The sequence below is a fragment of the Dama dama genome, chromosome 11 (genome assembly GCF_033118175.1).
Source record: "Dama dama isolate Ldn47 chromosome 11, ASM3311817v1, whole genome shotgun sequence".
NCBI classification, from domain to species: Eukaryota; Metazoa; Chordata; class Mammalia; order Artiodactyla; family Cervidae; genus Dama; species Dama dama.
In genome coordinates, this window is record NC_083691.1 from 1,259,286 (window position 1) to 1,400,153 (window position 140,868).

A 140,868-nucleotide genomic window follows, 5' to 3' on the forward strand; every position below is an offset into this window, starting at 1 on the left:
AGTGTGGGACAAAACCATCCCTGTTGCCCCAGCTGCCACTGTTCAGGGGACAAGCAGGAGCCCAGGATGGACGGGTGGCCCCAGAGACAGTCTAACAGGGGTAGGCGTGGTGGGGGGGGGGCAGAGTTCTCACAAAGATGTGACCGGGGTAGGTGTGCCGCGGGCAAAGTGCTCCCTGGAGCGCTGCGGTGCTCTTTCCTGCGACCCCTCCTGGGCAGGCGCAGCATTCCCTATGGGGCCCTCGGTGGGGAGTCAGGAGTCCGGCAGGGAGGGGACGGCAGGCGTGGGCGCTGGGCGAGGGGGCAGTGACAGGCAAATACACGAGGTGGACTTGCTCCCTCTGAAAATCACAAAGAGCTGATTTACGAGCGCAGCTTTCTCGGTGGCCTGTATCTTGCGCGGGATCCTGTAAATGGATAAACAGGAAGGGATTTAATTAGGTGCCTGGAGCAGAGGAGTGGTGATTAGCAAGCGGATCCTTTAATGCCCTGTGTTACATGCAGTTAATTACACAGATTGCAGGGGAATTAATGTCGGGCCCCGCTAATGATTTTTTGGGGAAGAATAATTTTATTTACACAACAGCGGCTGCACGAATTATTGAAACAAGAAAAATGGGAATGGCTGAGGACCACTGGTTCCCAGGGAAAGGGGTTCTTTGGTTCTGGGATGGTGAGGGCCATGGGGACTGGGGCTCCGCCCAGCTCTGCCACTCCAGGCAGAAATACGGCGGCCTCGGCATCCAGTGTCCACCACGTCCGTCTGTCTGGGTAACCTGCTGAGGTCACTGCCCTACCCTGTCTGGTCCTGAGGCTGCTGGCCCAGCCCCCTCCCACCAGTTCCCCTCTCCCCTCCTCCTTCCCCTCCTTCTGTTTCCTACCCCACCCCACCAGCATGTAAGTGTCTGAAGTGTCAAATCAAATCTCTGCAGGACAAGAAAGGCCTGTCCCGCTCACAGGCTATCATGGTTTGCAGTCAGAGAGACACACAAAGAGATGAGCCCCACGGCCCCACGTGGCTTGGAGAGGCAGGCAAAGCCGGTTCTTGGGAAGAGGTGGAGGGCTGGGTGTGCAGGGTCAGCTGCCCGGGGAGGGTCTGGGGGCGAGCAGCGCCCCGCACCCGGGAGCTCTGCCAGCCAGGCCCTTTCCGTGGGAGTTGGGAGGTGACCAGGCCACCGTGGTCTCCAGCGGTCTCGGCCATCTGAGATCTGGCCTTGGCCACCAGAGGCACAAGAGGGTCTGCCCGCCCTCTCTGAGACTTGGACCAGGGTGCGGCCTATAGGCTGAGGGTTTCCTGGCAACGAGGATGAGCCCAGAACCAGGTGCCCACCCAGACCTGATTAGCTGCTGCCAGAGAGCGGAATAAATCACACGGCTACCATTCACAGGAGGGTGGTCCGTAAGCTCTGGAGCCCCACACCCCACGTGAAAACTTCTAGGTGTAGAGAAGGACATGGGGAAGGGTGTAGAGAGACACAGAGAGAGACAGAGACCAAGGCCCTGGAAAGATCTGATTCCTACTTGTGAAAGGCTGGATGGTGTGGAGACCAGATCCTATGGGGTGTGTCTGTGTGTGTGAATACATGGTGTATCTGTGCACCCACACACAGACTCACATGCTCACTGCTTGCCAGACACGAGGTCTGGGGTCACCTGGGGCTCGACCGGCAGATGTGAGGAAATTCACTTGAGGGGTAAGTCGGGGGAAGTCGCGGGCAGGAGAAGCTGGGGGACATCTGAGTGAGTGTCCCGGTGCACAGACAGGTCCTGAGCTAGGCGGGATGGTGGAGCGGGGGCAGTGCTGGCCCAGAGCCCAGGTGCCCGGCATGAGCATGGACTGGCTCTGCACGCTCCCGAATCCTCGAGAAACCGCCTTCCCAGGGATGTGTGTGTGTTGGGGGGGGGGTCAGGCTGGGCGGCAGCACCCCGTCCTCTGGGCCATTTCTGAAAGCACAGAAGTGTGAGCAGAGCACAGCCACGCGGGAGCCTTTGCCCCAGCCCGTCTGCTACCTGATGTGTTCTGGGGCGCAGGGCAAGCCCCCCGTCACCTGACTGAGTGGGCTGGGGGAGGGGCTCAGCTGTCGCATCCCTCAGTGGCCGGCGGGAGGGGAGCCCAGCGGCCGGGGCCGAGCGGGTGCACCAGGTGGGGGGCGGCAGGTCCGTGCTCTGCCTGAGCGTCTGAGGGGCTCCGTGGGGCAGGTCCCGCCTGGGGGGCCTCCCCTTCCTCCCCAACCCCCCTGAGTCTGGCTGGGCTTGACCCTTCGGCTCTGTCCAGACACGCCTCAGGAGCAAGCATGAAATACAAACTGAACAATTTCAGTGATTCCACTTATGACTTGGATGCTCTGATAAAATAATCAGAGCAGAAACCAGGATGAACGGTAAAATTCATGCTAATAATCTACATTTAAAATTTTTCTTTACTTAGAACGACATTAACTAGCAGCAAGTAAGAAACGTCACGGGGAGGCAAGGACAAGGCTTTGGATCTGAGAGCCTCTGAGGACCCTCCTTGCCTGCTTTTCTCGGCAGGGCCCTGATTTACTCATGCTCTAGGCCTGCGCCTGAAGCCCCCCCTTCCCGGCTCCTGCTCACTCCGTGCCCACCCCGCCTCCGCCCCGTCCGCCCCAGCCCCCTGGCCGCCCTCTCCGTCCAGGCTTGGAGTTTGGCCCTCCCTCCGTCCCTTCTGGTCCCTGTCCTGGCAAAAGCCCAAGCCTGGTTAAACCCCTTCTCTCCCCGGTCCCCGTTGCTCCCACACTGCAGGTGCGTCCAGAGAAAACCTGGCTGCTCTGCTGACCGGGTGTCAGGGCCGGACAGGGTGTCCAGCGAGTATCTGACGAGGAGCAAATGATGACTCCTGAAGCCCTTTGTCTCTTAGGCACCGGCTTGCCTTGCCCTGCCACTCGAAGTCAGCCCCGCCCACCACGCCAGAGCCCCGCCCACAGCCCCACCCACTGCCCCTCAGCCCCTCCCCAACCCCCCCCCCCCATCACCACAGCCCCACCCAACATGCCGGAGCCCACCGTGTCAAAGCCCCACCCACAGCCCCTCCCACCCCATCCATCATCACCAGAGCCCCGCCCACAGCCCCACCCACTGCCCCTCAGCCCCTCCCCAACCCCCCCCCCCATCACCACAGCCCCACCCAACATGCCGGAGCCCACCGTGTCAAAGCCCCACCCACAGCCCCTCCCACCCCATCCATCATCACCAGAGCCCCGCCCACAGCCCCACCCACTGCCCCTCAGCCCCTCCCCACCCCCCCCCATCACCACAGCCCCACCCAACATGCCGGAGCCCACCGTGTCAAAGCCCCACCCACAGCCCCTCCCACCCCATCCATCATCACCAGAGCCCCGCCCACAGCCCCTCCCACCCGCCCAGCCCCTGCGGCCTCTAGGCAAGGTGGCAAGGGCCTCCTCCCAGGTGACTACCGGCTTGGGACCAGTAAAAGGGTCAGATGCCTGCTTGGGGCCCCGCCTCGGTAGAAGTCAGCTCGAGGCCACGAGCACAGGAGAAGACCCCGAGCAGCGCGCGTCCCGTTCCCTCCATGTGGGCTGAGGGCAGGGGAGACTCTTGCACCGGAGAGGCGGTGGAGTAGGCCGGCGCTTCTCTGGCCGCCACCGTGCTGATCCCACTGGGTCTCCGCGGAACTGCCTCCACACCTGCAGGAGGCCGGGGTGTGTGCGTGGGGAGGATGTCGGGGTGTTGGGGTGGAGGTTCCGCCACAGGACCCCTGCCGCCCCACAGCACAGATGCCGCTTTCCCAGGGTTCCTGCCCCCACCCTCCCCCTCCCCCTACATAGCTCCTTAGCCGAGGACCCCCCGGGGAAAGGAGAGGTGCACGCACCCCCCTGGGTGCCACGCCCCAGGAGTGGCTGTGGGACCACGGGGGCACCCCTTCCACCAGCAGGAGCAGACGGGTTGGTAAGAACCTGACTGAGTGTCGGCTGGGGGACCCCACTTTCCATGTCAAGGGGGTGGCCTCTGCTGGGGACACAACCTGGGGCAGCTGGAATTGTCAGGAAATGTGCCCCAGTTCCACCCCTTCCTCCTCCGCCTCCTTCCCTTCTCTGCTGGGTGGGGCTGTCCTCCCCTGCACGCTGGCCGTGGAGGCAGTTTAGGAAGGGCATGGCCAGGCTCGGGATGCCCACAGGGGCTCCTGCTGCAGAACGGTCCGTGGCTCGCACTGGGGCCCCTGCTGTGTGCCCTCGGACATACCTCTCCACGCCTTTGCTCACACGACCCTTCTGGTCCAGCCGCCCCTGTCTGCTGACTGCCTGGGATCTCAGTTTACAAAGCAGAAGGTCCGTTTGCCCCCATCCTAGTCAGCCAGACGGGGTGGAATTTGGCAAAGCCGGAGAAGGGAGCCTGGTTCTCTCCACAGACCGCCCCCGGGAGAGTGACTGGACCCCAGGCTGTGGGGCCCGGTGGTCTTGGCAGGGTCCTCCCTGTGAGAGCCTCGGTTTCCTCCTCTGTGGAGTGGGAATAATGCTGGCGTGGCCCTCCCAGGGCTGCTCTGGGGCATCTTACCCAGAAGGCTGGAGGCCAACGTGCCTGGGCTGCTCTTTGAGGCCTCCTCACTGACCAGGAGAGAAAGACCTGTAATTAGCACCTCCCAGTAGACCTGCTCCTGACGGCTGACAGCTGCTGGCCAGGAGCTGCTTCTGGCTTTTCAAAGGTCCCTGCGATCTTGTCTGCTTGTTAATTCGCACTGTCTGTGCAAATGTCACTTTCTGCCGGCCCCAGACGGGCTGATCACAAACCCCTAATTAGCGGTGTCTCAAATAATGAGGTTTCCCTGTGTTCTCATTACATGGAAATTACTTCTGAAAAGCAGCTCAGAGGGGCATGTGGGCCCAAGGCAGCCCTTTCCAGAGGGACCCTGGTCCTTGGAACAAAGGCGGCCTTTGCCCTGGGCAAGAGCTCACAGGGGCCGAAGCCAGAGGCAGGGGCTGAGCTGGGCTTGCGGGGACCCTGTGGGCCTGCTCGCCTCAGGGCTCGGTGATGGGAGATGCGGGGCTGGTTGGGGAGAAGTCTGTTCATCTCAGCCCCCACTTCCCCGGGCCCCATGCAGGGACATTTCTTGCTCTTCACTTAAAAGGATGCTTTTTGGCAAACCTCAGCATGTCATTAAAATTTCATGGGCTCCCCTTAAGTGGAGGACCGTTGGCTCTGACCTCAAGCCGAATCCACGCCCGGCCCAGGTGTGTCTCCTGTCGGTGAGCTGTCTCTTGGACCTTGAGGGAATGAGCCATCAGCCGAGGCCGCAGGACAGGTTGGCTGGGCCCTGACGCTCTCGGGCTGGGATGCCGTCAGCTTGAATTCACTTCCAGACAGAGCTGTGTTAACACAGCTATTAAATGCCGGATGACTCTTTTTGCCTTCTCCATGCCGTATTTCAGGGCTTTGCCAGCAGCGATGAGCACTGCTTTGTAAATTTCTGTGTGGGCCTTGGTGTGCCCCTCGCTGGCCATCGTGGTGGGTCAGCCAGGTGGGTCCTGACGACTCGCGGGGCCAGAGGGGCCCCCGGCCCTCACAGTGTGGACCTCAGAGCCAGAAGCCTGCCGTGAGCCAGCAGACTCCCGGCATGGTGGCGAGGCCTCTGCCACCAGGAGGGCTCACTCTTGTCTCTGCCTGGGGTTTCCCTGCTGCTGTGGGGCCATCCGCACAACTTGCTGCAATTCCATGCCTTCCGCGCCAGGAGCGTGGAGGCCCCCTCCCCCGGAAGCACGCCTGCCCTCCCGGGGCCCCCAACTCGCCGCCTGCAAACGCCACACAGACCCTAGGGTTGAATGCCTGCCTGCCTGCCTGGCCGGAGTCTGTGGACATGTTGGTTCATAAATGAACGTGTGGGCTCCTTAGGAAGGTATTTGGCACACATTAGATGTTCATGAAACGTTTGAAAATGCACGTGTGGCTGAATGAACACATGTATGAATGTGGATTAGTTCATTAATACACACCTGTCTGTGTGGCTACTGTAATAGTGATCACCAGCTAACACACCCTGAGGCCTGGACGCAAGCTGGTGGCCCAGGCCAGTGACCCTCCTGGCTGCCACTCCCCCACCCTGCCTGGCACTCGCTCCTACATCATTTCCAGGGGCCAGTTCCCTGCACCCAGGGAGATCTGGGAGCCTCCCCACTGGGATTGTTCAGCCACTCAGTCACGTCTGACTCTCTGCGACCCCATGGACTGCAGCACGCCAGGCTTCCCTGTCCTTCATTATCTCCCTGAACTTGTTCAAACTCATGTCCATTGAGTCAGTGATGCCACCATCTCATCCTCTGTCGCCCCCTTCTCCTCCCGCCTTCAGTCTTTCCCAGCATCAGGGTCTTTTCCAATGAGTCAGTTCTTCGCATCAGGTGACCAAAGTACTGGAGCTTCAGCTTCGGCATCAGTCCTTCCAATGAATATTCAGGGCTGATTTCCATTAGCATTGACTGGTTGGATCTCCTTGCTGTCCAAGGGACTCTCAAGAGTCTTCTCCAGCACCACAGTTTGAAAGCATCAATTCATCAGCGCTCAGCCTTTAGGGGCTCCTGGCTTAATTGACCTTCTCACTGCTCATCTCGGAAAGGAGTGCCTGCTTGGCATGAGGCGCCCCTGCCCACGGTGCCCTGGACAGCGTTTCTGAAATGATTTCCCTGGTAATGAGAATCTGAGACACCTCATTAACCCTGACAACTCTGACTGAGGTGACCAGTCGTTCTGCGGGGCTGGCGGAGCTTGGAAGCGGCTTTCTTCTTAGACAAAGAAAGGGACTAAATGCAAGAATGAGTAAGTCTGTGAATCATGAACAATGAAGGCCTGACTCGCCGGTCACTCTGGGCACCATGCTGTCAAACATTTTGAAGGAATGAGTGAGTGAATGAATGAATGAAGGCGTGGGAGGTATGCAGAGGTCCTCAGAAGCCTGAGTGGTGGCCCTCAGGACCCTCTCATCTCCAAGACTCGCAGCCCTGGGTGGAGGTCAGTTGACTGAGAATACCTCAGGCCCACTTTACAGATGAGAACACTGAGGCCGGGCTCGAGGGCTTGGAGCTCAGGGATGTCTTTTCACATCTCGCTGCATCCTAAAAACAGCTGGTGCTTCATCTGAGTCTGAACTAGGACGACTGGGGCACCTCATTCACCCAGAACTCCAAACACCCCATTTTAACCTTTTAGGGGGCCTTAGAGGGAAATTATTTGTCCCCTCCAAAGTTCTGCTGGAGGTGGGGGGAAGCGAGGGATGGTGGGGGCTGCCGGTGAGCTGGTGGGAAGCAGCCTGGTTCCGTGTGTCTGGCAGCCGTTCCCTCTGTTAGCAGGAACGAGCAGGCATTGCCCTCAAGAGCCCCCAGCGATTAGAAGGTCATTATGCTATTCCTTCTGGTAATTACATTTGGGAGATGGCTGTGGCCACAAAAGAGCAAGGGAATGACCCTTGCTCCTGGGGAAGAGCATTCACGTGGAAGAAAAGGAGAGAGGCCCACGGCCTTGAACCTGGGGAGGCAGGCCCTGCACCATCTCTGCTGCCTTGGGACACAGCTGCCCACCTGGAAGGGGGCGCATCCGGGTACTGTGGGGGTACTTGAGGCACAGGCCTCATGGCTGGGCACCTTTTGGTGACTGAGCTGTCCTACCAGGTCCTGTTTGCAAACGGGGATCTGAGCTCCAAGCTGCAGGAACACACCAAGGAGTTGGTTCTTACTAGAAAGAGCCGTGGCTTTTGTGGACACAGTGGTGTATAGACCAGGCTCACAGGATCCAGAAATCGTGTGGGTCCCTGTTCAGAACCCAGCATGTGCTAGACACTTCCTGGGCACGGACACTTGTCTTTCCTAAAGCCAGCATTGCTGTTGATGCCCAAAGTCACCCAGCTTGTGGTTGATGAGGGCTAGAGTCACATCCACTTTTGTGGCCCCTAAACCTGTGTCCTCCTCAATGCACTGGGCAGTTGGTGGAGGAGGCCTGTGCTTGGGGGTGGAGAGTCCCGTTTAATTCCCTTGCCCACCATCTGCTGGCTCTGGGGCCTTGGGCAAGGAAGCCCCCTCCCCTGAGAGCCATGTTGGTGACCTCTGAGAGGATATAGGCCAGGACTGGATCTCGGGAGCACATGTGAGCGAGCACACATCTGCACGCTTTGGAAGCTGCTCGGCAAATGCCGGTGTGTATGTGTAAAGGACTCAGGACCCACAGCTCCAACTCTCACCTCACAGCTCCGACTCACACGCTTCATCTTGGAGCCCAGAGGGACCACAAAAGATGATGTAGTGCCCACAGGTCACTCCAACAGGGTGGGCAGGCTGGACTGATGCCAGGGCTTCAGACTCCAAACGTGACTCTCTCCACTCCTCTGTGCTAGTGTGCCCTGAGAAGCCAGCACCTCTGCTGAAAGGCATCCATCCTTCCATCCATCCTTCCATCATCCAACCACCTGTTCTTCCATCCATTTATCCATCTGTTTCCCCCCCACCCATCCATCCAATATCCATCCAGCCTCTATCACTGTTCCATTACCCATCCATCCATTCAATATCCATCCATCCATCCAATATCCACCCATCACCTATCATTTATTCATTATCCATCCATCCATCCACCAATCATTCACTGTCCATCCATCTACTTATCTATTCCTCAAGCACTAATCAAGCAGTTATTATGTACCAAGACACAGGGCAGCTAGCACAACCAGACCAGGCCCTGCTTAGAATCTACTGGGTGAGAGGCATTTCTTGGGCCCTCATGTAAATACAGCTGTAATGTTCACTTTGGCAAGTGTCCATAGGATAAAGGCTCAGATGGCCAGGTGAGTGTCCTGGATCCAGGGAATCTGAGTGAGTTACAAGCTTCTTTGTGCTTCAGTTTCCCCATCTGTCAACAGAGAGTAACCACAGAGCTGACCCTATGTGAACATGTCCACTATGAGGTGCTGGTTCCTTCATGAGCATCATGTTCTCAGACGAATGTCTGCTGACTGTTTTTCTGTTACTGCAACTATCACCATCACCGTCGTTGTTGCTTCAGGTGCTGAGAAGGATGGCTTGGAGATGTGAGGTCCAGGAATGGGAGCATCCCAAGTGCAGGGGCCCTCGGTTCCCTCTGCTGTGGGTACAATCGGAGCCATGCCTGCCCCTGAGACCTCCAAACTTGCTTATCTTCACCCTGGGGCCTTGGTGAAGTTGGGGAGAGGTGATGTGATGGGGCAACAGTGGGACCTTGGAGGGGGGCCTACGAATGGTGACCACTTCTCATGGTCTTTGGTGCTAGATGTTCCTTCACATAATCGCACCCAATCTTCTGGAAGGTTCTAGTGCTGTTCCTATTTTGATATGTAGAGCCTGAGGCTCAGAGAGATTAAGTAACTTGCCCAGTGACACAGCTAGCAGCCAGGTCTCCCACCTGAAGCACTCCCTTCCCGCTGGGCTCACTGTCTCGGGGCTTGCTCTCTGAGTGTCCTGGGCCGTCCAGATGCACCGGGGTCCTGAAGCCAATGGGAGTTTGCTGCCTCCCAGTTCTGGAGGCCCGAGGTCTGAAATCATGGTGTCGGCAGGGCTCTGTCCCTCCAGAGGCTCTGGGGGAGGGTCCTTCCTGCTTTTTCTAGCTCTTGGTGGCCCAGGTGTCCTGGCCTGTGGCCACATCCCTCCAGTCTCTGCTCTGACTTCTCTTGGCTTCTCCGCTGTTGCTGTGTCTCTAATAAGGCTCCTTGTCATTGCGTTTAGGACCTACCTGGTCAATCGAAACTATGAACCATGAAACTATGGGCCATGCTGTGTGGGGCCACCCAAGACGGCCGGGTCATGGTGGAGAGGTCTGACAGAATGTGGTCCACTGGAGAAGGGAATGGCAAACCACTTCAGCATTCTTGCCTTGAGAACCCCATGAACAGTATGAAAAGGCAAAAAGATATGACACCGAAAGAGGAACTCCCTAGGTCAGTAGGTGCCCAATATGCTACTGGAGCTCAGTGGAGAAATAACCCCAGAAAGAATGAAGGGATGGAGCCAAAGCAAAAACAACACCCAGTTGTGGATGTGACTGGTGATGGAAGCAAGGTCTGATGCTGTAAAGAGCAATATCACATAGGAACCTGGAATGTTAGGTCCATGAATCAAGGCAAATTGGAAGTGGTCAAACAGGATATGGCAAGAGTGAATGTCAACATTTTAGGAATCAGTGAACTAAAATGGACTGGAATGAGTGAATTTAACTCAGATGACCATTATATCTACTACTGTGGGCAGGAATCCCTTAGAAGAAACGGAGTAGCCATCACAGTCAACAAAAGAATCCAAAATGCAGTACTTGGTGCAGTCTCAAGAATGACAGAATGAGCTCTGTTCATTTTCAAGGTAAACCATCCAAATCACAGTAATCCAAGCCTATGCCCCGACCAGTAATGCTGAAGAAGCGGAAGTTGAACGTTTCTATGAAGACCTATAAGACCTTCTAGAATGAACACCCCAAAATGATGTCCTTTTTATTATAGGGGACTGGAATGCAAAAGTAGGAAGTCAAGAGATACTTGGAGGAACAGGCAAGTTTGGCCTTGGAGTCAAAAATGAAGCAGGCAAAGGCTAACAGAGTTTTGCCAAGAGAATGCATTGGTCATAGCAAACACCTCCAAATTTGCTGGCATATTGAGTGCATCACTTTAACAGCATCATCTTTTAAGACTTGCAATAGCTAAGCTGGAATTCCATCACCTCCACTAGTTTTGTTCATAGTGATGCTTCCTAAGGCCCACTTGACTTCAGACTGCAGGATGTCTGCACTCAATGTGCCAGCAAATTTGGAAAACTCAGCAGTGGCCACAGGACTGGAAAAGGTCAGTTTTCATTCCAATCCCTAAAAAAGACAATGCCAAAGAAGGTTCAAACCACTGCACACACATTCATCGCACACACTAGCAAAGGAATGCTCAAAATTCTCTAAGCTAGGCTTCAGTGGTATGTGAACCAAGAGTTTCCAGATGTTCAAGCTGGGTTTAGGAAAGGCAGAGGAACCAGAGATCAAATTGACAACATCAGTTGGATCATAGAAAAAGCAAGAGAATTCCCGAAAAACATCTACTTCTGCTTCATTGACTGTGCCAAAGCTTTTGACTGTGGATCACAGCAAACTGTGGAATATTCTTCAAAAGATGGGACTACCAGACCACCTTACCTGACTCATGAGAAATCTGTATACAGGTCAATAAGCAATAGTTAGAACCGGACATGGAGCAACAGACTGGTTCCAGATTGGGAAAGGAGTACGTCAAGTATGTTGTCACTCTGCTTATTTAACTTACATGCAGGGTACATCATGAGAAACACTGGGCTGGATGAATCACAAGCTGGAATCAAGATTGCCGGAATCAAGATTGCCGGGAGAAATATCAATAACCTCAGATATGCTGAAGAGAAGAGGAACTAAAGAGCCTCTTGATGAAAGTGAAAGAGGAGAGTGAAAAAGCTGGCTTAAAATCCAACATTAAAAAAAACTAAGATCATGGCATCTAGTCCCATCACTTCATGGCAAATAGATAAGGAAACAATGGAAACAGTGACAGACTTCAGCCATGAAATTAAAAGACGCTTGCTACTTGGAAGAAAAGCTATGACCAACCTAGACAGCATATTAAAGAGCAGAGACATTACTGAGAAAGGTCCACCTAGGCAAAGCTATGGTTTTTCTAGTAGTCATGTATGGATGTGAGAGCTGGACCATAAAGGAGGCTGAGCACCGAAGAATTGATGCTTTTGAACTGTGGTGTTGGAGAAGGCTCTTGAGAGTCCCTTGGACTGCAAGGAGATCCAACCAGTCCATCCTAAAGGAGATCAGTCCTGAATATTCATTGGAAGGACTGATGCTGAAGCTGAAACTCCAATACTTTGGTCACCTGATGTGAAAAACTGACTCATTGAAAAAGACCCTGATGCTGGGAAAGATTGAAGGCAGGAGGAGAGGGGAGACGACAGAGGATGAGATGGTTGGATGGCATCACCGACTCGATGGACATGAGTTTGAGAAAGCTCTGGGAGCTGGTGATGGACAGGGAAGCCTGGCGAGCTGTAGTCCACGGGGTCGCAAAGAGTCGGACATGACTGAGCGACTGAACTGAACTGACTAATTGAGGATGACCTTCTAATCTCAAGATCTTTAACTTAATTGCATCCGTAAAGACCTTTCCCAAACAAGGTTACATTCCTGGGTCCCAGGGGTGAGGACATGAAGAAACCTTTGAGAAACCCCATTCAATCCACTGCATTTGGGAGCAGATGAGACATGTTCCTAGCTTCTCCGGTGACCCAGTGGTAAAGAATCTGCCTGCGGTGTAGGAGATGCAGAGATGCAGGTTTGATCCCTGGGTCAGGAAGATCCCATGGAGGAAGGCTGGAAACCCACTGCAGTATTCTTGCCTGGAAAACCCCATGGACAGAGGAGCCTGGTGGGCTACAGTCCATTTGGTCACAAAGTCAGACAGTGAAAACAACAAGCCGTGTTCCCGCCATAGGAAGAGTCGGCTGAAGGCTCTCTCAGTCCATGCTGGGGGCCCAGGGTCCCCGGATGGCCTCCCTCACGCAGTGAGCACCCGGACCCAGCTTGGTTATATGCGCCCCTCCAAGCGTGACTTCCGCGTGGCCTGCCATCCCCCTGCTCCTGGAGAGCAGGACACTTACCCCATCGTCTCTGCTCGCCCGGGCACGTAGAATGGGCAAGTTAAAGGTCAGGTCCACCAGGGAGGGACGGGGTTGATGCTGAACTCTGACCCCATCCGCCACTGCCTGGAGGCCCCCCAGGCTGCTCTGGGGACCCCGAGCCCTGAGCGGGACCTGGCCTCCCATGCAGCCAACCTGCTCAGCCCAGTCCGTCGGCTCTCTCCCCGCCTGTCCTCTCGGTGACGCTGCTGGGGGCGGCCAAGCTAACCCGGGGTCCGGAGCGCCCTCTCGGGCCTGGAACTTCCAATAGCGTTTCTTTAAAGTGTCACAGCTGAGCGGCAGCTGCGGCCTCTGATGGTTTCAGGGGGAAAAGAAAGTAATTTGGAGCCGGGAAATGGCTATTGATTGAGCAAGAAGTTACTGCAGCGGGGCCGCCTCTGCCTCCTCTGCCCCAATTCCCCCGCTGCCGTCCCGCCGGCCCCGAGAGCTTTCTCACTTACCCGTCTCATGGTCGTGGCTGTGCTAACAGAGCCCGCCTCCAGGGCTAGGACACCAATGCCGGGGGCTCCCTGCCCAGGACTCACTCAGGGGTCCTGTAGGCTCTGCCCTGGCGCCCTCCTCTCCGGGTCCTCCCGCACTCTCAGTGTGGGGGGTGACCCCGCGCACAGAGGCCCCCATGCCCACGTGTCCGTGTCCTCCTGTCCTGTCGGGGGGGTGACCCCACGCACAGAGGCCCCCATGCCCACCTGTCCGGGTCCTCCTGTCCTGTCGGGGGGGGTGACCCCACGCACAGAGGCCCCCATGCCCACCTGTCCGTGTCCTCCTGTCCTGTGGGGGGGTGACCCCACGCACAGAGGCCCCCATGCCCACCTGTCCGTGTCCTCCTGTCCTGTCGGGGGGGGTGACCCCACACACAGAGGCCCCCATGCCCACCTGTCCGGGTCCTCCTGTCCTGTCGGGGGGGTGACCCCGCACACAGAGGCCCCCATGCCCACCTGTCCGTGTCCTCCTGTCCTGTCGGGGGAGTGACCCCACACACAGAGGCCCCCATGCCCACCTGTCCGTGTCCTCCTGTCCTGTCGGGGGGGGTGACCCCGCACACAGAGGCCCCCATGCCCACCTGTCCGGGTCCTCCTGTCCTGTCGGGGGGGGTGACCCCGTGCACAGAGGCCCCCATGCCCACCTGTCCGTGTCCTCCTGTCCTGTCGGGGGGGGTGACCCCGCGCACAGAGGCCCCCATGCCCACCTGTCCGTGTCCTCCTGTCCTGTCGGGGGGGGTGACCCCGCACACAGAGGCCCCCATGCCCACGTGTCCGGGTCCTCCTGTCCTGTGGGGGGGTGACCCCACGCACAGAGGCCCCCATGCCCACCTGTCCGGGTCCTCCTGTCCTGTCGGGGGGGGTGACCCCACGCACAGAGGCCCCCATGCCCACCTGTCCGTGTCCTCCTGTCCTGTGGGGGGGTGACCCCACGCACAGAGGCCCCCATGCCCACCTGTCCGTGTCCTCCTGTCCTGTCGGGGGGGGTGACCCCACACACAGAGGCCCCCATGCCCACCTGTCCGGGTCCTCCTGTCCTGTCGGGGGGGTGACCCCGCACACAGCGGCCCCCATGCCCACCTGTCCGTGTCCTCCTGTCCTGTCGGGGGGGTGACCCCACACACAGAGGCCCCCATGCCCACCTGTCCGTGTCCTCCTGTCCTGTCGGGGGGGGTGACCCCGCACACAGAGGCCCCCATGCCCACCTGTCCGGGTCCTCCTGTCCTGTGGGGGGGTGACCCCACACACAGAGGCCCCCATGCCCACCTGTCCGGGTCCTCCTGTCCTGTCGGGGGGGGTGACCCCGCACACAGAGGCCCCCATGCCCACCTGTCCGTGTCCTCCTGTCCTGTCGGGGGGGGTGACCCCGTGCACAGAGGCCCCCATGCCCACCTGTCCGTGTCCTCCTGTCCTGTGGGGGGGTGACCCCACGCACAGAGGCCCCCATGCCCACCTGTCCGGGTCCTCCTGTCCTGTCGGGGGGGTGACCCCACGCACAGAGGCCCCCATGCCCACCTGTCCGTGTCCTCCTGTCCTGTCGGGGGGGGTGACCCCGCACACAGAGGCCCCCATGCCCACCTGTCCGGGTCCTCCTGTCCTGTGGGGGGGTGACCCCACGCACAGAGGCCCCCATGCCCACCTGTCCGGGTCCTCCTGTCCTGTGGGGGGGTGACCCCGCGCACAGAGGCCCCCATGCCCACCTGTCCGGGTCCTCCTGTCCTGTGGGGGGGTGACCCCACACACAGAGGCCCCCATGCCCACCTGTCCGGGTCCTCCTGTCCTGTCGGGGGGGGTGACCCCGCGCACAGAGGCCCCCATGCCCACCTGTCCGTGTCCTCCTGTCCTGTGGGGGGGTGACCCCGCACACAGAGGCCCCCATGCCCACCTGTCCGTGTCCTCCTGTCCTGTCGGGGGGGGTGACCCCGCGCACAGAGGCCCCCATGCCCACCTGTCCGGGTCCTCCTGTCCTGTCGGGGGGGTGACCCCACGCACACAGAGGCCCACATGCCCACCTGTCCGTGTCCTCCTGTCCTGTGGGGGGGTGACCCCGCACACAGAGGCCCCCATGCCCACCTGTCCGGGTCCTCCTGTCCTGTCGGGGGGGTGACCCCGCGCACAGAGGCCCCCATGCCCACCTGTCCGTGTCCTCCTGTCCTGTCGGGGGGGGTGACCCCGCGCACAGAGGCCCCCATGCCCACCTGTCCGGGTCCTCCTGTCCTGTCGGGGGGGGTGACCCCACACACAGAGGCCCCCATGCCCACCTGTCCGTGTCCTCCTGTCCTGTCGGGGGGGGTGACCCCGCACACAGAGGCCCCCATGCCCACCTGTCCGTGTCCTCCTGTCCTGTCGGGGGGGGTGACCCCACGCACAGAGGCCCCCATGCCCACGTGTCCGTGTCCTCCTGTCCTGTCGGGGGGGGGTGACCCCGCGCACAGAGGCCCCCATGCCCACGTGTCCGGGTCCTCCTGTCTGTCGGGGGGGTGACCCCACGCACAGAGGCCCCCATGCCCACGAGTCCGGGTCCTCCTGTCCTGTCGGGTGGGGTGACCCCGCGCACAGAGGCCCCCATGCCCACGTGTCCGGGTCCTCCTGTCTGTCGGGGGGGTGACCCCACGCACAGAGGCCCCCATGCCCACCTGTCCGGGTCCTCCTGTCCTGTCGGGGGGGTGACCCCGCACACAGAGGCCCCCATGCCCACGTGTCCGGGTCCTCCTGTCTGTCGGGGGGGTGACCCCACGCACAGAGGCCCCCATGCCCACCTGTCCGGGTCCTCCTGTCTGTCGGGGGGGTGACCCCACGCACAGAGGCCCCCATGCCCACCTGTCCGGGTCCTCCTGTCTGTCGGGGGGGTGACCCCACGCACAGAGGCCCCCATGCCCACCTGTCCGGGTCCTCCTGTCCTGTCGGGGGGGGTGACCCCAAGCACAGAGGCCCCCATGCCCACCTGTCCGGGTCCTCCTGTCCTGTCGGGGGGGTGACCCCACGCACAGAGGCCCCCATGCCCACCTGTCCGGGTCCTCCTGTCCTGTCGGGGGGGGTGACCCCGTGCACAGAGGCCCCCATGCCCACGTGTCCGTGTCCTCCTGTCCTGTCGGGGGGGGTGACCCCGCACACAGAGGCCCCCATGCCCACGTGTCCGTGTCCTCCTGTCCTGTCGGGGGGGTGACCCCGCACACAGAGGCCCCCATGCCCACCTGTCCGTGTCCTCCTGTCCTGTCGGGGGGGTGACCCCGCACACAGAGGCCCCCATGCCCACCTGTCCGGGTCCTCCTGTCCTGTCGGGGGGGGTGACCCTGCACACAGAGGCCCCCATGCCCACCTGTCCGTGTCCTCCTGTCCTGTCGGGGGGGTGACCCCACGCACAGAGGCCCCCATGCCCACGTGTCCGTGTCCTCCTGTCCTGTCGGGGGGGTGACCCCACGCACAGAGGCCCCCATGCCCACCTGTCCGTGTCCTCCTGTCCTGTCGGGGGGGGTGACCCCGCACACAGAGGCCCCCATGCCCACGTGTCCGTGTCCTCCTGTCCTGTCGGGGGGGTGACCCCACGCACAGAGGCCCCCATGCCCACGTGTCCGTGTCCTACTGTCCTGTCGGGGGGGTGACCCCACGCACAGAGGCCCCCATGCCCACCTGTCCGTGTCCTCCTGTCCTGTCAGGGGGGGTGACCCCACACACAGAGGCCCCCATGCCCACCTGTCCGTGTCCTCCTGTCCTGTCGGGGGGGTGACCCCACACACAGAGGCCCCCATGCCCACCTGTCCGTGTTCTCCTGTCCTGTCGGGGGGGGTGACCCCGCACACAGAGGCCCCCATGCCCACCTGTCCGGGTCCTCCTGTCCTGTCGGGGGGGTGACCCCACACACAGAGGCCCCCATGCCCACCTGTCCGGGTCCTCCTGTCCTGTCGGGGGGGGTGACCCCGCGCACAGAGGCCCCCATGCCCACCTGTCCGGGTCCTCCTGTCCTGTCGGGGGGGTGACCCCACGCACAGAGGCCCCCATGCCCACGTGTCCGTGTCCTCCTGTCCTGTCGGGGGGGTGACCCCACGCACAGAGGCCCCCATGCCCACCTGTCCGTGTCCTCCTGTCCTGTCAGGGGGGGTGACCCCACACACAGAGGCCCCCATGCCCACCTGTCCGTGTCCTCCTGTCCTGTCGGGGGGGTGACCCCACACACAGAGGCCCCCATGCCCACCTGTCCGTGTTCTCCTGTCCTGTCGGGGGGGGTGACCCCGCACACAGAGGCCCCCATGCCCACCTGTCCGTGTCCTGCTGTCCTGTCGGGGGGGTGACCCCACACACAGAGGCCCCCATGCCCACCTGTCCGTGTCCTCCTGTCCTGTCGGGGGGGGTGACCCCGCGCACAGAGGCCCCCATGCCCACCTGTCCGGGTCCTCCTGTCCTGTCGGGGGGGTGACCCCGCGCACAGAGGCCCCCATGCCCACCTGTCCGTGTCCTCCTGCTCTGTCGGGGGGGGTGACCCCACGCACAGAGGCCCCCATGCCCACCTGTCCGTGTCCTCCTGTCCTGTCGGGGGGGGTGACCCCGCACACAGAGGCCCACATGCCCACGTGTCCGTGTCCTCCTGTCCTGTCGGGGGGGTGACCCCGCGCACAGAGGCCCCCATGCCCACCTGTCCGTGTCCTCCTGTCCTGTCGGGGGGGGTGACCCCGCACACAGAGGCCCCCATGCCCACGTGTCCGTGTCCTCCTGTCCTGTCGGGGGGGTGACCCCACGCACAGAGGCCCCCATGCCCACGTGTCCGTGTCCTCCTGTCCTGTCGGGGGGGTGACCCCACGCACAGAGGCCCCCATGCCCACCTGTCCGTGTCCTCCTGTCCTGTCAGGGGGGTGACCCTGCACACAGAGGCCCCCATGCCCACCTGTCCGGGTGCTCCTGTCCTGTGGGGGGGTGACCCCACGCACAGAGGCCCCCATGCCCACCTGTCCAGGTCCTCCTGTCCTGTCGGGGGGGGTGACCCCGCGCACAGAGGCCCCCATGCCCACCTGTCCGGGTCCTCCTGTCCTGTCGGGGGGGTGACCCCACACACAGAGGCCCCCATGCCCACCTGTCCGGGTCCTCCTGTCCTGTCGGGGGGGGTGACCCTGCACACAGAGGCCCCCATGCCCACCTGTCCGTGTCCTCCTGTCCTGTCGGGGGGGGTGACCCCGCGCACAGAGGCCCCCATGCCCACCTGTCCGTGTCCTCCTGTCCTGTCGGGGGGGGTGACCCCGCGCACAGAGGCCCCCATGCCCACCTGTCCGGGTCCTCCTGTCCTGTCGGGGGGGGTGACCCCGCACACAGAGGCCCCCATGCCCACCTGTCCGGGTCCTCCTGTCCTGTCGGGGGGGGTGACCCCGCGCACAGAGGCCCCCATGCCCACCTGTCCGGGTCCTCCTGTCCTGTCGGGGGGGGTGACCCTGCACACAGAGGCCCCCATGCCCACCTGTCCGGGTCCTCCTGTCCTGTGGGGGGGTGACCCCGCGCACAGAGGCCCCCATGCCCACGTGTCCGGGTCCTCCTGTCCTGTCGGGGGGGGTGACCCCACGCACAGAGGCCCCCATGCCCACCTGTCCGTGTCCTCCTGTCGGGGGGGGTGACCCTGCACACAGAGGCCCCCATGCCCACCTGTCCGGGTCCTCCTGTCCTGTCGGGGGGGGTGACCCCACGCACAGAGGCCCCCATGCCCACCTGTCCGTGTCCTCCTGGCCTGTCGGGGGGGGGTGACCCCACGCACAGAGGCCCCCATGCCCACCTGTCCGGGTCCTCCTGTCCTGTCGGGGGGGTGACCCCGCACACAGAGGCCCCCATGCCCACCTGTCCGGGTCCTCCTGTCCTGTCGGGGGGGTGACCCCGCGCACAGAGGCCCCCATGCCCACCTGTCCGGGTCCTCCTGTCCTGTCGGGGGGGGTGACCCCACGCACAGAGGCCCCCATGCCCACCTGTCCGTGTCCTCCTGGCCTGTCGGGGGGGGGTGACCCCACGCACAGAGGCCCCCATGCCCACCTGTCCGGGTCCTCCTGTCCTGTCGGGGGGGTGACCCCGCACACAGAGGCCCCCATGCCCACCTGTCCGTGTTCTCCTGTCCTGTCGGGGGGGGTGACCCCGCACACAGAGGCCCCCATGCCCACCTGTCCGGGTCCTCCTGTCCTGTCGGGGGGGTGACCCCGCGCACAGAGGCCCCCATGCCCACCTGTCCGGGTCCTCCTGTCCTGTCGGGGGGGTGACCCCGCACACAGAGGCCCCCATGCCCACCTGTCCGTGTTCTCCTGTCCTGTCGGGGGGGTGACCCCGCGCACAGAGGCCCCCATGCCCACCTGTCCGGGTCCTCCTGTCCTGTCGGGGGGGTGACCCCGCGCACAGAGGCCCCCATGCCCACCTGTCCGTGTTCTCCTGTCCTGTCGGGGGGGGTGACCCCGCACACAGAGGCCCCCATGCCCACCTGTCCGTGTCCTCCTGTCCTGTCGGGGGGGTGACCCCGCACACAGAGGCCCCCATGCCCACCTGTCCGGGTCCTCCTGTCCTGTCGGGGGGGGTGACCCCACGCACAGAGGCCCCCATGCCCACGTGTCCGTGTCCTCCTGTCCTGTGGGGGGGTGACCCCACGCACAGAGGCCCCCATGCCCACCTGTCCGGGTCCTCCTGTCCTGTCGGGGGGGTGACCCCACGCACAGAGGCCCCCATGCCCACCTGTCCGGGTCCTCCTGTCCTGTCGGGGGGGGTGACCCCGCACACAGAGGCCCCCATGCCCACCTGTCCGTGTCCTCCTGTCCTGTCGGGGGGGGTGACCCCACGCACAGAGGCCCCCATGCCCACGTGTCCGTGTCCTCCTGTCCTGTGGGGGGGTGACCCCACGCACAGAGGCCCCCATGCCCACCTGTCCGGGTCCTCCTGTCCTGTCGGGGGGGTGACCCCACGCACAGAGGCCCCCATGCCCACCTGTCCGTGTCCTCCTGTCCTATCGGGGGGGGTGACCCCACGCACAGAGGCCCCCATGCCCACCTGTCCGTGTCCTCCTGTCCTGTCGGGGGGGTGACCCCACGCACAGAGGCCCCCATGCCCACGTGTCCGTGTCCTCCTGTCCTGTCGGGGGGGTGACCCCACGCACAGAGGCCCCCATGCCCACGTGTCCGTGTCCTCCTGTCCTGTCGGGGGGGTGACCCCACGCACAGAGGCCCCCATGCCCACGTGTCCGTGTCCTCCTGTCCTGTCGGGGGGGTGACCCCGCACACAGAGGCCCCCATGCCCACCTGTCCGGGTCCTCCTGTCCTGTCGGGGGTGGTGACCCCGCACACAGAGGCCCCCATGCCCACGTGTCCGTGTCCTCCTGTCCTGTCGGGGGGGTGACCCCGCGCACAGAGGCCCCCATGCCCACGTGTCCGTGTCCTCCTGTCCTGTCGGGGGGGTGACCCCACGCACAGAGGCCCCCATGCCCACCTGTCCGTGTCCTCCTGTCCTGTCGGGGGGGGTGACCCCGCACACAGAGGCCCCCATGCCCACCTGTCCGTGTCCTCCTGTCCTGTCGGGGGGGGTGACCCCACGCACAGAGGCCCACATGCCCACCTGTCCGTGTCCTCCTGTCCTGTCGGGGGGGGTGACCCCGTCCACAGAGGCCCCCATGCCCACCTGTCCGTGTCCTCCTGTCCTGTCGGGGGGGGTGACCCCGCGCACAGAGGCCCCCATGCCCACCTGTCCGGGTCCTCCTGTCCTGTCGGGGGGTGACCCCGTGCACAGAGGCCCCCATGCCCACGTGTCCGTGTCCTCCTGTCCTGTCGGGGGGGGTGACCCCGCACACAGAGGCCCCCATGCCCACCTGTCCGGGTCCTCCTGTCCTGTCGGGGGGGGTGACCCCGTGCACAGAGGCCCCCATGCCCACCTGTCCGGGTCCTCCTGCTCTGTCGGGGGGGGTGACCCCACGCACAGAGGCCCCCATGCCCACGTGTCCGTGTCCTCCTGTCCTGTCGGGGGGGGGTGACCCCACGCACAGAGGCCCCCATGCCCACGTGTCCGTGTCCTCCTGTCCTGTCGGGGGGGGTGACCCCAGGCACAGAGGCCCCCATGCCCACGTGTCCGTGTCCTCCTGTCCTGTCGGGGGGGTGACCCCACGCACAGAGGCCCCCATGCCCACGTGTCCGTGTCCTCCTGTCCTGTCGGGGGGGTGACCCCGCACACAGAGGCCCCCATGCCCACCTGTCCGTGTCCTCCTGTCCTGTCGGGGGGGGTGACCCCACGCACAGAGGCCCCCATGCCCACCTGTCCGTGTCCTCCTGTCCTGTCGGGGGGGGTGACCCCGCACACAGAGGCCCCCATGCCCACCTGTCCGGGTCCTCCTGTCCTGTCGGGGGGGTGACCCCACACACAGAGGCCCCCATGCCCACCTGTCCGTGTCCTCCTGTCCTGTGGGGGGGTGACCCCGCGCACAGAGGCCCCCATGCCCACGTGTCCGTGTCCTCCTGTCCTGTCGGGGGGGTGACCCCACGCACAGAGGCCCCCATGCCCACCTGTCCGTGTCCTCCTGTCCTGTCGGGGGGGGTGACCCCACGCACAGAGGCCCCCATGCCCACGTGTCCGTGTCCTCCTGTCCTGTCGGGGGGGTGACCCCACGCACAGAGGCCCCCATGCCCACCTGTCCGGGTCCTCCTGTCCTGTCGGGGGGGGTGACCCCGCGCACAGAGGCCCCCATGCCCACCTGTCCGTGTCCTCCTGTCCTGTGGGGGGGTGACCCCACGCACAGAGGCCCCCATGCCCACCTGTCCGTGTCCTCCTGTCCTGTCGGGGGGGGTGACCCCACGCACAGAGGCCCCCATGCCCACCTGTCCGTGTCCTCCTGTCCTGTCGGGGGGGGTGACCCCACGCACAGAGGCCCCCATGCCCACCTGTCCGTGTCCTCCTGTCCTGTCGGGGGGGTGACCCCACGCACAGAGGCCCCCATGCCCACCTGTCCGTGTCCTCCTGGCCTGTCGGGGGGGGTGACCCCACGCACAGAGGCCCCCATGCCCACCTGTCCGGGTCCTCCTGTCCTGTCGGGGGGGTGACCCCGCACACAGAGGCCCCCATGCCCACCTGTCCGTGTTCTCCTGTCCTGTCGGGGGGGGTGACCCCGCACACAGAGGCCCCCATGCCCACCTGTCCGGGTCCTCCTGTCCTGTCGGGGGGGTGACCCCGCACACAGAGGCCCCCATGCCCACCTGTCCGTGTCCTCCTGTCCTGTCGGGGGGGTGACCCCGCACACAGAGGCCCCCATGCCCACCTGTCCGTGTCCTCCTGTCCTGTGGGGCGGTGACCCCGCACACAGAGGCCCCCATGCCCACCTGTCCATGTCCTCCTGTCCTGTCGGGGGGGGTGACCCCGCGCACAGAGGCCCCCATGCCCACCTGTCCGTGTCCTCCTGTCCTGTCGGGGTGGTGACCCCGCACACAGAGGCCCCCATGCCCACCTGTCCGGGTCCTCCTGTCCTGTCGGGGGGGGTGACCCCATGCACAGAGGCCCCAGCACCCAGGGGTGCCCTGAGGTTTGAATCCTGTGACTGGAAAGGCTGCAAGCTCACCTGTACTGGACGTCACAGATTGCACACTGTCCCCTGAGACACACAGGCCTTGGGCACTTGGATGCCAGCCTGGGCTTCTAGAATCTCTGTCTGCAAACCCGAAGGCGGACCCAGGGAGGGCGGCACCCAAGAGCAGGTTTGAACTGGGTGGAGTTTTGAGGAGACTTTTCCTCTGTGCTCAGCTGGGTGGTTTGGATTCCCCCTGGTGGCCCAGATGGTAAAGAATCTGCCTGCAATGCAGGAGACCTGGGTTCGATCCCTGGGTTGGGAACACCCCCTGGAGGAGGGCATGGCAACCCACTCCAGTATTCTTGTCTGGAGAATCCCGTGGACAGAGGAGCCTGGAGGGCTAGAGTCCACGGGGCTGCAGAGCTGGACACTGAGCGACAAGGCACAGTCTAGCCCGGACAAGCTCCGGCATCTTCGTGGAGAGAAAAGCACTGCTCTTATGAACGCAGTGATCTCCCGGGAGGGGCTGCGTCTGGGAAGGCCCTGCCGGGGGTCTGGGGAGGAAGGGGCCCGGCCCCTCCCCCTGCCCCGCGTCGGCTCCCCGTGAAAAGGGACCCAGGCGGTGCCCTGAGGTTTGATGTCTGTAACAGGACCTACCAGGTCCTGGGGCTTGGCAGCCACAGCCCGGGGGTGGCCCCCGCCGTGGACTCGGGCTCGTGACCAGGGGGTCGTCCCTGGCCCGTGGCAGGTGGGAGCTGAGGAGATCTGGCCTTGGTCACAGCCCTCTCTGGGCGGATGGGGCTGCCCCGACCCTGACTGTGCTCTGCGCCCTCGCAGGCTCGCTCTTCTGGCCCAGCGGGCCAGCCGCCGTTCGCACCTGCTCACGGCAGCCGCCTTCTGCGCTGGGCCTCCCGGGCCCCCTGGGGCCTGTGCCAACGACGAGCAGACACAGGTGGCGAGGAAGCCCGTCCCTCCCGCCTCAGGTCGGGGCAGCTCGCGCGGCTGGCCTGGCCCCCGAGACCACGCCTGGCCCCGCCATGTGACCAGCGGCGCCTCGGCGGCTGCACCTAACCTTCACTGCGGCGCCCTGTCCCCAGGTACCTCTTACAGGGGCCTCGGCCCGGCTCCAGCAGCGTCTCCTGGGAAGCAGGGCTGGCCCAGGCCGTCCCCCTGCGGCAGGCCACCCTGCGCCTCCTCCCCTAGGGCATAGGCCCGTCCAGCAAGGGGCTCCTGGAGACCCCACACTGCTCTGGGCGTGACCACCGGGCCCTGCCTGCCTGCTCCATCGAGACAGAGCCTCTCCCCTGCCTCCCGGAGGACGGAGCACAGCCCTGTCCCAGCCTGGAGGCCCCTGCGTGCTTGGTGGGCAGCCCGACCCTGGCATCCCAGACCCTCGGCGGTGAGCCTGGCTCACACTCCCCGACTCAGGGAGACTGAAGCCTGGGCCCCACTTGATTAATAGCTGGGGTGCGACCTTCCCGAGCCCCGGTCTCCTCCTCTGTAAGGGCGGGTGCCCCACTGGTGTGAGGGATTTTTCCTAAGGAAATAGGGATGTGCACAGAGATACATAGATGTCTTCATACTTTAAAAAAAGGCGTTTACATGTCCAGTGAGAGGGCTTTGAATAAATTCCAGTGCACGCATTCACTAACACCGCACATACGGTAACTGACAACAATGTGGCAGAAGCGCATTTATTGACACACGTGTGTTCATGATAAATTGTGTGAAATTAACAGGTTGCAGACAGTCAGTGTGGAGGCTGTGAAGTGACAGGCCTCACGCACACGGAAGCTGCCCCTGAATTATGCAGCCCCTCCAGCTGAGGGGTTTGGGAGGATCTTTCCCCTCCTTTTTTCAGTTTTCAGGATCATCCAGCTTTTCTGTGTTGATCCGTGTTGCTGGGGCAATAAACTGATAGGGCTTATTCTCTGTGGCGTGAGAGCCCATCAGAGCACTTAACGCGTGCTCATTTGGTGTCGTGGGCATAACTGGGCCATGCTGTCCCTCTGCAGCAGCCCTGCCCCTGTCCCGACGGAGCATCCGGCCCCTGAGCCCACGGGCTGGTGCCCGGGGTGGTCCTGCTGCACCTGGGCAGGCCGTGGAGGGGTGGGGGCCCGGGGCGCGCTGGGGGGGCACGTCAGGCAGGCCTTGCGTGTTGCTGTGATTGCACCAGGCTTCCCTCTCCTTCGGGGGGCAGATGGCGCTGTCAGCTCTGCTCAGGCCCAGGCTTCCCAAACCCAGCAGAGAGCTGGGATGGGAGGAGCTCCATCCAGCGGCTGGCGGGCCCAGACTGGCCTCTCCCAGGCCGGTGATCCGTGATGCTGACCCGCATGAGGTAACGCTGGGGGCAGGCCCAGTGCCTACCTGCTGGCCCGGGGCCTGAGCTCATCCTTCCAGGTGAGGAGGGGCTTCCTGCACCCCCGGCTGGCCGCTTCCTGGGCGGCTGCCTCTGGGGCTCAGCGTGGGAGCCGGAGCCCAGGGGGGTTTGTCGTAGATTTTATGCCAGACTGAGGGTCAGAGGGGCGGGTGTTGTCCAGGTGCCCAGTCCTCGGCTCCAAGAGTCCTCTCTGCCCGGGAGGCTGCCCCCTCCCAAAGGACCCGGTCTGCTCAAACCACACCGTCCTTCTACGCCCCTGGGCTCCTGACTTGCCCTCCCTCAGGCCATCCCCAAGAAAGAACCCTATTGGTGTATTGTCCCAGCAACACGGGTCAACACAGAAAAGCTGGATGATCCTGAAAACTGAAAAAAGGAGGGGAAAGATCCTCCCAAACCCTTCAGCTGGAGGGGCTGCATAATTCAGGGGCAGCTTCCGTGTGCGTGAGGCCTGTCACTTCACAGCCTCCACACTGACTGTCTGCAACCTGTTAATTTCACACAATTTATCATGAACACACACGTGTGTCCACAAATGCGCTTCTGCCACATTGTTGTCAGTTACCGTATGTGCGGTGTTCTAGTGAATGCGTGCACTGGAATTTATTCAAAGCCTTCTCACTGGACATGTAAACGCCTTTTTTAAAGTATGAAGACATCTATGTTTCTATATGCACATCCTATTTCCTTAAGAAAAATTCCTAGAAGTGGAAATTGCTAGGTCGGAGGGTATATGTGTGTGTATGTGTGTTTATTTTCAGAATAATGTATCATCATCATGTAGTGATTTTATAAAGTTTTATTGAAATATAATTGACGTGCCATACAACTCACTGATTTTAATGCATTCGCAGAGTTGTCCCAGCGCCACCATCAACTGGAGGACATTGCACTGCTCCTGAAGGAAGGCTGTCCCCTCTGGGACTCGACTCCACCCTGCCCCAGCCCCCCTGTTCCCAGATTGACCTCTTCTGTGCCTGGGATCACCCAGTACGAGGGGAGGGTGCCCGGCGTCCTGGCCTGGCACACCGCTTTTGAGGTCACCCATGTGTGAGATGATCCTTGGAGCTGCCCGATGACACCCACTGGAGGGGCAAGTGTGTATCTTCTGGCTCTTCATAAGCGCTGGGCCTGCTGCGCCCCAAAGGCCGGATCCGTCCCGACCCCAGCCGTCCCGGGGCTGGGACTCCTCCTTGTCCCCATGCCTGGTTGGGGGCGTGCACTGGGGTCTCAGAGGGTGGGCAGATTGCAGATGCCATTACAGCTGGGGTCAGCCACAGCCCCAGGGGGGCAGTAATGATCTCCAGGCTGTTACATCAGTCTTTAAAATATCTTCAAACTAGAGGAATTTTAATTTACATTAATTAAAAAATGCCACGGTGTAGAGCAGCTTTCTTTTCCTTTCCTTTGGGTTGGTGTTGGAAAAATTGATGTCAGTCTCACAACATCTAACATACAGTAGAAGGCTGGATACTTTTTAAAAATGTGGTTGCTATGACAATACCGAAGAGGCCATTAATATTTTCCACATTGTGGGGGACTGAGAAACTCCCCGTCCCTTTGGGGAGGTCCTTGCCCGGAGGTGTGGGGGAACTGGGACTGCCCCCCGGGGCCCCCAGTGATGCCTCCCCCACACTGGCTGGGCCCCCCTCCAGCCCACACCCCTTGGTCAAGCGCTGCGCTCCCTCTGGCCGGCCTCGGCAGCCCTGCCGCGGACCACCTCTGCTCTGAAGGGGTTCGCGGCTCCTGCCACGGTGCTTCCCGCGGGCTCGGCTGGGACGCATGTGGTAACACAGACCTCGACTTCGTGGGCGCTCTGTCCCAGGGCTTCCCTCGAACAGTGAGTCCACCTGCTCACAGGCGGGAAGCAGGGCCCCGAGGAAGGACATGGGGAAGTGCGTTCTTGCTCCAGAACTCGGCTTGCACCTGGAGTCTGTCACCTAGAGCCATCCTGCCTGGAGACACCTTTGCCCTAAGAAGGACAGGCTCCTGGCCTCCAGTGGGGTCTCAGCTTGGTGGAGATGGGGCATCACGGGGGGCCAGCCTGTCCTGCACACCCACCGTGATGGGAGCTGGTTGAGGACCCCGGCTGGAGGAGAGGGCTCCTAGCTGCTGGCCGAGCAGCGGGGAGGGAGGGGTCAGAGGGCTTAGGGCTACTTCCGGTCAAGAATGGCCCTGCTCCAGGCTGTGGAATGGATGCGCAGGCCCTTCGGAGAACACAGCTGAAATACAAAAGAGGGGCACCCTGCACCCCGCTCCCAGGGACAAATGGCCTCTGCGCAATGAGATCGCATAAGCTCCCTATGCTCAAGAGAATGCCTCTCTTCTTAAAGTGGGTCAAGAAGAGGGCTGCACCTGTCACCAAGCCCCATGCCCCTCTGAAGGCCTCTGTCCCCATGGGTGGGGGCTCTGCACTGTGCCCTGAGCCTGGCCCAGGGGAAGGAGTCCGTCTGACGCTGGCCATTCAAAGAAAGGTGTGTACAAACCCCTGCTCCCGGGTCGGAGCTGGGGTGTGATGAATATTTCATACCCGAGAAGACGCTGACATTTTGCTGGATGGCTTCAATTAGCTGCACAGCCTCATTCTCAAGCTAATAAGCAGCTTGCTTATCATAATGGCTTATTAATCTATTTCCCACTGTGAGGTCAGACAGCGTGTTTCGCAGATACCTCCTGCTGCAGCCTTGATTGGATGGAAATGAGTCTGGCCCTGCAGTTCTCCGAGCACTGAGGGTGGGGAGTGCGTTGGGGCAAGAGGCTCACAGTTCTGAGGTGTTTCTCTGTGTTCCTGGAGACAAAGGGGTCCTTTTGGATGGAGCATGGGGACTTGGGGCCCCAGGTGATGACTGGGTTTTCTGTTTTCTACCTCTGGCTGTTGGGGCTGTCCTGAGGCTCCCCAGAGGGGCTGGGGGAGCCCTGGGAAATTCTTCAGAAAAATTTTTAGATAGGAAATTTGAGATGGGGTTAGGTAAAAAGAGAGATGGGAGACAGGAGAATCATCTGGGCAGGCTTTTTTAAAAAGGATTTTTAATGCAAAGGCTGCTATGGTCTGTATCATGTGACCTGTCTCCTGGACACGAATGGACGCCTGCCTCCAAGGCAGCCACGGATAGACTTGCCAGTGGCTAGGAGTTGGCCCGATGCTCAGCAATGCCTGCCTACTGCAGGGGTCATCTTTAGAAGGCATGGCATCCAGAGCCAGGAGCTGGTCCCCTAGAGGGGCAGGGGGTGTGGGGGTCCTCCGAGGGCTGCTTGGCAATGCTCAGGCATCAGTGCTCCTCTTGGGGAGGAGATTGTTCACTGGGAACATGCCTGAATGAGCTGCTTTCAGAGGGAGCGCTCCGCCCGGAGGAGGCTGGGGCATGGGGGTGGGGAAGCGGGACGGACCGGAGGGGACCTGGAGCTGCTTGGGGCCAGGCCAGGGGCCAAACAAGCAAACGTGGCCGAGGAGATGCGTTCTGCACTTGAAATCATTCCAAAACAATGGAGATTTTCTGTAGACCGCTCCCCACCCAGGCTCCCCTAGCATCCCTACACGATTTTAGTGCAGTCAGCAAGAGGCAGCGACTACCGAGGGTGTGAGGCTGTCCCCTAAACCCCAGACCTCGCTGGCGGCTCCCCAGTTTTCCACGGGAGTCCTTCTCCTGTTTTAGGATCCGATGTGGATCCCGCCCCAGACATAACCTTGGTTTTGTGGTCAGCTCTCCCGTGCCCTCCTGTCCGAGCTGTTCCCTCTTCCTGTTCGTGTCTCTGCCTTTGGGAGAGTGCTGGTCGCGTAGTTTTCCGAATGTGCCCCAATTTGTGTTTGTCAACTATTTCTTTCACGATGAGAGGGAGGCTTTGCGTTTTGGGCTGGAATGTGAGAGAATGGAGGTGCCTTGCACAGCCGGCACGTGGGGACTACCTGATGTCTGTAGGTCTTGGGAGGTGTTACCCCGATCCTTCCATCCACCTGGTGTCTGCTGTGATTCTCTGCTCAAAATTGCTGTTTTTTATTTTTATTTATTTATTGTTTTACGTTTTGGCTGCACCACGTGGCCTGCAGGATCTTAATTCCCGACCAAGGGTTTGTCTGATCCTCCTCTCCTGCAGTGGAAGGCTGGATTCTCAACCCTGGACCTCCAGGGAAGGTCCCTAATTACTATTTTTTAAAACTTCCTGGAAAGTTACAATCCTTCTCTTCCTAACCAGTAAGTAGCTTGAGGGAGGAATTCGAAGAGTTTACAGTTCATTACTTCTCCTTGTACTTTTGTTCGTGATTTTGAGCTGCCATCCGTGGGTCTTGCTGGCAGTGACATGCTCACGGGATATTCAATTTCCCGCGTTCCTTCCACATATGTTAATTAAAATTCTTCTCAAGGGAAGATTTGTCCCTTCCACTTATTTTTCCGTTATTTTTGACGCTGGTGCGGACTTGTGGACATTTGCTCTGTTCCAGGTGAATGCAACTCTCCGCGTGTTTACCTTCCCGCTCCAAGGCGGGACCCCTAGTTCGGCTCCGCCCCTTCCTAAGGCCCCGCCCCTTCGATTCCTGACGTCACGGGCGCTCCAGGCTCAGCTGGAGCTCGCCCTGCTCCACCCTGGGACCAGTTTCTTTTCCAAGGCGATCGAGGAGAACTTGGAAAAGGAAGTCAGGTGCCAACTTTGCCTCTTCTGCCTTGCAGCTTCCAGTGGCCACTCTTCTGCTCCGGTGGTGACCTGGGGTCACCATCGAAAGTCGCACCATCTGTGTCAGCCTGGAGTGGGGGGGGGGTGTCGCAGGGTTGGGGGTCCCTTGTTGCAGTGGGGGTGTGTGTTGCAGGGTTGGGGGTCCCTCACTTGGGTTGGCAGAAGGGCGTGGAGAGAACGAAGCAGGTCAGGGCTGGTGGTGATGTAGAATGGATCTAGATGGGGACCCATCTTGGCTGATGGTGGGGGCCCCTGGGTCTGCTGGAGGCTGGTGGGGGCTGGTGGAAGCAGGAAGTGGGACCAGAGAAGCCTGGCCCACTGCCAAGCCCCTCACTGGACTGACCTCGGGCTGGGAGCGGTCTGAGTGATGGTGTCCAGACTGTAGACAAGGGGCCTGGCCGAGAAAGAGGAGGGGCATCCGGTGTGCACGCCCCGCCTGTGAACACCACCTGTGTCCCACGCCCACCACGTGGGCCCCGAGCCTGCGCTCTGCGCTGGTGCTCCCTGCTGAGTCCTGCTGGCTCCTCTGCCTCCCAACGGACTCCGCTCGGGCTCTGCCCCGAACCGTGCTCCCGCCTGGACTCCAGCGATGGAGCGCTCTGCATCCAGCCTGGAGAATGACCTTGACTGTGAGCCTGGACCAACAAGGCCGCCAGCTGGTCACTGCTCCCTGATCCAGGCAGAGCCCCTGAGCCCTGCCGTAGCTAGTTTCTGACCATTGATTCTGCTTGCAGACCAGGAGGGCCCTCTTATTTGCAAAACCCCTGAGTCCTTTCCTCATACACCTGAGCACATACCCCTGAGTGCACACCCCTGTGAGCACACACATCTGAGCACACACACCTGTGATCATACATCTGCATGCACATACTCCTGAGTGCACACCCCTCTGAGCACACCCCTCTGAGCACACACCTGTGCGCACACATCACCCCTCCACGGGGGCCTCTGTGCTTTCTTGCTCCTTGCTGGCGTGTTCGGTTCCTGGATCGTGCCTGTCCTGTGCCAGCCCACAGCCCCTCCTGACAGCTGGCTCCTGCCGTCCCACCCGGGTCACCAGACCACCCCCGAGTCCTCCCCCTTCAGGCCCCGGGAGCTCATCACTGTAACCAACCTCCTTACCTTGGGCGCTGCCTCGGCCCCTGCGCTCCAGGCTGTGCGCCTGGCAGAGGCCACTCTTAGGAGCCAAGTAGCGCCCCACAGCCTGTGTCCTGAAGGCTTTCCTCCTCTGGGCTGCTCCGGGGGCGGGCCGGGCAGACTGGCCATCCTGAGGCTGGAGGCTGTGGGAGCCGCTAGTCCTGTCGGGACCAGATGAAGGGCGCCGTGGGTCTGGCTCACCCCCGCCAGCACCGGGCCTCGGCCCTGGGAGCTGGCTGGAAGTTCAGCTTCTGCGTCTGCACGGAGAAGGGCGGGCTCGGGGCTCGGGAAGGAAGCTCAGACTCCGGGTGTGCCCAGCAGCTGCCGCTTGCCGGCCAGGAGGACGCGCTGGGTGTTGGTCCTCCTGAGGCCTGTGCGTCCGCCCATAAGTGAGGTGGTGTGTCCAGGCTGCGGTGGTGACTGAGGCGCACGCGGGCAGGAGGCGTTGATTTGGGTGCCGCGCCCAGCGCTGTGGGCACAGGGCACCCTGCCCGAGGAGGGCTCTGTGGGCGGGGCTCGGGGGCCGGTAGGACGGAGGCGTGGCGGCCGCTCCCTTCTCTGCTCCCAGCCAGGCAGAATGGTCTCCGGCCTGGACCAAGGGAGACCCTTCACCTTGTCCTACTTCACTCCCGCTTGCTGCTCACGACCCCCCGCCCCGCCCACGGCCTGGGTGAGCTTTCTCTAGCACCGGGGTCTCAGAGGTGGGCCGGGCACCCGCAGCATCACCTGGAAGGGGGTCAGAAATGCACGTTCCCAGGCCCCTCCCGGGCCTGCAGGCTCAGAACCCAGGGCAGAGCCGGTACTCTGGGGCTTCCTCCGCACTCGTGGGTCTAAGAAGGGCAACCCTCACAGGTTGTATCAGCTGCCCGGCAGGGACCCCCGGGCATTCCCGAGCGCTCACTGTGGGTGGGAGCCCGCTTAGGGCTCTGCATCACAAGGGCAAACAGATAGATGTGGTGTGTGTCCCCGTTTCCCAGCCCCTCCCTCGGGGGCCCAGCATGCCCTCCCGCCCCAGGGAGCAGGGCCCGGCAGGGGGCGGGACGTCAGTCCCGGGTGTCCGCTCCGTCCGCCGGCCGCTCCCCTCCCCGCTGCCCCCGCGCCGACCTTCACCCGCGTGGCTCAGCAGGATGGCTTTCGGGCGGCATTTTGTCTCCCACGCAGCCCGGAGAGACAGCCCCACGCCGCCTCCTCAGTGTCGCAGGCATTTAAATTGCCGTTTTATTTAAATTTATGTCCGAGGATACAGGTGGAGAAAGGGCCATTTCAAAGTCAGTTTGTGTTTTATGGCTTTATGGGGGATCGCGTCGGGCAGCTACCGCCGGTACCTCGCTGCTCCCAGCACCGCGGAGGGTCACGTGCCTCCGGCTTTCGGGGAGGAAACCCCGTGTCTCCTCTCTCGGCTGCCGGGCTCTCGCTGAGCCCCGTCCTTCCCCCAGACTCAGCCCTGATGCTGGTCTCAGGCTGCCGTCCTTGCTTCCGACCCTAGTCCCAGACCCAGCCCTGATCCCGGCCCAGACTCGGCCCAACCTGGCTGGTATCACTTCCTTTGTGAAGTCATGCCTTTGCTTATGAGGTGGATAGGTCTAAGGAGAAGCCTCACGGTGTCTCCCTCCCCCTGCCCCGGGCTGGCCTACTATGCAGAAGACAGCTCTGACTGCACTGTGGTTCAAGGCGGCTAATCTCTGCAGCGGGAGGAGCATCTGCCCAGGTTCGGGGAGAGGGGAATGGAAACGGTGGGCGCTCCGGACACCTTCTCCAGCACAGATCGGCACCCTGGCCGTGGAGGTGGCGAGCCCCCCCCGGGAGCCCAGCCTGGGCTCCAGGCCACCAGGTTGACTTCTGCTCCCTCAGGCGACCTTGCTGAGTCTCCTAAATCCCTGTAGTTTCTCTCTGATTTAGTCAAGGGCTCAGACTCCACGCCCTCGTGGGGTGGTGCTCCGGGCTGAGTGGGATCGCATGGGGGGAAGAACCTGCAGTCAATCCCCCTATGGGGGCTCCTGGCAGCCCAGCAGGTCCAGGAGGGGGTCCAGGGGAGCTCCAGGGCCTGACACTTGAGGGCAAGCCCAAGGGAGGGGTATCCTGGGGCCGCCACAGTCCGCAGGCCCGGAAGTCTTTCCTTTAGTCCTTCAACAAACATGTATGGGGTGCCAAGGGGTGCAGGCCCCAAAATGCCTGCTGGCCTGGAACACAGCTCTGCAAGGGCAGGGGCGGTAGGAAGTCACTGTTTATAAACAAAAGGAGGAGATGTTTTGGGGCTGTGATGGACAAGAAAATAAACCTGGGTGAGTTTGCAGGGCCCCTCCTTCCTAGTGTGGAGTCCTGGGTGCCTTTACCAAGGGGCCTATCCTCAAATAGTCTCCCAGCCATTCCTGCCCGATAGCGAGATGAAGGCCCTTTGAGTCCTGACGGGTTTGTCCCCTGGGAGGGCCGTCCATTTGCAGGCTGGAAGGGGTCTGCCCAGCACAGGTGAGCTGGTTGCAGGTGGGGCCGGGACACAGCAGAGAAGACCCCAGGCGCGGTTGGTCCCTGCCCAAGGGGCCCTGCAGGCCCCAGACACTGAATGCCACCCCTTCACAGACAGAGCCCACGTCCCAGGAGCGCCCGCTGGTTCCAGGAGGCAGAGCACCTCCTTGAGGGTGACTGCCTCTGATGTTTGAAGGATGAGACACGTCAAACGTGGGAGGAGGGCGGAGGGGACGTCGTGGACAGAGTCTGACGGTGGTGTGTGTGGCCAGTGGGACTGAAGCCCCACCAGGGCGCTGAGAGCAGGGTCAGGCCCCGGGGGGGGGGGGGTTCTGCAGGGGCCACGCTCAGTCGCTCAGTCGTGTCCAATTCTGTGGCCCCGTGGACTGTAGCCCCCCAGGCTCCTGTGTCCATGGGATTCTCAGGCAGAATACTGGGGTGGACTGCCATGCCCTCCTCCAGGGGTCTTCCTTACCCACAGACTGAACCCAGTCTCTTACGTCTCCTACGTTCAGGTGGATTCTTTACCCCGAGGTTGGGGGCAGGCTGTCTTAAGAAGAGGGAGCAGCCCTAAGAGTTTTGTGGCTCCGTCGGGGGCGGGGGGCAGGTGGGAAGGCAGCCGGGGGCACAGGGGAGCCGGGAGAGGGGGCGGCAGCCTGGACTGATGGCGGGGGTGGCTCGGGGACTTGCTGGTGGATGCGGTGACAGGAGGTGGTGCCTGGACCGCTGGGTCTCGTGGCTGCAGAGTCTGCAGGAGGGGCCCGAGCTGATGGCACAGGTGGCACCCCAGCTGTGATGGGCAGCAGAGGGGGCACCGGGGCCAAAGAGGGTGAGGGGATGGAGAGGAGCAGCTCCTGGGGACGGAGCCAGGAGGTCGCGGGAGCCCAGGGGCGGCTCCTAGGGAGCAGTGGCCAGTGCTTACCCGGCCTGCCTGTCCCCAGGCAGGGAGGTCCTGGGGAGTGGGGGGCGGAGCTGCTGGGGGCGGAAGCGCCTTGGAATCTGGAAGCCAGATGGGAGTGGGCGCGGAGCAAGGGGGAGGTGAGAAATGAGACAGTGGGTGCCGCCAATTCTTCTGATTTTTTGTGATTCTGCAGTTTTATTTACACAGTCAGCGCAGGGCATGTTCTAGAATACGAGCGTCATTCCTCTTCAAACCTATCGTTCATGTCAGAAGCCAGCCGTAGGGAAAGAGAGGGTGAGGGCCTGTGGGGGACACGGGTGGCAGAGCCCACCTCTGGGGACGCCGGCAGCAGGGCACGGTCCAGGTCGGCGGCTCTGGGGGGCTTGGCGCTGTGCCGTGGGGTCAGTGTGGTGTGCTGGATCCCTCGGGCCACCGCCCATGAGAAGCACTGGAGCCCACTCAGCAGGAAGCGCCGCCCGTGAGACGGCGGGAGTCTGCGCGGCCACGGGGGGTGGCGGGCACAAGTGGGGGTGGGTCCTTGCTCCATGGTGACCACAGGAGAGGCTCCTGCGGGGAGGGCTGTGTCGATGGCGTGGGGGTTGTCTCTGGAGAAGGTGGGCAAGCAGACCTTCACCCCCTCACTGCCGGACGCCCACGCTGCCCTCGAGCAGCTGCCCCTGAGTCAGGCGGGGCCGGGGCGAGGGTGGGAGGTTCACGTGGGGCCCCCGTCCTGCTGGGGTCAGAGTCTGGCTGGGCTGCAGTTGAGAGGATGGAGTGAGAGCTCTCTGGCCCTCACAGGCTCAAGCCCGCGGGCAGAGTGTTGGGCCTCCACCCGGAGCCGCCCAGATGTTCCCGTGTTCATGGATACACGTGGACGCACACATGCGTGCAGCGAGCACAGCGCACACGGACACAAACAGGCAAGTGCACACGGGCACACACGCTGAGTGCACACATGTGCATGCACACACAGGCACACACACACACGTGTGCAGGCCCTCAGGAGACGGGGTGCATGAAGAAAGCAGCTCTCCACTTTCTCCCCTGAAAGTCTCCTGCCCCTTGCCCACTCACGAGACCGGGTGTCCGACAGCGGGGGGTCTGGGGCCAGGGGTCTCCAGGGTCTGCTGGGGTCACATCTCTGTCTCCACCAGCATGACAGGTGGCTTTCAGCGTCTGATGGCGAAGATGACCAGCCTGTCCCCTCTACATCTTTCATTCTGAGCCCACTGGTGCTCACGAGACGCTGGCCTGCCCCACGGCTGAAGTCCCTGCGGAGTGCTGGGCGGCATGTACTATGATCCCGGCCATGGCGTCTGAAAGGCGAGCTTCCGTTCACACAGAGAGGGAGGGCCTGAGTGGGTGGGGGGCGTCCCAGACCCCGGCAAGGGCGCCGCCTGCGCTGACATGTGTGGGACCCCACTCTGGGCCGTCATCACGGCGAGTGGGGGCCTGGAAAGGCGGCTGGCGTCTCGCGGTGAAGGTGGACGCCCTCCCCGTGTGGCTGTCAGAGGCTCCGGCCGCCCACAGCCCCGCAGCCGCTGGGCCGAGATGGGGCCGCCGGGGCTCAGGGCGTGTTCTCTCCGCGGAGCAGTTGTGGGTGGGAGAGCTCGGGTGGGCCACCCTGCGCGGCTCCGCAGAACTCGGGCCACGTGTTCTTTGGTTTTCGAGGCTCATGTGCCAGCTGCTGGAACATGGCACTTCTCAGGGCCTTGCACACGGCTGCCTCTGTCCTTGGGGGCCAGCCCATGCCACGGAGGGGGACGCCGATGTCCTCTGTCCTGGGCGAAGGTGGGGTCTGTGGCTTCACCCTCGTCCCTCCCAACACACACACCTTGCAGTACCCACTGTGCCCACTAGATGGTGCTGCCTCACGACCCCGTCTGGCTGCCCCGGGGACCAGGAGGAGCAAACCCTCAGTTCGGTGATGCACGGAGGCCCATCCCCCAGGTGCCTGGGAGCACCTCATCACTGGGTTCTGGAGCATGCAGTGTAGGTTTCCTCCACTCATACCAGGAGGAACTCGTTTCTGAGCAGGAAACCCATGCCTAGCGGAGCTGGGATGTGTGCATGGGTGTGCATGTGTGAGCACACGTCTGTGTGCGTGCGCGTGCCCGTGTGTGCACACGTGTGCCTGTGTGTGTCGGGGAGGGCTGTGGGGAGGGAGGCCGGGCCAGGCCCCGTGGGGGGTGCTGGGCTCTGAGATGACCAGGCCCTGCCCTGGCCTCGCTCTCTGTCCTCTCTGGACCTCGGGTCACGCGTCAGTAACACAGAAGTGCCCAGGACGCCCCCAACTTGGCTCCGGGGCGAGGGGAGGCCCCGCTGAGGCCCCGGGGGTGGCGGGCCATCCCCGTGGACTGCAGCGTGACGTCAACCGTCAGCGACGCAGCGTGACGTCAATCATCAGCGACGCAGAGTGACCACGTGGCGGCCGCCTCGGTGTCCCTGGCAGCAGCAGCAGGAAGGAGGGATGCCTGCCCTGGGCAGCCTCAGCATGGGGGCCGCTGCCGGGGAGGCGTGCCAGCCCCCAGCCCGCGGGGCAGAGACAGGCGGGGGAGGAGCCGCAGGTCAGCACCCAGCCGCCCTGCGACCCCGCCTGGGGAACGGGAAGGGCAGAGGCACATGGGGGTCAGTGGGGGAGCGGCCAGCCACCCGCGGCCAGGCGGACGGTGACCCAGGCTGGCGCTGGCCTGCGGGGCCTCCACCCCCATTCCCACCCGGCTGCGGCCTCGGGCCCAGAGCCTTTCCACACCCGCAGCGGGGAACCCTCAGAAGCTGGAGGAAGCTGGGCGCGGTGGGGCCTCCTGGGCCCCCGGGCCAGGCCCAGCTGTCACTGGCCACAGACTCCAGCAGGGCTGAGCCCACCAGCTGGGCAGAACCTGTTGCCGTGAGGCTGGACATCTGTCCAGTGGTCACTGCGTCATGGCCCAAACACGGGGACCCCTCGTGCTGGGGGTGACTGCCGGGGCCCCAGTTCTCCAGGCCCACAACCTCCACAATGCCCCCCAGAGACCTGGAGCCGCTTCTTGGAGGAAACACAGAGCCAGACCCAGGCAGGCTGACAGGTGACTCCGCGTGTGGTCAGGCTGGGGTAGCAGATTGTGCCCTCGGGTGGGCCGGGCTGGGGGCGGGGGCTGACACCAGGCTCTGCGTCTCTGGGAAGGGGTTGCGGGTGCAGAGGCACACATTTTGCCACAACATGAGCCTATCCCCGTCCGTTTGGAGCAGACCCAGCGGCCACGGCATCTGCAAGGGCGTGAGTGAGTGGGCCTGGCCAGGCTGTAGGGTTCCATTCTCTGCCCTCCCGAGCAGCTGGACCAGGGCCAGAGTGGACATCCTTGTTAGGCACAGGATACCCCTGTCGGCGGGGACCGTGCTGGGCCCACGACTGTCTCGGGCTGACTCTGGGGAGCGGGGGAGTCTGGGTGCCCCATCTGCCCAGCGGCGGACATCCCAGGGAGGGCGGTGAGGGGCCACTGCTCCAGCTGGACCACAGGGACCCGAGTCCCACACCGTCCTCAGCTCCCCTGGATGCAGGACTCTCCCCTTCTGTGGACCGAAGACCCCTCAGGGATGCTGGACAGTGTGGACCCCGCTACAGGCTCCGAGCTCATGGGGTGGTGGGGAGGAGGCATGTGTACACGGGACTGGTGATCCTGTTGCTAAGCAGCTGGGCAGGCCAGTGTCCACGGAGCCAGCAGGCAGCTCTTGGGGGCTGTGATTATCCGTCTTACAGAAGATAAACGGGGGCGCCTGGGGGCAGAGCATGGCCCGCACTTCTCGGAGCCCCCCCACCATCTGCTCCGAGGTGGGGGGCACCCGCCCACCCACCAGGTGAGCAGCTGGTCTTGCTCTGCTCCTTGCCCGGCTTCCCCAAAGGTGGAGCCCGGCTCCGTGGGAACACTGTGGACGGATGAGTCCAGAGAGGGTGAGGGGCTTCATGACAGACCACTGTGGCGTGCCCCCCAGGCCTGCACATCTCCCGACCAGCCAGGCATCCAGCCTGACCGGACCCTGGCCTTCTGTCTGCACCTGGCCCTATAAGTGCCTGTCGCTGTGGGGGTCCTGGGCCTCCGTGTACCCCCCGGGCCCTCTGGGTAGCCCCTCCACCTGCCAGTAGCCAGCGGCAGCTCCCCGAGTGCTGTGCAGAGGCTGAGCCTCCCACCCCGCGTTAGGTGCTGTAATTGCCCTCTGCCCCTGGTGTCCTGCACACGCAGCGCTCCCGTCGTGGCTGCGGAGGGCGGCGCCGCCCCATGGGGGCCACGTGTCCGGGAACAGGCTCTGGCTCCCCCAGACGTCGCCGCTTGCATGGTACCTGCCCCAGCACCCCCGAGGCCGGCCCTCCACCTTCCACTGTGACGCTGGCCGGAGGATATTGGGGTCCGGCATTGTTCCCTCTGGGCCCCCACTTGGCGAGGCTGGCCCTCCACTTTCCACTGTGACGCTGGCCGGAGGATATTGGGGTCTGGTGTCTTTCCCTCTGGGCCCCTGCACTTGGCTCTATTTTTTGCAGAATAAGAAGGAATTTCCAGAATTGTTACCCCTGACTTCACCCTGTTTGGTCCATGCTTCCCCCTCACCCCTGCCCAGGGGTGGTCCATGGGGCCAGCAGGCAGCTCTTGGGGGCCGTGATTATCCATCTTACAGAAGATAAACGGAGGTACCTGGGGGCAGAGCATCACGCCGTTGTGATGCCCACCCCCCAGCTCTGTGCCATGTGGTCACTTGTGTGGCTGTGGTCAAGGCCCCCATGATCCCCCCCACAACACAGATGGAGAAACCGAGGCCTGAGTGTTCACGGGTGGCCCAGGGGGTGCCCGGCACAGCCAATGTCCAGAGCCTGGGGGTGGGGAGCAGGGCAGAGCTCAGGCTTGAGCGGGACTCCTGGGTCCCGGTACAGCCTTGGGGTCCCGCCTCCAGGAACGTCACACACTGGGAAACCAGGAAATGGGATTTCTCAAAAATCCACGCTTCGATGGTGTCTCAGGAAGTTAGATGGGTCTGTTCACTGGTTAAACCCAAATAAATTGCAGAGGGGGTTGGTATTTATGAATTTTTAAAGTGACACATCCACATTTATCTGGCATTTATTTCACTTTGAATCCTTTGTCATCCTGCCTTCCCGTTTGGGGGCAGTGCAGCTGCGGGCCGGCCGGGCCTGAGCAGCCAGCACACGCGGTCTGAATGTTTGATTCGCCAGCTGCAAACACGAGATGGAATCAGAGGCCGTCTGCAGTCGTCAGGCAGGCAGGGAAGGGGCCCGCCACGGGCCCTCTGTGGTCTTTGGAATTTATGGTGTTTGGATTGCAGAGCCACAGGGAGCAGCCTGCTTATTTTTTATTTTCTGACTCAATGGAGACAAAGGTTTCTGCAACTTGACTCTCCGAGACTCCTACGCCATCCATGATATTTTCATCAGATATTACAACCCAGGCCCTGTGGTCTGCATCGTGTCCGTGAGGTGGAGCCTCGGGGAAGGTCGGCCGAGGAGAAGATGAGGATGTGCCGGTCGGAGGCCTTGCGGAAGAAGCGAAGGAAGACAAGCTTGGCGCCCCCAGGGCCCGCGACTGAACCCCGACGGCCTTGGGGTCCCCCTGAGTGTCCCAGGCGCTCTGCCCTCTCAGCCTGTTTCCCTCATCTCTTGCAGGGTGTCTGCCTGGCAGCCGGCCCACCCCTGGGGAGACCCTGGGAGTCTGTGGGCATCTGTGAGAGAGGATGTCAGGGCTCTTCTGGGAGAAGTTCAAGGCCCATGTCCAGCTTAGGGCTCCTGGTGGGCCCACTGCCTGCGCCTGAGCAGCCATGCAGGCGGGCGGGAGCCTGTCGGGGGGTCTGGGCACTCACACGGAGGAGCCGCTGGCGGGCCTGGACCCCGCTCCCCTTCTTCTTTATTATTTTTTAAAGTTAATTGGTTTTAATTGGAGGATAATTCCTTTATTCTGTTGTGATGGTTTTTGCCACACATCAGCGTGAGTCAGCCGCAGGTGTACACGTGTCCTCCCCTCCTGAACCCCACACCTTCCTCTCCACCTTCCTCCCCTCCCCATCCCCAGGTTGTCCCAGAGCACTGGCTTGGGTGCCCTAATTCATGCATCCACCTTGAGCTGGCCGTCTGCTTTACATGTGGTAATATCCGTGTTTCAATGCCATCCTCTCCAATCATCCCACCCCCGCCGTCTCCCGCAGAGTCCAGAAGTCTGTTCTTTGCATCCGAGTCCCCTTCGGTGCCCTGTATGTAGGATCGTCGTTACCCCCACCCCCCTCTTAATGCCCCGACCCCCGGGGGCTGACCCCCAACTTCCGGAGCCTCCCGGGGCCCTGCCGAGGGGCCAGGCTGGGAGCCAGACCTGCCCGAGTCCAGCCCTTGCCCCGCCTGCCCCCTGTGGTCTTGGGGGCCGCGGCTGCCCCGCGCTTCTGCTCGGACCACCCCGTGCTGGGTCCCGGGGAGGCTCGTGCAGGAGAGGCTGCCGCAGCCCCTGTGAGCAGGCACTCGTTCAACACTGGCGCCCTGGGCCCCCCGCCCCGCCGCGGCCTGTGCTCCTGAGGCCTTTCCAGCTGGGCTCGTCCAACGAGCGGTGACCCCTGGAACCTTAGCAAGCAACTCAAGCAACCCACACTCGTCGCAGAAACAGGCGACGCGGGTGAGCGAAGAGGGGAAGGGAAGCCTGTTGGATCCCAGCGCCCAGTCCTCTGACGCGGGCCAAGCAGAGTCTTCTGAACTTGGTCTCGGTAGCTTTTACACTGCAATTTGCACGTTTGCAGAAAACAGGTGTGTGGAAGTGGTTCCTGCCTTCCTCCTCCGGACTGTCCCTTCGAAGCCTGTCCATCCCACATTTTGGCCACTTCTCTGGATGAAGCCCTCCCAGGCCAGTCTTGCCCGGGTAGAGGGGGCCCACAGCACTGCCAGCTCGATGTGGGTGAGAAGCTCAGCGCTGGCTCTGTTCACACGTGCACACACCACGGCCTCGCCCAGATGTGCACACAGAGGTGCACATGCTTAAACACACCTACATACACACCTGTGCACGCTCAGTCGTGTCCGACTCTTTGTGACCCTCTGGACTGTAGCCCACCAGGCTCTTCTGTCCATGGGATTCTTCAGGCAAGAGTCCTGGAGAGGGCTGCCATTTCCTTCTTCAGGGGACCTTCCCGACCCAGGGATTGAACCGGCATCTCTTACGTCTCCTGCACTGGCAGGTCGGTTCTTTAGCACTGAGCCTCCTGCGAAGCCCACGTAGGCATCTGTGCCCACGCATACATATGCCCCCACCCCACAGGCACAGTGAAGCTGGGAGGGCCTCCGCCGTGTCTGCCCTGGGAGGCCAGGCTCTCCCTCCTCGCGGATCCACTCACATCGTGGCTCAGAACGCCGTCCGTGGCCCCTGCCCCCAGCCTGACGGTCCTGCTTGGCCCTGTCCCGTTTCTGGCGGGTGTTGGAGCTTCTTGGCGCCTCTTGCCGAGCGGTCCCTGTTTTCCAGAGCCAAGCGGCCAGGCCCGCTTCTGTGAGTAGATGCTAATCCTTCACCGTTTAATTAAACATGAGCATGCGGAGGAGATGGCGAGCCTGGCTTTTTAAGACGTGAATTATGGAAACCCTCCCCTCCAGATGTCCCCTCTTAGCTGCTTAGCCAGGGGCTCTTGAGTTTTTGTTAAAATTTTTTTTTTCTAATTTTTTTTCAGTTATGAGTAATATCTCCTCCCTTCCTTTACGAGGCCGGTCAGTTAAATTTAAATTAAATTCAGAATCTAAACATTTATGGAGTGTCAAGCTTCAAGCACTACATCAAACTCTGGTGATTTCGAGAAGGAAAATGCCCAGTTTTTGCCCTTGAGGCCTTATATGCTGGTGATAAATTTCACAAAATTCATCCTGTACTTTCACGAGCTAGTCGTTGAACCTCATACGTTTATTTAGTGCCAGGTTCTGGGCCAGCGGCCGGGGGAGAGAGAGAGGAGCCAAGTCAAGGGCTTCTGGGCCGGGGCCGCCAGGCATGGGGGAGACCTGAGACGGGGTCGTGCAGGCACTCGCGTAACTGAGGTCGGAGGAAAAGTTCGAGAACTGAGTCCAGGATGCCACAGATGCGGTTTTCTTCCCCCGTAGTTCCTCGTCTCTGATGAGGCGCGCTTGGGCTGTTCGGCAGCCGTGACCCATGTCTGGCCACACGTGTGTCTCCGGAGCCTGGTGTAGGACCAGGCGGGGGTCCGATTCTTCCCTCTGGAGGGGTCTGAGCAGCTGTAATGCCACTTAGAGCTGGGCTGTGAGACCCGTCTTTGCTGTCCCCGTCACCCTGGGGCTGAAGGAGATGCCCTGCGGTGCCCACCCTGCAGGGAACGGGGGTGCTCAAGACAGGGTCACGGGTGGGGGTGGGGGCTGGGGCGCGCGGAGGAGCAAGCTGGTCGCTGCCTCCCTCTGTCTGCAGACGCTCCTGCTGCCGGCCCCGGGCCGGGCCCTGCTCTGGCTGCGGGGACGTCGTGGGGACGCAGATCATCTGCTTCCTGCCGTCATCACACCAGCAGCTTTGCAATTTCGTGGACGTTTATTTCATTCAGCCTGGTCAGAGGCCTCCTTCAACAGACACGAGTCAGGCTGGGGGTGTCTTCTGCTTCTTCAGGAGCAGCCTTCTGACTCAGCCGGTGCTTGTGACCCGGGGCGTATTGCAGCTATTTCTGTGCCTGGTGAGCTGGACCCCCTTGTGAACACCTAAGAGCTGTTTTCTTCCAGGGTGCCTAAATGGTAGCGTGGCCCTTATCTGGATATTTACACGTGTTGTTGAAATGATTGGGCTATGTCAGAGCCGTTTGTGATGCCGTGTCCAAGAAGACTTGCTGAACCAGGAGCACTGACCCAGGCTAGTCAGGGATGCTGTCAGCCTCATCTCAGTGGGTCTGCCCTGCCATCCGTGGTGGCCTGGGGTCTGAATCTGATGGGACACATATCCACCCATCTATCCACCCAATCACCCACCCACCCATCCACCATCCATCCACCCACCCATCTACTCATTCACTCATCCATTCAAGGACCCACCATTCACCACCCATCCACCTATCCCTCCATTATCCATCCAACCACCACCCATCCAACTGCCATTCACCATCCAACCCCCATCCACCCATTCATCAATCCACTATCTATCCACCATCCCTCCATCCATCCATCCACCATCCACCCAGTCATCCATCTGTTATCCAATAATCCATCTATCCTGCCATCCACCCACCCACCCATCCACTATCCTTCCATCTGTCTTCCAAGCAGTTAGTCAACTGATTTTATCTCCCTGGCCTTAATTTGCTCATTGGTGAAAAAGGAAAAAAGATGCCCATCTTGCACAATTGTTATGAGATCACATCAGATGTTGTGAAGGGTATAAAAGACTTGAAACAGTGCTAGGCTATGGTGGTGGGTAGTTTTGCAGGTATCCTGGTGTGGTTGGCATCCCAGCGTGGTGGATAGCAGCCTGGCACTGCCGTCAGAGAGGCCTGGCTTTGTCCGGGCTCTGCTTCCTGGTAGTGACCTTCGGTAAACTGATCCTCTGTGAACTTTGATTTGCTCATCTGGAAAGAGGGTTGGTGACACCTCTTCAAGACTTGAGGAGACAATGAGTGAGGTGTATAGGTGCCTAGCCAGGGGGTCAGGCATATGCTGAGTGACCGCTCACGGGGACTGTTTATCATCATTGTCATCATCGTCACCCTTCCAGCAGACGGGTATGGAGTGCGCTTATGGGCTGAATTATGTCCTCTCCAAAATACATGTGTCCTAACCCCCAGACCCTGAGGATGTGACTGTATTTAGAGATGGGGCATTTGAAGAGCTAATTAAGTTAAAGTGAGGGCATGAGAGTCCTATCTGACTGGTGTCCCCGGAAGGAGAGGGGGTGGGTGCACAGACGCACAGAGGGAAGACGTGGGGCGGAGACGGCCGTGGGGGAGCCGTGGACGGAGGCCTCAGAAGGCCCAGCCCTGCACACACCTCGGTCTTGGACTTCTGGTCTCACACTGTGAGACGTCCGTCTGTTGTCTAAGCTGCCCCAGGAAACTCCCTGAAGTGCTCACTGTGTGATGTGTGGGCTTCCCAGGCGGCCCTCGTGGTGAAGAACCCCCTCCTGCCAATGCAGGAGAAGTAAGAGACGCAGGTTCAATCCCTGGGTCGGGAATATGCCCTGGAGGAGGGCACAGCAACCCATTCAGTGTTCTTGCCTGGAGGATCGCAGGGACAGAGGAGCCTGGTGGGCTACAGTCTGTGGGGTTGCAGAGACTCGGACACAACTGAGCGAGTTAACACAGCGTGCCGTGCCCCGGGCCAGGTGCGGGCGTGCGCCGTGGGTGACCCAGCCTTCCGGCACCCAGAGGAGGCTCCCAGCCCCTGCTTCCCCAGGGGAAGACGACGCATCCCCTGAGATGATCCCAGGTCGCTTCCTCTCTGGAGTCCAGCCCCAGTGCTGACCACAGCGACCCAGAAGGAGACCCTCAACGAGAGGCCGCGCTGGCTGGGGCGGGCGCCCGGCTCTGCCGCCTCCCTGCTGGCGGCCTGGCCACCGTGTGGCCCCGAGGGGTGTTGTGTGAGCCCCACCCCCTCCCTGCCCTGGGCTGGGCTTCACGCGTGTGGCACAAAGGAGCCCGGGGCCCGGGAGGCCGGGAGGGGTCTGGGCTTTTACCATCTGCGGGCGCTCTGTCCCTCTCCTGCTCTCCCCATCCCTGGGGGGCTTGGGTTTTAAAAAACATCTGATTTCTGCCCCTTTAGGGAGTGTTTGGGGTAATGACATAGATCCCGCTGTGGGAAGAAGCCTGCAGTTGGGGCTTCAAGCTCGGGTTTTGTCCTCACCCCAGGACCTGTTAGGCCTCCTCAGCGCCCACCCTCTGCTGGGTGGGTGGTGTGCCAACCACACTGTCCTGATGGGGTTTCCACATCCTAAACTCCATGGGAGTGAGGGCTGCCCGTGGGCCGAGGAGGCTCACTAGGGTTTGCAGACTCCCGCCAGCCTGCCGAGAGTCACCTGCAGCCCAGTGCCCAAGCCACACATCTCAGACCCTTCCACGTGGCAGAAGGAAAAACTGCAATTTTCACTCCAAGAAGACTGAGTGTGTCTGTCCTATTGTGGGAAGCAGTTGAATGAACTTGAATAACACTAATTACAACGGCAAACTTGAGTGAGACACACACGATCCCACTGTCCTTAATGCCTTGTCCGGGCACTGACATGTCAATACTGGAGTGGGTGGCCTTTCCCTCCTCCAGGGGATCTTCCCGACCCAGGGACTGAACCCGGGTCTTCCGCATGGCAGGCTGTTTCTTTACCAGCTGAGCCACCCAGGAAGCCCACTCCTCATCACAGTCCTTGCACTGAATCATTATCCCCATTTCATAGATGTGGAAACTGAGGCACAGTGAGTGAGGTTCACGGGCCCCAGGCCACATGAGCTGTGATTGGTGGAGCTGGGGTCACGTCCCTGCTCCTGGCTGCTCTTGGGGTGGGGAAGGGGTGTGATGGCCTCGCCTCCTACACGTGTCTCGGGAGGCATGGCGGGGTTCGACCTGTGGTGTGGGCATCGGGCTCCTGGTGGGACCCCAGGGGTCAGCGTTAGGGCCTGGGGCCAGAAGTGAGGAGCGGCCTCGGAGGCGGGACCTCTGGAGCCTCAGGCTGCCTGCACCCGGGGCTGTGGTTGGGAACCTGCAGACCCACGTCTTTGGGATGCCCGGACTCGGGCTCACATGCCGTGACTTTTAGAAATGGATCTTCTTCCTCCTTTGCGTTAAAGACATGAGCAACCTGCTCAGAATCGTCGTGGCTGGAGGCTGAACACCTGCAGCCTTGCTGTTTGTGTGGGTGGCAGTCTGCGAGCAGCCCGGCCACCTCCGTGAGGGTAATTTATCCCGGATCACATCAGGGCAACGGTTTACCAGGCTGAAAGACAGACACCGGCGTGGGTGCTCGCCAGCCCCAGCACCGTACCTACAGGTGTTCACGTGGCCTCCCCCTGCTCACAGGTGAACGATAAATTATTCACCAGCAGGGCACCGGAAACCCCCTGGGCAGGCGGAGGTGGGGTGGGGTGGGGTGCGGCCCGCAGAGCTGAGGTGCTGGGTCCTTCTGTGTGGACGATAAGGACCTGGAGGGTGGGGGTGGGGTACCCAGCTGGGCTGGGCCCAGGGCCCCAGTGCCCTGGGCGCTTTCAGAAGCTGAAAAGGAACAGGAGTTGGGAGTCATCTGGGCTTTTTCCCAGCAGTTAGGTGGGAAGAGATGCCCAGAGGGAAGCTTGGAGGAATCTGGCCTCAGGGGACATTCTGGGCTCGAAGAGGAGCCTCCGCCTCTGGATGGCAGTGTAGTGTTTGCGAAGCCCTCCCAGAATTGTGTGCAGATTTACTGGATCCAATCTGTGAAAGAGGGAAATGGCAACCCACTCCAGTACTCTTGCCTGGAAAATTCTATGGATGCAGGAGCCTGGCAGGCTACTGTCCATGGGATTGCAAAGAGTCAGACATGACTGAGTGACTTTGCTTCACTTCTTCAATCTATGAAAGGACTGGATCTGATGCCTGGGTTTGAACCCTGGGCCAGTACTCAGGGACACAGCCCCTAACTTCCCTGGGCCTCAGTCTTCTCATCTGTAGAATGGAGATGATTAGAAGGTCTGCCAACCTCTTGGCGTTTTTGCAAAGGTTAAAAAGCATGATATGTGTAACGGGCTCAGCCATGGCCGGGCATGGAGTCAGCGCTGGAGGGCTGGTCTCTTCAAAATCACCATTCTCCTGTGGACCCAGTGGACCCACATTTCCGGGCGGGCAACTGAGTCTGAGGAGTGGGGTGCAGAAGGCCTGAGGCCCGTACAGGCGGGCCGTGAGCCTCCGCCTCTGCTCCCAGGTCCCGTAGGTCTATCTGGCCACACGCGGGGGTCCCAGCTGCGGCCCCATCCCCCAGCCCGAGCCCCCAGCCCGTCCTGGCTCTCTGGGCTCAGGGCTGCCCTGGGTCTGGCCCTCCTGCCAAGACGAGCTCGTCCGCGTCTGGTCCCTCAGGGTCCGTGGCTCCGAACATCCTTACGCAGCAGCCCTCTGAGCCCGAAGGTGTCCTCGTGAGGCCCCAAATCCTCAGCTCCCAGCCCGGACCTGCCTAGTGTGTGAGACCGCCAGCATCCAGGGCCGGCCTGAGGAGGGCCACCAGGGTTGTGTGTGTGTGAGTGTGTGTGTGCATGAGTGTGTGCGTGTGTATGTCTGTGAGTATGTGTGTGTGAGTGTGTGCGTGCATGAGTGTGTGTGTGCGTGCATGAGTGTGTGTGTGTATGTCTGTGAGTATGTGTGTGTGTGAGAGTGTGTGCGTGCATGAGTGTGTGTGTGTGTGTATGTCTGAGTATGTGTGTGGGAGTGTGTGAATGTGTGCGTGTGCATGAGTGTGTGTCTGAGTGTGTGTGTGTGATTGTGTGTGTGCATGCATGCGTGTGCGCGTAAGCATGTGTGCGCATGTGTGTGAGTGTGTGCAAGTGTGTGAATGTGTATGCACGTGTGTGCACACATGCACACGCGTGTGCATGCGCGCACATGTGAATGTGTGTGCGTATGTGTGTATGTGTGTGTGTGGTGAGTGTGTCTGAGTGTGTATGTGTGTGAGTGTGAGTGCATGTGTAAGTGTGTGCAAGTGTGTGTGCATGTGTGTGCATGTGCACGCGTGAGCATGTGTGCGTGTGTGTGAGTGTGTGCAAGTGTGTGCATATGTGTGTATGTGTGTGTGTGGTGAGTGTGTCTGAGTGTGTATGTGTGTGAGTGTGAGTGCATGTGTGAGTGTGTGAATGTGTGTGTGTGTGAATGTGTGTGAGTGCACATGTGAATGTGTGCAAGTGTGTGTGCATGTGTGAGTGTGTGTGTGTGCACACGTGAGCATGTGTGTGTGAGCGTATGTGTGTGAGTGTGAATGTGTGTGTGCATGTGTGAGGGTGTGTGTGTGCATGCGTGAGCATGTGTGTGTGAGTGTGAGTGTATGTGTGTGTGAGTGTGAATGTGTGTGTGTGTTCTTGTGCACCATCTCTGGTCATGCCTCCCTCCTGGCTGGTGAGCATTCCAGACTCTAGGCAGCAAGTCTGAGGACCCCTGGTGCATCTCCAGACTCTTGAGCTCAGGAGGCTTCTCATCCCAGGGCGGGAAAGCCCGGAAACAGGCAGGGGAGGAGACAGAGCCCCAGGCTCCGTGGGAAGCGCGGGCCCCCTGGTGTCCCGTGTCCCCATCCCGCTGCAGGCCTGTAGCTAGTCCTCCAGTAATTATTACACCAGGATCGCACACACCACAACAAAGCCGTAAAGTAGTCAAAATACAATCTTTTTATGGGCAGCAGATTGAAAAATCCATCAACACGTGCCCATCCATCAGTGGTGCTGACAGAAACCACCAGAAAGGGAGAAACAAACATAAATAAGCTTTTTCCGACCGGGCATGTTGGCGGGGAGCTCCCTGGGGCCCGTGACACTGGAGCTGACGGCTGGCAGCCTCCCGACCCCAAGGCAGGTGGGCTGGCCCCAAGCGTCCCGGCCAGGGTTGTGGGGGGCCCGGCTCTGCCATGTGATGGCCGGAGGCCGGACTGGGCTCCCTGCAGACAGACGCCGACCTCTGACGGCAGGCTTGGGGGCCGGGCACGGGGGCCGGGGGCTCCCGGGGCCTCCAGGGCAGGTTTCAGGTCCTGGGCATGTCCAGAGGTCCACGCCGTTCCCCAGCCCCTCCTGTGCTGACGCGGCTCCTGGAGCTGCCGGCTCCTTTAGGCTCGGCGTTGGGGCTCCGTCTCCCCAGGATCTGCACCCCCCACCCCGTCCTCCCCTCCTCTATTCTCCTGACCCCTCCCCCGCCCACCCGTCCACTAAGGCCTGTCCAGGCCCAGCGGTGTCTGCCCAGGAGCCTCCCCGTTCTGAGTCTTTGCTGGGCTTGCCTGCAGACCTGTCCCTGCCCGGGGCTGTGGGATCCCTGAAGAGGTCCCTGGCCCCGGGTCTCTGGCTGGGATGAGGCCCCAGCAGAGTGCCCGGGCAGAGCTGATTGCCCCAGAAAAGGCAGGGCAAGGACAGCCAGAGGCGGGGCTGATCAGGAGAGGCTTCTTGGAGGAGGCGGACGTGGTAGAGGGCACACAGGCGCCAGGAAGAGAGGGCCCACGAGAGCAGCCCTGTGGGAGCTGGGCTGGGCCTGGGGGTGAGTCAGGGAGTGAGGGTCCCGCCGGGGAGAGGAGGGCGCCAGGCACCTGGTCTGGGTCGGCGCCCTCGGCAGACTGTTGCTACTATTGCTCTCTGTCGGTATTGCTGTTTCTTCCACAGGCTGTCCCCAGGGTCGCGGTCTCGCCAGCCTGCCCCTCGCCCCCTTCTAGGCGTCTGAGCGAGGACTCGAGAGAAGGCCGAGGGAGAGCTCAGCCGTCACCGTGCTCTTGCTCTGAGATTCTCCCAGCATCCTTTGTGTGCCCATCACCCTCTGCCCCGTGCAGGGCGGAGGGGCCATGACTGCAGTCCCTGGGAGATGGTGGGGCTGGGCGGGGAGCCCCCGAGTACTCAGCTTGTCCAGGGAAGACCCCACTTCACCTACCGTGTTAGTGACAGGAATTCATGGGGATGGGTGATGCCCTTATCCACCCCCACCCCCGCTCCCATTCCAGGAAACCCGTGTGGCCCCCACACGTGGGTACTGATGGGGCTGAGCTGTGGGCGGCCTGCAGGAAGCATCTTGGTTTGGGGGTCACATCGTATTGCTGCTCATCCCCCTGGCAGCCCGGAAGGTTCAGGGAGCCGCCCTCGGCCGAGGACAGGGAGGCTTAGAGGGGCAGCACCTCACCCCCCGACCCCTGCGTCAGTGTCGGGGCTGTGAAGAAACCCAGGAGACCCGCGTCCTCTTAATGGACCCGGAGGAGATGGAGATGACCTGCCTCCCTTTGAAAAAGGAACTAGGAGTTGATTTAAACATTCATTCACATCCCAATGCATATTTTTGTATATAGTTTTTGATGAAATTCTGTAACACCAAAATAATGGTAACAAATACAGGATGAACTGTGAAGTTCTCTTTCTTTTGACAGCTTTTTAGAGATATAATCACATTGCTTACAATGCATCCATTGGAAGTGTACAATTCAACGATTTTTAGCATATTCACAGTATCATGCAACCGTCTACATGATCAATTTAGGGCATTTGTGTTACCTCAGCAGGGAGCCTCCTACTCTTTGGCAGGCACTCCCTAATTCCCTCCTCCTGGCCCTAAATAACCACCGAATGCTCTCTGTCTGTGTGGATTTGCTACTCTGGACATTTTATAGGAAGGAAGTCGGACAATATATGGAATCATGAATTTGGCTTCTTTGACTCAGCATAATGTGTTCTGACATATGCTAGAGGTATTAACATTCCATTCCTTTTGATGGCTGAATAATATTCCACTGGAAGCAGTGACAGATTTTATTTTCTTGGGATCCAAAATCACTGTGGATGGTGACTGCAGCCATGAAATTAGAGGACGCCTGCTCCTCAGAAGGAAAGCTGTGACAAACCTAGATGGTGTATTAAAAAGCAGAGACATCATTTTGCTGACAAAGGTCCAATAAAGTCAAAGCTATGGTTTTTCCAGTAGTTATGTATGAGTGTGAGAGTTGGACCATAAAGAAGGCTGAGTGCTGAAGAGCTGATGCTTTTGAACTGTGGTGTTGGAGAAGACTCTTGAGAGTCACTTGAACAGCAAGGAGATCGAACCAGTCAATCCTAAAAGAAATCAACCCTGGATATTCATTGGAAAGACTGATGCTGAAGCTCAATACCTTGGCCACCAGATGAGAAGAGCTGAGTTACTGGAAAAGACCTTGATGCTGGGAAAGACTGAAGGCAAAAGGAGGAGGGGGTGGCAGAGGATGAGATGGTTAGAATGGCATCACCAACTCCATGGACACGGATTTGAGCAAATTCTGAGACAGTGGGGGACAGAGGAGCCTGGTGTGCTGCAGTCCATGGGGTTGCAGAGAGTTGGACACGACTTAGGGCCTGAGCGGCAGCAACGGTACTCCGCTGTGTGAAGGGACCATGTATTGTTTATCTGCCCGTCCACTGACAGACCTCGGGGCCGGTTCCACCCCCTGCTTACTGTGAGTAAAGCTGCTGTGGGTATTCGCATACACTTTTTGTGCAGATGTGCGCTCTCATCTCTCTTGGGCAGATAGCTCGCAGTAGAATTGCTGGGGCACACAGGAATTCTGGGTTTAACTGAAGAACTGCCAGACAGTTTTCCGAAGCGGCCGCATTGTTTTCCATCCCCGCCAGCCACGTACAAGCCTCCAATTTCTCCACGTCCCTGCCAACACTTGTTATTACCTGTCACTTTGATTAGCACCATCCTGCTGGTATCCCATTTGGTTTTGATTTGCATTTCCCTGATGACACATGATGTTGAGCATCTTTTCACCCACCCGTTGGCCACTTGTGTATCTTCTCTGGAGAAACGCTAGTCCTCTGCCCATTTTAAAATTGGGTTATTTGTCTTTTTACTGTTGAGCTGTACAAGTTTTTTTTTTTTTTTAATGTAATGTAGGATGCAAGTCCCTGACCAGACACCTGCCTCATCGCCTTGTAAAATCACCCGCAGGCAAGAGAGGGCCGCCCCCGCCGAGCCCCGCGTCCTCCAGGAATATCCTGAACTCCAGCGGGCCATCAGCTCGTCTGCCTCAGCCGGCGCCAGCTCCCTCCTGGAAGGCGTCCCTGCAGCCCACCGGCCCCTCCCCCGGCTCACCGGCTCCGAGGGGCCCCCTCCTTCCAGACCCTGCCCACTTGCCCTGTGTCCCGGCGCCCGCTGCAGCCACACCCGCCCCTCCAGCCCTTCTTCCTTGGACCACAGCCCCCAGCCCCGAGTGTTCAAGGGTCCTGTCCGCTCCCAGAGGTGGCCACGCGCAAGGCCCCGTCGCTGGGGGACGGCGGAGCCGGACGGAAGAGCTGATCTTCCTGGAGGAGGCCCCCGCTGCCTGTTGCCTCCGGCAGGCCCCAGAGAGCTTTTAGCTCCGCCGGAAAGAAAATGCCGGGCCGGCGTTTATTTTCTCTCTCAGCCCGAACAACCCTGTGTGTGTCACAGCTGAGCAAATTTATATTAGCAGCTCCGCCGACAGACCGCGCACTGCACGCGGCTTCCACGCACCCCGCCCCGCGGGTGCTCTCAGCTGATGAACAAACGAGGCCCTCCGTGGACCCAGGCGCGGCGCGCCCCTCCCGCCCCGCCCCCAGACGCGCCGGCGCTGCGGGCCCGAGGCTCGCACCGAGGTCTTCCCAGGCCCAGCCTGCTGGCGCGATGGGAGCAGAGGACAGAGGCCCCGGAGGGCGAGGCTGGCGGGCTGGCGGGCGGGGCCGGGTCCCGGTGTTCCCCTGCTTCCTTTGGCTGCGGGGCTGGAGCTGACGGCACAGCCGCGGTCCTGGCCATCCCCGATCCTGTCTCTAATTGTTTTCTTTTGAATTAACTTTACTTTTATTTAATTGTCTAAAACGTCAAAATATGACAGATCTTGGTTCCACTCCTTCCCACTTCTCTCCTTCCTATCCCAGAGAGAATCACTCTGGACTCTCATAGCTATCTATGTCTTCTTTCTTCTATTTAAAACTCAGACTTCATTTTTCTATATGAATATATTTCCATCTTGTAATTCTTCCATATTTTCTTCACATTCTTTTATAACATTTTCACATGATCTCTTTAATCCACCTGGATTTTTTTTTTTTTTGAAGACATAAAGTAAGAGAACTAGCTCTGTTTTTTCCCTCATTGTGTCTATCTAGTGAATTCTAGCAGGCTCTTGTATTGAATACTCCCCTTCTTCTAAAATCCATCTCTGCAGGTCCATGGAACCTGTGCTTCTCATAGCTGTTTAGGTTTTCTATTTCTCATGGAGTCAGCTTTGAAAGGTGTACTTTATCTAGGAATTTGTCAGTTTCATCCAAGCTTTCAAATATATTGGCATAGAGTTTGTTTATTGATAAATGTCCTGTCAGCTGTTTAATCACGTTACATATTTGTTTTCATTCCTAAGGTTTTTATTTACAAAAATTTTTATTTATTTAATTTTGGCTGTGTCAGCTCTCATGGGACCCTGCCCGGGGGTGCGGGCCTCTCTCTAGTTGTGGCGCTGGGGCTCCAGGGCCGGTGGGCTCAGCGGTCGGGGTGTATGGACCCAGCGGCCCCTTGGCACACGGGGTCTCAGCTCTCTGATCAGGGACTGAACCTGCGTCCCCTGCACCCCCTGCGTCGGAAGGCAGACCCCTAACCACTGAACCACCTGGGAAGTCTCCCTAATATTTGTATTTCTCCTGTCTCTTGTTTTCTGGAATTTTCTTGCTTTTTCTATGACCTGATGGATGTTGGCAGTTTGATCTCTGGTTCCTCTGCCTTTTCTGAATCCAGCTTGCTCATCTGTAAGTTCTCAGTTCACATACTGTTGAGGCCTGGCTTGAAGAATTTTGAGCATGACCGTGCTAGTGTGTGAGATGAGTGCAGTTGTGCAGTAGTTTGAACATTCTTAGGCATTGCCTTTCTTTGGGATTGGAATGAAAACTGACCTTTCCCAGTCCTGTGGCCACTGCTGAGTTTTCCAAATTTGCTGGTATATAGAGTGCAGCACTTTCACAGCGTCATCTTTCAGGACTTGAAATAGCTCAGCTGGAATTCCATCACCTCCACTAGCTTTGTTCATAGTGATGCTTTCTAAGGCCCACTTGACTTTGCTCTTCAGGATGTCTGGCTGTAGGTGAGTGATCACACCATAGTGATTATCTGGGTCGTGAAAATCTTTTTTGTATAGTTCTTCTGTGTATTCTTGCCACCTCTTCTTAATATCTGTTGCTTCTGTTAGGTCCTGCTTCTGAAGGTTCTGTTAGGACCTTCTGTTAGGTCCATTTCTGTCCTTTATTGAGCTCATCTTTGCATGAAATGTTCCCTTGGTATCTCTAATTTTCTTGAAAAGATCTCTAGTCTTTCCCATTGTATTGTTTTCCTCTATTTCTTTGTATTGATCACTGAGGAAGCCTTTCTTTTCTCTCCTTGCTAAAACTCTGCATTCAGATGGGTATATCTTTCCTTTCCTTCTTTTACTTTTGATCAATATTTCCAAAGATTTTTCTCATTTATCCATTTTCTCCCCTGTGAATTGGTTTGTTTTTTTCTGACTCTCTCTGTGTGTTTTTTCTCTGTTGTTATTTCACTTCTGCTACTTGTTTTGGTCTCTTGATCTTTTGCTAAGATTTTAGACAGATACTTAGTTTACATATTTTTAGCTTTTAAAATCATTTAACACTATAAAATTCCTTGCAAATACTGTTGTAATTTCATTTCTTAAGTTTTACATACAGTGTTTTTATTACCTTTCAGTGCTAAATATATTCTAACTTCTATTTTGATGCCTTCTTTGCACCGTGAGTTATTTAGGATTGCTTTTCTTGATTTCCCCATATAGAGTGTTTCAGGTTTTCCTTTTGTCACTGATTGCTGACCTAATTGCTTTGCGTTCAGAGAAGGTGTTCTCGTTTCTAAAGCTTTTGTATTTGTTGAGACTTGTTTTCATCCCAGTATGTCATCAAATTTTAAAAACACTTCCTTTTATGCTGAAAAAAAATGTGTAGTCTGAAGTTTCGGGGTGCTAGGTTGAACTTTCTGTTGACTTGTGCAAGTTAACTGGGTTGTTAAAATCTGCCGTTTCCCCACCAACATTTTGATGTGCTCGATCTGTCAGCTACAAGAGGGGTGCGAGCCCCGTCTACCGTCCCCGGGCTTGCGTCCCCTTCTCTTGGAGGGCTGGCGGGTTTCTCTTCATGGACTGGAGCAGTGTACATACTGAGAACTGTCACAGCATCTTGGTGAAATTAACGTTTTGCTCTGTGTAGGGTCCCAATTCCTTTTAAAAAAAATATTTATTTTTAATTGGAGGATAATTTCTTTACAATATTGGGCTGGCTGCTGCCATACATCAATGTGAATCAGCCATTGGTATACACGTCCCCTCCCATAAGCCTCCCTCCCGCCTCCCACCCCATCCCACCGCTCTAGGCTGTCCTCACAGAGCACTGGCTCTGAGCTCCCTCCGTCAAACAGCAAACTCCCACTGGCTGATCTACTTTAGACCTGATGCTGTGTGTGTTTCCACGCTGCCCTCTCAACCCGTCCCCTCCTCCCCCAACTGTGTCTGTAAGTCTGTTCTCTGTGTCTGTGTCTCCCCTGTTGTTGTTCAGTGGCTAAGGCACGTCCGACTCCTCGTGACCCCATGGAATATAGCATGCCAGCTTCCCTGTCCTTCACGTCTCCCATCTCTATTGGTGCCCTACAAATAGATTCACCAGTACCATTGTTCTAGATTCCATACGCATGCCTTAACATACAGTATTTGTTTTTCTCTTTCTGACTTACTTCACTCTGTGTAAAAGGCTCTAGGTTCATCCATCTCCTTAGAACTGACGCAAATGTGTTCCTTTTTTATGGCTGAGTAATATTCCATTGTATACACGCACCAAACTTCTTTATCCATTCATCTGTCGATGGACATCTAGGTTGTTTGCATGCACTCATTGCTGTAAGATCTACTTGATCTGGTTCTGCTGTAACCACCGTGGCTGTCTTTGGCTGTCCCAGAGGAGGACACTTGGCCTGGACCCCCCCACTTTCTGAGGGTTTCCTGGGGTACCAGGCTCCATGTGAAGGCTTCACCTCCCTCCCTTCACTGTCTCCTCTCACCCCACAACCATGCAGGAGCCTCTGTTGTCTTCTCAATTCAGACATGAGGAAGCTGAGGCTCAGAAAGTTCAAGCCCAAGGCCACAGCTGGTACCTAAGTGAGGTGGGCAGCCACTCTTACCCCAGACCCCCAGGCTAACCCCACTGCCCGGGATGGACCGAGGATGGGTGTTGGTGGCCTGCTTTCCCTTCCGCCCCCTCTCCACCCTCCCCGCCTTCTGTCACATCCTGTGGGTGCTGATTCTTGGAATCACTCCTTTCGGGCTCCTGTGCCCTCTGGTTTCGGGGCAGACTGACCAGCGGGAGGCCCTGCAGGCCCTCAGGACGGGGGTGGTGGGACTCCTTCCTGCTGGGGGTACAGGAGACTTCACCCGTCTTTCGAGACCTCTCTCCTGGCAGGCTCCACTCCCTCCAGCCTGGGCTCCACACCCCTCCCGGCTGGTCACCCAGAGCTCTGCCCACAGCACCTAATTGGCCCTCAGCTCCCCTCTTGCGTCCATTTCCTGCTGGACTCCGTCTGCTGCACTCGGGGTCAGAACAGGAGGCTAGAGTGACCCACGGAGGTGTGCAAAGGTGTGGGCTCCCCCAGAATTGTGCAAATGTAAGTAAAGCTGCAAGGGTTTCCGCCGTGAGACGGTGGAGACGACGGCGGCCAGGCGTGGTCACGTGTGCTCTGTGGGGGCACAGACCTGCAGAGGTGATTTGGCAACGCCAGCGGAGGAGTTGTTCTCAACCGGCCTCCCCGACGGGTGCCTCCCCGCCGGCCGCGCGGGTGCAGCCGGGCCTTCCAGGAGGCCCCCTGCGCTGGGGGGCGGGACCGCAGCACAGGCGTCCCCGGGGACAGGTGGCCCCGCGACCCTCCCTGTGGTGCCGTCCGTGTCCACCCCGAGGCCCCCGGGGCCGCGCTGTCCGGAGCTGATGGACACACGTGTGACGCGGAAATGCGTAGCCCGGCCGGGAGTGCGAAGCCGCGATTCCAGGAGGGCGGGTCCTCGGAGAGCGGGCGGGGCCAGCAGGGGGCGGGGCCAGCAGGGGGGCGGGGCCACGCGAGCAGTCTCGGAAGCTTGATTTCCGTCAAGAGACAGGTCTGGAGCATATGGCGAAATGTTAGCATCCGCTAAATCTGGGTGGTGGGTACATGCGTGCTTTTCATGTTAATTCTTGAGGACCTGCAATATTTCATAATCAGAGCATTTTGTGGAGGCTTTGTAAGGCGAGCAGGGGGCGGGTCCACGGGGCAGGCAGCCTCGTTCGTTCCGGCGTCTTTGATCCGCGTGGGACGCTCCGAGGATTCCCTGAGGCTGGGCTCACACGCCGGGTGCGTCTCCTCCTCTGTCTCGTCCGGGGAGGGTCTCAATACATCCGGGAGGGCCTCTGCAGAGATGCGGGGCGGGAGTCGGAGTCAGACGTCCTGCTCCCGAGTCACCCACCGGGCGCCGGAAGCAGCCTCTCAGCTGAGTCTGTGTTCTCATCTGTAAAATGGGGTGACCTGGACAGGCAGGCGAGATATGTCTGCAAAGTTCTCAGCACAGTGCCCGGCAACTCCCCGGCCATCAGTGAGGGCTCCGGAAAGGCTGCCGTGAAATCCCCTTGGGAGGCCATGCTACCTCCCTGGAAAGGACGAATGAAACAAGAAGATGTCCAAAAGACTTCTATGACATGTAAATTAAAGTTGGGGGGGGGGCGGGGCACGGTGATCACCTCCTTGTCTAGCAAATCTTGCAAAGTCAGCAGTAGGGGTTAGTGGGAGGGAAACTGGTCCTGTCCTTGCAGGGGTGAACGGTCAGTTTCTGCCAGGGTGCCACAGAGGTGCTCACCTGACCCGGCAGTCCCACGTCTGCGAGTTTGCCCTGAGGTCACACACGCAAGCCTGGCGTGCTGCAGTCCACGGGGTCGCAAAGAGTCGGACACGACGGAGCGACTGAAGAACAACCCACGCCTGCGACGGCACAGATACCCTCACGCACGGGGTCACTCACGCCGCGGGGCCTGCACGTGCGCACGCTGGAAACAGTCTGCGTGCTCTGCATAGGAGTGGGAGCGTGGTTCAATCAACCATGTGAGGTGGGTGAGCACACCTCACAGCTTAGAACAGATGCAGGGAGCGAGCTGTGAACCGCTGGGGGGCGAAAGCACGCGAAGTGCAAAAGTGCATGGGCGCACGTGCGCGTGTGTGCGCAAACTGCTTAGATTTGAGTTGTAATAAGAGAACTAACAAAACATGTCTGCACGGATCTGCTTATTCTCGGAGAAGGAGGAGGAGCACGCAGGCTGGATAAATCAGAAACTAAGGACTGTGGTTGCCTGCGGGAGGGGGGGGAGGGAGTGCGCTGGGGGTAACCCCCTTCTGAGGACAGTTTACGGGACAGTTTTTTGGAGGGGGACAGCCTTGGCTTTTGAATCCTGCCAGTATTTATATTGGGGCTTCCCTCATAGCTCAGTTGGTAAAGAATCTGCCTGAAATGCAGGAGACCCTGGTTTCATTCCTGAGGCAGGAAGATCCCCTGGAGAAGGGAACGGCTACCCACTCCAGTATTCTGGCCTGGAGAATTCCGTGGACTGTATAGTCCATGGGGTTGCAAAGAGTCGGACATGACTGAGTGACTTTCACTTTCACTTCAGTATTTATACACACACCCACAAATTAGGAAGGATGGAAAGCAGACAAACCGATGGGTCTCACTTGTTTCAGATGAGTGGCTGCTACTGCTGCTTTGTCGCTTCAGTCGTGTCCGACTCTGTGCGACCCCATAGACGGCAGCCCATCAGGCTCCGCCGTCCCTGGGATTCTCCAGGCAAGAACACTGGACTGGGTTGCCATTTCCTTCTCCAATGCAGGAAAGTGAAAAGTGAAAGTGAAGTCGCTCAGTCGTGTCCAACTCTTCGCGACCCCATGGACTGCAGCCTACCAGGCTCCTCGGTCCATGGGATTTTCCAGGCAAGAGTACTGGAGTGGGGTGCCATTGCCTTCTCCGTGACAGAGGCGCATTAAGGCATGAAGAAATGACTCAGGTCAATCTGAGCACAGCGCCCTGACGACACACCCTGAGGCTGAAACCTCCAGTCGGAAGCTTGCTTCCCTGGTGCTGGGGGTGGGAATTTCAAAGCTGCGCTCTGCATCTCCCAGGACGGAGCCAGGAGTGTAGTGCGAGGGTGATGCTGCGGGGGTGGGTCATGTGTCCAGGGTGGAGGCATTGGGTGAGCCCGCGGGGCTGAACGGAGCATCTAGGGAAGACGTTCCTGTAAGGTCCCCCCGTGCGTCCCTGGGGGGCCAGCAGCCCACTGTGCACAGATCCTGGTTTTTAGTGTCTTCTCTCCAGGAGGAACCAGGGCTGCTTGGAGAGATGGCAGCTTTCAGGACAAGGGGCAGGGAAGGACAAAATGACCCTGGGGTGTGTTTTCTGCCAAAAAGTAAAGAAGTGCTCAGAGAAAGGGGGGTGTGTCAAGAGGACCTAGGAGTCAGCCCACAGGGACTTCCAAGCACTTTAGCATGAAAATGAGTAATGAAAGTAACAGGGTGTAACCCAGAGAACAAGATGAGAATAGCAAGCTTACACTGATGTAAATGAACAAAAGAATGAATGAGGCTGTTAGGGGCTGAACTGTGTCCTCCTAAATTCATAGGTTGAGGTCCTAATCCTTGGGGCCTCAGAATGCAAACTTATTTGGAAATAGGGTCTTTGCAGATGTAATTAGTTCAGGTGAAGTCACTAGGGAAGCCCTATTCCAGTAGGACTGGTGTTCTTATTAAAGAGGAGACTTGGGCATAAGACAAGCATGTAGGGAGAAGGCCCATCCACTCATCCATCCACACCCCTACCTACCCACCCATCCATCCACCCACATACCCACCTATCTACCCATCCATACATCTGCACACTCATCCACCCATCCATCCATTCCACCAGCCATCATCTATCCATCCATCATCCAACCATCCATCCATCATCCATCCACCATCCATCCACCCATCAACCATACATCCACCCATCATCCAACCATCCATCCATCATCCATCCACCCATCATCCATCCATCCATCCATCCATCCATCAACCATCCATTCATCCATCCACCCACCCATCCACTCCATCAGCCATCATCCAAGCATCCATCCATCTATAATCCATCCATCCATCATCCATCCATCCACCCATCCATCCTTCAATCAACCATTCATCCACCCATCATCCATCCATCCATCCATCCATCCATCCATCAACCATCCATTCATCCATCCACCCACCCATCCACTCCATCAGCCATCATCCAAGCATCCATCCATCCACCCATCCATCCTTCAATCAACCATTCATCCATCCATCATCCATCCATCTGAATATCCAACTGTGCCAATTATACACAAGGATGTATAGGAAGCAACTCTATTGTCTTCACAGAGTTTGGAGGTGTATATGTGTGTGTGCCTGGGGGTCTACACTGTTAACCAAAATTTAGAGTTGGAGATACAATTGAAATAAAGAGGGGTTCATTTGGGTTTTTAGGACTGCAGCCTAGGAGACAGATTCCAGAACCACTTAAATTGTGTTCTACCAGACTACAAAATGGACAGAGCTTATAAAGGTCAAACCACAAGGCCATTGTTACATGAGTTGTTTCTCAAAGAATAAATGCTTCCCTGGTGGTTCAGATGCCAAAGAATCCGCTTGCAATGCAGGAGATCCATGTTCTATCCCTGGGTTGGGAAGATCCCCTGGAGAAGGAAATAGCAACCCACTCCAGCGTTCTTGCCTGGAGAATCCCATGGATGGAGGGGCCTACAGTCCATGGGGTTGAAAAGAGTTGGACACGGCTGAGCGACGGACACTTGATGTAATAGGACTGTGAGCAGTGGGAGTACTTGTTAGGTGAGGCTGGCTGGGTCCAGAGTAGTTACCACGGGAACTTCCTGGAGACCGGGCAGGTGTTTTAAGAATGGCCGGTGTCCTTGACTTGCTGTAGTCACAGGAAGTTCAAGTTCTCAGTGATGCGGGGATGTGTCTGAGACCAGATCCTCAGTGGCCACCCGACTCCATTTCTTCTGCCTGAACTATGATTACTCCATTATGATTTCAATCTGTCGTCAGCATATATAGGAAAACACAACAGATGCAGGGAATATTGAGGGAGGCAGGCACAGGTATGGGGGGCGGAGGTGGCGGAGGGAGGGCTGAGCTGTGAACCCCCGGGTCCCAGCCCTCATCACCTGTATGGATTAGCTGGGGGCCCAGGGACTTAAGGGGGCTTCCCTCATGGCTCAAGGGCTAAAAATCTGCCTGCATCGCGGGTTCAACCCCTGACTTGAGACAATCCCCTGGAGTAGGATATGGCAGCCCACTCCAATATTCTTGTCTGGAGACTCCCAAGGACGGAGGAGCCTGGAGGGCTACTGTCCAGTAGGAATATGGCAGCCCACTCCATATTCTTGCCTGGAGACTCCCATGGACGGAAGAGCCTGGAGGGCTACTGTCCAAAGGGTTGCAAAGAGTCAGATATGACTGAGTGACTAAGTGCACACACAGGGTCTCAAACAGCATAAAATCAGAGCGTTATTAGCAATTGGCATCTATAAATCACTGCATTTCTTTTGTGTGCAAGTTGCAGGGGCAGGAATAATCAGCTCCTGTTCTCTGCTCCTTTAGGCTAAGACGCGGGGTGGGCCCCTAGTTTCTGAGCATGGGGATCCCAGTGGAGGCGTGGGAAGGAGGCTGGAGTTACAGGTAGAGAAGAGCTGATGACACCCAAGCACGCAGGACCATAGCTTTCCTTTTCTCCTTTCTGTTCTGTTATTGAAGTCACCTCCCCATGCAGGAGTTTTAGGGTTTTCACCTTCAGACGCTCCTGAGATGAGCATTCCCAAGTCCCTCATTAGCTCCTTGTGCCGTGTGTTCCTGACGTGTGACTACCCAGCGAAGGTTTCATTTTTACAGCGTTTGATCCTCCGGCCTGGTTGCCTCCAGAAAGGCGGTTCTCGTGGGCTCCCAGCTTCAGGGCCAGCCCCGTTCTGGAAAGGACTGGATCCAGGGAGCCCCAAGTGCACACTCCAGGACAGACCCACGGGGGTCCAGCAGCCTGGCCAGGGGCCACCTGCCCACTGCCTTTGGGCTGTCCCTTCACCCACGGCCTGGTGGCCTGCCGATGTGAAGTCCCAGGGCAGAGCCTGCCCGGCGGCGGGAAGCAGAGAGAAGGTAATTAAACGCCAAGACTGAGAACAGCTCTTCTCTGCGGGCGGAAATGACCTGGAGGCTTGTCAAGATTTGAGAAGAACCAGGTCTGACAGGGAGAGGAAGGGACGGGGCGGGACTGACACTCATGATCACCAGCAATGAGACTGTCTGCAGGCTCTGCCCCTCCGTGGGGTGGGTCAGCTCTTCTTATGCCGAGCCTGCTGACTCGAGCTGGCTTCTCTGGAGACCTGCCCTGAGCCCCTGGGGGCTGGTGGCCCCTCTGCAGAGGCCAGGGGGCCAGAATTCTTCCTCCGGCCTGTGAACAGTCTGTTCAAGTCTGTGTGCCGTGTCCGTCTCATTCCTCATCTCCCCTTCCTCTTGGCAAACTTAGACGGAGGACCGTTACGCTCAGATGGTTCTTTTTGTGAGTCCAGGTTCGTGTCCCCATTTCACTAGAGGAAGAACTGTCGCCTGATCTCTGCTCTCACGTCGGGGAGGGTGCCTGGAGCTCCCCATGGCTGCTGTGACCTGGTCCCCCCGGGGGAAGTGATATCTAAGATACCGAAGAGAGAGGAGCAGAGACAGTCCCAAAGCCTCCACCCCTGGGCAGGCCTGGACCTGCCCCCTGCCAGGGGCCGAGCTCAGGGACCCGTCCACACCAAGGATGGTGCAGATGAGCCCCGGCTCCGTGCTCCTCTGGCGGACCCTCCCCGTCCCTCCGGATCCGCACAGCCCTCGGGGTGGGGCGAAGGGTCTGACTCGGGGCTCTGCCTGTCGCAGAGACAGAGCTTCTTCCCTTTGCCCTTCCGGATGTGCAGCTGGACCTGAGAAGAGCAAACTCAGGCTCCTTCACGCGCTTTCAGGTAGAGTGAGGATGAACGCGGATGCCCAAAGATAGGGCCTAGAGAAGGAGCTCCAGGGGCCTGAGCGAGCAGAGAGTGCTTCTTTCTTTCTCTCTTTTTTAACACCAAAAACATGTTGTAGTGGGGTATAGCTGATGATCAGTGTTGTGACAGTTTCAGGTGAGCTGTGAAGGGACTCAGCCCGACATACACATGTATCCACTCTCCCCCAAACTCCCCTCTCATCCGGGCTGCCACGTAAGCTGAGGGGAGTTCCCTGTGCTATACGGTACGTTTTTGTTGGTTATCCATCTTAAACATAGCAGCATGTACATGACCTTCGCAGAGTCCCTAACTGTCCCTTCCCTCCAGCAAACTTGAGTTCATTTTCCAAGGAGAGTCTTTCTCGAAGGCTCGGGTGCTTCCTGGGTGCAGGCCCTGGAGGGCTCCGGGCATAGCCGGAGGACCCTGGGTGAGGCCCACAGTCTCCCTGGGGGGACCTGAGGCAAGGAGAGCCTGGGGATGGGGGCTCCCCCGAGGAAGCTCTGAGCTCCAGGTCCAGGCTCTTCCCCGCCACTGATGGGATCGCCCACATTTCACAGCCATCGCCGGGTGAGTGTGGAAGGTGGGGGATGTAGGTGCAATGGGAGATGCCCTTGGGGCCTTGCTAACCAGCCCTTCTTCAGGGAGGTCGGATACAGCCTGTGGTCTGTGGGTCCTCCTGCTGGGCTTCCGTCTTCTTTCCAGTTTTCTGCTGTAGTCAATGAACCTGTGTGGAACGTGGTCCTACGGTCTTTTGTGCGGTTGTATGTACGTTCCTCCAGGGCCGGTACTTGGGAGCAGAATTGCTAGGTCACGTGGTAACTCTGTGTTTAACTTAACAAGAAACCGCCAATTCTTTCCCCAAGTGCCTGCACCCATTACACGCATGAGCAGCCCATGAGAGGAATCGGCAAGGAGGGCTTTAACTTTGGGTGTTCTGGTGGGTGGGCCCCGGCATCTCCCAGCTTGGTCCCCCCAGCAGCTGGTGCCGTGGGTCTCCTGCCAGGCTGTGTGTGTGTTTGGCCCTGGGTGTGGCGGGTGGGCAGCCACCTGCTGTCCTGTGCCGTCTGCCTGCTTCCAGTCCAGGGGCCCTGCCGGCGTCCCTCTCACAATGGGGCCCCTTCACACTGGCCCTGCTGTGGGTGCATGGCCAGTGGGGGGGTAGCTGGCTTGGGGGGCGCATCCTGGGGCCCAGCAGGAGCCCCGCAGCAGTGCCTCCAGCTCTGGGCGTTGGGGGCCCACTGCAAAGCCGGTTGCTCCATCTGAGCCCCTGCTTGGGTGCTGTCCAGGAGGTTCTGGCCAAAAAGCCCCTGGGGAAACAAATGTGAGAGTCACCGCCCGGCTGGGCAAGAGGCAGCAAGGCTCATCACCCTGGACGAGAGGCAGCTCCCTCCACTTTGCTGTTCAGTCACCACGTCGTGTCCGCCTCTTTGGGACCCCGTGAACTACAGCACGCCAGGCTTCCCTGTCCCTCACCGTCTTTCAGAGTTTTTATGTGCTCAGTCGCTTCCGTCAGGTCTGATTCTTTGCAATCCTCTAAACTGTAGCCCGGCAGGCCCCTCAGTCCATAGGATTCTCCAGGCAAGAATACTGGAGTGGGTTGCCATGCCCTCCTCTAGTTATAATAGAAATAATAAGTGTAGCTAGTATTCCTCGAGAGCCTCCTACATCAGTGTCCTGGCGATAGACTGATGGATGGGAGCTCAAGGCCAGGTCTGTGCTCAGACCTCCTGACTTGCCCACAGTCCCAGACTGACCTCAAGTTGAAAGTGAAAGTGAAAGTCGTCAGTCGTGTCTGACTCTTTGTGACCCCAGGGACTATACAGTCCATGGAGTTCTCCAGGCCAGAATACTGGAGTGGGTAGCCTCTCCCTTCTCCAGGGGACCTTCCCGACCCAGGAATCGAACCAGGGTCTCCTGCACTGCGGGTGGATTCTTTACCAGATGAGCTACCTCGATTCACTCTTCTTTAAAATGGAATGCCAGGAGTTCCCCAGTGGGTCAGTGGGTAAGACTCTGTACTTGCATTGCAAGGAGTGTGGGTTCAGTCCCCGGTTGGGGAGCTGAGATCCTATAGGTTGCACAGTGTGGCCAAAACAGAACAGAACAAGTGTGAATGCCACGCTCTTCTCTGCTGACCTTGAGGGACTGGACATGCAAACGAAGTTGTTGTTCTTGGGCATAGGTCATGGTCATGGTCAGCCAGCCCCACCCAGGTGGCCCAGGAGCTGCCAGGAAGCGTGGGCATGAACTGGGAAACCCAGAGCGATTTGGCAGGACCATTTTGTCTGCTGAAGCTAATAATAAAATGTTGGAACTTAGAATTTATGGGCTTTCAAAAATGATTTTTCACTTCACCTTATTGGTCTTGGTCCATGTGGATCGGAAGAAACTACAACTAGTGTTGGTCGCAGAAAAGCCGGGGACGCGGGTTTAATGACAGAGCACGCGACACGGGTTTAGTGACAGAGAACACGCTCCTTCCAAACAGCAAGCCGGCCAGATGACCACTCACCCAGAGCCAGACATCCTGGAGTCAAGTGGGCCTTAGGAAGCATCACTACAAACAAAGTTAGTGGAGGTGATGCAATGCCAGCTGAGCTATTTCAACTCCTGAAAGATGATGCTGTGAAAGTGCTGCACTCAATATGCCAGCAAATTTGGGAAACTCAGCAGTGGCCACAGGGCTGGAAAAGGTCAGTTTTCATTCCAATCCCAAAGAAGGGCAGTGCTAAAGAATGCTCAAACTACCGCACAACTGCACTCATCTCACACACTAGTAAAGTAATGCTCAAAATTATCCAAGCCAGCCTTCAGCAATACATTAACTGTGAACTTCCAGATGTTCAAGCTGGTTTTAGAAAAGGCAGAGGAACCAGAGATCAAATTGCCAATATCCACTGGATCATCGAAAAAGCAAGAGTTTCAGAAAAACATATTTCTGCTTTATTGACTATGCCAAAGCCTTTGACTCTATGGATCACAATAAACTGGAAAATTCTGAAGGAGATGGGAATACCAGACCACCTGACCTGCCTCTTGAGAAACCTGTATGCAGGTCAGGAAGCAACAGTTAGAACTGGACATGGAACAACAGACTGGTTCCAAATAGGAAAAGGAGTACCTCAAGGCTGTATATTGTCACCCTGCTTACTTAACCTACATGCAGAGTACATCATGAGAAACGGTGGGCTGGAGGAAGCACAAGCTGGAATCAAGATTGCCGGGAGAAATATCAATAACCTCAGATATGCAGATGACACCACCCTTATGGCAGAAAGTGAAGAGGAACTAAAGAGCCTCTTCATGAAAGTGAAAGAGGAGAGTGAAAAAGTTGGCTTAAAGCTTAACATTCAGAAAACTAAGATCATGGCATCTGGTCCCATCACTTCATGGCAAATAGATGGGGAAACAGTGGGAACAGTGTCAGATTTTATTTTTCGGGGCTCCAAAATCACTGCAGATGGTGATTGCAGCCATGAAATGAAAAGACACTTACTCCTTGGAAGAAAAGCTATGACCAACCTAGACAACATATTAAAAAGCAGAGACATTACTTTGCCAACACAGCCTTGACTATGTTTTTCCAGTGGTCATGTATGGATGTGAGAGTTGGACTATAAAGAAAGCTGAGTGCCAAGGAATTGATGCTTTTGAACTGTGGTGTTGGAGAAGACTCTTGAGAGTCCCCTGGACTGCAAGGAGATCCAACCAGTGCATCTTAAAGGAAATCAGTCCTGAATATTCATTGGAAGGACTGATGTTGAAGCTGAAACTCCAATTCTTTGGCCACCTGATTCGAAGAGCTGACTCATTTGAAAAGACCCCGAAGCTGAGAAAGATTGAAGGTGGGAGAAGGGGACGACAGAGGATGAGATGGCTGGATGGCATCACCGACTCAATGGACGTGAGTTTGAGTAAACTCCAGGAGTTGGTGATGGACAGGGAGGCGTGGCATGCTGCAGTCCATGGAGTCGCAAAGAGTCGGACACGAGTGAGCTTCTGAACTGAACTGAACCTGAGTGTCGTGGGAAGGTGGGTGCTGCTCAGATGTGCTGGCCTTGGGGACAGCCATTTGATAAGCATGTCCTTACATGCCGAGAGCTCTAAAGGAGTGGCTGTCCTTTGACCTGATTGTCCAAGACAAGACGAGAGATGTGACCACAGGACTCCGTGGGGCAACACCTGAGACAGTCAGCCCAAGAGCAGCGTCCTCACCCTGGAGTGAGGGCTGGATGCAGGAGAGGACTCCTGAGGAGACGAGGCGCTGTCCTCCGCCTGTGCATCCCGACAGTGGTGAGGGGCCTGGCGGGGCCCAGGCAATGGACTGCATCTCTGAGAACGCCATGCAGGCGGCCAGCGCTGAGCCAGTGTGGGGCCAGCTGGAAAGGCCGGAACAGAGGCACGGCCTGTCCCTCCTCCCGAGGGTGGGACTCTGGGTGTTGATACTTCTGGGGGTTTTCCAGTATGTTCCCATGGTGTTCTGAGATGAATATCTGTCAGGCAATACTGACTGAAACTGCACGCCCTGGCCAGGCACCAGAGTAACCACTTGCCGCGTTATCTTACAACAGGAGGTCCTGGTGAGGAATAAAGGGACCAAGTGGAAGAACTCGGGAAAGGTCCAAAGGAGATAGGAGCCGCGAGTTCACACGTCCTCCCAGAATCCCTGGCGGCCGAGTGATGCCTGTGCCACCAGGAGGGAGCCTGAGACAGCCGGGAAACTGACCCCGCCACCGGAAAGCCCGCGCCTCCGAGCCCCGTGTCAGAGCAGTGCTCCCGGCCCCTCACCCTCCTGCGCTCCGCCCGGGCGCTCCTTGCTATGTCGTCACGTGTATTTTCTAGGACAACTCATTTCTGAGTGTTAGACAAGAGCCTCCTCTCGGGCCCTGGAAGGGATCTCCTTCCTGCAACGTATCTATGACTTTACGAAGTTTGATTTGGAAATAAATGCCATTTTGAAAGTCTGCATTTGCCCGGAAACAAGGGCTGTGCAGCAGGAAGAGCCTTGCGAGGCGCTGACTCTTTCTCCAGGACTCCTCCAGGGGCCTGACTCTCAGCTCCCTCGCCGGCCCCGCCTCCCAGAGACCCCGGGACACCTTTCAGCGTCCCCTTGTGTCTGTGTCAGGCTGTCTCCTGACCTTTCTTCCGGGGGGCGCGCCCAGCCTCTGGCTCCCCTGGGCCCCCATGGGCCTCCAGGCTCCAGCTCGCTGCCCTTCATTGGCCAAGGCCAGTATCCCAACCTTGCCTCCTTCAGAGGCCGTCTGAGGACCTGGCCTTGCATCCACCTCTGTCTCAGCTCCAACCCAGCCCTTGGGGACGGTTCTCACACCTGAGCACCTTCTTGGGGACCATGGGGCTCTGGCTGGGAAGAGCTGGACCCCAAACTCCCGCCTGCTCGGCGGGCCCCGCGGACAGCCCTGCCCAGCCCTCGGCCGTGTTATCCCTGTCGCCTGCTCAGGCCAGGATGCACCCCACCCAGGTCCTCGCTCGGGGGCCCTTGGGTCGTCTGCCTTCTCCCCTTGGCTGGGACATTCTGCACAACTTGGCTTGGATGCCGCTGCCTCCAGGAAGCCTCCCCGGCATCTCCCCTCCTGCCCGGGGCCTGGCGAGGCCTCTTCCGAGCTCACACAGCCTGCACCTCCCCAGCTGCGGGGCTTGGTCCCCAGTGTTTTTGAGTGAATAACAGCTCATGTACGTGTGTGCAGACGTGTACCTACACGTACTGAATAGATGAGTATTTCTGGTTTGACGGACACACGGCGACTCACCGTGGGTCCTCCTGCCCGGCTGCTCGGTTGGGCGAGTGGGCCCCTGTGTGACTCCTGCTCTCTCGAGGCCGCAGTGGGCTAGGGGCTGAGAGCGCCCTGCACCCCGTCCCGGCTGGAGGCTATGGAGGCGCTGGACTCCCAGGAAGTGGCAGCCACAGAAGGGTCAGTCTCTCCTCCCCGCTCGCTGTCCAGATGCAAACCCCCGATGTTGCCTTTTGGCGCCAACACGGTCAGCGCTGGGCTCGGTGCCCTGGGGGCTGAAGCCAATCCTAAGCGGTTTGTTTTAGAACATTCCCTCCCGCTCCTTGGGCCGAGCACACACGTTGGATTTTGTAGTGTTTCCCTTATTTGTTTCCTGCTTCTGAAACTCCCCCGAATGGGCCAGATGCTGTTTCCATGGCAACCTCCTCTCCTCCGGCTGCCGACTCCGGAAGAGCCAGTTTTCAGCTTAATCTTCCTGGAAATCTCCATGCACCAGAGGGCTGTTTAGCAGGAGATGGGGGCCGTTCGGCAGCGCGGCCTGCCCGGGCCTGCCCACGGCTGCCCGCGCGCCAGGCTTTCAGAAAGTTATTATGGCTGCTGTGGCTGTTCTGATTTCCGGAGTGAGCAGCTACCCCTTGGGGTGATGCTGACCTCTGGGGATGTGTGAGGGAGGCCAGGCAGCACCCCGGGACCCTGGCCAGAGCTGGCTGCTGGCACTGTGGCCCTTGGGGGCCCCACAGAGCCTCCCGTGGGTGGGAGATGGGCCCGTTGAAGCCAGACTTAGCGTGGGACCTTCCAGGAGCCATGGGGCCTGGCAGCTTCCTCAGGGGCCTCCCTGGGGACCTGGGGCCATGACTTTGGCTTTGGAGGAATCCGAGGGTAACCTGCGGGGTGTCATCCAGAGCGGCGCTGTCCACGGCAGCCTCACGCGTCTCCCTGCAGCCAAATGAAGCAGAATTCGCCACATTTGGAAATTCACCTCCTCATCACACAGCAGCATCTCAAGGCTCAACAGCCGTGGGAGGCCACCGTGTTGAATGGCGGAGATCTAGACCATTTCCAGAAGGGCAGGGGGTCCTGCTGAGGGCATCTGTCTAAGGATCAAGTCTAGAAAGTTCCGTTAGATGTTTCAGTCACACATCAATAGACTCAGGAGAAGACCAAGTCCGGGAGGCTGCAATTAGAGACACAGGGCTCTTGGGGCGGGTCTGGCCCTATCTTGCCTTCTAGGTGTGACTTCAGGCAAGTCTCTGGATCTCTCTGAGTCTTGGCCCCCTCGTCTGTAAAGTGGGCGTGCTGGCGGCCTTGGCCTGAGCATCGCTGTCAGGGTCATGTTAGGTGGGCCTGGGCTTGTCCTGGCCCTCCTGGGTCCAGGCTCCCTAGGCATCAGCACACAGGGAACCAGGGAAAGGGCCGCTTGGGCCGGGCTGGCTGGTGGCCTTGCTGACGATATCCTACATGCTGGCCCCTCGAGGCCACCTGGGCTGCCTGAGGCCCCGTCTCCCAGAAGGCTCCAGGCTTTTGGCTCATTTCCAGCGAATCTTGGGTTGTTGATGAAGACGCTTTATGAGGCTGATAACTAGCACTTCATACGCTAATCGGGGTGGGACAGTGACCTCTGCTGACCCTGAAACGTGGGTCAGCTGCAGCAGATCCTGCTGTGCTGTGCCCACTGCTCCAGAGGGCTGCGATTCTAGAAACCAGTGTCCTAAGCTGCTGCGTGAGTCTGATTTTGCAGAAGAAAAGCGTGGGGGTGAGGTGGGGGATGGCTGGGGAGCAGCCATACTGAGACATGCTTTCAGCTGACAGAGTCCAGCCAAGAGGTGGGGGGTTGCAGGGCGAGACTGGGGAACAGTGACAGTTTTCAAGGTCCGCGGAAGCCCAGGATTTGGAGCCATCAGACTTCATGCTTTTTGTTCATCTGCGCAGTGAGCCCGCGTAGCTGGTTTATACACCTGCGGGCGTGAAGCCTTCCCCGTGCAGCACCCCAACCCCGCTCCAGAAGACCTCTCTGCAGACGCCCCAAGTCTCTGCTGAAATCCCACTGCTGCCGACAGCTCCTCCCCGATGGTTAAAACCCTGGATTCCTTGCCCCAGGCTCACAGAAGGTGAAAGACGTTTCAAGATGTCAAGAAACTTGTGATCACAAGACAAATAGTCGGTGCACGTATTCTAACCACCTGTGCCCACTTCCCTGGGTAGTTTCTTCGTAGATGTAACTTCCTGCCTTGCAGTTCACTCGGGGACGTCCTGGAGCGCCCGCTGCTGCGGGGCTGAGCCTGGAGCGGGCAGGACAGCCTGGCTGCCTTCAGGGGCCGGGGACGCAGAAGGGGGGCTTCCGCCCCTCGCCCAGCCTGGCCGGGAGGCTGCAGTGGCTTCACCTCTCACCAAGTGCGACCCCCATGGAACGATTGACCTGGGGACCCCTCCCAGAGAGCACCCCGAGGGCCCTCCTGAACCCAGCGTGCTCTTCTGCCCGGGCTTCGGGACCCTTCCTTTCCCTGGTCGTCCTTTCGTCAGGTTGCCTGTGTCAGAGGGTGGGGGCCCTGGCCCCGAACAGAGCAGAGACGCATGAAGCGGGGGACAGAGACACACCTGTCTGGCTTCACTGTGAGCTGGGCACGCTCTGGAGGGGGAGTCTTTGCTACTGTCCCCACGGTGCAGACGAGGAGACCGAAATCAGAGGAAGGAATCATCGGCCAAGACCAGGCCCGGGGCTCCTGGTTCTATCTCCTCACAGAGCCAGCCTGCTCCCAGCAAAGGGATGCAGGTGGGAATGTGAGGGGGCAGAGTGGAGGGACAGCCCCCAGCAGAGGGAGGAGGACAGAGGATGCTCCCTGCAGAGGGCGCCCTGACATGGCCGGGGGCGCGGGGAGCCCCTGGCCGGCCCAAACGCACACCCGCTCGTGTGGGGTGGTTGGCAGCACGGGGCGCATCTTCTCGGGAAGCTAGGTGTTCCTGCACACGTTGCAAGGACCTGCCCCTCGGGCGCTCGGGTGTGGGTCACCGGCCTGCTGACTGCCGCGAGGCTCCATCCCCGACCCTCCCCCGGACGACTGTGCTCAGAGGTGGACAGCCCCGTCATCACGCCTCCCGCGCCTGCCCCCGGCCAGGTTCCTGGGAGCCCGTGCTCCCCACTCCACTCTTTGGATGGGGTCCCACGCCACCCCCACCTCTGGGCCCCGGTGTCCAGCACTGCGCTTGGCACTGAGCAGATTTCACTCACTCGCTTGTTGACTTGGTCATCCACTCTGAGCCCGTGAAATAGACAATTGCACGAATGAATGAATGCCTGAGAGACAAAGTCGGACTGGGTTTTTCCTGCTGCCTTGTCTCTCTGGACAAGTCTGGGCCCCAGCTGCCCTTCAGGGATATGAGGAGTTTGGACCGATGGGTCTGTGTTCTGAGACTGAGGCCAAAACACAGAAGGAAAAACGAAATCAGGGTGTCCTGGTCGATGTCAGACTGCATGCAGGCAGGCGGCTCTGTCTCTGTGTGCCTCAGGCCCCCCGCGCCCCCTGCAAAGCTGGGCCCATCACGGCCCCTCCTCCCGGGCCTGAGAGGACTGGCAGGGTGGCGGCAGGACGGGCGTGGCCATCCGCCCTGGTGCTGGATGTTGGGGCTGTTGCCAGGAGCGACCTGAGGGTCAGGCCAGGTGCTCGCATCAGGCAGGCCCGCAGACGTCCTTCCCGGCACCCACGGCCACCCCAGCCCCAGGCCCGCCCTTCCCCGGAGCGTTCTGCTCCCTGGCACCTCTTTAAATATTTACACCTGCATGATGCAACGCTGGGCTCCAATGGCCTGGTCTGGCACTCAGACCACGGTGAAGGCTTTCAGAGCTTCATTTTAATATTTTGTTGGAAGAAAATTGACCCAGAGAGCAAGCTGAAGCTTTTAAAGCATTAAAATGCCAAGAGGAGCTTGGACAGGCCCAGCATGAACTTCACTTAAAGGGAAAAGATGCTGGTTTTCGGAGCCTTCTGACCTGGGTGTGGTCCCCCAGCCGGCCGAGGTTGGGGAGCTGAGGGCACCAGGGCTGGGCTCCTTTTCGGGCAAGTGCAGGATGGCCTGTGCCCTCGGGGGTGGACGGTCGGCCAGATGAATCCTGGAACTGGGGTGGAGGGAGCCCGGGTCTGCACGCGGCTGTTGCGTCGTGACCAGGGCTCTCTGCCCTTGTTCTCACTGGGGTCTGGGCAGAGGAGGGGAGGGCGGAGGTTCCGGGAGATGGAGGCGCTTCCTCAGGAGCAGGCTTGGCTCTGAGAAAGGCTCCAGCCCAGTCTGTCTTCTCGGGGGACGCCGGGTGGGGATGTGGACCGCTGCCCGCTCAGGGTCAGGACCGAGACCACGCCCCGCCTCGCCGTTCACTGGGACCCGCCCGAGGACAGATGACGCATCCTCCCCCACAGCTGGGTTCTCATACCTGGACGCTTGGTGGTGGTGGGGGGTTGATGCGCACCTTGCTGACTCGCTGCAGCGTGATGGGACACGGACCAGCTAAGGCTGAAGGTCAGGCAGACATGGGGCAGCTTCCTCTCACCAGCCCTGGGACCCCAAGCCTGCTCATTTCATGGTCACGTGGCAACTGAGACCCAATGAGAAAACGTGTGTGAAACAGCCCAGGGCCAACACGAGGAAAGTGACAGGAATTAGGATGAGCAAGCACCCAGGAGACAGCACGGCTGACCGCGGTGGACGTTCCACCCCCTGCTGCCCGGCCGGCCTTGAGCCACAGCAAGGAGCCAGGCCGCTCACAGCCACCAGCCGACGTTCATCACCAGCAAAGACACGCCTGCTGGTCTGGGATTGTTTAAGTAGGCTCTGGGTCAAGGTGGACCTCTGCTTAGCAAATAATTTTTCAAGACATTGCAAAGTCTGTGAGCACAGGTTTACCGAGACAATAGCAAAGATAGCTTAGGAAGCAGAGCAGCCTGAGAGGCACTTAAGAATATATCAGACACTCTTAACAGCAACTGCAAATATCATATAACATCACTCACATGCGGAGTCTAACGTAGGACCCAAGTGAACTTATCTGCAAAGCAGAAACAGACGCGCGGATGCAACGGAGAGACTTGTGGTTGCCCAGGGGCAGGGCTTGGGGAGGTCGAGGCCCGCAGATGCGAACTATTATCTGTAGGATGGATAGAAAACAGGGTCCCGCTGAAATGGCAACCCGCCCCAGTACCCTTGGCTGGACAATCCCGTGGACAGAAGAGCCTGGTAGGCTACAGTCCTTGGGGTAGCAAAGAGTCGGACACGACTGAGCGACTTCACTTTCTTTCTTTCTTTCACTGTGTAGCACAGGGAACTGTATTCAATGTCCTGTGATTAAACCATGATGGAAAAGAACACGAAAAAGAATATATATGTATACATATAACTGAATCACTTTTCTGTGCAGCAGAAATGAACACAACCCCATACACCCACTGTTGTTATTCAGTCGCTCAGTCGTGTCCGGCTCTTTGCGACCCCATGGACTGCAGCATGCCAGGCCTCCCTGTCCCTCACTATCTCCCGGAGTTTGCCCAAGTTCATGTCTATAACTCAATTTAAAAAAGGATGGAGTTTAGAAAATGACCTAGAAAGATGTCCACTGAACTGTAAATCACTTGAGTGCTAATTTCAATAGAGTTCTGATCTCCTCATTAAGGAAGTTCTAGAAATGCATAGATTCCCCTGTGACTCGTAAAAGATTGCTCGTCAGATGACGTGAGGCTAGCCCAGTTTCTGAAACCAGATGTCCTTGCTGTTCAAGGGAGCAGAGTTTCTGTGATCGTCCTTCCCCCTGAGTCTGGACGCTGCAGAGTGCCCCCCAGGCCCCGTCGCCTTGAGCCAGAGGTCCTGACCAGCTGGCAGCCCAGGGACCACACGCAGCAGCGGTCCGCCCAGGGACCCGCCAGCCCTGCGAGTGTGCCTCGCTGCCCAAGTTCTGTGCTAGCTGAGCCTCTGCTTCTGCCTGTTATTAGTGAGATGGCTGGTTGGGCCTGTAAGTGGATTGTACAGCTAACTAATGTGTCTGTAGCTCGGAATTATTTATTGCCCGTGATTGCTCTGCCTGGGTTTCCAATACATAATTCATATTTGGAAGGTTTTTTCCTTCTGAGCTCAGAGCCAGGAGGAACAAGCGAGCCTGGAGTGAAGGCCATGAGCTGATACTGCAGGAAGTGGGGACAGGGCACAGACTGGCCCCAGGTGCCTCCTGGGGGCCGAGCGCTCCGGGCCCCGGGCTCGGTGCCTTGGAAGGTGAACTCTGGGCCCACGGGTGTTCCTGCTCGCCTCGTCCTCTTAAAACTTCAGCTGCTTCCAGGCTGGATCCTAAAGGAGACAATCCCTGAATATTCCCTGGAAGGACTGATGCTGAAGCTGAAGCTCCAATACTTTGGCCACCTGATGTGAAGGGCTGACTCACTAGAAAAGACCCTGATGCTGGGAAAGACTGAGGGCAGGAGGAGAAGGGGACGACAGAGGATGAGATGGTTGGATGACATCACCGACTCAATGGACATGGGTTTGAGTAAAGTCCAGGAGTTGGTGATGGACAGGGAGGCCTGGCGTGCTGCAGTCCATGGGGTTGCGAAGAGTCAGACATGACTGAGCGACAGAAGAACTCCAAGCTGGTCCCTGCATGAGCAGACAAACCAGACCTGCCCTGTGTTGTGGTTCTCAGCAGAAGGTGAAAAGGACAGTCCTAGAGTAGGAGAAACCTCTCGGGGAGAGGTCGGGGCAGGACCCGTGGCCCCTGGGCCCGCCCTGGCCCGGGGGCTCTGCCTGAGGCTGCTCTGTGGCAGAGGGACAGGCTGTGTGCATCCTGGCGGGGCCTGCGATCTGCAACTGTGAAGTGATCACGTTGGGAGAAAATGCCTGAAGAGCAAACAGGATAAGAAAGGAGGCTTTGTACAAAATTGCTACCTGCGGTCAAGCAGAATCAGCGTGGGGCTTTTGCAGAGTGGGCGGCGGGAGGCTTTCCTGCCGTGATGAAAGTGTCGGGGCCCGTGGCCCCCTCAGGTCTGGGCTTAGACCCCGCGCTGTCCTCCACGTTCATGCCTCAGAAACTGCAGCCCTGGGTGGATCGTGGCTGCCACAATAGCTCAGCGAGGATGTGAGCAGTGATATTGGGGATGAAAAGCAGGCAACTCGAGGCTGTAGGACCGGGGAGAGCGGGGACCAGAGTGCACGGAATACTAAAGCGCCCGGAGCTCAGGGCCAGACGCAGGCGCGTGGGGGGGGGCCGCCTCAGATCCCATCAAGACGTCTTAATCTCACTCGGTTCTCCCGGGAGGCTGCTCTAGCTGGCGGGGGGCAGGCTGGCAGGACACAGGAGCAACGCTTTCAGTGAGGCTGCTTGGTGCGTGGATGTGTGTGCTTTGCACGTGTGCACGCGGGCCTGTGTGTGTGTGTGCGGTGTGTTCATATGTGTGTGGTGTATTGGCATGTGTATGCCTGTGTGCACGTGTGTGTAGGAGCCCTGTGTGTGGTGTCTCATGGCGGACGGGGCGGTGGTTAACATAACAGAAGACGTCCATGAATTTCCGGGGCGTGTCTTAGGGCTCAGTCCCACAGGAACCCCGAGAGGGCACCTTTAGAAGGTCAGCCTGGGCCGGCAGGCCCCCTTCCCTTCTCCATGGACTTCAGTCTCCACACAGGAGATGCATGCAGGACGGGAATCCCAGTAGAGCTGCAGAGACTGTCTAGACCAGGGGTCCCCGCCTCTGGGATCTAACACCTGAATGTCTGAGGAGGAGCTGGTGTGATAATAATAGAAACAAAATGTATGATAAATGTCCTGGGCTTGAATCATCCCCAAACCATCCCCCAACCCTGGTCTGTGGAAAAATGGTTTTCCACAAAATTGGTCCCTGTGTGCCAAAAAGGCTGGGGAGTGTTAGTCTAGACCCTGGCACGGGGCTGCCCGCTGGTAGGGCTGTTGGTCTAGACCCTGGCGCGGGGCTGCCCCGCTGGGGGGACGGCTGGTCTAGACCCTGGCGCGGGGCTGCCCCGCCGGTGGTGCTGTGCCTTGGTGCGAGCCCTCTGGGCATCACAGACCCTTCGCTGCTGAGCCCTGTATGCGTGAATTTTGGGGTCGGATAACTCTGTCGTCGGGGCTGGCCAGAGCCTTGTGGGGGTTTCTAGAGCATCCTTGCCCCCCACGAGGTGTCAGGAACGCCATCCCCCAGACGTTGGACCCAACCACTCTGATGCTGCCAAGGGTCCTCTGGGGATAGAGTCCGCCCTGGCTGTAACCCCGGGTCTGGACATCCATTCCGCGCAGCCACAGGCCACAGCCCCTGGGCCCCCCTAGGGTCTGTCATAACTGGCCGGGGACACATGGACGACGGAGGGCCCGGCTCAGTGCCTCCTTTGAGGTTGTGGGTGATCTGCGGGCCGGTGAGGCTGCTGGGGCTCTGGGCAGTGGGGGGCAGGTTCGCCCCTGGTCTGGGAGTACGGGCCCCACCCCCAGAGGCCAGTTTTTGTCCCAGTCCTACCTGTCCTTCCCGATCGCTCAGCGGGTAAAGAATCTGCCTGCAGTGCAGGAGACACAGGAGACAGGGGTTCGATCCCTGGGCTGGGAAGACCCCCAGAGAAGGAAATGGCAACCCAGTCCAGTATTCTTGCCTGGAGAATCCTGTGGACAGAGGAGCCTGGTGGGCTACAGTCCACAGGGTCACAAAGAGTCAGACACGACTGAGTGACAGAGATCTACCCATCCTTGGAGGCAGCCCAGCTCGCCTTGCCCTCTGACCCAGCTTGAAGGCCAGGTCCCTGGGGTCCCTGGTCCTTCCTCTGAGGCCCCGTCAAGACCCCCGCTGCTTTCCGCTTGGGCCCCCAGCTCCCCTGGGGAGGCTGCCCTTTGGGGACCGGGTGACCACCCCACAGCTGCCCCCAGAGTTTCTCTCCTGCCGCCCACCTGCTCTGATGGCACCCGAGTCCACTTGTCAGGCTCGCCCAGTCCTCTCCTGGGGTCCCTGCTGAGCCCCGGGGAGAGTCCTCCTGGGCACTGCCCCGTCCTGGCTTCCTCCTCCAGGCAGTCTGCCTAGCCCACAAGGCCTGTCTCCCGTTGGACAATGCGCTCCCCCTCCAGGAAAATTCCGAGGGTCAGGGGAGGTGAGCTGGCTGCCAGCAGCCCGCAAGGGGGAGGGGGACAGGTCCACTCTGGACACTGTGGCCCCAGGTGGAGCTGGCTCAGGGCTGGATGCTGCAGTGGAGACAGTCTTAAAAAGCCTGTCCTGGCCCGGCTGGTTCAAAGTAAAGAGAAGACAAGCCCCCAGCACAGCCATGGCTGGGGGAGGGTTAGGAGTGCAAGCGTCTGCGTCCGTCCTGGCTGGACGTTCCTCGCACCTCTGGTTGTGTGCTCAAGATTCCCTGGCCTGCTTCCGCTGGGCCAAAGAGAGCCTGGCTCCCCTGGGGCACCCAAGAACCCCCCACCCCGACCTGCCGGCTCCAGGGAGCTCAGAGCGGGCTGCCCCGTGGCCGCAGCCTCCAGGCGGCCGGTGCTGCAGCCCCTGCACTCCGTGGGCAGCCCCGGCCTCCCTGGCTTCGGGCGAGGTCAAGTGCTCACCAAGAAATGCAGGCTTGAGCACCCACCACGCCCCGAGCGCAGGGGTGGGGTGCCAGGATGCGGCAGTTAATTCAATGACTAAAAGCAAACACTGCTCGTTTTAAAAGACTCAGTCCTTCCCGGCTGCTATGTCTCCTCTGAGGCTGCAGGGGTCAGGGCCCCAAGTGGGCCGTGCCCGGGGCTGCCAGCTGGAAAACCACCTCTAGGGAAATCTCTATTTCTGGGGCGTGGCAGTTGGGCTCCTCAAGGAACAGGAGCGGATGGGAACCTGCTGTTCCCACGACGTCGTCCGAGGACGCTGGACTGACGGGACCCCCAGGGGATCTGAGACAGTACGAGGGTCCCCTTCAGTGCCCGGCAGGCATGGGCTCCAGTGCTGAGACGTTGTCCCCGGGGAAGGCTGGCCTGAGGGGTGCGGCCCCAGCCACCAGCGAGTCAGGGCGCGAATCCCCATCTGACTCTGACCAGCTTTGGAAAACTCCGGAGGGGAAACTGGAGGCCTGTGGGCCGTGGTCGGGCCACGCAGAAGGGACATCCGTGGCGCTGGAAACCCCCTTGGAACTGGTGTGCTGTCACCCAAAGTCAAATCCGTTTCTCTTGACTTGGACTGGAGCGCTGATTACGCCAGCGTCTCCTTGCACGGTTATCATCGCTGGTGCTCCGAGGGTGCCGCGCCAACTGTGTCTAATGAACCATCACCGCGTCCCGGAGGACTGGGTTGTGGGGGGGTGGTCTCACCGCGAGGCAGCGTCTGGGCCTTGTGGGGGCGGAGGGAGGGAGGGACTGGCCGCTCCTGAGGCCAGGAAGCAGAGCCCCACCTGCAGGGACCACCTGAATAATTCACCAGCCGCTGCCACAGGCGGGCACGGCTCCTGGAGCCTGTGGGGACGTCAGTGGTCTTGGCAGCCCCAGGCTTGGATCCCTCAGGTGGCCCTTTTGTCTCCTCTGTGCAGCTCTGAACAGCTGACCGCTCTGTTATGAAAGCCGTTTTTCAGAGTCGGGGGCCCCCCGCACGCCAGGCACGGGGCTGAGCTGGAGAGCTGAAACGCGGAGGGAAAGGTCAGGGCCCGTGTTTGAGGGTGGCGGAAGCCAGCGGGGCAGGGGAACAGGAGCTGGGCCCAGACGGGGTCTGGGTGTCTGGTCACCCTCACCCCCCGGGGGTGGCTTGTGTGACCTTGGCTCGTGTGACCTTGGCTGCCATGTCTGTCAAGTGAGTCTGGAGGTTCCTGTGGGCCCAGGGGGTCGGGGTGGGTGGGGAGGGGATGGGGCAGTGAGCAGGGCCGCCCAGAGGCTTTGTGGAGCCTGCAGCTTCCAAGGTCATGGTCGCCTCGGGAGGGAAGCCTCGCCCAGGCATGCCTGCCTGGCCGGGAGCAGGCTGGGTTTCCGAGGAGCCCTGCAGACCATTTCCTCCCTGGTCAGCGGGAGCATGCGGATTGCATCCAGTCTGAGGGGTGGATCCCTCCAGGGTGGTTCATACAACAAGGATTTCTTATGCTGGACTGTGTGTAGGGCGCTGTGCCGGGGTGGGGGCCGGGCAGGGCGTTGAGCTCCTCACGCTCCGAAACTGACTGGAGGCCGCGCACCGCGGTTCACAGTGGACGGGGCGCCGGCGCCTGGGTGGAGGGTGGAGCCAGCTTCTGGGAGGAAGAGAGATTGTAATCTGGAGAGGCTTCCCGGAGAAGGTGGCCCGGATGGCAGAAGACACGGGGAGAGGATTAAAGGGGCAGGAGGGCCCTGCGGAGGGAGAGGAGACCCGAGCCTCCCCACGAGGTGACGGGAACCCATGGGCCGTGACTGGTTCCTGCTCCCACTCACAGCCAGATCCCCGCTCTGCCTGGACGCCGCCTGGCGTGGAAGCTCTTCCCCGGCCTGTGCTGAAGGCCCAGCCTCACCAGGAAACAAGGCCTGCTCCCCGGCACCCAGGAACTGCTGCCTCCCCCGGCAGCCCTCCTGTGGATCACGGGAGTGGGAGGTGGGCGTGCCTGTGCACGCAGGCATGTCTGTGCTCAGGTGCTTCCTCCTGGTCCCAGCCCACACGTGGGTGCTGGGGCCGGGGCGTGTCTGTGCTCAGGTGCTTCCCGTCCCTGGACACCCGGGCCAGAGGGGGACGGGGGAAGCTCTCTGATGTTGGATGAGTGTCCTCAAGAGGGACAGCTGCCTCTTCCTGCAGGTGAGAAGCTGAAGCCCCAGGGAGAAACCCCCCTGCAGCCTCCGTCCAAGTCCCGGTGAGGCCCGTCTGCCGGACCTCACGTCAGAGCCGGCCTGTAGTTGGTGGGTGAGACCCAGTCATTTAATAATTTAACATGTTTGTGAGTGTTTGAGAGCCGGAAAGGAAGCAGCTGCTTTCAGAACCCGGTCCTCCCAGGCTCCCAGGGGACGTGATGGGCTGGCTGGCCTCAGCAGCGTGTAATCGGATGGGAGCTTTCTTGAGCACCAAGGGCAGAGGCGGGCCCTGGGGACTTAAAGCTGTTTAATGTTTCATCATCTTCTGTCAGTGTCTCTGAACGCGCTGGTCCTCACCTGGTGTGTGTCAGCCTCATGGGCCCGGGGGCTGGGCGCAGACGTCTGCTTAAACAGAACCTGGGTATGTCTGGGGGGCACTTTGTGAGGTTATCACTTGAACCCGTGACTGAATAGAGCAGGGGGAGCTCCCTGCTGTGGGCGGGTCTCATTCAGTGAGTTGACGGCCTGAATAGAACTGGAAGGACGACCCTCCCCGGACGCAGGGGGAGTTTCCGCCTGCCTGACCGCCGGACTTGTGGCCGTTCTGTCCCTGTCCCTGGCTCCAGCTGAGACCCCAGCCCTTTCTGGGCTCAGCGAGCTGATAACCGGAGCGGCACCGCCACCTGTCCGGGTCCCAGCTCAGCACGCCGGCTGCCGTCTTGGGACCTGTCAGCTCACATAACCACGAGTGTGAGCAGTTCCGCATAGTAAACCTCTTTCTGCACATGTGTACACACACCCCTGGCTCTGTTTCTCTGGAGATGCCGACTCAGACACATGTAAACACTCTTCTCACACCAGGTGGTCAGCGGCAAGCGGTTCAGCAACACCCCGCCAGCCAGCTCCCACATGCTGGCCCGTGGGGCCCCGTGGGGCTGGGGACCCAGCTGAGAACAGTCAGACGTGTCCCTGCTGGGTTGCAGGCAGCCCTGCTGGAGGTGGCCACGGGCAGGTCGTGGGCAGGAGAGGTCTCCAGGGGGAGACTGGGGCTGTGTGGGGGCGGGGCAGGGGTGGAGGGGGGCCAATGGATGTTCGGGTCCAGGCAGGGACGCTGGCCCGAGTGTGGACTGCGCGGGAATGGGCTGCAGCGGCTGGGCAGGGCTGAGTGTCCCCAGGAGGGGCGGTCCAGTGCTGTGATGGCAGGCTTCTGAGGGTGACCGTGGACCTGCGTCGTCGCGGCTGAGAGCCGACAGCCACAAGCTGCCCCTTCTCTGATTGCGGGCTGTGGGTCAGTTGGGTTCCCTTGATCAGACCTCGTGAAGACCCCACTGGGCCTGCCGGACACCAGCTGATCAAAGGCGGATCAGACAGCCCCTCCGCTCGCCGAGGCCAGATGGTCAGGCCCAGGAACAAAGGGCCAGCTCTGCCAGGCCCAGGCCCGGCAGCAGAAGGCATCAGTCAGTGTCCCCGGGGCCCGCCAGCGTTTCCTGGACTTCAAAACGGCCATGGGAGGGCAGGCCTTCTCAGCTTTCCACTGAAACTAGCCTCAGGGCTGAGAGAGCCTTTGGTCTCGTGGAGGCCAGAGCTGGCCCTGGGGAGGGTTTCAGGAAGGAGTGTGTGTGGAGACAGGCGTGTGTGCCCTGAGCACACAGGCGTGTACATGCACATGTGTGGGCACGCATGCATGTTTCAGCGAGGACCCCTAGACGGGCCTGCGTCCGTGCCCACAAATGTGTGCACACACGTGAATGTGCGTGGTCGCGTGTGCTCACACGTGAATGTGTGTGTGCACACATGAATGTGTGTGGTTGTGTGTGTGTGCACACGTGAATGTGCGTGGTCGCGTGTGCTCACACGTGAATGTGTGTGTGCACACATGAATGTGTGTGGTTGTGTGTGTGTGCACACGTGAATGTGCGTGGTCGCGTGTGTGCGCACGTGAATGTGTGTGGTTGTGTGTGTGCGCACACGTGAATGTGCGTGGTCGCGTGTGTGCGCATGCTGCCTGCATGTGTGGTCGAGCGTCCCGGGAGCGGCTGCATTGGCAGCTGTGACCCTCACTTCACGAGAGAGTGGCCCCCAGGGCCCCCGTGCAGGCTGGTCCTGCCCCGACCACCCGGGATCCTCTGGCCCAGGCTGGGGGCCGCGCCCTGGATCTTCGGCTCAGCATGCTGAGCCGATTACAGCGCCGCCGTTTGCTCTGTGTCAGAACTGGCTGGTTTCCTGGAAAAGAGGCCTGTCGGGGGGTGGGCGCTTCACGCACTTCCCGGGAGAGCTGGCCGCGCCCCCCAAGGCACTGGGTAGTCATCCGAGAATCGCCGGTCTCCGCGGGGGGCCCTGGAGCTGGCCGAGGGCTGCGGCAGGGCTGGGGCCGGACGGTGGTGTCCTTGCCTGGACTGTGTCCCGAGAGGCCTGGCACCTTTGTGGCGGGCCTCGGCTGTCCTGGACCGGGCTCCGGAGTCACTGATCCCTGTCACACGACATGGGGGAAGGCCTGCACCTCCCTGAGCCTCTGTCCCCACGTCTGCAGAGTAGGGGTGATGACAGCCCCATGGAGATGAAGGGTCAATGCCCTCAGGACACAAGGGGTCCTGCCGTGGGGGTCAGGAGGTCTCCACAGTGACCTTTACCCCTTGTCTCTGATGTAGTGACTCCACGATGCCAGGCACTTTGCCCCTGGCAGGGTCCTATCGGGTCTCGGGCAGCAAGGACCACAGAGCTGAACGCCGGGATGCAGGCGGTGGGCACGGAGGCCGTGGGCAGCTTGTCTCCTGGAAGCTTGGCTTGTGGTGAGGCTACAGAGTGCGGTGTGGGTCACTGTGGTGTGCTGAGTGTGTCAGACCCATCCAGAGGACACGGGGGACTCCGTCCAGCGTCACAGAACTTCCTTCAGCTGAGTCCACTCCTGACGTGCCCACCTAGCACCTGTCTGCCACTTTGACCCTCTTGATGCTGGTGGGTCATCGCTTCCTGGAGGCATCCTGCTCAACCCTTCTCCCACGGAGGAAAGGCGGGGAGGGCAGAGTGAACGGCTTCCCAGGTGGCCCGCCTGCCAAGGCAGGAGACCTAAGAGACATGGGTTCAGCCACTGGGTTGGGAAGATCTCAAGGAGAAGGAAGTGGCAGCCCACTGCACTATTCCTGCCTGGGAAATGCCATGGACAGAGGAGCCTGGCGGGCTACAGTCTATGGGGTCGCGAAAGAGTCGGACACGACTGAGCAGCTTAGCACGCACACACGTGGAGGGAACCACGGGGGCTCTGGGAGCTGAAATCCAACAAAAGACACTTCTGTCCCCCGCCCCCGCCCAGCCCCTGTTCGAGGCTCCCCCAGTCCCAGGTGGGAGCAACAGGCTTTTGTCCTGAGTTGGTGGGCATGAACTCCACCCTAGGATGTGGTGGGGGGGGGGGTGGGGGGACACGGCCCCAGGCGGGACTCAAGCGCAAGCAGGCTGAGCGAGCCAGCCGGGCCTCCGGGCCGTCTGTAGGGCTAATGAGCATCTGTGAGCGCCCTGCGTCCTGCGTGTTAATTCCCAAACAGTCAGATCAGACGCCTGCCTGAAAGCTCAGTTTGATAAATTTCCAGGACACCAGCCCCGCGCAGAGCAAAGGAGAGGTTGAAAAGAGGCAGAGCGACTGATCTGCTCGCGTCTATTTTCACAGGGTCTGGGTTTGGGGATGGCCTCTGACGAGCTGTCACGCCTCTGTCCTTTCATTCTCCCCCCTTCCCTCAGCTCCGTCTGACTCTCCGGGAAGTTAATTCAGGACGCGTGAGCCCAGCAAAGATGTCCTTTGTATCCATGTCAACCCTGAACTCCGGGCCGGGACGCTGCCCGCCCTGGAGCCTGGACTCCGCTGGCCTGGTAGCTGGGAGGGACGGTGCCCACCGGGACCCGGGCCGGTGCTGCAGAGTCTGCACGGCGGCCGCGCCTGCGCCTCCACCCCCAGGACTCACTGGGGGCGGCCGGGAAGCCCTGGGGATCCAGCCTCCGAGGCCCCCCAAGAAACCTGGTGCAATGGCAGCAGACACGTCGGATCCTGAGCTCCTTACCTGGACTTGCGCCCCCGGAGGGAGGGGACCCCCCGGCCCTCAGCCTCCTGGGCGCCCTGGGCTTCCTGCCGCCCACCCACCACAGCCCGAGCGCCCTGTGTCCAGGACTCCCTGAAGTCAAACAAACCAGCAATTTCTCCGCGGTCCCGTGCCCTGATCCACCCTTGTTAATATTCCTCCTGTTCTGCCAAGTCTGTGTCAAAAAAGGAGAAACGAGACACAACAACAGAAGCTGGCCTGCCAGGCTAGCAGCCTCCTGGGAGGGTAGCTGGGGGCAGGCAGCCCTGGGCCAGCTTAGGGGGCGGTGGGCAGGGCGGGGCGGGGCAGGGCTGAGCGGGGCGCGGCGGGGCGGGGCGCAGGAGGGGGTCGCTAGGGCTCCGGGGCGCGGGGACTCAGCTCTGGGAGCCACTGCTCTGCCTCCTGTGGGCCCATCCTAGCCTCACCATCTGTCTAAGGAGGGACGGGGGGAGGGGGCGGGGGAACGAGCAGGAGGGAAGGAGGGGAACCCAGCCCCCCCGCCTCTCTGGAGGACCTCCGGGGTCTAGGTGCCCGTGTCCACACCCGTCGGCACCCACCCCCCAGGCCAGCGTGGCGGGCCCCCGGAGCCTCAGCCTCGCCATCTGTCACTCCGAGTCTCCGCGCGACGCCCGCCCCTGCAGCGCCCGCGTCTCCAGATGGCCAGGCGATTCGCTCGTGAAGGCAGACCCTTCCCGGGGGCACACTGCAGCCTGTCTGGGCTGTCACTGCAGCTCGCGGTCACCTCACCCGAGGCGTGTTTGTTTATCTGCTTCTTTATTTACCCGGCAAGATGGGCAGGCCGCCGGGGAGCGTCTGGACTCCTCCTCCCAGCCGCGGGCACAGAACTGCCAGGACGGACGCTCAGCCTGGCGTCTGCAGACCCTGCCGGGTTCCCAGGACAGCCCCCCTCGCCCCCATCCCGGTCCTCAGTTTCCCTGATGAAAGTTGAGGGGCTGTGGCTGACGGATCCCGGCTCTGACAGTTCCCAGCCCTGCAGGGATCCCAGGTGTGAGCCTGTGGGCCCAGTGTGTGCGCGCGTGAGTCACGTCCGATTGACAACCCTCGGTCCTGTCCGACTCTTTGAGACCCCATGGACTGTAGCCCCCCAGGCTCCTCTGACCGCGGGATTTCCCAGGAAAGAATATTGGAGTGGGTTGTCATTTCCTGCTCTAGGGGGTTTTCCCAACCCAGAGACTGAACCCAGTCTCCTGTGTTGCAGGAAGGTTCTTTACCGCTAGGGTGGGCCCAGTAGTGGCTCCCAAATGCATGTCCACCCAGAACCTCAGAATGTGACCTGATTTGGTGAGGAGGTCTCTGCAGATGTAATACTCTATTAAGGACCTGGAGATGAGTCGTGATCACCCTGGGTTTAGGGTGGGCCCTACATCCAGCAGTTGGGGTGCTCATAGGAGAAGTGGGACTCACATGACACAGAGAAGTGAGTCACATGAGGATGAGCAGAGACCGGGGGGACATGGCCACAAGCTAGGGCTGCCTGGGGCCACCGGGAGCTGGAGGAGGCGGGAAGGACCCTCCTCGGAGCCTCTGGAGGGAGCGTGGCCCTGGATCTTAGATTTCTCATTTCAGTCCCACGAGGGGAGCGGGACCCCTTTGTGGGCATCGCTGGTGAGCAGGGACAGTGGGCACCTTGCCTGCTCCTCCGGGGATCAGGTTCCCTCTGAAGCTCCGGGTGAACCTCCATCACCGTCTTGCCACCCGGGGACCACAGAGCCTGGTGTGATGGCCTGGGCCTGGGCGTGGTGCCAGCCCCGCGGGTCTCAGGCAGACAGAGCAGAGCAGGGTCCAGATCACCGGCAGAAGCGCAGAGAGCCTGGAATCAAGGAGAAGACGGGTTTCGAAAAGCTAATGAGTCTCTGAAACCAGAAGGTCTCCCTTAAGTTCTAGCCTATGAGAAGTGACGTATGAGAAGTGAGAGTTGGACCATGAAGAAGGCTGAGTGCCAAAGAATTGATGCTTTTGAACTGTGGTGCTGGAGAAAACTGTTGAAAGTCCCTTGGACTGCAAGGAGATCCAACCAGTCCATCCTAAAGGAGATCAGTCCTGAATATTCACTGGAAAGACTGATGCTGAAGCTGAAACTCCAGTACTTTGGCCACCTGAATGGAAGAACTAATGCATTGGAAAAAAACCTGATGGTGGGGATGATTGAAGGCAGGAGCAGAAGGGGACGACAGAGGATGAGATGGTTGGATGGCATCACTGACTCAAAGGACATGAGTTTGAGCAAACTCTGGGAGTTGGTGATGGACAGGGAGGCCTGGCGTGCTGCAGTCCATGAGGTCACAGAGTCGGACACGACTGAGCGACTGAACAACAACAAGAAAAATGAGAAGTGATGGGGCCCTTGGGCTGGATTCTAGGCACCTCCCCGGCCCTGGAGGGGAGAAGCCCCATCACCAAAAAGGAAACCCCTCATTGCTGGGCGTTGGCAAGTCCTGGCAGGTCTGCAGGGAACATGCAGCTGCCCAGACATGCGGGGTCCCAGCCTCCTGGACACAGAGCTTTAGTCCACTGGAGCCGAAGCCGCGCGTGACCCGGGGTGGCAGGACAGGTCACCTGGCCTGGGGTCAGTCCCAGAGCATTGGGGGGACTGACTCCCAGGGGGGCCCAGGCATGTTCCCCAGAGAGCTGGTGTGGGGTTAGCACTGGGTACACGGCGGGGGGACCTACAAGAGGCAGGCCGTGGATGCTCAATCTGGAGTGTGGCTGCAGTAGGTCACCTGGAAGGACCTACTGCCTTGGGAGGGAGCCTGTACCAGTCAGGAGAGGCTGGGGGCTGCTGGGCTGGCCTGGGCCATTCTCTCAGGGGATGGGCTGAGATGCCGACTGTGAGCCATGCGCTGGGGTCCCTGCAAAGCCCCGGGGTCATCCCTCAGGAGACTGACATACGTGCGTGTGGACTGTGCCCCCGACAACGGCTAAAGCGCCATCCCTGTCGCTGGAGGCCCCCTGGGTGCCCTCTCAGCCCTTCCGCACCCCAGGGAGCTCCCCCAGAAAGAAAGGAAGCTCGGAGAGCAGAGGAGGTGGCTCAGCTCCCCACACTCACCAACAGCTGCCCGCCGCGGACGCCAGAGGGACAGGAAGGGGCTGTCAGGACAGACAGGCAGGGGCGTCAGCAGGGATGGCGGGAGGCCGGGAGGACGAGGCGAGAGGGCATGGGGCACGGGGTCACAGGGGGGACGGGTCACTGGGGGCACGGGGTCACAGGGGCGACAGGGAGGGAGCCCGGGTCCACACGGAACTGGCAGCAGTGAACGTCGGTGAGGGAGGGAAGGAAGGAGGGGATGGGGGGGAGTGTGAGCAGTGAGGGGCAGGAGGCAGGCAGCGTTGGGGGGAGCGGCCTTGGGGATGGAGGAGTCCCTGCAGACCCAGGAACGTGGCTGAGCTGCCGCTCTCCAGGCCGGTGGACTCGGAGGCACACCCGGAAAGTGGAGATGAACAAAGACCGCTAGGAAGCGGGACTGGGGGTCGTGGGGCCAGAGCTGACCTGCGGGAGCGCAACCTGGGGGCTCCCTGACGCACGAGAGGAGGGTGAACGGGAGGCCGAGGACCCTGGCACAGGGGGCGGGCCCGCCCGGACGCTGACCGGACATCAGGGCCAAGAGGCAAGCGAGCTCGGCTGCCCACCTTCGGGGGGTTTCCAAGGCACCCCGAGGACACGCGACCGCAACCTTCTTGTTGCAGCACCAGGCTCCTCTGGTGAAGACCCTGCAGTGTGGAGGCGTCCGCCTCCCTCCTGGCCTCCTCTGCACTCCCCCGACGGGCACACGCCACCCCCGCCGGGCAGCCCCTGCCAGGCACGCGTTCCCAGATGGCTCCCGGCGGGTGTGTGTGCAGGGGGACGGCGGGGGCCCGCCAGCCCCTCCGGCTGCAGGAGGAGTGGGTGGACAGGCTGGCCTGGCACGAAGGCTCGCGGCCCTGTGTTGCTCCTCCGGGCGGAGGTGCAGACGGCAGCGATTTTGCTTTCTGCAGAGAGTGACAGGCTATTTGCTTGGTGGGAAACAGAATGAAATTAGATTGTCCTTGAGAGTCCTTCCCCCACTGGGGATGATCTGTCTTCCGCTAGCTCAAACGTCAGGAGCAGGGGGGCCTCTGGGCACCCCGGTTGGGAAGACAGGGGCATCCCTGGTCCCCAGCCCCTGGGGGGCTCTGGGTCTGGGGGCTGATTTGCTGTAACGAACACAGCGGGGTCTCCTGATTGCTCAGGGAATCGCAACCTGCGGTTTTCCTGTTTGTGGGAAGAAGCACCTGGCCCGAGAGGGCTTCCCTCCCCCTTCTTCCCTCCTGGCCGGGGTGTGGGCTGTGCGACCTGGTGGCAGTCTTGGCTCGCCTTCACCGGGGCATCCAAACGTCTGGCCGCAGAGGGCCACCCCAGAGACAGGAGCCCCCTTTGGACGGCGCTAAAAGGCAGAATCGGCTCTGATTTGTCAGGCTTCCAAATAAACTAGTCCAGAATGGCGCCACGCTGGAAGTGTTCACGAAGGCGGCCTTCCTGCTGGAGATGATGGGCGCCTCCCGTGTGCCGGGCGGTGGTTCCCGCCGCGAACTGACCCCCTGCAGCGGCAGGAGGGACGCGGAGGTCAGGCAGACGGTCCCTCGCCGCACGTTAGGGAAAGACGGGCCTGTCTGGAGCCCAGGCCCTTGAGCTCTGGCGTCTCTGCCCCTTTGTCTGCGCTGGTGGAGCTTTGGCAGGGATGGCCCTGAACGTCCTTGAGGCCCTGGAGCAAAGGGCAGAGCCCAGTAAACCCTGGGGAGGGAGAACCAAACAGGAGGCCCCGAGGCTTATTTACGATGGCGGTCAGAGACGTGGCCTTGGGCGGGTTTCCTTCATGTGTCTTCCTCTGTCTCACGAACACACCGACAGTTCTCCAAGCAGCCAAGCCTCCGCGGGGATCAAGCCTGGAAGCAGGATGGGGCAGCAGGGGGTGGCTTGCAGCAGAGGTTGGGTGGTCTGGGAGGATCGGGCAGGGGTCCAAGGCCCCCTGGGTCGGGGGTGGCTCAGCTGGAAGGCAGCTCTGGCAGCCTTTATATTTAGGTAGGTAGGTGGCCGCCCACTCTGTGCGCTATCACAGGTGCTGGGGGCCTCTTCCAAACCCCAAAACCCCACCTCCACCGGCTCCCTGCTGCCTGCAGTCTCTCTGATCGGAGGACGGCTCTCAGCTCCTGACTTGGAAGAGAAGCTAGCCGGTCAGAACCCACTCCGACGTCAGCCAGCCCGCCCACTGAGGAGCAGGTACACACAGGCTCTCAGGCTGAAGGGTGCTCAGGCTCCCCGGGAAGGCCCTGCAGATGCCTGTCTGTGCCCTGGGCAGCCCTGGGCGCTCGGGGCAGATGCTTCTGAAGGGACACCAGGCCCTGCCCCGAGCCAGGCTCTCTGCTGAATGCCAGGCACACCACAGGATGCCGGGAAAGCCAGGCAAGTCGCAGGCCAGCACCACACGCCCTTGAATGGAAGGGTGTTCCTCCCGGAGGGAGAGGCTGGTGACACTGGCCGTCTTGCACATCAAATCATCATATATTGTGACAGTCAGAGACAGAGAGAGAGAGGAAGAGAAAAGTACCACGTGTCAAAAGGCACATGGCCGGGCACCTCGATTTTGTTTGGTTGATCAGAGAAGGGCGAACTAGCTGAGGTTTTGTGGGAGAATAGGAGTTCTCTAGGCAGTGAGTGGGAGGCCTCTATGCAGGGGGAAGAGAATATGAGGACACGTCAAAAAATCAGACCGATCCTCGAGTTCTTGAAGTCCAAGATATAGTTATCCATCTTTGTGAATGTGTGTGCCTTTCCGTAGGCTAGAATCCTGGGAAGGCATGTGTGCCAGCAGAGAGTCTGTTCATGGACACTTTTAGTTCACATCGCAAAACCACCCAGTAATTAGATCACACATTTACACAAAGTCACAAGTGTGCTCTGGCCCTGCTTCCTTCCCACACCAGAGCCTGGACTGGGCATCTTCAGTGTTCTAGATTTTTGTCAGTTTAGAGACAAAATAGTATCTCGCTACTTACGTGTGAGTTCTGTGAGTGATGGTAATTGCATTTTCCCCTTTGAGTTGCCTTTTTACAATCTTTGCTTATTTTTCTGTTGGGTTTGTTATAATTTTCTTATTTACTTGTAAGGGCTCTTCGTATTCTCTAAATAGCAATCCTTTATTTATTTCAGGGGTTGTAAATATTTTCTCGCAGGCTGTTACTTCTCTTTGGAATTTTTAAAATAGTGTCTTTGGTTGAACAGAAGCTATAAAAAGGTTTTAAGAGTAAAATATGCCAATCATCTTCTTCATGGGTTCCAGGTTTCATGTTTTACTTTACACATTTTCCTTCCCAAAAAGTATGAAACTGTTCTTCTCTATTTTCTTCTGAAGTTTTTATAGCCTATTAAAATGTTGGCATCCTCCATTCTTCTGAATTTCTGTGGATGGTGTGAGGTAGGGACCCACTTTCCTTCCTGGAAGCAGCTAACGGTGCCAGCACCACTTGTTGAAAAGGTTGTCTTTCCCTCATTGTTTTCCTGCGTCTTTTTCTGAAATCAGTGACCGTACATGTGCTTGGGACTAAGGCTAGAGTTTCTATTCTGCCCCATTTCTCTGTATGTGTCTGTATCAGTGCCTCTTTGTCCTGATTATTATAATTTAATAATCGGTTTTAAAGCTAGACCGCTAAAGTCCTCTCTCTTTGATTTTTTTTAAATAAAAATTATTTTGACTGTTCAGGACCTTTGCTTTTCCATGCAAAACTCTAGAAAGTACTTGTCAATTTCTGTGAAAAAACCTGTTGGGATTTGGATCTGGGTTGAGCTGAATCTATAGATCCATTTGGGGGAAAAAGATAATAATGTTGACTTTTCCAATTCATAACTGTGGTCTCTCTCTCCATTATTTAGGATTTCTTTAAGCTCTCTCAGCAACATTTTTATCATTTTCAGTACACAGGTCTTGGACATATCATCTTAGATTTGTCTCCAAGTATTTACTTAATGCTTTCCCCCTTTGTATTTAAAAAGAAATGTTAATTTCTGATTGATTGCTGTTGGCATATAAAAATCAAATAGATTCTATTTCCTCCTGTCTTGTAAAATCAATTAGATCTGGTCGCTTTTTGTCTATTCCCTTGGACTTTCCACTTAGACAATCTCGTCCTCTGTGAACAGATACCACTTACTGTTTCCTTTCCGATCTGTGTGCGTTTTGTTGCTCGTTTCTGCCTTGCTGCTCTGACCGTGACCTTCTTTACAACGTGGAACAGAGGTGAGGACAGGGGACTCTCGCTTCTCTCCCGGTCTCAGGGCAAAAGCATTTAGTCTTCACCGTTCAGCATAGGTTTCAGCTGTACATTTCCCGTGGATGCCCTGTATCTGGTTAAGGGAGTTCTCCTCCATTTTCACTTGGCCGAGGTTTTTAATCATGAGCGGATGCTCGATTTAGTCAAATGACTCTGACGCATGTATGTATGTATGTATCTGTCTACCTATGTCAATGTAGTCAATTGTATTGATTGGTTATCAATGTAAAACCACCTCTGGGCTCCTGGATAAAACCCACCTGCTTATGGCCTGCTGTCCTTTTTATAGGCCGTGGGCTTCTCTTTGCTCCTACTTGTTGAAGATTTGCGTGACTATGCTGAGGTGTCATTTTCTTTTTTTCCTCTTGTCATGTCCTGGCCTGGCTTTGCAATCAGGGGGATGCTGGCTTTGGAGAATTAGCTGGGAAGTCTTCACTCCTCTTCTCCCTCCTGGACGAGTTAGTGTGGGGCTGGTGGTCCTTCTTCCTGAAAGCCTCCATAGAAAGCAGCAGTGAAGCTATCGGGAGGTTGCTCACATCTGAGGTCACATCCCTCTGTGCTCTGGGTGGCCAGCATCAGGTGGGGTGGGCAGGTGGGCGTGTGTAGGCTCGCCTGCATTGACTCCCTTCTTTCTGGGGCCTCGTGCCGGGCCGCTCTTGGGCCTTGTCTGAAAACCATTGCCTCGTGTACTTTTCCTGGTTGTTCTAGCGGCCTGAGGGGAGAGAAAGACAACTGAGACTTCTTTCAAAGTAAGTTTCTCCCTAATGGAGTTGGAGGCACGGGAGTCAATTCATTTGCCCAGTACATCGCCTCAGATAAAACCTTGGAGTTTCTATTTAAAACAGAGCAGATTCAAGATCATCACCGCGGAGACCTTACTCTCTGTGACTTGTCGCCCAGGAAGCTCTGAGGTACCAGCGAGGGATGCGTCTTCGCCTGGGGTGTGAGGCGCTGTGTGCCCCCGGCCCAGCGATGGAGCCAGCCCAGCCCCGCCCCTCGCCGGACCGCGGGGGCCCCGCACCTCCGCTCAGCCCGCCCCCCGTCCGTCCCCCCTCGCTGGGCTGCGATGTCGCCCTTACCCCCCCATCCTGTGACTGACAGCGTGCCCCTGCGGGTGGAGGCTGGCAGCCCTTGACGGCACCAGGAGATGGGAGACACCCTGCTCTCCAGAACAGATGAGAAAGGGATCCGCTCACCCACTGTCCCCGACTCCTTTTGTGAGTCCAGCCTGGTGCTTCCTCCAGCCTCTGCCCCCACCCACGCGGGGAGAGACAGAGCCTTCTGGGACGGGCGGCCGCTTCTCTGAAAGGCCAGGAGAGACTGAGCGGGGTCCGTGCCCCCAGGCGGCGGGCAGCTGACGCCCACCCTGACGCTCGCACCAGTGGGACCAGTGCCCTCCTGGCGGCCGTGAGCCAGCATGAGCCTCACGTGTGCCTCCCGGCTGTGCCCCAGGGCCTGGGGCGGGCTTGGGTACCCCCAAGTGGCCTCTCCTCCCACCACCGCCCCCCTGCTGACAGCCAGGGCTTTGGGGCTCATGCAGGTTTTACTTTCTTCGTGGGAATCTTGTTTTCAGAAAGGGCTTGGTGGCTGTGGCATTTGGAACCCTTAGGCTTCAAGGGTGGTGGTGGTCTCTCCCCAGGGTGGGACACCCTTTCCCAGGATGGTCTCCCTGATGAAACTCTTACCCGTGGTCTGAGGGAGGAGGAGGGGAAAGAAGGTGGTGTGTCCGGGTGAGTGTGTGTGTGTATGCGGATGTGAGTGTGCACACATACGAGCGACTATGTGCGTGTGTGAGTAGGCATCTGTGAATGCTCTGAATGCGTATGTGGATGTGAGTGTGCGGAGCAGACACGGGGGGTGGGGGCACATGTACCGAGGCTGCGGTGAGGGAGGCTGGGCGGGTGGTCGGTTGGGGGGGCTGCCGGGGGCCTGGCGAGTGGCGTGGAAGGTGGGTGTGTGTGGCCCGAGGCCAGGGTCAGCGGAAGGGGAAAGGCCACGGGGGACCAGCGGGCAGGCTCCAGAGGGGCCCCTGATCATCCCTCCCATGGAGGGCGAGATTTTCTGGGAAAGGCAGGTGAGATGCTAGATGGAGGCGCATGTGAGAGTGTGTGTGCGTGTGTGCATGTAAGCACATGCGTGCATATGTGTGTGCAGACATGTGCGTGTCCACATGTGTGCATATGCGTGCGCGCGCGAGTGTGCCTGTGTGTATGTGTGTGTCCACACGTGTGGGCATATGTGTGCATGTGTGCGTGTGTCTGTGTGAGGGGAGTGCGGGGAACTGGGGCAAAGTCAGGAGCAGGAGGGCTCATCCGGCAGCAAAGAAGCAGCCCCTCCCCGCCCTCCTCCAGCTGCTCCGACCCCGCCCGCCCTCAGCCCCTGCCCTGCGGGTGAGGTGAGGGCACGACCTCCTGCAGGCGGGCGGCCCCCATGGGGGCATGTGGAGGCCTGCGGAGGCAGAGCAGGCACCCACCCCTGTCCATGCACAAAGGCACGCACGGGCCGCTTCGGGGCCCAGGACCCTGAATGCGGGAGGGAGCGGGGCCCATTATGCGGCAGCTTATGCAGGAATAATGAGGGGAAAGAGGCTCTGACGGCAGAGCCCGTGTCTAATAAAGGGAAATTTATTCAGCGCTTTCCAGAGGAGCCCCAGTGCTTGTTGGTCTTAAAACAAAAGCACCACGTGCCAGCCTGTGGTTCGCCCCTGACTGACGCAGGGGGCTGGAGAGACCTGGCCCGGGGCGGAGGCGGGGGCGGCAGCCCAGGGGGACGCAGCTGCCGTGGAGGCGCCTTCTGCAGGGTCCCCCCCCACACACTGCTGTTTCCTGCTTTCCGTCTTAGGTGGGTTGGCACACTCACCTCTAGATCGACCAGACTGGTCTCCGGCCCTGGTCCTCCAGCGCCTCTCCACGAAGCCATGGAATCATGCTTCCCGAGGCACGTCCATCCTGGTCGGCCCTCTGCTCCAGCACCCTCCGTGGCCCCCTGTGGTTTTCAGGGTAAAGTCCTGCCACGCGCCCACCCTGGGTCCCGTCCCCAGAGGTCCTGCCGCCCCTCAGGGCTGTGTCTGGGCGCCAGGGCCTGGCCTCCTGGGTCCCTGCGCCCTGGAGTGATGCTGAGCAGGCCCACAGTTCTCTGCAGGCTCTGGGCCCCCCGCAGGCTCGCCCACGCGGTGGAGGCGCTGGGAGCAGGCCTGCTAAATGGAAGGAAAGGCAGATCAGCCCCACGGCCTCCCCAGGAGACGAGAGACCAGCGTCGCCGGCCGCAGGGTCTGGACGGGATTTTCCTGTAATTTAGGCATCGAAGGGTCTGCCTAAGGGAGACGAGTGCCGGGCGGGCCTGCCCCTGGGACGGCCCCTCTGCGTGGAGCTCGGGGCAGCAGCCTCAGGACCGGCTTCCCACCTGGAAGTGGGGGCTCTGAGCTCTGCCAGGGGGGCCCGTGTTCATCAGCCTGGTGGGACTCGGTGAGGAGTCTATGTCAGGGAAGGCCCTGGGGGCGGGAGCCCCGCTCCTGCTTCCAATGAGAAGAGGGCCATGTTGCCTCTGGACAGCTGGGAGCTGCTGAGTGATGCTGGTGTGTGTGTGTGTGTGTGTGTGCGCGCGCATGTGTGTACACGTGTGCGGACACACATGTGTGTACACGTGTGTGTATGTGTGCACATGCGTGCGCATGCATGTGTGTGTGCATGCACATGCTCATGTGTACACTCATGAGCAGGTTCTAATCTGTTTCCAAAACCCCAGTGAGCTCACTGGAGCATCAGTGAATATTTACTACCTTGTTTTTTTTCCTCCAAAAAAAAAAAGTAATTTCACTGTCTGGTTATTAAATCTATTTTTATTGCTACAAAAATGCCTCCCATCCATTAAGATGAGGGGCTCCTGGTGAAGACTGCGCTTTGGCTGCCGCTGTTCCTTCCTGTTCCGGGGGAAGGGAGCCTCGGTTCGGGGCTCATGGCCACGTTTCTGGGGCCCTGACGTTCCCTCGTCTTCTCCCGGAGGCCTTAAGAGATGCAGATTCTCCAGCAGCTGCAGAGGCGTGACGGCGCCCGGGCTGAGCCGCCCCAAAGCCGCTCCCCGAGCCAGGCCTCCCCGCGGCCTGGAGTTGGAGGTTTCCATCGGGAGCCCTCAGGCCAGGCGCCAGGACCCAGAGGCCCTCGGGGGCTCAGTTCTGTGGCTGGGCCGTCTACTGTCAGGAGTGAATGAGTGAATGACGTTCCCATCGGCGACCATGAGCCCCCGAGCAGGTGAGGGTCCAGGCCTCCCCGACCATCGTGGGGTCAGTGCTAAGGAGAGAGGGGCCATGAAGCGGGGGGGGGGCTGCAGGCGGCGGTGCCAGCGGGCTGGGGCCCGTCCTCAAGGGCTACCACCCGGCACCGGTGAGGCCCTGAGCTGGCCCGTCGGTCCCATGTCTGACAGCCCGGTCCCAGGCCTGGCACTGGGGGGTCTGCCCAGGCCCGGAGCCGCAGTGGAGGTAGGGTGGGCTGACGATGGGGCTGGTGGCGAAAATCCACCTGGACCTGGGCTGTTGGGAGGGCTCAGACTCCCCGGGGGATGGGGAGGATGAGGGAACAGTTAGGAAAGCATCCACATTGAGCCCCCCAGGCACTGTTTTCCAGCCATTGAACCAGAACCCGGCCGGCTGCCCCAGGGGCCGAGCGGGGCAGGGCCGTGGGATCTGTTGCCTTCGTCTTCCCTGTCTGGCCCAGCCCGTGTGCGCAGACCTGGGGGGCTGGAAGGCTGTGCCCACCCCGCCCCCGCCCCCATGCTCACGGCAGGACAATGGTGGTCCGCGGTTCATGTTCTGCGGATACCAACTTGGGGAGCATGCAGCTGGCTTTGTCCTTGAAGTCCTGGGAGGTGGCAGTGCAGGGACCCCACCCCCGGCCTAGGCTGGACCCCCACATGGAGACCCTGAAGGGCGCAGGTGCTGGGCCTCTGTGTGGGGGTGGGTGCTGGGACAGCGTGGGGACCCACTGCTGGGGACCCGGGGTCGGCGGGTCACCTCTGCATCTCCTAGCCTCCCGAGTGGGGCTCTGGACTCCCATCCAGGAGCCTGGGCTTCCTGGTGCCAAGGCTTACAGTGCCCATGGGCAGACATGAGAGGGAAGAGTTTACTCAGGCAGAGGCCAGCGCGCGGGGGGCATTCACGCACGGCTCCATGATGAGCCGAGTCCCCAGCTGGACCTGGCACGGACCTGGGGCGGCCCTCGGCTGCAGCCCAGGAGCAGCAGGCTGGCCGCCACCCAGGGCCCCAGAGGAGGAAAAGCCTGTGGGGGCTCAGGAACGTCAGATGGGCCGTGTCTCTCTGGCTTTTCTCTCTGAGACCCGGACGGGTTCTGTGAGCCTGAGGTCAGACTGCACGCTTTCTTATTCACAGTCTCGGGCCGGGGAGCTTTGCGTGTTTGTCCACTTGCTGACGCGACGATGTGATGGCCCCTGAGGACACACCGGGGGTCACAGCCGGAGCGGGGAGTAGGCGCTGGATGGGGAAGCCTCTGCCTAAGCGGAGGCCCCAGCTCCGTGGGGCAGACAGACATGGGCCATACAGTTTAATGGCGGGAAGGGGACAGTCGTTGGAGGCGTAAGTTAGAGCTGCGATGCGAGCCCAGCTGTGAATCGTTCCGGGCCGGGAGCTTGTCCAGCCAGATGGTGAACCACCCTGCTCAGGTGTCGTCCAGGGCCTACGTGAGGGAGTGAGGCGTGCAAGCCGTCCACCCAGTTCCAGAGTCAAGCCAAGCGGCTGGCTTCTCTGGGTCATGGTGTGATGACAGTTAAACCAGGCTGTGTGGCCCAGACACGCTTTGATCTTGCTTTAAACTTCCCTCTAAAACCAAAGTGGGCTTCCCCAGTGGCTCAGATGTTAAAGCGTCTGCCTGCAATGCGGGAGACCTGGGTTCGATCCCTGGGTCGGGAAGATCCCCTGGAGAAGGAAATGGCAACCCAGTCTAGTATTCTTGCCTGGAGAATCCCATGGATGGAGGAGCCTGGTGGGCTGCAGTCCACGGGGTCGCAAAGGGTCAGACACGACTGAGCGGCTTCACTTTCACTTTCACTAAAACCAAAGTGGCTCCTTGGCCCAGTGCTCTTTACTTCCCTTGCATTCGAAAGCTTGGAGGCAAAACCGACATTTGGGGGATATTAACCAGCCCGTGGCTGGGCCGCCGGCCCTCCACCCACGCAGTTGCGCCCTGTGGCCTAGGCGTCCAGGCCTGTCTGTCCCTGGCAGGCCTGCAGTGTGGCTGGGCAGTCCCCAGTGGTTGGATCACACCGTGTCGGGTATCACAGCATATCACACATCATATCACAGCACACGTGTTCCAACGTGCAGTGTTAATCAGCTCCTGTAATGATGTGGGACCATCCACGTGGGCACACCAAAGGCAAATCAAACTTGCTTCTCCCTTTAGATACCGCCGTGTTGCGTCTGTTAATATAAGTGGACACTCCCCAAGAGGAGCAGGGGGACTTGGTGCACCTTCGCCTTTTCACAGGGGGTTAATCTCCACTCCTGCACTGTCTTCTTAGCCAGGGACGGAGGCTGGACTGACCCCATGACCCTGTGTTCCCACTCGGGGACGGGGACAAGGACCAGAGCTTGAAAGCATGGCTGCTCTGGATCCAGGGGAGGCAGGTTTCCCACCTGATCTGAGTCGCCCTGGACCTTAGAGGACGGGCCGGACGTGCAAGCTGAGGGCCAGGAGACCCTCGGGGAGGGGTGGGGATGGCCGGCGCTGAGCTGTCCTTCAGCCCCTTCGGCAGGGCAGCCCCCTGGGTTACCTGCCCACAGTTAGTGATGCCAATTCTAATCCTTAAGGTGGACCCACCGGCCACCATGTCAGTCTTCCTCAAGACCGGCCAAATCACAGCCTCCCTGAACAACTAGATTTGACACAGGGCCGTCCCCTACACCCAAGCGATAGCTCTGCTGTGGTCCCAGAAACCAGGATTGTGAAGGCAGAGATGCAGACAGAAGCTGAAATGGAGGACGCAAGTGATGACGTGCCAGAAAACCAGATCTGCGCTTGAGTTTTCAAGGCTTTAATCTAAAACACAGTCAGGAAAGTGTCAAAACAGGAAAACCTCCCTGGCAGATCCTTTTTCTGCCAAGGAGAAGGTCTTTTTCAGACCTCAGCCAGGCATCCCAGCTTTCCACATGGCTCTGGGGTAATTCGCGTCTGGCGTGGGGTTGGATGGCTGAGGGCTACAGACAGGATTTCACTGTAAACTTCTCAGGTTTGACGGCAGTGTATCTGAATTTGTTTTTGAGGTGATGGCAGGTTTACAAGGGTGCGCAGCAACGCATGCGTTGGCCTTGCCCGGCTCTACCAGGAAGGGAGTAATTTCTGTCGGTAGCTGACAACACCCGTGAACGATGCTTTACAAGCCGGGGATGCAAGACTACATCTCCGGAGAACAGACGGTAGCAGAGTCAAGTGTTTTTACGGAAACCTGAGGTTCAGCCAAGAGCAGGCAGCCCTGGAGCGTTTGCTTTGCCCTTCAGAATCGGTACACTGGGGGAGCTTTCTCAGGTTATTGGGAAGGTGAGCCAGCGTTTTCTGGCTTTTATCTTGGTTGAGCTCTGTCAGCAGGCCCAGGGTTTAGACAACATCACCCCCATACGCTCTCCCTCCGGCTAGGACTGCCAGGCTCAGCTACCAAGCGGAACCAAGTAGCACGCCCAGAAACATCCGAATCTCAGAGAAACAATGAGGGGTTTTGTGGCCCAAGTGCGCCAGGCGGCGTGAGGCACGCACGCGCTCACAGAATTGCCGGTCGTCTGTCTGAAGCTCGGGTTTTACAGGGCGCGGTGTGACTCGCCTGGCAGCCCCACTCTCAGCCCACACCACCCACACACACACTGGGACTGATCACACCGACTGCCTCCTTCTGGGCCCACCAGCCGGGCAGCCACGCCCCCGGCCCGAGCCTGGGGCCTCAGGGACAGCAACCCAGGATAGGGGAAGAGCCGGGGAGCGGGTCGCGCCTCGTGGGGCCCAAGGACCAGCCTCGACCACCCCAGGAAGTCTCGAGAGGGAGCAGCGGTGGGGGCGCGGGGCGACGTGTGGACAGGGGACCGTGGCCGGAGCTCCCCAGGCCGCTGCCCTGCTTCCTTGGGCGGCCCCTGGCCACCGATCCCCTGAACCCCTGCGTTCCTGGGGAGGCCGGCCTGGTGGGCCTGTCCCCCACCTGAGGCTGGTGCCCACGGAGACAGGCAGGCCCAACACTGCCAACCTGGGTGGGGAAGCAGGCCAGAGAGACTGTGGGGGGTGGGGGGCAAGTGGACCGCAGGCCTGGGGGCGGCGGGCCCAAAGTGCCCATCTGAGTGGGGGCTGCCGCAGAGGAGCGGGCCTGACCTGGGGCTCACCCGGGTGTCCCCTTCTCTTCCCTGCCCCGTCCTGCTTCCCCGGGATCCCCGAGCTTCAGACTCAGAGGGTCTGGGATTCGGGCGGGCTCCCCCTGGCCGCTGTCACTAGCGACCCCGGACACAGCGTCCTCACAGAGGCCATTTGCTGTTACAGCTCTGAGGGTCAGAGAGTCAAAATGGGCCTCGCTGGGCTGAAATCATGGTTGGGCAGGGATTGCCCCGCGGCTCTGGGGGAGTGTCTGGTCCCCTGCAGCTGAATTCTTGGGCTGGGGTCCCTCCGAGCCACAGGGCCCGTGAAGTCCTTCTCAGGGTGTGTGCTCTGATGCCTGTACCTCCTTTCCCCGCGTGAATAATCCCAGGGCCAGTCTGGACCATTCAGAGCACTGCCCTGCCCTGAGGTCAGCTGATTAGCAGCCCAGGAGAGCGGTTGGCCGTGCGTTCCAGGACTGGGATGCGGACATGGTCAGGGCCCTTTTTCCGCCTTCCCCTGCACCAGCAGGTCAGCGTGGAACCTCTCAGAGCCTCAGTTTCCACTTCCGTAAAGTGGGGGAGAGAAACCCCGATAGGATTCTGGGGGGGATGGAAACGAGACAGGCAACTCTCCGGCACCGCTCCCGAGGGCCATGCTGCTTTATCACAGGGCAGGAGGGGGCACTCTGGCTGGCTATGGCCGGTGTCTGACTTCCAAACACAGGACAGCAAGCGCCACGAGGCAGAGACCATGAATCTGGACCTCACAGTGCTGGACACGGAATCCGGTGCTTGGTGGATAGAATGAATGAGTGAAGGAATGCAGGGATGTCTCGCTCGTGGGACAGACGCTGGAAAGATGAAAGTTGGTGTTAGAGGGAGAATGAACAATTTTGGGGTGGGAACAGAGGAATCTGAAGGTCCCAGAGCCGCCTGACCTGCCTGTGATCCCACCCTGGGGGAGAGGAAGGGGGCACACCTGGAGACCCGCATTTCCTCCCCTCCTAGCTGCATCTGCTCCAGCCATCAAAGCCCGTTTCCTTCCCCACAGGAGACACTTAGCTCTGCAGAGAGGCCACGTGCCCAGAAGCCCCGCTTGCTCGCTCCCCCACCCCCAGATGCTGCCAGGATCTGAATGTACCCTGGGAAGGCAGCATCCCGCAATCCATGCCTCTGACCCCATTTGACAAATGTCTCTGACAAAATGACCCGAGTGCTTTCACTGACCACCGGCCACTCCCAGCAGGGCTCAGAAATCCTTTGTCTGGGGGCTTCCAAAGCCCCGACTCGCTGCTCATCCTTCAGGGACATGGAGCTGACCTGAGCCCTTGTTCCACGAACCGTGGGCCAGCAGTGCTGGTCAGCAATGGCTTCCCCCTTCTGTGACGAGGCCCCGCGGGGGCAGGGTAGTGGGACCGGATCCTGGTGCGAGTCTGCTGCTCCAGCCCCTGGACGAGCAGCTGACTTCCTGTGGCGACTGCATCCTGGTCTGGCCAGCCCCCGGGGGCTTTGCTGGGCTGGGCCAGCTGCTTCCCCTCCCACGTGGGGCAGCCCGGGTGGAGCCTTCCCCCCGGCTGGACTGGCTAGTGTGCCGTCCTAGGGGAGTGGGAGGGGTGTGGGTCCAGCCACTACATTCCTCCCAGGCCCATTGACTCACCATTCCCCCAGCAAATGCTTCAGTTCAGTCGCTCAGTCGTGTCCGATTCTTTGCAACCCCACGGACAGCAGCATGCCAGGCTTCCCTGTCCATCACCACCTCCCGGAGCTTGCTCAAACTCCTGTCCATCAAGTCAGTGATGCCATCCAACCATCTCATCCTCTGTCCTCCCTTTCTCCTGCCTTCAATCTTTCCCAGCATCAGGGTCTTTTTCAATGAGTCAGCTCTTCGCATCAGGTGGCCAAAGTATTGGAGATTCAGCTTCAGCATCAGTCCTTCCAATGAACACCCAGGACTGGTCTCCTTTAGGATGGACTGGTTGGATCTCCTTGCAGTCCAAGGGACTCTCAAGAGTCTTCTCCAACACCACAGTTCAAAAGCATCAATTCTTCGCCACTCAGCCTTCCTTATAGTCCAAATCTCACATCCATGCATGACCAATGGAAAGACCATAGCTTGGACTATCTGGACCTTTGTTGGCAAAGTGATGTCTCTGCTTTTTAATACACTGTCTAGGCTTCCAAGGAGTAAGTGTCTTTTTAACCACCAGACCACAGACGCTGACAATGACCCTCCTGACATCAACAAGGAAGCAGGATCTGTCCTTTGGATCCCAAATGGGCACAGAAGTGAATTCTTCCCTAGAGCCTCGGGCAACCTGTGAAGACTTGTCCTCACCTTGATTCTGGCCTTGGGAGAACTTGCCAGGGGACCCACCAGGCCCACTGGGCTTCTGGCCTCTGGAACCGTGGACAATGCATTTGTGTTTTTGTGAGGTGCTGATTCATATCATGGCAGCAATGATAACACGATCCACCACTCTCTGTGGCCCAGCAATAAATTTAGGTATTTCATGGGTTCTTAGACCTTAATGGGGCCTTATAAGCTGTTCTGAGACTGCCTAAGGGCAGTAGTTGCCCCTGTGGCAAGGCGGGATGTTGGCTAATAGAACAAGATGAACTTGAGTGCAGGTCACTTGCTATCTATGTGGCCTTGGTGAGCTTCCAAATGGCGCTGCACCTCAGTTTCCCCATCTGTAAAATGGGGACAATCACAGCAACTGAGGATTCAGTTTGGCGATGCATGTGGCATGCTCAGCACAGGCCTGGCCCGGGGGACGCTCGGTGGGCAGCACTGGTTATGGCTCTCACGGCGAGTCTGGTCACTTCCATGCTCAGGAAACACGATCTCTCACGAGATGGCCAAGGTAAAAGCCTCCTGTTCCCACATGGCATATGAGGGTTCTGGGGTGGGTGCCGGGAGAGCAAGGGGCTGGCCTGGCTTTGGCTCAGGCTCCTGGCGTGTCGGGCAGGCCGGTGTCCTCCCTCCTCCTGGGGCCTCAGTTTCCCCGTCTGTGAAACGAGAGGGTTGGTGCTAATCCCCTTTTAGTTTTGAGATTTCAGAATTCTGTGAATTCAGGTCAGAGCTACACTGTTGGTCTCATATGTAATTATTTTTTCTCAGGATTACACATTTTTGAATAAAAATGAAATAAGACCTTCAGAATAACTGATGAAATACTTTTTGACCTAACATTAATATGCCACATGGAAGGCAGGATAATGAATCAGGAAGATTAAAGATGTGGGGAGCCCAGGAGTATAAGCACTGGGCCGGAGCGAGCCGGCAGGGGAGGGCGGGGCGGTTGTTTCCATGTATATTTATTTGCTCTGACATTAGTGCATTAAGCTGGTGCATATGTAATTTCACATAAAACTCACAGCGGTGGGATATTCCTCAGCTCACACAGGCCGCTCTCATCTCATCATCAGAGCCTCCCCAGTGACACAGGAGGGGCCCTGCGCCCCCAAACTCATCCCAAAGGGTTGAACAATAGCACCCACAGATTTGGGAAGAGGGGGCGGGCTGTGGGGGGTCTAGGAGGGAGACTGGCGGGGTGGGATGAAGGGAGCCACGCGGAGGGAAGCAGGGGCCACTTTGCGGCCCCCGAGCAGGCCCTGCGCTGATGGTCAGGGCAAAGGTCACGTGGGGCAGCATGCTGGGCCCCTCGGGGGGACTGGGGGCTGGGCTGGGGTCTCCACCTCCGCAGAACCAGGTCACCGTCCCTCTGGCCGGGCCGGGCCCTCTTCTGACCTGGCCTCTGAGCAACCCCTGCATCAGCAGAGGGGGCCCAGGCCAGAGCACCGGTCCCAATCAGAGCGGGCTCAGTTCCCAGGCCCCCCCCCCCGTGTGTGGCCTCAGGCAGTCATGAAGCCTCCGCCTGTAAACGGGGTCACGGGCGCCCGCCCGGGGGTCACAGGCTGCCGGCGGGGCTCACTCACAGCAGGGGCACCCCTGGGGCTAGAATTCCCATTGCTGCTATGGTTACAGGCCAGTGTCCCAGGACTCAGCCCTCCCCCAGGGCCTGGACTCTCCACCTCCCCTTGGCTCTGGCTGCTGGGTGCTCAGTGGAGGGGGGCCTGGAGGGTGGGTAGTGTGCTGTGACCAGAGCCGAGTAGCCCACACTAGTGCTTAGCAGCCAGATGCTGCTGGCGGAGTGCGTGTGTGCGTCTGCACCCACGTGTGTGTCTTTGTGTGAGTGCATGTGCGTGCGCATGTGCATGCGTGTACGTGCACGTGTGCATGCATGCATGCAGTGTATATGTGTCTGTGCGTGCATGTGCATGTATGTGTGCGGTGTGCATGCGTGTGCATGTGCGTGTGTCTCTGTGTGTGCACACATGTGCCTGCATGTGTGTGAATGTGTGTGTGTGTGTGTGTGTAGCACTCTGCCTCCCTGTGGCTGCACATTTTATAAGCCCGTCACAGATTTAAAGAAACCTCCCGGCCTGCTTTGCACGTTGACGCCGTTAGGCTCGAGAATCCGCTGTGGGGGGTGCTGTGGCTGAGGGTGCCTTCTGGTCAGACACCAGCTGCCAGGAGCTGCTCTGCTCAAAGCCAGCCTGGCTTCCTCCCAGTCGTCACGTGTGTGTGGATGCAGGCCCGCACACACGCGTCCGCGAGCTCAGGAGCCGAGGGCCTCCGGCCCCAGCTCCTTGGCTGGGTTTCCTCTTTCCTCACCTTTTTTCATTCACTGGGAAGATTGCTACATCAGGCCACTGTGTTTATATGCTGAAATGCAACGCAGCAGCATTCCAACCCGACCTAGAAATGTCCTTGTGAACGCGGAAGATCCCACAAAGCTGTTACTGAGGACAGAACGAAGTTAGGGGAGAATACACGCAGCACAGAGCAATCCCTTTCTGCTCGTTTTGGTTCCGGACGCCCAGTCCCTCCTTCCCTCCCCCTTCCTCCACCCCCTTGGCAACCGCAGGTCTGTTCTCTATGTTTGTGAGTCTATCTGTGTTTCACAGATTTCTACAGCTTTCAAATGCACAAAACAAATCTCTACCCTGGGGACTGATGCAATCACCTACAGGAACATTGTTGAGAAACACCCTGGCAGTCCTGTCACCAAATTCTGGGTCACAGTTACATCTGTGGCTTGAGGGTCCCTTCCCCACTTTTAAATTCAGCAAAACACCAGTATCAGAGTTGTTTAAGGTTTAATCACCAAGTCTGCGGTTTTCACAGAGCACCTGTCAGACCCTGCCTCCAAGCTGCTCACAGTCTGGTCAGGAGACAAAAGTAACCCGGGCTGGGAATGTTGGCTGTAACTGCCTTCTCCCTCTCTCTTTTTTCATTAATAGGCTTTTTTTTTTTTTTTTTAAGATCACTTTTAGGTTTACAGAAAGACCGAGCAGATAATACAGAGGACAGAGTTCCCAGACTGCCTCCTCCACCCACAATATTCCTGTCATTTTATTATTATGTTTACTTTTGCTTTGCTGGATGGAGCAGGAAACAGCAACCGACTTTAGTGTTCTTGGAAAATCCCATGGATGGAGGAGACTGGAGGGCTACGGTCCATGGGGTCACAGAGAGCCGGACACGACTGAGCGACTAACACACTTGCTTTGCTGGAACTTTTTTTTAAGATTAAGTTTTAGCATTCAGAGCAGTTGTAGATTCAGAGCAAAACTGGGCAGAGGTTACAGAGGTTTCTCCCGTACCCCTCCCCCAGCGTCCCCCAGTACCAACGTCCCCCCATTATTGTTTCTAACGTAGATTGGTTTGGCTGTGTTGGGGCTTGGCAGCAGCACACGGAATCTTCGCTGCATCATGGGGATCTTTCATCACGGCACCCGGACACTCTAGTTGCAGCGTGTGGCCTTAGCTGTTCCGTGGCCCATGGGACCTTAGTTCCCCGACCAGGGGTGGAACCTGCGTCCCTTGCATTGCAAGGCAGATTCTTAACCACTGGACCACCAGGGAGGCCCCCGTCCCCCCTTGCTGACGCATCAACATCCCCCGGAGTCCACAGCTTCATTAGGTGTTGGACACTCTCGGTGTTGGACACTCCATGGGTTTGGACAAATACATAATGACGTGTACCCACCATTACTGGGCTTCCCAGATGGCTCAGGGGTAAAGAATTCTCCTGCTAATGCGGGAGATGCAGGTTTGATTCCTGGGTCGGGAAGACCCCCTGGAGGAGGGCATGGTGACCCACTCCAGTGTTCTTGCCTGGAGAATCCCAAGGACAGAGGAGCTTGGTGGGCTGCATACAGTCCATGGGGTTGCAAAGAGTCGGACACGACGGAGCACACATGCACACGCCCAGGCTCACAGCCTGAAGAGTCCCCTGTTCCTGCCTTTCACGTTGAGCCCCTGGATCCAGGCACGAGAGGTGTGGTCCACACAGCCCACTCCTGGCAGTCTGATGGGGGGCTGGGACCGGAGGTGTTCCATGGAAGACTGTGGGCAGCCGGGGGGCTGAGCAAGCAGATACCGGCCTCCTTGTAGGTACTCGGTGAGGTAAGACTCTGGGGTCAGGACAAAATCCTGTCCCCTGTAGAGTCTTTTGCTCCCTTTGGTCAAACATTTGAAGATATATTACGTATCTTTTTTCCTTTCGCTCACTTTTCCCTGGCTGTCAGGGAACTCAAAGTTACACTTAGCTTGCAACTGCAGACTACTTCAGGTCTTGGTTTTGGTATAGTCACAGTTTCTAATGCAATTTTAATCTTTCCATTAACCATGCATGTGGTCTTTGGTGTTTTTACCACCAAGCATCTCACCTGATTACAGGAAGAAGTGGCTGCCTATAAACCACTAGAAATGATGCAGGGCTGGACTGAGATCTGTGAGGACCAGGGGGAGAAGGAGGCGCAGTCCTTGCTCTCAGAGACCCTCCGGTGTGGCAGAAATGAGATGTGCCCACGGGCAGGGTCAGAGCCCCAGACTGGACTGTCAGGACCAGACGCAGGGGGGCTGCCTGCTCATCCAATCTGGAGCCCATGCTGCTGGGACAGTCACGCCTGGCTGACCAAGCTGGGCTGACCACAGACCCCTCTCTGGATCCTGGGGTCAGCAGCGGCTGGAGAGGATGCCCTGGCAGTGGCCCCTCCCCAGAGAGTCCGAACCGTAGTTCCTGCTCTTGAGACCCTTGAGCTGCCCCAGCTCCCGACCTTCCGGAGCCCAGCTCCCTAGTGTTGACTTGGAAGCTGTGAGCCGCCCAAGTCTTGCCAGCATACCCGTTGTCATCTGTTGCCGTTGTATTAGGTTGCGTGGCTTACGCTGGTCACTGTCAGCTTCTGTTGCTGGTGTCCAAAGGGCTGTGCAGACAAGGGCTCTGCTGTCCTTGCTGGGCTCAGCAGGAGGGAGCAGAGATCACCTAGTGATGTCTGCCCTGCGCCCGGCATGGGGAGAGATGGCCCCAGTGTCCAGTATCACAAGCTTGGTGCTGACCACCGCCCCTCCCTCTTTACTCCAGACCCTGCGACCTTCCTAGGAACCAAGTGGGCCCTTTAAGGAGGCCAGGTGCAATGCCTGTCTTTATAATTCATGACTAGTCTGCTGAACGTCCTTCCTGACGGCTCATCTATGCCTGTATCCAAGTAGTGCTTGACAGCCTTCCGGACCTTGTCAGCAGGACAGGCCGGAAGATGAATTCTCCCGCACTAATTCCCAGACAGGCCAGGGCTCTCTGGGTCACTCCTTTCTCTCAGCTCCCCCAGCACTGTGGGGAGGATCCGTGGTTCCGGGGTGAGGCTTCAGGGAAGGCTGCCCTCCCTGGCGCTGCAGCTGAGCCCTACAAGGTCAGTCCTCCTTCCTCATTCCTAAGCACCCTCACTCACCCCAGTCAGCAAGGAAGAGAGCCCGCCTTTGCCCTTGAAGACCGTGATGGCGACTCTGGCTGCACAGGAGCCCATTCCTTGCAATGATGAATGTCTCTTTCTGGTGGGGCACCTGGGCTTTCTGCACGGAAGCCAAGACACGTGTAAGGCCCTTTAAGGGCACTAATTTACATGGCAAGTACACAGATTACAGAATACCGTATTTCACAGGTTTTACAGCAGGCCAGCGACTGGAGCCTGGGCCTCTCCAGACCTCGTGTCATTAATCTCGGGCCGGACGAGCCGGCAGATTGAATCTGCCCTCCCCTGACATGCCCCGCAGCCAGACGGAAGAGTGTCTCGTCTGGCTTTTTTCATTTTCCTCCTAACAGGTTCAATATTTTAACAAATCCAAGTGCCGTATAACTGGAGGTGGTTTCCAGGAGACGGGCCTCGCTCTCCATACTTCTGCCACGGTAATTAATTTAGTGGCTCGTGAGTTATGGACTGCAGCGCCTCCGAGCCCTGCCTCGCTCCCCTCCTGGTTGCAAGGCCTCTGAGCTCCTCTTATTGTGACGATGTCTCCGGTGGTGCAGACCAAGGGCCCAGGGGTTTCTGAGCCAAAGGGGATGGTGGCACAAGGCCAGCCAGCGACCCAGCCAGCCCTTAGCAGTTACTGCCTCTTTGTGCCAGGCTTGGGGTGGCGCTCAGCAGGGTACGGGGATGAACCGGACTCCGACTCCTTTGGGAGGTGGTGGGAATGGGTTACGGGGTGCTGGGCCGATATCCTGAAGGACATGAACAGGGGGCTTCCAGGCCCGGCAGGGGGCGGTACCTGCTTTCCCACACTTACCCATGAGGAGATGGGGGCTCGGGAGAAGAGGCGGCCTGCCCACGGGGTGGGGGGGGGGGGGGCGGAGGCTACGAGGGGAGGGGCTGGGCCCTGAACCTCTGCGCCCGCTCGCCGGCTCCTGGCTTCCCTTAGTCTGTAAGTCAGCTGGGCGGGCCAAGGCGGCCTCCTGGTGCTGTGGGGACCTTTGGAAAATGAAGAGGCAGCGAAGGAAGGAAGGAAGAGGGAAACTTTCCCAGAAGGAGGGTGCAGAGCCGCTCGAGGCCAGTGGCCCCCAGGGACCAGCAAGGGTTTGCTGAGCACACGCGAGCTGGGCCCCTCGTCGCCAGGAAGGACGGCTCCTCCGGGGGCTCCTCCTGGGGTCACGGCTGCCGCTGCAGCCCGCGCACCAGAGGGGACGGGACGTCCTAACCGGGGCCCTGGCTGTTGCCTCCCCCACTTCCCGAGTGGCGGGACATCGAACTGAGTCTGAGAGGAGCAGGAAGCACAGCGCAGTGAGGGCGTCTTCACGGGGACGGGAGGGCGGCGGGCAAGAAGCCTTCTGACCCGCGGGGAGGGCAGGAGGCTGGGACGTGCACTGCTGGGCCCACTTCACAGACAGGGGCCGAGGCAGGGCGGGACGGCCAGGTAAACCCCGAGGACCCCCCGACGGGCTCACAGTGTCAGAGGGCCGGTGGCCAGGGCCAGGGCGAGGCCGTCCCCAGCCTCCTGCGGGAGGTGGCCCGGGCCAGGGTCCGTGTTGGCCCCGCACAGGGTCTCGGTTCCCTAGCCTGCACTCTGGGGGAGAGAGGACTCCTGCCTTCTATTTGTTTTTGGTCCCATGTTAGTCATTAACTAAAGAATTTCTTCCAGGCAACAAACAAGCAAGACTGCGTCCACAACATTTTGGGGGTGTTTTCCATCTCTTGCGGGGCTGAAACAATGACTCAGTATCCAAATGTCACACTTGGCTGGGAAACAGTTTCCATATGAATAAACATAAGAATCCGCACCCGCAAGACAAGCAGAAAAGGAATCTGTGCTGAGGAGACGCAGAGAAGCAACACTGTTTACCTTCACGTCGGGTGAGAGTGTTTCTCTGACAGGCTGGGTTTTAATCCTGGCTGAGGACGATTCTCCTGCGTTGGGCTCAGGAGCCTGATAATAGCTGCGGGGCTCCGGAGGTTTGCGCCCTGACCTGGTCTCTGGGCTCAGGGAAGAGGCTCCGCCTTGGGTGGGCGTGGCCATGTGCTCAGTCTGGCCAATGAGACGGGCAGGGGTAAAGCTTGTCAGTTCCGGAAGGACCCCCTGCGGGGCCCGCATATCCGTTAACCTCTTCTGGGAGGAAGTGTAGACAGAGATGGAGCCTCCATCCCTTGGGTTCCTGGGGTCGAGTAGGTAAATCTCATTTGCCGCATGCACACAGCACGTCTGAGGGATGAAAGCTCTCTTTGTTACTGCAGCAGAACCTCCACTAGGCTGACTGATACAGCGTAATGCCTACAGATGCGTCTGGTTACAAGCCCTGGGAGACGCTGGGTTCTATGAAGTCCAGTAGGAGAGGAGGGTTTCTTAGGGTCTCAACAGAGTAGGTGAGAGTCTAGAGGAGGAGTTTCCACATTCCTTGAGCGCTGGGTGTGCTCTGGGAAGTCCTGAACCCACCGCCCACAGGTCATTGCCCTGGGCCTCTCCCTGGAGATGACGGTGACCATGGCCACTTTACAGACAAGCAGGAGGGGTCACAGAGGAGAAGGGGCTTGCCTGGGGTCACCATGGCGACACATGACTGGCATCCCAACCTTGGCCCCGCAGGGCTCTGTCTCCTTAGGGTCTGTTGCCCCGGGCTGTTTCTGGTCTTGCAGTGATGGTTCCCTTCCTGCAGGCCTGGACCCGGATGGGGCCTGCTTTTGGATTCCGCTCCAGGGCTGTCTGGGTGATAAAGACGACAGTGAGTCATCATCCAGAGGAGAACGAAGCTGTCCAAATATGACTGGCCACCCTCGCCAGAATGAGCCAAGAGGCAGGGGTCAGAAGGGTGGGAGGACAGACTCCGTCCCTAGGCTCCGGGAAAACTCAATACAAAGCAGCCTCCCTGGGCCCCGGACATGGCTGGCCGGGTGGTGGGCAGTGAGCTGCCGCTGGGAGATACTGACCACCCGGGGTGGGGGAAGGGAGGAGAAGGGAGCCGCAGACGGCACTGGCCGCCTCCCCGGCCCCTGCCTGTGCCTCTACTCCCTCTGGGGTCTGCTGTTTGCCCCAAATAGACTAACCCGTGTCCGGCCTGGGACCTGTCCTCACAGGGCCTCCGCAGGTCTGGGGGACGCTCTGCAAGGGCCCCAGCTCACAGGACCCTGACTGCCCGCCAGTCCCGCCGGTCCTGAGATGACCTTCCCACTGGGCCCGGGCCCTACCAGGGGCTGCGTGGTCCTCATCACGGGGCACAGAGCCCGCTAACAGCCTCCAGGTGTGTCTGCTGGGCCTTGGGAGAGGGGGCTGAGACATCTCTGTGTCGTGCGGTGCTGGGACGGCGCAGCCTCCCCCTGGGGCCCGCGTTTGCACAAATCTCATGGCCCAGGCAGTGGAGGGGCCGCCTGTGAGCTGTGCCCCTGAGTGCCATTCGCCTTGGACGTGCCGTTTATCTGACGCAGCAGGACCGAGAGCCGTGATGACCAGCTGGGTGATGACCAGGGGCCGGGAGAGCCTCTGCCGCTCCGGCCAGCAGCTGGCAAAGCGCCCACCTGTGTCTGCAGAGGCCCGGGGAGAGCAGCCTCCGCCCCTTGTTCCCTGCCTCCACTAGACCACCGAGGGTGGGGTCAGAGAGAGCCCCCCGCCTCCCGCTTTCCCAGCGGGCTCTCTCGGAGCGGCTTCTGGGAATGGAGGGGCGGGTCAGGTTACTCAGGGACAGGAAGATAAGGAGGGTTGCAGCACATCCAGGGCAAAGGCAGGGACCCCATGAGCAGGGGGCCCCAAGCGCAGACCCCGGGTCTGGGCACTAAACTCCCATCAGCGATCACCCTCCCTGTGACAACAGGCAGAGGCTGGCAGCCAGGCAGAAGCTCGTTCAGCGTCTGGGGCTCTGGCTGCTGCGACTGGGGGTCTGGCCGTCTTGACCAGCCAGAGCCAGAGTGACCTCGGATAGTCCAACCCCCATCGAGCCTGGTCTCCCCTAAAGCCCAGAGCTGGGCCGGCTCTGACCTGCACCTCCTCACTTGAAAACATTGTCACTTGAGCAAGAACAGTGACATGCTGAGCTGCCCGGGGGGGCCAGAGTCACGTGCTGGCCCAGCCTGGCCCTTCTGCGAAGTCGCCTGGTGGGGGAGGAGGCTCGGGTGAAGTCTGCTGCCAGCTGCTTCGGGAACGGCTGTCAAGACCAGCTCCTTAAGGAGGAGACACTGACAGCCGGCAGCCTCCCAAGGCCGCTGGCTGGGGCTTGGGGGTGCAGGCAGTGGGTCTCAGCAGCTCTCCTCAAGGGTGTGTGAGGCGAGACGGCAGCTCAGCCTCTGGGGGTGCACTGTGGGGGGAAGGGTGGAGCAGAGGGACAGGGCAAGACGAGTCTGTTCTTCCCTTTGGTGTGGGGAGCCTTCAGCCAGCCTGCTGTGGTCAGTCCAGGGGGGCGGCACAGAGGCGGTGACGTGGAGAAAACGGCCTTGCACACGCACGTCCAGGCAAATCGAACAGTCGATGGGCTCATCCTCTGTGCCAGGTGCTGGGACAGCGGGGTCACCAGGACAGGAAATGGGCCTCCCGCCGGGGATTCCCAAGCTCGAGAGCTGAGGCACTAACAAAAACCAGTAACAAGTATATGCTAACATACAGAGCATGCTGTGTAGGTTGAAAAAGGAGGCGGGAATGCCAAGGGTGAGGAGGGAGTCTAATTTAAAACCGGGCTCAGGGCAGGTCTCACGGATGGGGCATTTGAATAGAGACTTGTGGAAGGAAGGACGGGCCATGCCAACATCTGCCAGAAAAGCTTCCGCAGAGGGGACGGTGCGTGCAAAGAGCCTGTGGTGAGAATAGTCTGACAAGTTCAGGGGCAACCAAGAGGCCAGGAGCGCCAGGGAGCGGGAGGGTGGTGAGAAGGTCCAGGAGCGCCAGCGGGGGCGGTTCTTAGGGCCTCAAGGGCCAGGACTTTGGCCAGACTCCGGGTGAGAAGGGGGCCTTGTGTTGTGAAGTGATCTGACTCGTGTTTAGAAGCTCCCCCTGGCTCCTTGGAGATCAGGCTGAGCCATAGTAATGGAGAGAAAGGTCAGGTCAGGAGAGAGATCGCACAAGCTCCAAGATCGTAGGGAGCTTGTCAGCCTGCATGGGAACGTCCCCTCTCGGCGCCTCAGTTTCCTCTTCTGGAACGTGGAGGGTTTGGACGTCTGGGTGGAGAGCTCAGGGAAAGCAGGACACGTTGGACCTTGACGTCCCCAACAAGGTAGAGGTGGCGGGTGGAGGAGCCCAGCCCCTGTCACTAGGGGAGCTCAGCCCAAACTCGATGCACAAACACCCCCAGACTGTGCATCGTCCCACCTGAAGTCCTCGTGGGCTGTGGAGGCCAGGTCTGGCCCCTGCGTTGCTGCTCCAGGACTGGGGATTTGGAGAGAACCACAGCTCGGTGGAGACACGGTACAGATCAGATTGCCTGGTGCAAGGATGCGGAGTCTGTCAGACCACGTTCTTTTTCTTCCCAGACACACAGCTGGACCACGCGGCCCTGCGCTTGGGAGGGACCCTGTGTTTGTCTTCTGACCAGCGGCCTGTGGGTGGAAGTGACTTAGCTCATGAGAGCCCTGTGCGGGGCCCGTCATCAGCCATCCCTCCATCAGGGCTGGGTCCCGGTATTCTGAGGGATCAGGCAGGTCGCCCAAGAGAACGGAGCCGTCACCTGAGCTGTGGCTGGAACCTCCCACGCTGGCCAGCATGTGAGTGGGAATGGGATTTGTCTGAAGCCTCTGAGACATGGGGATGTTTTTCACAGCAGCTGCCTACTGACTAACACCGACTCCTTACGGGACATGCACCCAGGGTCCCCTGGGGTGTCCGAGTGATTGCCTCTGAGTGGAAGAGAGCACCCCGCGGGCTGCAGAGACAGGCATAACCAGTGCTTTCTGTTGTCTCCTGCAGCCAAGACTGGGCGGCCACCTGTCTACCTCTTACAGTACCTGTGGGTGCATAACGCCCACCCGCCAGATGGGGCGGCCATGGGGATTTTACACGAAGGTACGTGGGAGCCTAGCTCCCAGCTGGCCCAGTGCCTCCTGGCCCACTGCTGCTGCCTCCATACCCTCATCATGCTTGCTAACCCTTACCACCCAGGAACCCGAGGAGCCTCCCGCTTGTTTGATCAGAGCTAGCCCTTTCCCTCTTCTCCAGTGCAGCTCGGGGATGTGGGTGCTTACCAGAGCAGACAGTGAGTTTTTATTAGGAGCCATAACTGGGATGCTTGTGTTTGGAGAAAGCTGGGGAGATTTACAAGCGGCGGCTGGTGGAGGCGCGTGCTCTGCGTCTGTAGGCACTCCTCTCCTTCTGCCTCCGGAGAAGCTCAGCCCTTGAGTCTGCTCCCTTCAGAGCAGGAGGAGGCGGAAATTGAATTAGTCTGCACATCTCTGCTGCTGATGGTTTTACTCAGGGCCATTTCGCTTGCTCATTTTTAATCTCTTCCTTCCATTTTTAAACAGCTGGCAGCTAAGTGGAGCTCAAGTGCACATTCTGGGCTCATGTCCAGGCTCCGTGCCAGTCTGATCCCCTCTCTCTAGAGTCCCCTCCAGCAGGTGGGGATGAGGGCTGCAGGGCTGCGGGGGTGCTGAGGAGAGCGGGCGGCAGAAACTGGAGCCTGTAGAGCAGATCCGGAGCGGGCGGCGGGGCCCACGTGTGCATTTTAAACCGGGTGGATCTCTGTGACCAGGTGCAGGCGGCATTCATTGCCTTCTCGGAAGGTCCTGGGACCCCTGCCCCCATAGCTGAAGCACTCTGGTCAGAGCCATTGCTCAAAAGCTCAGGATTCACTCCGCAAACTGCGGGCGGGCCTCCTTCCCAGCCTCCCGAGGCTGCGGCGACAGCAAGGGCAGCCCTCAGCCCACGGCCCGGCCCCTGTGAGGGCTCAAGAAACGCTCACTATGATTATTTATAACAACTGATGAAGGAAAGGCCAGCGTCCTCCCCCCAGAGCTGGGCCACCAGCGAAGGAGGGACCCCTACCAGCGAAGGGCTGCTGCCCCTGTCCAGGGAGAGAGCGGGGTGGACCAAGGCTGGAGGAGGCAGGACCCGCCAGGCGGTGGGGTGGCAGGTGGGGACTCAGCCGGGGAGCCCTGTGCCGGGGGCGTGGCGAGGCATGGCTGGGTGGGCTCAGCGAGGTGTGGGCGTGGAAGGGGTGGTGGGCGTGGTGCGGGCGTGACGCACAGGATGTGGGCGTGGCGTGGGCGTGACGCAAGGGTGTGGGCGTGACGCAAGGGTGTGGGCGTGGCAGGGGTGGTGGGCGCGATGCACAGGATGTGGGCGTGGCGGGGCGTGGCCCACATGATTTGGGTGTGGTGTGGGCGTGGCGCGGGCGTGGCACACAGGGTGTGGGCGTGGCAGGGGTGGTGGGCGTGGCGCGGGCAGGGTTTGCTGGAGGCCAGGCCCAGCAGGGCTCATTGGGGGAAGGGCAGGGCAGAGGAGCCAGTGGGCTCCCTGGCTGGGCCGTCCTTTCCGGCGCGGCAGCATCTCAGCTGTCCTCTGTAGCCTGCCTGAGGAGGACGGAGGGGCCCAGGTGGGCAGAGAAGTGTGGGTGTGGAAGCGGCTGGACTTGGGAGGAGCCCTTGGCTCCAGAAGACAGAGCTTTGCAGCCGCTTGACCAGAAAAGTAGTCCCAGCAGTCGTGGTGGAAGTCGCAGTTCTTTAGCCAGAGTCTGAGGAAAGACTGGACCACAGCCTTGTCTAACTCAATGAAACTAGGAGCCATGTCGTGTAGGGCCACCCAAGACGGATGGGTCATGGTGGAGAGTTCTGACAAAAACGTGGTCCACTGGAGAAGGGAATGGCAAACCACTTCAGCATTCTTGCCTTGAGAGCCTCATGAACACCATGAAAAGGCAAAAAGGACACTGAAAGATGAACTCCCCAGGTTGGTAGGTGCCCAATATGCTACTGGAGATCAGTGGAGAAATAACTCCAGAAAGAATGAAGAGTGAAAACAATGCCCAGTTGTGCATGTGACTGGTGATGAAAGTAAATTCCGATGCTGTAAAGAACAATGTTCATTGGAACCTGTAATGTTAGGTCCATGAATCAAGGTAAATCGGAAGTGGTCAAACAGGAGATGGCAAGAGTGAACATCGACATTTTAGTAATCAGTGAACTAAAATGGACTGAAATGGGTGAATTTAACCCAGATGACCATTATATCTACTACTGTGGGTAAGAATCCCTTAGAAGAAATGGAGTAGGTCTCACAGTCAACAAAAGAGTCCGAAATGCAGTACTTGGTGCAATCTCAAAAACAAAATAATCTCTGTTCGTTTCCAAGGTAAACCATCAATATCACAGTCATCCCAGGCTCTACCCTGACCAGTAACGCTGAAGAAGCTGAAGTTGAACGGTTTTATGATGACCTACAAGACCTTCTAGAATGAACACCCAAAAAAGATGTCCTTTTCATTATAGGGTACTGGAATGCAAAAGTAGGAAGTCAAGAAACACCTGGAGTGACAGGCAAATTTCGCCTTGGAGTACAGAATGAAGCAGGGCAAAGGCTAATAGAATTCTGCCAAGAGAATGCACTGGTCATAGCAAACACCCTCTTCCAACAACACAAGAGAAGACTCTACACGTGGACATCACCAGGGTCAACACCGAAATCACATTGATTATATTCTTTGCAGCCAAAGATGGAGAAGCTCTATACAGCCAGCAAAAACAAGACTGGGAGCCGACTGTGGCTCAGATCATGAACTCCTTATTGCCAAATTCAGACTTAAACTGAAGAAAGCAGGGAAAACCACTAGACCACTCAGGTATGACCTAAATCAAATCCCTTATGATTATACAGTGGAAGTGACAAATAGGTTCAAGGGATTAGATCTGATAGAGTATCTGAAGAACTATGGATGGAGGTTTGTGACATTGTAAAGGAGGCAGTGATCAAGACCATCCCCAAGAAAAAGAAATGCAAAAAGGCAAAATGGTTGTCTGAAGAGGCCTTACAAATTGCTGGGGAAAGAAGAGACGTGAAAAGCAAAGGAGAAAAGGAAAGATATTCCCATTTGAATGCAGAGTTCCGAAGAATAGCAAGGAGAGATAAGCAAGCCTTCCTCAGTGATTGATGCAAAGAAATAGAGGAAAACAACAGAATGGGAAAGACGAGAGATCTCTTTGAGAAAAGTAGAGATACCAAGGGAACATTTCATGCAAAGATGGTCACAATAAATGACAGAAACGGTATGGACCTAAGAGAAGCAGAAGATATTAAGAAGAGGCAAGAATACACAGAAGAACTACATGAAAAAGATCTTAATGAGTCAGATAACCATGATGGTGTGATCACTCAACTAGAGCCAGACATCCTGGAGTGAGAAGTCAAGTGGGCCTTAAGAAGCATGACTACAAACAAAACTAGTGGAAGTGATGAAATTCCAGTTAAACTATTGTAAATCCTAAAAGAGTATGCTATTAAAGTCCTACACTCAATATGCCAGCAAATTTGGAAAACTCAGCAGTGGCCACAGGACTGGAAAAGGTCAGTTTTCATTCCACTCTCAAAGAAAGTGAAAGTGAGTGAAGTATCTCAGTCGTGTCTGACTCTTTGTGACCCCATGGACTGTAGCCTACCAGACTCTTCCATCCATGGAATTTTCCAGGCAAGAATACTGGAGTGGGTTGCCATTTCCTTCTCCAAATCTCAAAGAAAGGCAGTGCCAAAGAATGTTCAGACTACCACACGATTGCACTCATCTCACACACTAGCAAAATAATGCTCAAAATTCTCCAAGTGAGGCTTCAACAGTATGTAAATCGAGAACTTCCAGATGTTCAAGCTGGATTTAGAAAAGGCAGAGGAGCCAGAGATTAAATTGCCAATGTCAGTTGGATCATAGGAAAATCAGGAGAGTTCCAGAAAAACATCTACTCCTGCTTTACTGACTACGCCAAGCCTTTGACTGTGTGGATCACAATAAACTGTGAATTCTGAAAGAGATGGGAAAACCAGACCACCTGACCTGCCTCTTGAGAAACCTGTGTGCAGGTCAGGAAGCAACAGTTAGAACTGGACATGAAACAATGGACTGGTTCCAAATTGGGAAAGGAGTACGTCAAGGCTGTATATTGTCACCCTGCTTATTTAACTTCTATGCAGAGTACATCATGAGAAATGCCGGGCTGGAAGAAGCACAGGCTGGAATCAAGATTGCCAGGAGAAATATCAATAACCTCAGATATACAGATGACATCACACTTATGGCAGAAGGAGAAGAAGAACTAAAAAGCCTGTTGATAAAAGTGAAAGGAGAATGAAAAAGCTGGCTTAAAATTCATCATTCAAAAAACTAAGATCATGGCATCTGGTCCCATCACTTCATGGCAAATAGATGGGGAAATAGTGGAAATAGTAGCTGACTTTATTTTGGGGGGCTCCAAAATCACTGCAGATGGTGATTGCAGCCATGAAATTAAAAGACGCTTACTCCTTGGGAGAAAAGTTATGACCAGCCCAGACAGCATATTAAAAAGCAGAGACATTACTTTGCCAACAAAGGTCCGTCTAGTCAAAGTTATGATTTTTCCAGCAGTCATGTATGGATGTGAGAGTTGGACTATAAACAAAGCTGAGTGCGGAAGAATTGATGCTTTTGAACTGTGGTGTTGGAGAAGACTCTTGAGAGTTCCTTGGACTGCAATGAGATCAAACCAGTCCATCCTAAAGGAAATCAGTCCTAAATATTCATTGGAAGGACTGATGCTGAAGCTGAAGCTCCAATACTTTGGCCACCTGATGCGAAGAACTGACTCATTGGAAAAGACCCTGATGCTGAGAAAGACTGAAGGCAGGAGGAGAAGGGGACGACAGAGGATGAGATGGTTGGATGGCATCACTGACTTGATGGATGTGAGTTTGAGTAAACTCCAGGAGTTGGTGATGGACAGGGAGGCCTGACATGCAGCAGTCCATGCGGTCGCAAGGAGTCGGACACAACTGAGGGACAGAACTGAGCTGAGGAAAGATTAAATCAAGGCAGTGTTGATGAATGATGCTCAGAGGCTGTGAGTGGGTTGACATGTGTAGGCGGTCCTTTCTATGCCCCAAGAAGGTCCATCCTAATGGGAAAGGTAACAAGTAACCGCCCACATCAGAGCGGGAGTGGGGTGGGGCGGGGTGCATGTGCTCCAGGAGGCCTGTGTGCAACCGGGGGAAGTTAGGCCGGGGTCAGGGAAGGATCCCCAGGAGGGAACCGTGCATGGAGGAGGAGGAGGAGGAGGAGGAGAGTTTTTCCCAGGAGCAGGTGGCAGGCAGGCGGGAGATGAACACCCACTTCTGGGCAGGGGTACACAGATCGGTGGGGGCGTGGGGCTGCAGAAGGGGGCCCTCACGGGCTCACAGGTGATGCAGAGTGGCAGGTGGCCCCAGGCAGGGCACGAGGGCCTGAGTGGGCTCTGGCAGCGGTGTGGGCTGTGGGTGGAGCAGGAGGGGACGGAAGCGTGACTCGCGGGAGACGGTGCCGGGGCCCTGGCACTGCCCACAGCCCCCTGCGCCCGCTCAGCAGCCGTCCCCTCTCCCACCTCCACCCCCGCCCGCGGCTCCTCCAGGCTCCCAGGCCTCCAGACGGTTGGCCACCCTTTGCTTCTGCAGTTCGGGTCTGTGTGAGGCCGGCCCTGTCTGGGCCCGGACTGTGGTCCCGCGACCCGCTTCAGGAGTGCTTGCCTGGTGATGACGTGGGCATAAAAGACCACAGAGCTTCTTCCAGGAAGGGGCTCCTGATGTGCTGGTCACAGAGTCCACCTCAGGGCAGGGCACAGATTTGGAATGGGTGATTTTTTGTTTTTTAGAGTGATAGTACCAAATAAAAGCTGATTTGTTTGGGAAGTCCATTCCTTGAATCAAAAGCTGATATGTCAGATAATAAGATTAAAGGTTGGCCTCCCACCTGTTTTGACTGACACCAGGCTTGGAGACCAGTGCGCTGGGAGGGTCAGGATGTCTGACTCCTGGAGTCCGGAGGGGGCTGGCTTTCTCATGGTGGTGGGTGGGCGAGACAGAGGCATCCATGCAACAACCCCCCACCCAGGGCGCCCCGCATTTGTCACCAAGTTTTCACCTTTTAAGAGATGGGAGTATTTTTAACCAGCCTGTCAACACCCTTGTAATTAAAAGAAATTTTCACATTGAAAACTGGCAAAATGCTACATCAGGGAAGCATAAAGTCTCCTTAACAGTGTGGAAGTTGGGGTGGGGTGCTTATCAGTAGGGCGGGGAAGATGCATTTTGAAAGGAGCCTCAAAGGAGGGCTCTGGAAGATGCGGCAGGGAACTTGGAGCAGGCATGGAGCTTGGTCCTGCGGCTCCGATGTCTGAGGGGCACTGGACTTATGTATCACAGGGGAGGTGATGCCCTCTGGGGCTGTTTAGGATCCAGGGGCAGGGGAGGGGGCGATGGCTGCCCCAGCGCTGGACTCTGGGTGGGGGAGATGGTGGGGTGTGGTGCTACCGTTTCTTCAGGAACCTGGGTGAGGGGTCACCCTGGCCTGAGAGCAGACACCCGGGAGTGTCTTCAAGGCCGATTCCTTCCCTGGCTTCCTGTGGAGCCCTAAAAAGGCCCTGACGCCAGCCCCGGAGGCACCACTGGGCCTCATGGGGATCACACCCAGTCAAGGCACCCCTGGACCACCTGACTCCCGGAGATTGACCCCCCAGGTGCCCAAGGTGGCCCAGGCTGCTGACGGATGGTGTGGGCAGATGTCCCCAGAGGTGCCTGGAGAGCCGACGGTGGCCCTCCTGGATGAACAGTGCCGGGAATCTGAGCCTCAGAGGGGCCGGCAGGCCCGATGCGGGAGGGGTCTGACCACAGAGTCCTCAGGCTCCCTGCCAGCCCTGGAAACCCCCGGAAGATGAGAAGCAATGGGCAACCGATGCCTGAACTCAGCCTCCCCTGCCCTCAAGGCTGCTCCTCACACCTTTCAGCCTAGTCCTCAGAACAGCCTCAGGGTTCAAGGCCGTCTCAAGGGGGTTGAGTGCCGTGCACACAGCAGGCTGTTCACAGAGCTTGTTGAGAGACTTCCTGCTGTTGGCAAAGCCTGGTGAGCTTTCCGTTTAGATAAACCTGATCTGTGTGCCCCCCACCACCCCCGCCAAGCCGGTGCATCTGTGCAGAATGACGGCCCCAGACTGAGCTTGTGACTGGGGGCTCGGCTCGCTCCCGGTTCCTTGGGGGAAAGATGTGACAGAGGCGGGGGGCAGGGACGTCTCGCTTCTGCCCTCAGCTGCTCCAGTGACCCCAGGGGCTCCGTCTGAGTCCCCAAAGCTGCCTGGAGTTCCCATAGCCCATCGTGAGACTCCAGAGCATCTAGAACAAACAGCCCACCCAGGGTGATGCTAGAGCCTGGGTCAGAGGACCCAGTGGGCGCCCGTCGGGGCTCTGCCGCACCCTGGCTGGGGACGACCTTCCTTCCTCAGAATCTAGTCCCTTGTTCCTGAAATGGGACAGGCGGAGTGGTTCTGCAGTTTCTCATGGGCTGCGAGTCCCAAAGGCAAGACCCCCATCCTCTGCCCCACAGTCCCCACCCAGCAAGCAGTAGGGCCCCGAGCGGGCATTCCTAGGGGCCGGGGACCTGTAAGCTCGGTGCTAGCCCTCACGCTGGCCCCTTTCCCTCAGACGCTGCCCTGGGCCCGGCCACTCTCCAGGGCAGCCGTCCTCCAGCCCATGGCCTGGCCCGGGGCCTCCGTGCCTCCCACGGTGGGGAGGAGATGGAAGGTCACCCCTCCACCTGGGAAGGCTGCCTGCGTCTCACTGGCTGGAACCGGTCATGTGACCCCCACCTCCCGTCCCACCTCCTGGAAGGAGGACTGTGGCTTGGGACCTCGTGAGCAAGAGGACCCGCCTCTGCCTCTTAGGTTCCTTGTAGATGAGCAAAGGCGTGTGAGCTTGCTGGAAGCCAGGTGGGCGGCTGTCGGTGGGGTGGGGTGGGGCCACGGCCGGGAAGGCAGAGTGGTTTCTTAAATGATGCTTAGTTCCAGAAGGGTGTCCTTTCAACACATGTTAGATGCCTTGTTACACTCAATGACATCCTCGTTGAGGACAGAGTTTGAACGGCATTTCCTAGGGGCTGAGCCAGCGCTGGGTGCTGGGTGTCCGGTTGGTCCTGGCCCCAGGAAGTGAGGCTGCTGCCCACCGGGTGATGGATGGTTCTGCGAGAGTGTGGCTGACCCCTGGGCAGGGGGCAAGGAGTGAGGCTCTAATGATGGATGACCCGAGGAGGCTGGTTTAATTTCCCACCATCACCTGCCACTCTGCGGCTGGCGCCTGCGTCATTTCCCAAGCTCTGTCCATCCATCAAGCATGCATGAGGCCAGACGCGCTCCTCATCTCATTGTTGGGGACTTGGGCTGGGGGAGGGGCAGGGCTGGGAGCACTGCCCTTCTCAGAAGCAGGATGGGAGATGGGCAAAACCAGAAGAGCTGGTTAGAAACCCCGGGTCTGGGCTGGTTGGTGTTTCAGGAAGAGCTGGAATGCGTGGGCTGCTTTATAATTAGGGGTGTGGATGGTACGTGCAGACCCTCCCATTTCTGGACACACAGCTGAACCGGGACGCTGCCTGGAACTGCCGGCCGAGGCACCACGGGCGGGACCTCCCCTACAGGCGGCCTGTACGCCTCCCTCACGTTGTTGTTCCTAAGAAGGGGCGCTGTTTGACTCCCCCCCACCCAGAGCCCTGGTGGAGGGGTGTGTGTGTGTGTTCTGAAGTGCAGGTTGGTCGAGAAGCAGGCGGGGGAGCAGAAGGAAGTCCCATATGTTAGTGACGGAACTGTCTCATCGCTGCTGGGGGCCGGCGCCTCCTCCCTCCCCCGCTCACCTTCTGCCTCGGGGCCCTCCTCCGAGGGCTTGGTCCATCCCGGGCAGGGGCGTCCTTGGCCTTTAAGGCCCTGCCGGGTCCCTCAGAGGGGTGCCAGCAAATCTGACGGCCGGATGATTCATCCCAGCCTGCAACGCTCCCCTTCTCGGAGGTGTCAATTGCCTGCCTTTAAAAATAGATTTATTGTTTTCTTATTATAAAACGAATCCATCGTTATTGCAAAAAAAAAAGTTCAGAAAATTTAGAAAGTTGAAGGATACTGTCACAACCCCCCTCCCACCAGCAACCACCCTGTGAATCCATCGTTACTGCAAAAGAAAGAAAATTCAGAAAATTCCAAAAGTTGAAGAAGGGAGTGGTGATCACCCCGCTGACTGTGGGTGCCCCGTTTCTGGGCAGAAAGAGACGCGCCTGTGAAAACACTGGGGCTGTGTGCCCACACTGCTGGGGCCGTGCGGCCCCCGCTTCCGGGTTCTGGGGACGTGGTCCTCGTCCACGGATGCCAGGACACGTGGCACTTCCCCGGCTACAGTGACTCACGGTAAACCCAGTCTCCAGTCTGGCTGGGTGGGAACCCTCCCAGCCTCTGGTCCTCGTTAGGGAACCTGGGCTGGTAACACCCCCACCTCCGAGCGCGGCTCCGGCCTCGGGGAGACGGTGCTCGTTGTGCATGGGGTCTGGCCCAGACCTCGAAGTGCCTCTGGGCACCCGGTCCTGCCGTCCCCGTGCTGTGGCTCCTGGTACGAAGCACCCACCGGCTGAGGGCAGACGAGCCCTGTCAGCTCTCCCTCTGTGAACTCCCGCAGCGGCCGGCCCCAGTGACGGGTGTTTGCTGGCCAGGCTGATTTAGCGCTAAGGCAATTGCCTAAAAGAGAAGCGTGTCCCTGGGTCCCTCTTTGTTCGACGTTGAGTATGTTCAGGAAGCAGGTCTGCGTGTTTCTGATGTTGCTTTTAGAGAGGCTGACCCAGGGCCGGCATTTATACACGGGCCGCGAGGCACCAGGTGGAAGGGGCTGGTCAGACGGGGCGCGGCAGTCGGAGGCCCCAGCCTCTGCTGGACACGCGGCCCGTCCCAAGCAGCCAGTCCTGGAGACTGGAGGCCAGCTGGGCGCGTTTTCTAGGCTCAGGTGGGGGTGCTCGGCGGAGGACGGCACAGGGCCGACTCGGGAGCCCCAGCCTCCCCTCCCTTCAGGCCCCACCCGCCCGTTGGACCCCGCCCAGGGCGAGCTCGAGGCTGACCCCAGTGGGGCCTGAAGACCAAGTGGCTGACCCTGCAAAGGTGTCGGTTCTCACAGGGGTCTCGCGGCTCGCTGGGGAATTTGCTCGCTGCGCTTTTTGTCTCAGCTGGCCAATCACGATGAAAAAAGAACTCCGGGGTGCCGCCTGGAGAAACAGTGCCGGCTGGGGCCCATCAGGTCGTCTGTGCCACCTAAGAGTCACTGACCCGTCAGCCCCCGCCTGGCGCTTCCCTGAGTTGAGGGGAATGCTGAGCAGGGCCTCCCGCCGCCCGCACAAGCAGAGCCCGGAGCCTGCCCCGTGCTGGGGCTGCGGGCCCCCTGACCACACCTGCCCGGCCCTCCGCTCCAGGAGCGGCCACTGCGGGCCCCACGGGACGGTGGCGCCTCGGGCCGGGGACCTGGCCCTGTCCATCCCCTTCCCTCTTGGGTCTGGCGTGGACTCAGTGGAGTCCAGGGAAGCCCAGGTATGACCATCAGTGTTCACTGCCCATCACCCCTTGCACCACCCCGGGGCACCCGGGGGAGCCTCGCACCCAGACGTAATGATGCGGTGTCCGTGCTCCCCGGGCCGGCGTCCTCGCCCGGCGCAGAGCAGCCCTTCACAGTCACGTGACGCGGTCATTGTACAGACGACGTCTCCACGGGTGACACAGTGTTCCTTCCGCGCGGCCACCCAGACCCACTGGCCCCTCCCTGCAGCAGGTCCAGTGATGACACGCTCAGTCATGGCCAGTCGGTCCAGAGCCCCTGCGACCCCAACCCTGGGCCCACCAAGCTGGCTGAGTGGTCCGTGGCCCTTCCACACAGCCCTCGGACAGACCCCGGGGAAGGCGGGGTCAGCCCAGTCCAGCCTGGCCACACAAACCCTGCGGCTGGAGCGAGTCCATCCAGCCGCCCGCAGCCAGAGCGCTGGAGCCTCGCCCTCCCCTGCCCTCCTGGCAGCCCAGCCTCTGACATGCCCACCGCACCTGCCAAACGCTGCCTGGCCCCCAGGCCCTCTCACTGGCCCGACCAGCTCTCACTCCGACTGGACTCGGGCAGCGACATTGTGCCCTGGGATGGCCCAGCGTCACCCGCTGGTGTCGGGGTCGTGCTCTTTCCCTGGCATTTGCTTTTATAACTAGACAACAGTCGTAGCTGTTACTTTTCACATGCACGTTGTGGGCCCTGAATCCCCATGCACGTTATGGGCAGGGAGGTCACCGTTCATGCCACTTAGGGTTGATGTCCAGAGGGCTGTCCCCCCACAACGCACCACCCCTACGAGTCCTGCAGCTGAGGGGAGGAGTGGATCGGGTCTGTGCCTGGCTCTCCCTGCCCTCCAAGGGAGGGGCACGCATGGTGACCTTGAGCCTGGCCCGTGACCTTCCCAGCTGCATGCTGAGGTGCACAGCTGGGGGGCTTCTGGGGTGGGGGCGTCAGTGTGAGGTCATGGGGGGTGGAGACTGAGGGGCAGCTATGCCTCCAGCCAAGGGGCGGCTCTGCCCAGATCCGCTGTGCCCACTGCTGGTTGCAAGGTCAGGGAGGGGAGGCGTGACCCTGAGACCCTTCTTCAGACAGTGATGGGGCCCCCAGCTGACCCTTCGTCCCAGACAGGAAGGCTGGGTCCTTAGGGAGACCTTCCTTCTGGCAGGACTCGCAGCCCTGACCCAGACACACAACCCCCGCTGCTCTCTGGAGCCTTCTCTCCCGGCCCGTCTTAGGAGCGCTGCTCCCGACTTGAATCCCTCGTTGTGTTGGTGGTGGAAGGTCTGCAGCCCCTTGGGCTCCAGCCAACTCCAGAGTCATTAGCATCATGAAGTCGCGGGAAGCCCGGCCCTGGAAGTTGGTACCAGAGGCCCCGGGAGCATCTCAGCCCAGGGCCAGCTGCTTCTCACCACCAGGCTTTGTCAGGGCCAGATGGCCGGGAGGCGGGCTGTCCAAGGACACGCTCACGCTCCTCCCAGGAATAAGGATGGTGGGGGGGCAGGTGAGACTCTGTCCCTGAGTTCCGCTGACCCCGAGGCCCCTTGCTGGCCAGGACAGGTGCTGTGATGGGGACAGGCGGGGGGCACAGCTGGAGGAGCCCCCAGTGAGGGCACTGGCCTGCCCTCCTTGTGCAGAACGGCAGCAAGACTTTCTTTTTTTGCTGAAAAAATAGCAGCCTCCTTTCCCGGTGGGCTTGCACAGGCAGCGCTGCCCTTGGGCTCCACCCACACGTGGGCTCTGACAGGCCTCCTCCCCTGTGGCCCCGACAGCCACGCGAAGCATCTTTGGTGGCTTCGGGAATGGAGGGTCGGGGGTGGGGGTGCGTGCTCGTCCAGGGACGTGGGTTGGCAGATGGGTTCCAGGTCGGGCTTGGTGGGGCTGGGGTCAGGGTCGCAGGGGCTCTCAGCCGGCACCTGTCATCACTCACTGGCCGCGGGGACCCCTCTTCTGCTCCCGGGACAGCAATGCCCTGCAGACAGGAGTCCAAGGCACTCCTGAAGGAGGCATGGTTGGGGAAAAAGAAACAGCATTCGGGCCACCACCGTCAGCGAGGCGTGAGCAGAGGGAGGAATCAGGAGTGAAGAAGGGTCCGGCCCAGGAGCCACCGAGAGCATCTGACGGGGGGTTCGGGGCTGAGACCCCCCAGGCTGAGACCTCCCCGTGGTGCCAGGCACGGGGCGGGGGCTGTGTGCTGAGGCCCAGGCCCGCTGTCAGGAGACGCCACTCGGGGTCTGGTCATTCAGCCCCCGACGGCCCTGTGTGCTCACCGAGCCCTGCCCTATGCCCGGGACCGAGGAGGCTGAGAGGCACTCAGGACGCAGGGCCTCTGTCCCTGGGGGCTTCCCGCCCACCTGGAGGTGCTCGGCACACAGGGGAGCCAGCAGCAGCGCCCGGCACTCAGGACACACGGGGGGCAGTGGGCGCACGTCCCCACGCAGAGACATCCTTTGATCACACGGCGTCCCGAGGACAGACGCCATCTCTGGTCAGCGCCTTGGGGCCGGGAGTCTGCGGATGGCTCACTTATGCTTTGCTTTGATAGTGCTCCATGAAAGGGCATGACAACAGCTGTCCACTCGTCTGGAATTGAAGAGGGCAGCTTGTCGTCTAGAAAGAGAGAAGGAGACATAGAGAGACAGCAGACGCAGAGAGACAGACAGACAGACGCAGAGAGACAGACAGAGAGAGGCAGACAGATGCAGAGAGACAGGCAGCAGATGCAGAGAGACAGAGAGACAGACAGACGCAGAGAGACACAGAGACAGAGAGACAGACGCAGAGAGACAGAGAGACAGAGAGACAGACAGATGCAAAGAGACAGAGAGACAGACAGACACAGAGAGACAGACAGATGCAGAGAGACAGGGAGACACAGAGAGACAGAGAGACAGAGAGAGAGAGACAGACAGACAGACAGACGCAGACAGCATTGCAGAGGGGGGCGTGTATTCCTCTTCCCGCCCCAGGAGGGCAGTGAGGACCAGGGTCTCTCGGACGCTGCGCAGTTGAGCTGGGACCAGGCCCCAAGGCTCCCGTGTCTGCATGGACACACCCCACAGCAGGCCAAAGCGCGCTGGGGAGGGTCCCTGCTTCCTAGAGCTCACTCTTTAGTGGAGAAACATATCAAACACCTACCGTACAATTAGCTGTTACTGAAATGATCATTTAAAATCAATCTTTTCTTTTTTACATCATTTACAGTTACAGAAAAATTGCATGAATGGTACGAGGCGCTCTCACATACGATGTGTCTTCTCTCTCCGTCACTGCGCGCGTGCACACACATCTGCACCATATTTCCTGAACCGTGCGACAGTAAGTTAGAGCCACGGGGCGGCCTTCGCCCTCATCACTTTCTTGTGTGTTTTTGTCTGTGCAGTGCAGCGGGCAGGACTTTGTTCCCTGACTGGGGGACGGGCGCTGGGAGCTCGGAGTCCTAACCGCCGGACCGCCAGGGAAATCCCCGCCCCCGATCAGCGCTGAGCAAGTTCAGCTCTCACATCATCACAGCGCAGTGACCACAGTCAGGAGATGCTTCTGAGTGAGGCACAGGCCTTATTCAAGTCTGTCCACCTGGGGCCGTGCATTCTCCGGAGGCCCACCCAGAAGTGGGGTTGTACCATTCTCAGTGCATCCTAGGAGGCAGATGCCACCTTTTCAAGAAATTAACAACAAAAAAAAACCAACTCCTTGATGGCTGCCTCCATATTTATCACACCGAGAGTCCCTTGGACTGCAAGGAGATCCAACCAGTCCATCCTAAAGGAAATCAGTCCTGAATATTCATTGGAAGGACTGATGCTAAGGCTGAATGAAGCTCCAATACTTTGGCCACCTGATGCAAACAGCTGACTCATTGGAAAAGACCCTGATGCTGGGAAAGATTGAAGGCAGGAGGAGAAGGGGACGACAGAGGATGAGATGGTTGGATGGCATCACCGACTCAATGAACGTGGGCTTGAGCAAACTCCAGGAGATGGTGATGGACAGGAAGGCCCGGTGTGCTGCAGTCCATGGGGTTGTAAAGAGTCGGACACGACTGAGGGACTGAATTACAACAACTCTTCTATACCCCTCCAGATGGGAATCTCTTTCTGGATCAATTCCTTCATCCCAAAGAACTTTCCTCAATATTTCTTACAGTGCAGGTGGTGAATTCTCTGTTTCCCTGTGAATATCTTTTTCCGCTTTCATTTTGGAGGATATCGTCACTGGACGTACAATTTTGGATTGACACGTCCTCAATCCCACACTTTCTGTCCCCATCACTTCTAGGAAGCACTTTTGTTTCCTTGCAGGCAACAGGTCTGTTTGAAGAGTGTTTTCTTAGTCTTTGCTTTTTGGTGATCTAATCACGCTGTGCCCGAGTTGTTTCCTTTCGTTCTTCTACTAGGAGTTGGCTGAGATGCTTAAATCTGTAAGTTTTCTGTTCTTCACAAAGTTAGGGGGAGTTTTGATCATTAGTCCTTCAAGTCTTCTGTTTCTGGCTCATTCTCATCAAGAGATGTGTGTTCTATCTCTTGATGTTTCCCCACTGCTTGTGGAATCTCTGTTGGTTTTTTTCAGTACTTTATCTGTCTCCAGAGAGGAGAGTTTCTATGGCTCCACATTTCAGTTCACTGGCCCCTTCTCCTGCCATTTTCCATCTGTTATTAACTCCAGCCAGCAAGTGTCACAGTTTAACACATTAAGTTCTTCAGTCCTAGAACTGTCTCTCTATTCTCTTTTATACTTTTCATTTGTTTATTGAGGTTTTCCCCCTATTCATTTTTAATGAACTAATCTCTTTTTAGTACTCAAATATATTTATAGTAGCTGCTTTAACTCTTTGTCTATTTCTAACACCAGGGTCTTCTCGAAATCAGTCTCCCTGAACTATTCCCCTCCCCTTGTTTATAGGTCACATTGCCTGGCTTATTCACGTCTCATCATTTTTGTTGCATGCTTGACATTGTTGATACTTTGAGAGTCTGGGTGCTTTTGTCTTTCTTGAGAGAGTGTTGAGTTTTGTTCTGACAAGCAGCTCATTTACTGGCAGATGAGCTGATTCTCAGACTTGGTTTTGAGTTTTATTAGATGGGCTTACAGAGGGAAAGATTGAAGGAGGGAGGAGAAGGGGACGACAGAGGATGAGATGGCTGGATGGCATCACTGACTCGATGGACGTGAGTTTGGGTAAACTCTGGGAGTTGGTGATGGACAGGGAGGCCTGGCGTGCTGCAGCCCATGGGGTCGCAAAGAGTCTGAACTGAACTGAACAGAGGTTCTTCCTCGAGGGTGGGGTTAGTCCTGCTCCTAAGGCATAGCCTTTCCAGGCTGTTGGTTGAACACCTGGGAATTTCAGCAGACTTTCTCTGTTCCTACTGGCTGTGTAGATCATCTCCCTGAATGTGCAGCCAGGCATTCAGAAGATATCAAGGGACCCCGTGTGGATTTCAGAAGCTCCTACTTGGACCACCTCTCTGCCCTTAACTCTAGCTGCCTTGCCAGCCTCAAACTCCAATCCCTGCATTTCCAGCTCAGCAAAGCTATGTTATCTGTCTGAGCGGTCACCCCACGTCATCTCAGATGGGAGGACTCCATGAACAGAGTCCAGGCGGGACCACTTGGGGGTCCAGAAAGTGCCCCAGACAGGAAGCCGGTGGCCGTGGGACAGGTGTACCCTCCTCCTCTCAGCATTCCGGTCCCACTGGTGTTCAGTCAGGGAAACTTCACGGTCCTACTTTATCCAGTTTTGTAGGTGTTGGCAGCAAGAGGGCTAGACGCGCCATCACGGCCAGAGGAGGAGGTCCTGCTCAATGAGTTTGAGTTAGAGCTGTGGTCTATGCTGCAAAGGGGAGAAAGCGGGGTGCTTGCAAGATGCAAACGAGTTGCAGGGCCAGGAGGTGCTCCCTAAACGGGACTGAAACCTGAAGGGTGTGTGTGTATGAGTGTTCTGCACACACACGTACGCGTATGCACACGCGATGAGCAGAACCACATTCTCGGTAGAGCAATAGCATCTATGAAACGTCCCGTGTCATAAAGGGCTTGGTGTGTTCCCTAAGCTGAAAGAAGGCCAGTGTGAGCGGCTCCCCCGCCATCGCACGCGCCCCTACTTATTCCACGTCTCACCCACTCATTCCAGTTGTTGCACACCTGTTACCATTCCTTCTGTGCGTGTGACGTGGGAGAGAAGCCTGGGGACCCTGGGGATGAGCAGAGGTGCAGGGAAGGTGCCTGGGCCCTAAGACGGGAGGCGTCTGAGAGCCCCCGGGCACCGCAGAAGGCTGTGGGGTCCAAGCAGCGGTGTGGCTCTGCGTGCCACCGGCGAAAGGGTCCTTGCGGCCCTGCACGAGGTGCCTTGGGTCAGGAAGCCAGGCTCCTTCGTCACACCCATCCCCAAGGGGCTACTGGTGGCTTCACCCAAGCACTCACCTTGGCTTCATGGCCCCAGGGTGGGCTGTTCCCTGAGTGATAGTTTTTCCAACAGAGAAACCAAAAGCCCTGGGTGAGAAGGTTCATGGGCACTGTCTCCAGGCCTCAGAGGCCCCTGGCCATCTGGGACCAAGGCGCCTGACCCCACAGGGGCAGCGGCCCTTCCCCTCCCAGAGGGACCCTGATACTACAAATACTGGTGCTTGGCAGGGAGTGATGGACATTCCAGCACCAGGTTCGCTGACGGCAGGGCAGGGAGGCCCAGGTCACAGGCAACCAGGGCCCCGGAGACACCCTCCCGTGGGCCACTGGGGGTCCCCACCTCTGCTGGACTCGGCAAGGAGCATGGCCACGTGTGCCTGGAGTCAAGGGCTGGAGGAGGACATGCTCACGGTGGAAACGTTTGATGGAAACTCGCAGATCTTTCTGGGACTTGAATAAGGCCTCGGGCCCACTTCAGAGCCTTCATCCCCTGAGGCCAGGCAAGACCAGGATTAGACGACCCCCACGCTTGAGGCAGTTGTGGTGGTTTCTGCTGAACTGGAAGCTGCTGTGAGCAGAGTCTCAGCACCCCCAGACTGAGAGCCCCTGGGCCCCGGGGGCGCGGGGGAGGAGTACCCACTCCAGGCAGAGGTGGGCACCGAGCCGGGGGCACAGGGAGCCTGAGGCTGCTCTCAGCCAGTGCGGTCCAGTGGAGAGCCTGTCCATGGCTGCTGGGAAAACTTGAGCGCTGGCTAGGGCCTGAGTGACAGCGAACTGTCAAAGAGAGAGTGAAAAAGCAGCCGTGCTCTGCGTGCCGCGGGCACCAGCCCCCAGGTGAGCCCAGACACGGGCCGTGCCCGCCGGGAGTGGGAACTCTGTCTCAGGTGAGCTCACGGCGTCCCGAGCCCCGGTGACAAACCGGCTCCTTACTGGCTCCAGGCCTGTGTGGACAGCGGCCTGCCCTGCCCTGCCCTTGGGTCCTGGAAGCCAGTGTGGGGCAGAGGCTCCTTGAGAGGGCGGAAGGCAGGGCGGGCGGGCCCCGACGGGCGCTCAGGACAGACACGTCCACGCTGTGCTCTTGAAGGTGTAACGGGAGGTGGGGGCACCTCGTTTCCCCTCCTCTCACCTGCGCACAGGCTCGTGGGAGACGGCAGCTGGGAGCTCCCTGACCTCCGGTGCCCGCACCCCCATTGGCTGGGCAGGACTGGGGCGCCTTCCCAGGGCGAGCTGGGCACACCCACGCGTCCAGCTCTCTGCCCAGGTGTCTTCCCGCCTGGGCGAGGCTCTGCTCTAAGGTCCCGCTCAGGTGCGCTGTGCCCGCCCAGGCCTCCGGGCGTGGTCCTCCTGGGACACGGCGGCGCTTGGCTCTGCACCCCTGCAGCCCCGCTGCTCTGCTACACGTGGGCGTGGACCCACGATGTGTGGGCGCCGGGCCCTGGGGGGGGGCCTCCCCAGGGTCAGGAGCTCCGCGAGCGGCAGCCACCCGAGGACTGGACTGAAGGGGGCGCCTCTGACGTCAGGATGGGCCCCCCCGGGCCCACCTGCACGTGGTCCTGCCTCCTCGGGGCCGCGGCCGATACAGCCCAGGCCGGGTCACGGGTCACTCCTCACCTGGCGTCCTTCTGGAAAGCTGGCGTTCCAGGTGCTCAGGAAATCCACGTGTCCGTCTGTGGGGGGCGCGAGTGTCCCCCAAAGGGGTGTTCAAGCCCTGAGCCCTGTGCCCATGAACGCGGCCTTACTGGGGACAAGGCCTTTGTGGAAATAATGAAGACATCAGTTACGGGGCCGTGAGGCTGGATTAGGGCGGGCCCTTCATCTGGGCCCCGCTGGTGGTTCAGTTGGTAAACAGTCTGCCTGTGGTGGGGAGACCTGGGTTCGGTCCCTGGCTGGGGAAGATCCCCTGGAGAAGGGGAAGGCCACCCACTCCAGTGTTCTGGCCTGGAGAATTCCATGGACTGTATAGTCCATGGGGTGGCAAAGAGTCGGACTCGACTGAGCGACTTTCACCCACGCGTTCCCCCGGCGTGTCTGGGGTCCACAGGGGACACGCGGAGCAGAGAAGGCCGTGTGAAGGTCGGACACGGGGAAGGGGAGGGGCGGGGTCTGGAGCCACACGGCCACCAGCCTAAAAGCCCAAGGCCTGCCGGCGACAGGCAGGATGGGCGGCCTTCAGGGAAGCCGGCTGCTGACAGAGAGTCCGGACGGCCAGCCTCCAGCCCTGGGAGAGAGGGCATCTTTGCTGTTTAAGCCTGCCGGTTGTGGGCCTTCATCTGCGGGGACCCGGTACATCATTACATGTGTATCCGGAGATCCGGCTGCCGCCCCAGCCTTGAAGACAGCCTGTTGGAAAATGGCCATGGTTCCTCGGACATGCTTTACTTTCTCCTCCTTGGATGATCAGAGCCAAGCCTGCCCCCTGCCCTTGCCCCCTTCTCAGGGGCAGCCATGGAGCTGGGCTCCAGACAGGGCTGGGACACACCGCAGGGCCTTAGGGGACCAGCTTTGTGAGCCGAGGACTGGGAAGGCCGGTAGGTGCCTGGTCTGAGCTGGGAACGGAGATGTGAGAGAGAAATCAAGGCCCAGCGCTGGGGAATCGGCCCGGCTGGAGCCTCCACACCTGCCGGAGAGGGGCTCTGTGGGGCTCAGAGCGCAGTCCTGGGGTCCTGGCGGGGGGCCGCTGGGTGTGCGCCCTCCTCAGGAGCGCTGGCATCCCAGGGCTGCGGAGATGCGGGCGGTGTGCCTGTGAGTCCCAGGGCCTCAGGCCAGCTGCCTGACCCCTGAGAGTGGTTCTGCATCCGCAAATGGAACAATTAACAGCAATAACAATGCTAATCCGAGTGACGGTGGTGTCTCCTGCAGGAGTGAGCTGGTTAGGTTGACGTGTCCTCTAGACCGGGCCGCGGGACCCTGAGGTCTGCTTCAGCACCGTCCTGGGCGGCCCGTGAGGGGGTTTCTGGATGAGACTAGCATTCGAGCTGATAGACTGAGTGAAGTGGGGACCCTCTCCACCGTGGGTGGCCTCATCCACCCGCTGAAGACCCCCCACTGCCGAACACAGACGGAGGAAGGGCCAAGGGCGCCCTGCCCGACTCCCGCGCTGGGGTGCCCCCCTCAGCTGCCTTTGACTGCCTCAGCTGCCTGAACTGACGCCGTCAGCGCCCCTGGTCTGACCACCGGTCTCGGGACTCCTCAGCCTCTGTGACCACGGGAGCCAGTTCCTTACGACAGATCCTTTATGTGTATTCATCTTTGGTCGGTCTCGCTTCTCTGACTCACTGAAAGGAGATGGTGGGGTCGGGGGCACTCGGGCAGAGGGAGGGGCAGTGAGCCCGCCTCCAGCAGGAGCAGCCGCTGCCCTGGCTCCAGTGGGTCCTTCCCATCTCTGGTTGCCTAGCAACAAGACGGGCATCACAGACACCTCCAGGGATGGTCTGAGGGTGAAACAGCATAGTCCAGGGGCCAGCAAAGCCGAGAGCCAGAGCTGGCCTGTTTGTGGAAAGGGGCCACGCCCATTTGCTTACCTGGCGCGGCTTTCTGCTGTGATGGCAGGGCCCAGGGTCCTGCAGGCCCTCCCTGTTTACCATCAGGCCCTTTCCAGAATGTGCTTGCCCACCCTGCAATGATATCATAGCCCCGTGAGGGTCTGCCCGGGCCGCGTCCTGCAGGTGGGGCTGGTTTGCTCGCTGGCCGCACACGGGCGCCGGGTTTCCCCGTTCTAAGGGTCCCCCTGGGCTCACTTGGGGGTCTCCGTGGCCATCAGGGCCAGTCCAGGCCTTGCTCTATCAGTGCCCCTCCTGCCTCCTCCCGGGGGCCTTGCCGCCCCCTTGGCAGACACGACCCTGGCAGAGGTGTCAGCTGTTAGTGAAGGTGAGTCTGTGTGGCCTGCCTGGGGGACCTCTCTCTCCTGCAAGGACGCCTGGAAAACAACCATCTAGTTTAGAGCCAGCCAGGCCTGCAGTCCTGGGGGTGGGCCCCGCAGACCGGGCGCTTGTCCACCATCAGAGGCCGGGCGTCCTGGGGACCCGTGTGATAGCCACGTCCTATGTTGCAGGACGGCCTTGCGAGACAAGCAGCATGGGGCCTGTGGGCCTCGTGGCTCTGTGGACCAGCTGCTTAGAGTGGTCTCCAGGCTCTGGGGTACCGGGGCAGCCCCTGGTGGTCTGTTGTCTGGCCGCGGGGCGATCGGGAGGTGTGGTGGCCCCTGGATGCGGGGGTGTCGGGAGTGGACCTGAGCAACTGCCAGGACCTCAGATCTGGATGAAGACAGCACTTCCAACAACAGTCCCACCTGCCCTCGCGCCTCCAGACTCTGCTGTGGATGAGGGTCTTCACAGGCTGGCCAGGCAGTTACAGACATGCCTCACGCCCCCCAGGGACACTGTCTACTGTCCCTCACATGCTCACTGCTGCCCCAAGGGCATGCCCTTCCCCGACCCCCCACCCGTGGATTTCGGCTCCCCCGTCCCTCTCTGGAGGCACGGCCTCTCTGCCCGCAAGCCCTGGCCTGCTGCCTCCATCGCCCTTCTCAGCGGCTGCAGTCCGGCCCTGGAGGCCTCCTGTGGCCATTTCTCGTCCACCTGCCCCAAGCTGTTAATTCCAGGATGACAGGGTTGTGTCTTGCCCGTCGCTCTTTGCCTGGCACACAGCTGGCACCTGCAAGTCACTGACAGAGTCAGAGTGAACCCGGACGGCCAGAGGCCCCAGGGGAGCGTCTTCCTGACATAGGGTCTCCCAGCCCACCTCCCCGAGAGAGGACGCCTCTGTCGGGGAAGCCCCGCGGTGTGAGGGGGCCAGCTTCTGCGGGCTGGGTCTTCTCCTGCTCCGTGGAAAAGAGGATCTTCCGACGGAAATACACCTGGTTGTTATTGAAGCGAAGCAGACTCAGGACTGCTGGAATTTTGACACAAATAACAAAATGCCTTAAGTGTTTTACTTTCCGAAGGTGGCACCTGGATGCGAGTGTCAGAGCCCTTCTTGAGCAGGAGAATGTCAGGAGCTGATTGATCAAAATGAAAAATGGCACAAGAGGCCCCCGATTGAGAAATTCTCCTGATAAGTGTTTCAATGCCTTCCCAAATTGATTTTAGATACCAAGATCCCTGATAAAGTGGAAATTTACAATCTTGCTGCTGAAATTCCTTCTCCAGTCTATCATCGGCTCAACAGATGCTGTTTCTTCAGGCTACCTTTAATAGCCCCAGAAATTAAATTAGTGGAAAATGGAGGACTCCCATAATATTAAAAGTCATCTGTGGCTTCAGGAATCTGGTGAATTTCCATCCACAGAGGCAGTCCTCTTTGACAAGAAGTGGAAAATGAGTTTCTACTGTAAAATGAAAATGCGGATCTGTCCCCTGCTCGGCTCTTTCTGCTTCCCTGCTGGCTCAGACAGTGAAGAATCTGCCTGCAGTGCAGGAGACCTGGGTCTGACCCCTGGGTGGGGAAGGGATCCCCTGGAGAAGGGCATGGCAACCCACCCCAGCATGCTTGCCTGGAGAATCCCATGGACAGAGGAGCCTGGTGGGCTACAGTCCTTGGGGCCGCAAAGAATTGGACATGACTGAGCAACTCACATTTTCAGCTTGGCTCTTTGGGCCAAACCCAGGGGCCAGGGCTGCGGCTGGGATCCTGCCTCCCCGCATCAATCCAGAAGGGCGGGTGTGTCCCGGCTGTAAAGATGGAATGCTGGGTCGGTGAGGGGTGACCCAGGACCCCAGCGGGCATGGTGTCACGCACGCCCGCCCGTCTGGAGTCGAGGAGAGGGTGTGACTTCTCTGCGGCCACACTGTGCGTTGGGCCCCAGACGCAGGGCACGCTCCCCAGGGACGCACAGGCATCCCCCATGTGAGTCGAGGCTCAGGGCCGCCCAGTCCACAGCCTGGGAGGGACACAGCTGAGCCTGTGTTTCTGGGACCCTAGACCCAGGCACCTCCCCTGCCCAGGGCTGAGCCTCACAGGCCAGGGCCTCTTCCCGCCGGGGGCCAGTGCCCTCCTACACGCCTCCTTCCCAGCATCGTCACGTTGGCCCTGAACCTCAGAAGGCTCCCTGACGCCACCATCCATTCTCCTGCGTCCACTCCCACCGTCTCACTGAGCCACCTGCTGCTTGGAAACCCGCCCCGTGAAACCCTCCCCATGGGGTTTTTCTGGGACCATGATGACCTGGACCGAGGCAGGTCTTATAGCCGCAGCCCCACACGCCAGTCGCCCTGGAGTGAGCTCAGGAGTGCTGGGTGAAGCCCGACTCTGGTTCCTGGAAGAGCCAGGATGTGCCTTGAGGTGTGGCTGGCCAGCCCAGGCCCCCACTAGTGCTGTGGGGGGTTCAGTTTAAAATCCGTGAGAAGAAAGTATGTCCTACTTCTCTCCGGAGGAACTTACTTCTGTTTGTCACATTTGCGTTCCTGTTTTGTTCACCCAGAGGGTTGTGATTTCCTGCTGTCTCCTGCTTGGGATCTGAGCTAAGTCATTTTTAAAACGGGGCTGAGAGACCACCCCCCCCGCCCCCCACCTCTGCAGGGGCTGCTTCCAGCCCAATAAACCCGGGTCTACAGTCACACACATGGCGTGGGGAAATTCGAGGTGAGACGAGGTACAGTTTGCCCAACACTGGGGTCCCAACTGACTGCTGTGAGAAGGGGAAGCTTTCTTCCTCTGCCTTTGACAGGAGGCAAAGCCCCCAGGCCCCCTTCCTGGCCCCTGGCCTCTCACACCCTCTGCCCCAGGGAGGGGCCGACGTCCACCCTACTGCTTGCCTGCTGGGCTCCTCTTGGCCTCGCTGGTGTTGGCAAGGAACCTGGTTCTGTTGCATACCTGTTGTGGGGCAGGGCGGGGAGGCTGTGAGTCCTGAGGGGTCCGTGTGCGTGAAGAGGGACCTTCCTGGACCCCTCTTGAGGTCAAGGACTAGGAGACTGCTCTGAGCTCCTCCCAGGCTTCGAAGCAGCATTTCCAGCCACAGAAGTGGGGCTTCTGGGGTCACAGCCACCCAGGAATCTCAGCATCTGAGACTTCAGAAGAGGTTCTGGGAAGTTGAATAGGGAACAGGGTATTTCTTGCACTTCCCCCAGATCCATTCTAAACACCTCCCGTTTCTTCCATGGATTCCTTCCCAGAGGCAGCACAGAGGAGCCTGGCAGCCGCACACTAGAGCCTCCTTCACCCACCTCCCCTCCCCGCCGAGCTGGCAGCTGGCTCCATTCCCCCAAAGGCGCTGGTTTGGGTGTTTCTGTGGGGAGGACAGAGACGGGTACGTTTCTCAGCCGGGCCGTGCGATCCCACCCCTGCCCGGACAGTGGAAGGTGCCCGAGACCCAGTTCCCCAGGGTGCACACGCCACATAGACGCTCCCCTCAGCCACGTGATCTGCTGGCCAGGGAAGGACGATCTCTGGGCAGCGGTGGGAGCCTTGTTCTCAGCTGACCTCCACCCCCATTTCCCTGCTGAGAAGTCAGGGAGCTGCCTGGCCTGCGACCACTGCCAGCCCCTCGTCTGCCTGCCCTCCCCAAGGACGGCTCTGGTGCCCAAATGCAACAGAACAGTGTGTACATCGGGGTCGGAAGGCTGGCTCCAAGCAGACCCATGTCCCCCTGGCCCCTCCGTGATCACCGGCACACAGCTTAGATCCCCCGAGCCTCAGTCCCCTCACCTGTAAAATGGCACGTAGCTCCCAGGTCATGAGTGCATTGAGCAGATGCATGGATCTATTTCATCTTCTAACTGAGGCTCCCAGAGGCTTCTGGGCCCAGCCACAGAGTGATGGCGTCTTGCTCCTCTGCGTTTCTCTTGCCTCTGCCTTCTCCGCGTGTTGGCTCTGATCTTGGGCTGACTGTCCTCATGGTCACTGCATTGCTGCCAGGAGCCGCCCATTGTCCTTGCATCCCTCTTCTCACCTAGGAAGACTGAGAGCACGTCGCTTCCTATGGAGGAACATGAGCTCTGAGGTTCACTGTGATCGGCCAGCCCTGTATCGAGGGGGCGGGGGCTGTGCCTGCTCACACCTCTGGGCCCCTCGGGTCCGTGCGTGAGGTTGGCCTGCTGTCTGGTGGGGGAGGAGGAGGAGCAGTCACCGAGACCCTTGGCGTTTGGCCCTCAGTTTGGCTCTTGGCAGTTTGGCTCTTGGCGTTTGGCTCTCGACAGCACGCCCGCCATAGTCGATGCCGTCAGCACCACGGTCCAGCTGCACCCGCTGCCCTTCTCTCGTGGGTCTGCGCCCCAGGGGGTGAACCTGTGGCCTCGTCCTGAGAGGGAGACGGCAGCCTCAGCTGTGACTGAGGGCTCAGCCTTCTTGGCCTCTTGGGTCTTCATGGATCTCTTGGTTGCAGAGACACAGGCTACGGGCAATTCTTCTCCTTCTTTGCAGATTAAAGCATGTCAGTCAGTCAGTCATATCTGACCCTCTGTGACTCCATGGACTGTATCCTACCTGGCTCCTGTGTCCATGGGGTTCTCCAGGCAAGAACACTGGAGTGGGTTGCCCTGCCCTCCTCCAGGGGATCTTCCCAACCCAGGGATCGAACCCAGGTCTCCCACATCGCAGGCAGATTCTTTACCATCAGGGCAGATAAAACCACTTATTTCCAAGTCTACACGCACGCTCTTGTTCCTCTCTCTGTTGTCCACAGTGACCAGAGACAGCCTCGTGTCCATGGCTCACCCTTGCTTTGCTCCAGACTCGGGTTTCCTGTTACGGGGGTAACAGTGAGGGTGAAACCTGTGTTCCTCCCAGTTCTGCCTGGTGTCAAGACATGACATTCACTGCACTTAGAGTCAGAGACTGGGGGGCAGAGCCTCCTGACGCCTCCCCAGGGTTCTGCGCCCCACATCCGTCAGCCCCAGGAGCTGCCGGCTTTGTGAGCAGCGTTCTCCACACTCCAGGGCTGCTCAGCAAAACCTCCCGAATCTTGCCCTGTTCTGCAGGAGAGAAGCTGATGGGCATGCTATGGGGGAATCCAGTTGGGTATTTCTTTGCTTTTTAAGAATCCCTTTCTCCTGCACGCTGTTCTTCTGGGCTGGCCTAGGACCCATGCTTCTGTCAAGCCGGGCGAAGGTCTCCCCCTGGCTGGGCTGGGGCAGGCTGCAGGACTCGGGACACTGACTCACATGGAACATCCCCCACTCCGACCCTGATGTCCCCCTGCTCCTGTGGCAGCCGGCGGAGAGGCTAAGCCTCGGAGATGGGTGGTGGCTCCTGAGACAGCCTCTGGGGCCCCGTCCAGTCCTGCAGGGGCTGGAGAAGGATGGGGGGCCTTTCCCCGGCCCACTGACCACACAATGTGGGCTCCTGGCCAGTGACGGTGGTCTAGACGTGGATGTCCTCCCCATGGGTGTGGCCCTCCCCACGAGGGAGCCCCCAGCACGCCACCCCGTGGCCCTGCGTGGAGCTGCGTGGAGACAGCAAGGAGCTGAATGTGCCCACATTTCAGCTGCCTCTCCTCGCTCACTCATCGACCAGGGACACCTCCCGGAAAGCATGAGATTTTCCAGAGGTGTGAATTTTGCTAAAAATAGCCCCCCTTCCCTCAGACCTCGGAGCCTGACTTCCCCCTCGCGTGTTTCTAAGGCACTGAGTGACGATACTGCGGTTTCTGGGGCCCAGTGGACCCAGGCCGCCGGGGGCTACCAGTGGGGGTGGGCACCCAGCTCCCAGGGGCCACACGGAGCCCCTGCGGGCACGGCCACTGCAGCCGCGGCGGGCTCCTGGGAGGGGCTGAGCGCCGGCCTCCCCCGGGAAGGCTGTGTTGTGGCATTCCTGCAGGGCCACTAGCAGCCACGGGAAAACACTAATTAGCGTGTCAGAGAGGGTGTAGCTTGTCAAAACTATGAATCCTTGAATTCCGTCACCCGCCCAGGCGGTGGGCAGGATTCAAGCGATGCTGGTTCTGTGGGAATGGGGGCTGCGGAGCAGGGCTCGGGGGGCGTCTAGCCCCCGCCCACCCCTGGTCAGTGCTTGGGGCCCTTTCTGAGGACACCCTTGCTGGGCTGGGCTTGTCTTGCTGGGGA